We start from the raw sequence: 144,179 nt of genomic DNA, 5'->3' as shown, positions 1-144,179 counted from the left end.
ATAACACATTAATCTGATAAGTGGAAAGTAAAATATCAGATCAATTTACCACTGTATGTTGGTCCATTACTTGCTGGCCGATTTTCCTCGTGTTGTCATCCCCAGAAAGGCGTCCATTTTCCCTTGCTTTTTTGTGTCTTGACTTTTTCTTCCTCTGGCGCCTCGACCATGACCTTTGTTCTCCTGGGGTCCAGGACTTCCTTGTCCTTGACGTGCTATGCCCATTAGGTCGAACTCCTTTAAAATTTTGGATTTTACCCCAGTTTGTTGTTTCTGTCCCACATCTGTATCTACTGTGGCAACACTAGCAGTTTCTCCATTGGGAGTTCCTGTCATTACACTGGCTGGCTCAGGTACATCCACAGTTACAGCTGGCTTTGGTTTCGCCATATTTTCCACATTCTTCTGGCTAGTTTCCCTCAGGTGATCAAATCGTCTACCGAACATGAAGATTTGTCCTAGTTCGTAATCCTGTTGATCCCTGTGGAATTTAAATTGTTTAAGCTTAATCTCCTCTTCAGCTTTCTCCAATCTGAGATTTAGCTTTTTTATTTCCACCTCAAATTCACTTTCTGTGTATTTTTCTTTCAGTAGAGAAGACAACTTTTTGATTTCAATTGCTAATCTTTGTGTTTCTTTAGTGGCATATTTAATTAGTAGCCTTAGCATCACTGTGGAACATGCGTGGTTATTGAGAGCCCACTACTCTATCAATTCGGGGTCCGGGTCATTGAAAGTCGGCGTTATGAATATCCTTAAGCCTCTTGGGACCATTTCCGTATCGACGTACTTCTGGAGGACTGTTGCCTCCCACCATTTGACTTGCTCAAACTTAGCTGCCTTCCACAGCTTGTCCCAAAGAACTTTCTTGTTTTGGGATTCGTTTTCGATATTCTCCATCCGTCCATCCACAGCTGCTGCACTGTTAGCCTTGGGAATAAATAGCAGCTCCGCTGCTTGTCTCCGTGTAGCTTCACTGTTTGCCGATATATATATGTGTGTAGATAAATCCAATTCAATGTATGCGCCCCTCCTCGGTAAGGCCAAAAAGAAGGGCGCAAACTCCACTTTTTACGCATTTTTTTTATTATTCTTCACCACACCTCACAGTCATAATGCTTTTCGGTCACAAAGTGACCTTGATCACATACTGACAATGCTTTGCGGCCACCAACCCCTTATGTGACGTAATTCCCTAGACATAACAAACAGACTGTATTTTGCAACGTTGCTACATACGAGCTCATTGTATTTCACTCCCCGTGGGGACATTTCTGCTTCACTATGCAATTCATAGGTATTTACAAAAAATACATGCACCATGTTGAGTATCAATAAATAAATAAATACATATATAAACATCCACAACATTTTTGAATTAATTAAAATTGTTCAACCATTTCTATGTTCCTAAAACCTCTGCAGAAATAATCATCCATTTGATATACATTTCGGATTGATGTATGCCTGCATGAATGAGGTAAAAAATCTTCTACAGTAAGCTCCTATGATGTATATTCATTTTAAAAAAAATACATAAACATTGTGCGCATTAGTATCCCAAAAACTATAAAATTGGAAATTCTGATAAAAACTCAAGCATTTAACAGCAATATAAGGTGCAAAACTAGCCTGGAAAATGAAGTACTATTGTGCTTTCGACTTACTAAAGTGCAAGTTACTATAAAAGTGCTTAAGTGCTACATAGTGCAAAACTAAGTGTCACACTAAGGAAAATCTTTTTGTTATTTTTATAAAATCAAATTTTTCTATTTTTTAAAACTATTTTTTTTATTTTTTATAAATTAGGTTAAAATACTAGGTGGAATGCTCTGGAGACAAATGACACCTTAACTATAAACACTAAGATTGTAAACATTTTATAGTGTGGTGCTACAAGATATCTTTATTCTTATTTCTAAAGGTGTGCCTGGTTACTAATATGATGAGAAGTACCAAGGCTTAGTCACTTGGTCCATATCATTAGATTATATCATAGTGGGATTGGAGGCTCTCTATCCCTTTATTCTAACATATTGAGGAGTTTTTAAACGAAGTTATGTAGATCTGGCATTGCAGGAGTGTGAGTTATAGTTAGCTCAGCTAACTATAACAGCTGAATTTCACAGGTACAAGTGAAATGTCAGCCTAACTATAACGTACCTGAAACCTGTGTTTTTCCCGTGAATGACATCCAGACCAGAATATCAACAGCAGCCTGTCTAAGCAGTGCAAGACATACTGATAGGACACAAGATACTGTAGGAAGGGGACTATGCTACACGTCCCAAAACTATGGTTGGAAAAGGAGAGTGTCAGGAAATACTGATTAACGCTATAATAAAGGGCAGGAAAACTCCATAAAACGAAGGGAGCTCATAAAAATGATTACTTCCATGAACCCTCTAAAGAAGAAATACCCTATACGGTCAGGGACGGAAACCCACTCTGGGCCACGAAACATACAATTACTCGGAGAGCGGTAACTACAATCCGTGTTTGATGGTTCAGAAGAAAAAATTACAGCTGCCTAAGGCAGGAACACCTCACCGGTGCTACCTGAAAGTTGAATGGTTAAAATGAAACGGAAGCCAGAAGCCTGCCATGGCTCAATGGAGAGAAAGAAAAGCGTCCCCCGACTAACTACGCACATATAGAGCTAGGATAACACAGTCACGGCTCTTCGCATCTCCTTGAGACCCAACAGTGCTCCAGGATAAGGTGAAGACTCAAAGAGTATCAAGAGAATTGTAATATTCTCGCATCTGGGTCAGAGTCACTCCGGCTCTAGGAAAGGTAGGGAGGTGCGGGATAGACTTGTGCACCAACTCTTCAACGGAAGATCGGGAACAGGCTTTATGAGGCAAAGTGGGGGATGGGGTGCTGTGACTTTGACCACCTGCATCGTGACTTAACGCACGACATCGATGGAGAGTGAAGTCCCTGGGAACAGCTTCTGGAGCGGGCCCATGGGCAGTCGGTTGAGCGTGAAGGAGACCAAGGATAACAGGAAGCCTTGGCAGACTGCAACATCTGCGTCGCGAAGAGCTTCATTCGACGTTCCCTCAGCCCCTTATGGCTAAGTTGGCGACAGGAGTTCGCACCACTCGGAGTCATGGTGCTCCCAGAAGTACCACATACAAATAGAATGAGGGTCCGTGGCAGACATTTGTCGAACACAGGACCCACAAGGCTTGAACCCAGAAGACATGAGAGATTGTTTAAAAGTACACTGTTCTATTTGCACCACTCAGAGTCATGGTGCTCCCAGAAGCACCACATACAAATAGAATGAGGGTCCGTGGCAGACATTTGTCGAACACAGGACCCACAAGGCTTGAACCCAGAAGACATGAGAGATTGTTTAAAAGTACACTGTTCTATTTGACGAAAACGTCGAAGTAGGCCTAAAAATGGCCTGAGGAACTGCTTACTGGATCTGCAGGGAAAGCAGGGAAAAGAAGAAAGTGACGTCAGCGCATCGGGGCTATATATAGACTCCGTTGATGTCACACAAGAGTGTTCTCTATTTGTGGTGCTCTGTGGTCAAGTCGTCCCTTGCCCGAGAGTGTTCTCTAACTCTGATGCTCTGTGGTCAAGTCGGCTGTTGCCCTAGAGTGTTCTCTAACTCGGGTGCTCTCCGGTCAAGTCATCTGTTGCCCAAGAGTGTTCTCTAACTCAGGTGCTCTCTGGTCAAGTCGTCTGTTGCCCGAGAGTGTTCTCTAACTTGGGTGCTCTCTTGTCAAGTAGCCCCTTGCCCAGTAATGTTCTCTAACTCAGGTGCTCTCTGGTCAAGTCGTCTCTTGCCCGAGAGTGTTCTTTAACACGGGTGGTCTCTGATCAAGTCGTCCCTTGCCTGAGAGAATTCTCTAACTCTGGTGCTCTCTGGTCAAGTCGTCTCTTGCCCAAGAGTATTCTAACTCGGGCGCTCTCTGGTCAAGTCGTCTCTTGCCCGAGAGTATTCTCTAACACTGGTACTCTCTGGTCAAGTTGTCTCCTGCCCGAGAGCATTCTCTAACTCTGGTACTCTCTGGTAAAGTCGTCTCTTGCCCAAGAGTATTCTCTAACTTTCTCTAACTCGGGTGCTCCTTGGTCAACTCATCTCTAGCCCAAGAGTATTCCCTAACTAACTCTGGAGCTCTCTGGTCAACACATCTCTTTCCCAAGTGTATTCTCTAACTCTGGTGCTCTCTGGTAAACTAATCTCTTGCCCAAGAGTATTCTCTAACTCTGGGGCTCTCTGGACAACTAATCGTGTGCCCAGGAGTATTCTCTAACTAACTCTGGTGCTCTCTGGTCAACTCATCTCTTGCCCAACAGTATTCTCTAACTAACTCTGATGCTTTCTGGTCAACTCATCTCTTGCCCAAGAGTATTATCTAACTCAGGGGCTTTCTGGTCAACTCATCTCTTGCCCAACAGTATTCTTTAACTAACTCAGATGCTCTCTGGTCAACTCATCTCTTTCCCAAGAGTATTCTCTAACTCTGGTGCTCTCTGGACAACTCATCTATTGCCCAACAGTATTCTCTTACTAACACTTGTGCTCTCTGGTCAACTCATCTCTTGCCCAAGAGTATTCTCTATCTAATTCTGGTGCTCTCTGGTCAACTCATCTCTTGCCCGAGGGTAATCTCTTACGCTGGTAGTCTCTAACTCGGGTGCTCTCAGATCAAGTCGTCTCTTGCCCAAGAGTATTCTAACTCGGGTGCTCCCTGGTCAAGTTGTCTCTTGCCTGAGAGTATTCTCTAACTCTGGTGCTCTCTGGTCACGTTGTCTCTTGCCCGAGAGTATTCTCTAACTCTGGTACTCTCTGGTCAAGTCGTCTCTTGCCCAAGAGTATTCTCTAACTCTGGTGCTCCCTGGTCAACTCATCTCTAGCCCAAGAGTATTCTCTAACTAACTCTGGTGCTCTCTGGTCAACTCATCTCTTTCCCAAAAGTATTCTCTATCTCTGGTCAACTAATCTCTTGCCCAAGAGTATTTTCTAACTCTGGTGCTCTCTGGTCAACTAATCCTGTGCCGAAGAGAATTCTCTAACTAACTCTGATGCTCTCTGGTCAACTCATCTCTTGCCCAGGGTAAACCCTAACTCTGGTGCTCTCTGGTCAACTCATCTCTAGCCCAAGAGTATTCTCTAACTGTTCCAAATCCTGACCAAATCTAGCCTTGGCTCCAATGTCCTCTTCCACTACAGGCCGTTCTCCAATCTGCCTTGGATGAATGTCTCCAACCAATCAACAGACAACACCTACTGGCGGAATGCCAGTCCGTTTGCCATGCCTGTTAGAACACTGAAACCGCAATTCAAACAAGTGCAGGATGATAGTCACTGCATATTGGATGAGGCGGACTCTACTTGTACCCCTTGACCTGCCACTGGCCTTCGATATAGTCGATCACAATAGGCTAATGCTAAACTGGACAGTGGCATGGAGTTCCAAGCATTGAGGTATTCTTATTTATTTATTTAAGAGTTTTATATGGCGCTGGCCAGACCCAAAGGTATCAGAGCGCTTGACAACATTTATCGTGATGCAATCGAACACAAAGTATTTCAATACACGACATTGACTCGTGACGAATCATGTTTAGGGTGGGGGGACAAGGGAGCGAGTTAAAAGGCAGGTGATATAAAAGTCTTCTTATCGAAGTGATTATATACTGTGCTGGGCAAGATTTCTCGATAAGCGGCTGCTATCCATTCGGATGAGTTTGGTTGAGGAAGAGGTCTTTGAGATGGCTTTTGAAGTTTATGAAGGAGGGGTTAGTCCTGATATAGACTGGGATGGAGTTTCAAATTTTAGGTGCATTTCCAGAGAAGGAGCATGATAAGGTTTTTTGTTTGCGAGTTTTCGGGGGAATGAGAAGTCGAGTGTTGGTAGTCCTGAGATTCCTTGTCTGGCCGGCCTTATTGAGTTTGGAAGCCAGATAGGCAGGTTTACCAGTATACAGAGCTTAGTGTGTGGGACAAGCAGTTCTGATGTTGGAACACATTTTGATTGGGGGCCAATTTAGCTCTCTTAGAGAGGGAGAGATGTGGTCGAATTTCTTTACTCCAGTGACCATCCTGGCAGCTGCATTTAGAGTTGATCTGAGGGGAGCTAAGTGAGATTTTGCTGTGCCTGTGAGGGTTGCATTCCCGTAGTCCAATCTGGACAGAACTAGGGATTGTGTAGCCTGTTTAAGGTCATTGGGAGGGATGAAGGGTTTTATTTTGTTGAGTAATTTTAGGTTGAAGAATGCGCTTTTTGCGGTGTTCTTGATATGCTTATCCATCGTTAAGTTTGGGTCCAGAGTGATTCCCAGGGATTTTACGGAGTCGGCCAGGGTGAGATTGCAGTTAAGAGCGTTCAATGGTTTTTAGCCATTCTGTGACTTGGGGGATCTGCTCTTTGTTGGATATGAGAAGGATTTCCGTCTTATCTTGGTTAAGTGTCAGGTGGTTGAGGGAAAGCCAGTGTTGGACTTCTCCTAGAGTGTTGTTTAGTCTCTGTATGTCTTCCAATAGAGAAAGTTTCTAGGTAGATCTGGGTATCGTCCACATAGAGGTGGAAGGGGATGTTGGCTTTTTTGAGTATGGTGGTGAGAGGCTCCATGTAGAGGTTGAATAGTGATAGGGAGAGAACTGAACCTTGAGGGACACCCCTGGTTATGGGGAGAAGGTCAGACGTGAAGTTCCTGATTTTTATTCGTTGGGAGCGGTTCTAAAGAAAGGAGGTAAATCATTGTAGGACCACCCCGTCTGCTCCAATACTTTCTCGGAGTATATTAATGAGCAGTTTGTGGTCGACTGTGTCGAAAGCTGCCGATAGGTCTAGGAGTTTGAGTAGACAGCATCGGTCTGTATCAAGTGATTTGTAGACATCATCTAGGACATTCAGGATCGCTGTCTCTCTGCTGCATCCTTTTCTGAAGCCTGATTGATGAGAGTCTAGAAGGTTGTTACTGTCAATGTGTTGGTTAAGTTGGAGACTAACAATTTCAATTTTATTTATTATGATTTGGCACTCCGAAGATGGCCACATAAACAAAATACACAAATACGAATACATATTCCCAAAAAATAAAAATTGCAGCACTCTCTGCTGAGAAAGACAGACTAGGACACAGACCTCCACATTTCATCAATAAATAGCTAAAAACCTTTAAAAAAGTTAAAAATGTTGAAGCAAAACATTTCATTAGGAGGGGTAAATAAAGCAGCAGAAAAGAGTTCATATCCAGGATACCCAATTGCAAACATGTAGATCTTAACCATTTTAAACGAAGAGGACGCAATACCGGACATATAAACAATACATGATTACGATCCTGTGCAGACATATTACATAAGTTACATAAAGGGGAGGACCCATACCATTTTGCTAAAAGAGTGTTAAGTGGCAATAGATCCTGCCTCAAGAGGAACCAAAATCTCCGAATACCATGAGGTAAATTCCAAATAACATAAGGTTGGACAAACTTCCTTAGGTATGAATTAGTCAGAGGCACACCTCCCTTCTTAGCTTCCATGGACTTCCTGTCCAACATAAAACAAAGAGTCCAGGAAGCCTGTTTCAGAAGAGATTTTAGCTGGGAGGGAGAGATAACAAAAATAGAGCTCTCATCTAATTCAAGAAGAGCTACAGCCTTTCTGAAGTTTTTAACAATTTGAGAGTACTCTTTAAAACTTCCCAACAATTCCCCCCTGAGAAGGGATCTCAGAGTCCCCTTTTCACCTCTGGCGAGGCAGGCAACCCATCGTACTAAAGCAACTAGGCCCTGCACCCAACAGCTGCGAAGACCAAACTCAAGTCTGCACGAAGCTACAGTACAAGCAGAATTAAGAGAGGTTATAGACCTTAATAATTTTCCTTCAACCGTCTGTAGAAAACCCCAATGCTTTAAATCGACCACTTCTATTCCATACAAAAGAGTTGATGGAATTTTTGCCCTATAAACCTCAAGAAAACAAGCAAAGTGTCTTCTCCCTGTAGCGGAATAAAGAGCACTCAAACTTTTACCTTGGGACAGGGCTTTACGAGAATTGTTATCGATATGAGGTTTCTCACTCAGGTTTGCAGAAATTATTTTTCCTAAAAAAGTATATGTTTTAACCACCTCCAATTTCTGACCACCGACAGACCATCCAAAGTTCTCAGATTTGGATTTTTTCCTCCCTGTAATGCACATAATTTTACTTTTTGTGGCATTTATCCTCATGAAGTGGGACTCTGCAAAATGATGTAAAGCCTGCAGACGATTAGCTAAGCCTTTAGGAGTTAAATCTAGGATAAGAATATCGTCTGCATATAAAAGGCAGGAAATAGAAGAGCCCCCCACTACCGGGGCTATGCCAACACAAGATGTAAGCAAAGCTGGAAGCTCAGCAATATACAGGGAGAACAATAGTGGTGCCAGAAGACAGCCCTGTTTTAATCCATTAATAGATGGTATGGCCCGTGATAAGCCCCTTTCTCCACCCTGAAGGACTCAACACCAAGTGTCAGTATGTAAGGCTCGGACTAGATCTAATAGAGGTGGGGGAATACCCAAAGTTGCTAACTTTCTCCACAGCAAAAGACGATCTACTTTGTCGAATGCTGTGGAGAAATCAATAAAAGCTGCATACACTCCTCCTCCCCGAACTCTTACATATTTATCCAAAATAACCTGTAGTGCTGTAAGGTTATCCAAAGTGCCATGCTCCTTACGGAAACCGGTTTGTTCGAGGGGTAATATCTGATTCACCTCAACCCACTCAGTAATTAGGGATAGGAGACATTTGGAAAAAACTTTTCCAATAGCATCAAGAAGGGCTATCTGGCGATAGTTCATTGGCTTATCCCTATCGCCTTTCTTGAATAAAGGAACCAAAATGCTCCCTTTCCAGGAAGAAGGCACAGTTTTACTAAGGAAGGACGCTCTAAATAAAGGAAAGAGTATATTGCTCCATAGAACAGGGTTTAACTTCAATATTGAAATAGGAAGTTCATCAGGGCCCATTGCTCCAGAGGAACGCATATCTATAATAGCTCTTTCAATGGTTTTCTCTGAGGGAACTTCAATGGGAAATTCAACGTCTCCAATGGCACTAATGGGTCGCTCACTTTCCAGAACTACACCATTCCCGGCATAAAGGTTGGAAATAAAGGAGATCCATGATGATTCAGCAATAGGAATAGGGAGAGGCCTAACTCTGACTCCACAACCTTCACCAATAAGGGACCAAAATTGTCTGACTTTGCCATGGGAGACAGCCTCCCGTAGACTTATCCAAAGAGAGTCCTCTTTTTCTTTTTTTAGTTTCTTCCTAATTCTACTTCTCCTTCTTTTTAACAAATATATTTTATTTTTTATTTCAATGGATCTGCACAGGAATTGCTCCCGCACTAATCTATTTATTTCCTTATTTAACGGGATAATTGAACTAGGAACATGGGTCCTTTTTTTGAAGGAGGTGGATTTTTTAGCAACACGAGTAACCTCCTTCATAAAGTTCTCAAAATAAATCAATTCAGAACCCTGCCAATCATTCAATTCTGAAATAGTTTTGCCTAAAATACACTCCAGGCCCTTCTTGGCTTTAAAATTCCAAAAACATCTTCCAGAGTCCTTATGAAAATTACCTATATCACTATTAAGGGACCAAGAATCGGAATCTGGAAAAAATAAAGAAAAGTTTATAGTAATCACATTATGGTCACTAAAAGAAGTCGGTGAAACCACCAAATCTTTCACTAGGGAAAAGATCTCATAATCAGTAATTACATAATCCAGAATTGACTGGCTTTGAGAGGTTCTATGAGTGTATTTTGCAGGGACGTCAGAGGGGAGTCTACCGTTCACTATTATCCCCTCAGCGGCAGAAAGTTCTTCCAGCAGCAGCTTCCCTCTCTTATTAGTTTTAATTTTATTAGGGAAAAGAATCTGAGGGATATAATATGCTTCTTCTTTGCATTTATTGCTAAATAACTCTAAACTGGAGTTAGAGACCTTACAATTAAGGTCACCTACTAACAACACCTGGAGACTAACACATTTTTCCAATATTTTGGCTAAGAATGGGAGATTGGAGACGGGCCTGAAGTTATTGGGATTGTTTGGGTCAGAGCCCGTTTTTTTTAGTAATGGCGTGACTTGGTCGATTTTAAGACATTCTGGCATGACTCTGGTTCTTAGGGAGCCATTTATAATCTTGGTCCAGAGAGGGGCTAGGGTGAGGTTGAGCTTTTTAGCCAGTTGTGCAGGAATAGGGTCTGGTATGTGTGATGAGGGTTTGGATCTGCTAATCAATTCAATGATTTCTCCTTCGAAGATGGGGTTGAAAGACTTCCAGTTGTTAGGGGGGTGCCTGGGTGGGTTGCCTTCTTTGCAGGAGGACGGGCTTTCATTGGATGACAGGAGGTGGTCATCTAGGGAGAGCTCAATCTTAGTGATTTTCTCGTTAAAGAAATTGTCAAAGTTGTCACATAGGTCTTTGGAGGCCTGCACTGATGTTGAGGGAGGCTTGGATGTTTGCTGTCTAATGAGATTGAAGAGTTCTTTGGGACCACAGAAGAAGGTAGTTTTTTCATTCCTGATGTGTTTTTTGTATTTTCTGCATTCTGTTTTGAGTTGGTCAAGGTGGATTGTGGACATGTTGTTCCGCCAGAGCCTTTCTGCAGCTCTTAGGTGTCTTCTTTCAGATTTTAGGTCTGTGTTGAACCAAGATCTCAATGGAATGTTCCTGACTCTTTTTTGTTTCAAGGGAGCTACTTGGTCTAGTATGGATGTCATTGTTGCATTGTAGTGTGATGTAAGTTCAGTTGTAGAGAGGTCGCTTATGGTGGGGGGAAGGAGTGATCTTACCCTTTCTTCCAGGTCAGCAAAGGGAATCTGTCTTAGATTTCTCGCCCAATGAAAGGATTCCTGTGTACTAGGTAGGCACTGGTTCGTTTGGTTAATGTGAAATAGAATGATGTGGTGGTCTGACCAGTCAACAGGAAGGATGTGGTTGATAGTAACCGTATCTTTGTGAGCTATAATGGCGTCAAGGATTGAACCTCTGTTATGGGTTTGCTCTGTGCAGTGTTGGATAAGATTATTATTGAGTAGAAGTTCATACATGGATTGGATCAGAGAATTGTTTTCATCATTCCAATGGAGGTTGAGGTCACCTAGTATTATGTTGTTGTATAGCGTTTTGTCATTCGTCTTAATGGTGGAGGTTAGAAGTTCAAATGTGTTATATTTGAAGGAATCAGTTTCACTTACGGAAATGTTGCTCTTGTGGATAATTGCAATACCCCGCCTCAATGGTTCTTTCTCTCTTTATTGATGATTGAGAACCCAGGGGGCACAAGCATGTCAATGATTGGGGAGGATGACTCATTCAACCAAGTTTCTGTGATGAACGTGATGTCGATGTCAAGGGTGAGGATGGTTTCTGCCAGTTCTGTAGAGTGTTTGGTTGCAGATCTGCAGTTTATAAGCATGCAGTTGGTAGTCCCCTTGTTGTTGTGTTTCTTCGTGGGAGGAGCCATGGGTATATTGATGTGGACGGCTGGTGGCCTTGACGTTTTAGGGTTGATGCGGTCTCTCCAAAATCCAGTGATAACCAGGATCTTGGAGCTAGGGTTGACAGTTGTAGATGAGTCATAGGAGTTGGCAAGATCAGTCGCCTCTCTCGGGTGAATTGCGGCGCTTGTTCTTTTGGGTCTATGAGGCTGGTTTCTGAGGGGGGTTGTGTTCCAGTTGTGCCACTGTGCCTTGGGATGACTTGTGTGTTGAATGTTGGAGTCTGAGGGTGTAGGATGTGAGCGTTGGGTAGGTTCCAGATGTGTGGTGAGGTTCGATAAGATTTTGTTTATGCCCTGTATTACAATCTCTAGTTGGCTTTCCAGGAGAGCAAGTCTCTGAGTCATATTCAGGACTTTAGGAGTTTAGGTTCTGGATGTCCGGGGATGGTGAGAGCCTGTCAGTGAGAGTGTCTCACATTGTCCATTGTACCTATGTTGCCCGTGAGGTTAGTCGTGGACAAGTGGTGTGAGAACTCTAGTTGTGATTCAGACAGCAGCTTCTTGAGTGCTGATGGAAGGTAAGAGTTGGGAGGCATTAACTGAGGGTCAGTTTCGCTAGTTACTTATGGGGAATAGTTTTGTGGTGAGGGAAGGGAGAGATGGTGGTCGGCAGGGTGTTGGGGAGTCGTAGCAGAGACGTTCCTCTGAGATGTTCTGGATGAAAAGTGTTTATTGTGCAAGTCAGGGGTAGTGGAAGAGGAGAGGGAGGCGTCAGAGGGGGGAAAATTGGAGTAGGTGTAATGAGTGTTGGGATTGTTTTGTTATTTCACAGGGGTTGGCCGAATGGGTGATAGGGAGTTGTGCGAGTGGGTATAACGTAAATGGGTGCAGGCGTTGCGTAGCGTAGGGAAGAGGGAGTCAAATGAGTCTAGGTTGGCGTTGTTGGCTTGAATCAGGACTGTACCGTTGCTGTAGATGGTCTCAGAGGTGTTGCCACTGCGCATAGGACGGTTTGGGTTAGAGATCGTCAGTCTGCAGCTAAGAGGGGTACTCGTTGTTTTGGATATGTGAAGGTGGGTTCTGAGAATGGTCGCTGGGTGTGGAAAATGAGTTCCATTTTTTGTTGGCCTTTGGAGGAGCAGTGGTATATATCAGTGAAGAGTGTTTCCGGCTGTTGTCTAATCAGCCTGTGCTGGAAGTTTCTTTTCGTTTTAAGTGAGAGATTGGGGGGGAGATAATGGAGAAAGAGTTAGGGCCATGGGGTTTCAGGCAATTCGTCGGTGGAGGGAAGTTAAAGTGGTTGGCATCATCTTGTCTCAGTGGGAGCCCTGATGTCTTTTGCGCGTAGATAGGTGGATTACCACCAAGAGATCTCCCCAGTTTATTGGTCTTAGAGGGATAGATCTGGGAGGTGCTAGAAGAGGTCAGGGACTAGCGACGATCTTAATGGCTTGGCGAGTGGGAGTTTATCAGAATTTAATGTACATGTCCTCTTATATTTAAAATGTGCGTGGAACCCTTCCTGCATATGTAGTTGGGAAAAGACAGATTGTGCGGAGTATAAGAGGTGCGGAAGAGGAGTAGGGTTCTTTAGTGTTTCTCTGATCAAAGTCTTAGTTAGTTTCTCGGTTAGTATTGTTTTCTTCTTTGGTGAGAGACATCTTTGTTCTTCCTATTTCTCAGCATGGCTTGAGAGAAAGGAGTTAGTCCTCTTTTTGTTTCCTCGAACCTCCGCCTGGTTTGTGGGAGAGGAAATAGTCCTTTGTTGGTTTCCTTGACTCTTCAGTGTAGGAGGAGGAGGAGGAGTTAGTCCTTTTTTAGTTTCCTCTTTCCAGGTTCTCAACCTTGCTTGTGTGAGAGGGCTTAGTCCTTTGTTGGTTTCTCTGAAGCCACCAAAAAGGGAGAAGGGGGTTAACCACCCCTTGGAATCTCTGGACATGGAGTTGGACCTATGCAGCCAGGTCCGAATGGTGCCCGTGCAGCCAAGGAGCACTCCAGTCTTCAGTGCAGCTAGGGTGCACTCCAGCCTTCCTGGGGGGGGGGGGGTCCCTCGCGCAACAGCAGTGCCGCAGGAGAGGTTCCTGCACCTCAGCAATAAGATGGTGACAATTAGATTTGAGCCCCTTCTCTTTGTAAGAAGACGTGCTCAGCGTTCGGCCATTAGCGTGAGTTCCCTGGCCTCCCATGAGAGCATTAGCAAAAGAGAAAATTAATTGGGCTTTCAGACTTGGCTAAAATCCCCAATATCGAGAATGTTCCAAAATGGCTGCTTATTTGCACTCTGTAAAGATCTCACTCTTGAAGTCCTATCTTTGTTTCTGGGGTCAATCTTTGTTGGTCCTCTTTCCCTTTCTGTTGCTCGTGGGGCTTAAACAGGCTTCGGCCATTTTGCACACTTGCTGGTTACTATGAGATGGGGAAATGACCAGGGCGATAAACACTGATCAGTGGTTGGTCCTCTTTCTCTTTCCGTTGTTTGTTGGGCATGCTCCGGAATCGGCCATTTTGAACCGATGCTGGGCCCTATGTAATGAGGATAAGCCCGGGGCAATTTAAACAAATCTGCTCACCTGCCCTAGGAATAGTCACCGATTGCTATTAATTAGGGTGGGGGTGCTCAGATTCTCAAAAGGGACCACAGCAACTTTCCACTTGTTGCGGTCTTGTGTCCTTGTTCGCGGTGAACGCTGCTCATCTCGGGGCATGCTGCTTGGACTTAAAGGTGGGGGCATGAGCCGTCCTCCGTCCCTCTTACAATTGCCTGCCTGTTATGTTATGTTATGGGGAATTTGTTAAAGCGCACGGCTACTCCGAGGAGTGTCCCGGCGCTAAGAGGTCCCCCTTGAAAAGAGAGACAATCTGCACTCAAAATCCTACGTGTCCCCCTTACTGATGGAACAGCCAGGTCTAAAGTTGGCACCTGAAACTAAGAAGCTCTCGTTCTTGTCTGAGGGAAAGAGGCAACGTGTTCCATAGTCTTCCCACTACCACCTGGAAGGAGCGTCCCCCCTTCCTGGTCCGTATGAATTTTGGCACCAATAGCAGATGTTGGGCCGATGACCTCAAAGTCCTGGCTGGAGTATAAGGAATAATTCTCTTTCTAATGTACTGAGCCCCAGTTATGGAGAGCCTTAAAGGCCAGCACCAGAGATTTAAAAACAATCCTATTTTTCACTGAAAGCCAGTGTAAAGTTTTCAAATGCGTCAACATGTGAGTCCTAGGCCCTACCAAAGAAATCGCTCTGGCTGCCGCATTTTGAACAACCTGTAGGCGGCCCAATAAATAATTTGGGATGCCCAGGAATAACACATTTGCGTAATCAAGCCTTGACATAATCGAGGCTTGGACCACAGTCTTCCTATGGGACAATGGCAGCAGTGGTAAGAAGTTTCTCATCAATTTTAGGAGTCTGAAACACATGCCAACCACAGATTGAACTTGCGACTGGAAAGATCAGAGTCAAGCATGACTCCTAGATTTTTTGCAGTGCACCCCGGCCGGCTCTGTCCTTTTGCTGACATCTACTCCTCGCGGAGAACCCGGGGAGCCCCGCCCATCATTTACCTCCTACCGGGCCACTCCTGATTCGCCTGCACCGTCTGAACAGCTTCCCCGTGCCTCCGCGTATATCACCTTGATGCCCAACGTTGAGAGCTTGAGCACAGTGGTTCGGCGTGCTGTCCGCTGATGTATTCATCTCCTTTCTAGACAGTCGTTATCGTCTAAGGTAGTGATGCTGTGTGATGGCTCCCTCTCCAATCAGTCTGCATCTGGAGCACTTGAATTTAGTGTTTGAGTACCCTCCGTTGCATGCTTGCAAGACTCCAGACCTGGATGTCAGACACCTTCCTGCTGCCAAAAGCACTGAAGACCGAAATCCTTCCCTCCTTCTCTCCTATCACAAAAATAGAAGCAATTTTGACACAGCACTGACTGGCAAACTCAACAAGGTCAGTTCCACTCCTTCTCTCTAAATACGCAAGGTTCTTGATTTCACTTGATTCTACTTTTTCTCTGACTCCTCCCATCAACTGAATCATTAAATGTGCTCCTCTTCACCTCTACACCCTCTAAAATAAGACACCTCATGCTTCTTGCACACCTGAGAGCTGCTGCTCATGCAGTAGTCCCTTCTTGACTAGATTCCAGCTGGTAGACAGTCGCCACTCTCCCCAGTCGACCCACCTCTTCACTCAGCAGCCAGGCTGCTATCACCATCGAGAACGTACGATCATGTCTTGACCATCCTCAAAAAACGACACTGGCTCTCTATCCAAGAGAAGATTGAATCCAACACATGCTGCCTCGCCTAGGTCACCTTCTTAAGTGAACCTTCCTTTCTGGTGACCATGCTCACCATCTCAGGGGCTCCAAGAAGTCTCATGAGTAAATACTCCCTGCACACAAAAACAGCCAAATTAAAGACTTTGCAAGCTTTATATCAAACTTTAGATGAAGCCGTCAACTTTAACTGGAACGCCCTTCGAATGGACCTAAGACCCAAACCCCCTCTGCCGTCATTCTGGAAATATCTGAAACTCCACAACTTTTTGCATTAACCTGAATGATTGAGTCCCCTCCTCTGATCCTCCTCTGATCCTCTGCTACTGTATCTTAATCCTCAATGCCACCTTCTGCCATCCCAATGTTTGTTTTATGAAGTACTTCCCTTTCTGTGTTCTGGGAAGCGCAATAATGCCTTATGGCACAAGGGCCCTATATAAGATCACTAAGTAAAGAAAAAAAAGAAACATTTGAAACTATGGAGGTTTGCCCTGTAAGGATGCCAGTTCCCTCTGCCTACCTACAGTGGTCATGGCAACTAAAAAAGCATGCACTGAAGAAGAAGAACCCCACTGGAGTATCAGACAAGGGTTAAAACAGATGGTCCTGCAAGGCTGAAAGGACCTGAGGCAAATCCCAAGGAGGCGCTAGAGAAGGGACAAAAAGGAGGTGCTAGAGCAGGGACCCAAGGAGGCGCTAGAGAAGGGACCCAAAGAGGTGCTAGAGCAGGGTCCCAAGGAGGCGCTAGAGCAGGGACCCAAGGAGGCGCTAGAGCAGGGTCCCAAGGAGGCGCTAGAGCAGGGACCCAAGGAGGTGCTAGAGCAGGGTCCCAATCAGGTGCTAGAGCAGGGACTCAAGTAGGTTCTAGAGCAGGGACCCAAGTAGGTTCTAGAGCAGGGACCCAAAGAGGTGCTAGAGCAGGGTCACAAGGAGGCGCTAGAGCAGGGACCCAAGGAGGCGCTAGAGCAGGGTCCCAAAGAGGTGTTAGAGCAGGGTCCCAAGGAGGCGCTAGAGCAGGGACCCAAGGAGGCGCTAGAGTAGGGTCCCAAAGAGGTGCTAGAGCAGGGTCCCAATCAGGCGCTAGAGCAGGGACCCAAGGAGGCGCTAGAGCAGGGACCCAAGGAGGCGCTAGAGCAGGGACTCAAGTAGGTTCTAGAGCAGGGACCCAAGTAGGTTCTAGAGCAGGGACCCAAAGAGGTGCTAGAGCAGGGTCACAAGGAGGCGCTAGAGCAGGGACCCAAGGAGGCGCTAGAGCAGGGTCCCAAAGAGGTGTTAGAGCAGGGTCCCAAGGAGGCGCTGGAGCAGGGACCCAAGGAGGCGCTAGAGTAGGGTCCCAAAGAGGTGCTAGAGCAGGGTCCCAATCAGGCGCTAGAGCAGGGACCCAAGGAGGCGCTAGAGCAGGGACCCAAGGAGGCGCTAGAGCAGGGTCCCAAGGAGGCGCTAGAGCAGGGACCCAAGGAGGCGCTAGAGCAGGGACCCAAGGAGGCACTAGAGCAGGGACCCAAGGAAGCGCTAGAGCAGGGACCCAAGGAGGCGCTAGAGCAGGGACACAAGGCATCAACAAGGCAGAGCACCACAGCCATCTCAAGTCAAAGCCTATATGAGTAGAAGGCTATTCCATGGTTCGCTGGAGGCAAGCCTGGGTTCCCAGTGCAAGTGAAGCCACCGCGGACTCATCTTGCGCAACCTGAACATGTGGGATCACATAACTTGAGTGGCAAAAGCTGGGGCTGACACCCCTTATGAAAGGAGGTCTGCTGGTAGTCGTATGCCCTCTTGGGGTAGGCTTACGGGCATTGCTTAATTTGAGTCAGTGGTTTCCGGTGCTCAGCACCGGCACTTCATTGTCAACACAGGCACCATTACAGTCTTCCGCATGGTGGCACTGTTTGTCTTATGGAGATAAGCATTATAGATACGGTGACTTTTACACAAAAAAAGAAAAAGGACTACAATTGTACTTCAACCGAGCGCACAGAATGGCAGCGCTCCTCAGCAGAAACGTACACAAGAGGCAGTAAGAACATAAATAAAATGCAATTTTTAAAGCCAGAAGCATGCCTGCTAAATTACATTGCTTGCTTATAACAGCTGAATGAATGAATGAATAACAGCTGCTGACTATTCCTGCTTTGCAAAACATAAAAAGACACCTCCCACCATATTCAGTCAACTCTCTCTAAAAACCGGAACATAAGTTACATTTTCCGAATTCTGCCGGGACAACTGGGAAACCCCGGGACTGACCGGGCAAATCCGGGACGTGTGGTCACCCTAATTATAGAGGTAACCACAACACCAGTTGTCTATTAATTCAATTGACATTAACAATGACTAATGCCTGCTGCCCAGGTCATTCATTGAGGGCCTGGAATAGTCTGAATCGTCACACTTGTTGTAGGGGTGTGATGGTTACTCGTTGTGTGCGTACTGTCTTTGGCAGCACTCGCATTGGGAGGTGTGAGCTGAAGCATCCTCCTGACGAGGGCCCCGGCACTTATTCTGATACAAATTAAGCACTCCTTACAGCAACACTGAAAAAGAAGGGTCCTAGGCGATGAACCCCCGCCCTCTCTTCTTCCACGCCCAGAGCGTGGCCAACCAAGAACCCAGAGCGAGCAATCTTTACTCTCTATGCCGCCAGCACTCGTAACCAGTCCCTACCCAAGCTTTGCCAGTGCTTGTTGGCACATAACAGGCGCTCGGCTCCGCACTGCGCCAGCAAAGCGGTCTCTAAAGAGCTGAAAGTTTCAAACTTTTTGTGTCATTCAGTTTTTCTAAGGTTTCATTTCGAGCTTTCTTCCCAGATTCATTATCATGCCAATTTTATTCAGATTTTTTTTCCTGATAATTACAGCCAGACGCCAAATAAAGTCTGATTTTTAAACTGCAAACGTGAGCTCCAAGCGGCACACGCCGTGCTATGAGCAAAAAGAGGTGAAGATTGCCCTCTGGTGGTTGGAGGTCTGTACTGGAGTTTTTCCCCAATTACGGGTTGCAGTGTCTACGTCAAATCTTTACTTCGAGAGTCTAAATTATCACTGGAGCTGCTAAGCAGTTCACGTACCCGACAAAACTTTAGTGATCAAAGTTTGTGAAAAGTGCTCACCAACTTTCTCTCAAGTAATAACATGTCGTGTCTGTTAAAGGACACTAACTGCAGACGCATAAAGATGGATTTCTAAGCATCTAAAGCACCCTCGTGCTGCCTGGCCCATCATCTGCCCCCAGTTACACGATGTCACTGCAGCCCGGCCACGCGTCAATGGCTCTACTGTCGCTTCGTCTCTCTAAAACCCGACCAACTCGCCACTGCCCATCACAACTTCACACCTCGATGATCTCTCCACAGTCTCATCTTTTATTCACTTTCACATCACTTTAACATGTGTCACCTCTTTCAGAGCATCATTATAGTCCCTTCCCCTCCCCGCCCCCACCACATTAAAATCTCTAGAGAGCCAGAGAGCGTCTTCATATTTTCAAATTCTTTGCATAATTTCATGTTTCCAACACTAAATTCTCTAAAAAAAAAAAGGGGCTTTTTTCCATTTGGGAGCTGGGGGAGCACGTGGTGGGTGTGACCAGTAGGAAGAGGACAGTTGCACATTCATCCTCCGATGCAGCAGACTAATCGAGTCCCAATTTTAAGGGAACCCTCCGAAGACAAAAACCGATAAAATGACCGTGTCCCCCACAACAAGTACACTTTCCACTGAGGGGTAGGCATCTCAGCATGATGAAAGGCCGGCCGCCTTGTGGGTGTTTGATCCTGTGAGCTCCAGGTTGTGGACAGCTGTGATATGCACTGACACGAACCACCCCGAGGTACCTCAGGGGCTGCTTTACTTTATTGCACTGATTTTTAACCTTTTGCCTTCTGCAGACCCCACTGGAGCCGGGGACCCCAAGACAGCACAACAAATACACAAACAAACGAGTATACAACTCAGCATTTGAGCTCAGCACATCTACTGCTGCATGTCTAAATATGAGAGCTACTACAGACACTAATGCAATCACCAGGTCTTGTGAACCACCCAATAGGTGGTCGTGTGAAATCAGAGCTCGCAGCAGAAGTGGCGGGACAGAAGTGCTAACTGGACGGACATTGGCCTTGGGCAATCAAGCTTAGCATGGACATAGCTGGAGGTCACACGGGGTCTTTGTAGAAAAGGGTGGCAAAGACAGTGATTCCATGCAGGGCTTGCTCTCGGGCGGTGCGACCGGTGCCACCGCACCGGGCACTGGCTTGGGGCGTCATTTTTGCAAGCATATTCTCATTTTAAAAGCACCTGCTGCCGCGTTCCTGGCCTCCAGCAATTTTCAGGCATCAATTAAAATGTCAACATAACTCCCATGATTAATCGTCTTCCTGGAAAGTGACCGGAGGTTTGTCTAGTGGAAGTTTTGACTCGTCCTAAGGTAGCGCAGAGGGTTAATCAATGCCTGCTGCTAAGAACGTGTACCATACAGATCACAAAGTGCATATAATGTAAATAGGTCAGTGGGTTACTGCTTCTGTAAGAGAGCTCCTTTTGTAACTTGTCCTTTGTAAGACAAAACCCTAATATAGAACATTGAGCTACTAACTATCAAAGAGCTGCTAGCAAACTGCAAGGTATATGTTAGAGCTATATGTTTTTGCAGTCTTTCATGATCCTAATCTTGTGAAAAGGGTTGATTTGGCTAGAAAAAAATTCTTATAATTAAATAGAACCCCTAACAATGATGTTATGTTTTAAATTCTGAATGTGTGCTCTTCCAGAATAAGGACTCTTAAACTATATTGCCAACCAGTATCAAAGACATGTCACTCCTACACTACACCTTGTAGTCCTGTCTGATGGAACATTTTCTATACACTGATTTACACGCATATAATTGTCTCTGTGCAATGTGTGTGTGTGATGTAAAGTGCTCTGACACCTTACACTGGCATGATTGGTGCTATAAATCTAAATGAATCTGAGAGACAGTGGTTATGGAGACTTGTGGGGCACTGTTAAAGGGAGCTAGAGAGGGAATCCGTGGCAGAGGTGGCCATTGGGGGGGGTGCCATAAAACATTGTTGAACAGGGCGCCAGCAGTGTAAAAGCCGGCCCTGATTCCATGAAACCTAGAAGGCCAGGTGTTCATTATGCCAGAGTCCATGCTGCATACTGGGGAGCACCGCACTGCCGGTGGAAGCATGTCCGCTCTGCCCAGAAGTGCAGGCATGCTGTTTTCCAATACAAGAAGGAGGACTGCCTGCCCATGTATAGTAGAGCCTGTAGCCTGCAGTCTGGGGGGATTTGTGGGCAGTCCGCCTGGCTATACATGCATACATAGACTATGAGCGCCTAGAACACTGGCTCTCTAAATGCACAGATGCTTATGAATCCCTAGAGAATCAAAAGCAGTTCAACAGATGATTTTCGCCAGAGGCCGGTTGTTAGTTCAGGTGGTAGTGTCTTTGAATGCAAACAGTGACTGTGCCATTCCACCTATGCTCTGGACTGGACTCATGATCAGCTTTAGTCTAAATGTTTTTTTTAAATACCTATGATTACCTTTTTTTAACATATCTTTTTTGATTTTATTAATATATATCAAATCCATTGGGATTCAAGAGACTTCCAGTAAGCATTATTGGAATCGGGTGAAGCTATTATCATTGTAGGAAGAACCCTCTTTATCAAGTTATTTAGATACATTTTTATATAACTAAGTGCAGACCGATCTACCTTGTGCCATTTGGCATTTTATATTCTGATGAATAAAAAGCACATGAAATGTTGAAAATGTCTTAAGTCACCTAGGAATGCTTTAAAGAAGCCCAAAATCAGCTTGAAATTCTAACATGTTCAAGTAATCAAGCAATGTGTTCGGTCCAAGAGTTATGTTTGTAAGAACAGGTCCCATAAACACGACTGTACTAAAGCAGGCCACAAGCCTTAAGAAGGTAGACTTGTTACAATTCATAGGCGATGCCTCCAAGCAAAATGGATCTAAAGTACATTTTAAAACACACTTTCGATGTTTTGTATTCATCTTAAAGCTGCAATTTGTTGCCATATTAATAAAGATTACACAAAATGAGAGTTGAATAGTTCTGTTAAGGTTTTGTTCCAGACCTAAGCTGTATTATTTGACTCTGCATTAAGTGTTTGATTTTTTGTGTGACAGAAATATGAATAGCATGCTTTCCAATGTATTTGGTTATAGGGGTTACATTCTAACTATCTGAAAATTGCTTATTTTTTATAACTTTATCTCAATCTTCATTGGTGCTGTCAGCTACACAGCCTTAATGAACAAAATATATTCATATAAAAATCCTGTGAAAATACCAGTTAATAGCACATAACATAGAATACATATTATAAATGTAAACTAAACATCTCATAAGCACTCTTAATCAAGATTAAGCAAAAGCTATTTACTTGTAATCCTAGTTCTCTTCAAGGGGATCCTCATCAAAGTCATAAGCACAGACGGGCCGTACCCACACGGAGTATCTTAGAGCACTTTTCAAATTTATATTTAAAAAATGTACATAGTACATCTGCACATTGTTTTTCTGTAGAAACGTATGCTTTTAAATCAAAAAGAAATAATATCTATTTAGCAATCTATTAAAGGCTAAAATTGCCACATTTAATTTGTATTTCACTTAAAAAAGGTCTCTTATTAAACTAACTAGTCACTATGTTAAGAAAAGTGAACAGACAACATCGTTCACAAACCTTTTCTAAAAGTAAAAAAATAGGAACTGAAGGATGCTCTTAGCAGATAGGCTGCACTAAGCACGGAGCAAAAAACTGTCACCGTGCCTTTAAGAGCATAAGGGTTGCATAATACTCCAATGAGGATTTCCTTGGAAGAGAACCAACAGTGTCCAGTAATTGTATGTATGGATCTATGGTTTGCAGCTTTTACATATCGCTGAAATATGAATGTTTGTTAAGAAAGCTGTGGCAGCAGCTTTTTCCCTGGTCGAGTGTTCCCCTTGCCTACCAGGAAGGGATTATTTGCCAACTACTAACATAGTCAGATTAAAGAAACTATCTATCTAGAAATGGTTTATTTTGTTGTATGCAAGCCAGTTTCAGTGAATCATAATTTACAAATAACTGGTCAGATTAGCTGATATCCGTTATACTCTCCAAATAGTACTTTAGAAATCTTTAAGGAGTGAGGCCCTCTTTCTGCTGCATTGGAAGGTTTGGGAAGAAAGTTGGTAAAGAGATTGTTCAATTTATATGGAAATCAGATATCACTTTTGGGAGGGCCTCTCATTAGCACCCTTTACTTAAGAAAAAACATATATGGTTGTTGCGAATAGAGAGGCTGACTCTCACTTACTCTGCAGACAGAAGTTTAGGTATATTCAATTCCCTAGGTGGAGAAGTGATTTTAGGGAGAGGAAATACCTTCATACTACTGGCTAAGAAATTTAAACTATGGCAATTCTACAGAAGGATCATTGTGAAAGAGATTGACTTGCAGTGACTGTTGCAAGGTGCACCATTATTGACGTAAAAGAAAATCTAGACTCATGAGGTGTAAGAGGTATGGAATCATCACATTTTCTTGGCATCTGGATGGATTATAGTTATTTTGTAAATACAAGAGGCAGGTTTTCTTCCACTTAATTGAACATGATGTCTTAATAAAAGGAGACCCAGTCTGCACAGCAACCTCCTGTGAGGTCTCTCAGACAGGTATAGAAGATCAGTGAACCACCACTGGCGTGGCCACTCCGGGGTAATCAGTATCATCCTGGCCTTTCAATGGCATTATTTGATCAGTACTGATAGTATCAGTGAAATGGGGGGGAACAGCGTGGAGACGTTTTCTTGACCAGTGTGTCAAAAGGGAATACGTCACTGTGCCTGGTTGGTAGTACTTTCAAGCAAAGATTGTGCATTTTATGTTTTCTGCATCTCCAAGTAAGTCTATTTGAAGATAGTCCCATTCATTGAGAACTCAAATATGGTTTTCTTGCATTGATCCACTGAGTAACCCTGCCTAGCTATTCTGGATCCTAAGTCGATGGAGTGCTGTGATGCTTGAATTCCTCACTAACAGCCATTTCCAAATGGTTTAAACTTCCAATGACAGGGGTCTTGAATGGTTTCCTTCCTGCTTGTTTAGATAATCCATCAGGATTGTACTGTCCATCGAAACATTTAGGAGTTTCAATCTCAAGTCACTCAGATCCAGGACTCCACACTTCTTACATCAGAGCGGTGCATCCTCTAATTATATCAGCTCACCCAGACTGATATGTTCCAACTTAAATATTGAAAAAATGAGTGAGGGGCACACTTTCCGATTTTACTTCATACTCTTCATTTATCCTTTCATTTTTATGAAAATTCTTGGCCAACATGTGTTTCGCGAAAATATTTGCTTCCTCAGAGCGATGTTATATCAGAGGCACTTGTAATATTGTCACAAGGGAAGTTCTCTTGTCCTCTGGTAAAAATAAAATTCCCTTTAGATTCTGAATATTGTGCATTCCCTATTCGACCTATAACCGGCTCAGTGCCGATTTTAATGGGGAGCATCAACATTAAAATCAGCACTTCAGTTAATGGTTGATTAGGTAATGGACAATAGTCAGAATTTAGAGGGAATTTAATGATGCTAGAGGACAATAGGACTTCCCTCATGACACATTACAAGTGCCTCTGATATAACACCGTCAGGCCCTGAGGATGATCTCCTTGTTTTGGAGGAGGTTTCCAGCGGCCGCTACTGGCTGCTAGCCTGCTTTGCCCTTTGATGGTCTCCTATGATTGCTGTAGTTGTTGCTGCCACCATTGTAGTGTTGGAAGCCTCTGCTGGAAAGACCTCCTGTCATAAAGCCTATAGTGTCTACTATAGTTCCTTTTCGGGTCAAAGTCCACTGTATTTATCGTATACACTCCGACTTCGTGAGCGACATTTTGTTGTCATCATCAGATCCAATCAAGGAAGTACCAGGAAAGGGTAGGTAGAGAATTTTTTGCAGGGCTTCCAGCTTTAATCCACTATGTCTTAACCAAGAACTGCACCTCAGACAGATTCCATGGCAATAAAGATGAGCGGACAAGTCTGCAGTATCTGCTGATGCATTTATAACCTCATTAGACACCGGCATCCAGTCTTGTAGTATCTCCTGAAATTATTGTCTGTCCTCCCTTTGCAATTTTTTTGGTGAACCTCTGTGAAAAAAAAATCCCAGTGGGAGCTGTCATAGTAGCCCAATATTGCTGCAGCACTTACTGTCTTTTTGCCTGTAACTGAAAATCCGCACATCTCCCTTCCAACCAACGTCATCCGCTTGCTCTCCTTATTCGATGAAACAGCAGAGGAAGGTGTAATAGCATGAAATCTCCTTGCTGCTGAGATAGAGGCTGATGCTGGGTTCATTCTTAAGAAAAGTGGATCTTGGTCTGGTGATTTGTATTTTTCTGAAGACTGGATGGAGCAGGCTTCCCAGGGCAGGAGTCAAGGACAGCGGCATTGCTTTTCCTGTAAGGCACGAGGCCAAAGGCAAGAGTGCTTTGGAAGATTTTCTGTGATGTAAAGTTTCCAAAATAACTGACGGAGTAGAAATCAATATGGGTATGCATAATTCTGCTGCACCTCTTACAAAAATGCTTTCAAAGTATTGATATCGTCCACTGGTGGAACACTGGAACATGGGGAATCATTCAGAGTTAGAGAATAATCCCTGATGGATACATGGTCAGATATATGTGAAAACAAGGAGAGTATCTATGCCTTTGACTGGCATATGACAACTGGATGGTCTGCTTTGACTTCTAGAGCATCTTGTTCTCACTGACACCTCCTGTGGGATCTAGAGCGCAATCTCATACTCCTGCAGGCAGTCTCAGCTTGAGGTGGCTTGGGAGGTGGAGGTTATGTTTGGGGTCCACTGGAGACTTAGGTAGGTGGGTCAAGGGTATTGGAGATGTAGGTGGTGCTGAGCGGAAGCGTTGCAAGACTAGCCACAGGGGTCATCTCTTTAGCAGAGAAGTATGTTCTCGAGTACTCAGAGTCAGATAATCTTAGTACCCCCTCTGGAGGCAATGGGAGCAAATGGTGATGACGTTCCTCCGTTCCTTGACATTGAAAGAGGAGATGGTTTTGCTCTTAGAGGTGGGCGCAGCATCGATGGAGGCTTCCCTTTAGGCATCAACATTGAAAGAGGTATTGACATCAAAGGAAGTCTGGATGTCATTTGTACATGTGTATTCAATTCCAGGTTTCTTGATGTCGAAGAAAGCCCAAGCTTTGACAGTGAAAAGGTTCTTATGGTACCTGTTATTAACATCAATCGTCTTGACATTAACGGGAACACCTATGATTTTGAAGTCCAATGTTAACAGCATCTTTTCACGTGTTTATACCTCTCCTTGGGTCTACCACTAAGGGTGTCATTGTAGGAAATTTGGGTTTCTGAATGAGGGAGGGTGAAACCCTACTCAAGTAGCAATCACAATTATTGCTAGGGTGAAACACAAGAAAACCGCAAATTAGCCTGCGCTTAACCTTCGGGTAGCTTACACAAACGCAGTCAGGCTTAACTTAGAGACAATGTGTAAAGTATTTATGAAGAATATCAATAGCAAAGTGAAAAACACAACACAAGAAAAATCCCACACCAATTTAGAAAAATAGAGTAAAATGTAATAAATTATTTGACACCAAAAATAACAAAGATCCAATCAGAAGAACCGGAGATATGCAGTTTTAAAGATTTAGGTAAATATAGAGCTTGAAAGCACAAAGCCCCAACTGTGGTTATCTGGTTGCGCCAGACCGGGATAAAGTCACAGCTTCAATCCAACCACGATGGTGCGCGGTTGGATACAGGAATCAAGTTAGGTCCACTGAATAAAGTACCTTAAATTCTGATGGCGGTGCTTTGCAAGATCCTGCATCGAGGTTGTGTAGTGCAGCGACAGTTCTGATAAGCTATGGCTGCAATGCAAGGTCCTGTGTCGAGGATGCATCTTGAGGGCCGGTTCCGAGGAGCTGTGATGTGAGGTCCTGTGTCAAGGATGTGTCGCGAAGGGTCCAAGGAGCATCACGCTGATTTGGTTTCTGCTAGGACCACAGCTGGGCTGGTAGAGCACTTCAGGCCCACTTCCATGGGTCCAGGACTGGGGTGGCATCACTTGAGGGACAGTACTCACTCACAGCTGGCTCTACTAGGTGCATGGCTCAAGGTGGTTGGAGCCTTTTCTGTCCCTGAGGCTCTGATCAGGAGGCCAGCCCTTAGAGTCTTTCTGGTGGTCCTGGGTTTAAGGGACAGGTTCAGTCCTTGTCACTCAGGCAGTAGAGCAGCAGTTCTTCTTGCAGCAGAGCAGTCCTTCTGAGTCTTCAAAAGGTCCACAGGTGTACATAAGAGTTGGGTTTGAGTGTCCATTTATCCTTGGTACCAGATTTGAAGTAGAGAAAGTTGCTAGAGGGCCCCACACCAAAGGTGTTTGGAATTTCCTTCCATCTGGCCCTGGCACCAGCTGTCTGGGGACACAAAAACTAGTGTGATCCCTTTTGAGTGTGCTGAGGCAGAGCCTTTGTGATATGCTAAGTGTGGTAGGTGACAGCTCCACCCCCCACCCCATCAAGTTAGAGATGGCCCATCCTGCCAACACCTATTCTCCCTTTCCCTCACAGTCGGGGAGCAATACACAAAGGTCAACTACCAGCTATACCTAGTCTTGTGAACCAGAATACAGGCTGCAAGCACCTTGGGCCAAAAAAAATGCCAACTTTCTAAAAGTGTTATTTCTGAATTGTGACTTCAAGTCCAAAGTTACCATTAAAGACGGTTTTAAATCACAATTCTTTAGAGACCAAATTCGACTTTCCTACCTGCTCCCAATTGAAAGTTATTACTAAATGTAATAAGGTAGCCCAATGTTATCCAATGTAATAGGCAGGTGTTGCAGTAGTGAAAAACAAATGTAGAAATTTTTCACTACCAGGACACGAAAATGTTAAATGTACAGGCCCAATGCTTTTAAATACACTGCACTCTGCCCTATGGGCTGTTTATGGCCTACCTTAGGGGTGACCTCTCTGTATTAAAAAGGAAGGTTTAGGCCTGGCAAATGGTTTATTTTGCTAGGTCGAAATGGCAGTTTCTGCACACACAGGCTGCAATGGCAGGCTTGAGACATATTTGAAAGGCTACTTAAGGGGGCGGCACAATCGGTGCTGCAAGCTCACTAGTAGCTTTTATTTTACAAGCCCTGGGTACATGTAGTACCATTGTACTAGGGACCTACAATTAAATTAAATGTGTCAATTAAGTGTAGCCAATTTCAGACACTCAAACCCAACTCTTATGTACACCTGTACTGATACTCTCCTCAGCAGTACAGTAGTGCCGGTACTCAGGGTGATAAAGCTAAGAAGTGCCGGTACCATTTAAAGCATTGGGAAGGGGTGACATTTTTAGGTGGTGAATGTGATGGGCCCTCGTCGCCATTGTAAAAGAATCATCCAAAGGCAGGAAATATGATTTAATAATATCCTTTATTGGAGCTTGTAAATCAGCTTCCATGTTCATCCCAGTATCTCAATTAAATGTCCCTTGTACATTCTTCCCTTAACATTCTTTTAGAATGAATGGCATCATCACAATGTCACTTACACATTATTACAGCACCGAAAAGCGTTTCCACACGTCAGGGGTAGTAAGCGCTATATAAATACAATACAAAATAGAGCCCACATATGCTTGGATGCACTCCTGGTCAGTACCGTTTTTTTCACAGTCCTTTGTTTTGAAGGAGTGGGAAAGATTACCCATTTGCACTGGAATTCAATCATTGCACATAAAATCCCATGTCCCCTCTTTTTACCACTTTATTTCTTTCTTTCCAAAAATAAAGTAAAAAAATCACAAACTTAATTTTTAAACTTTTCACATCGTTTGCAAGTGGCTCGTTGTTTTGCAGGACACTTCAGCCAGACCTGGGTTATAAGGCACTACAAGGCTGCATTCTGTGACTGTTAGTTTTGTTTTTTACAACCTTTGTAAGAAGCAGCCGTCTGTATCTTTGTAGCATCTTAAAACTCATTGGTTTGACTTTTTGGCACAATTTTTTGGTGGGAGAGGGCAAGCGACAAAGAGCGAGAGAGCAAGTGCTGGACAGGGCAAGCAACAGCAGGAGATTGGCGGGAAGACCAACAAGCATTGGCATAGCTAATAGGTCTCGCCTTTGGGACCTTATAAGTGTTTAGCTATGCAACAGTTGCATAACTAAATACTTATAAGGTCCCAAAAGCGAGACCTATTGGCTATGCAAAGTGGCCGTACGGCCGCGAAAGTGAAAGTGATCACGATCACACATCAAAGCGGCCGTGCGGCCGCTAAAGTGAAAGTAATCGAGGTAAAAGTGGCGCGCGCTCCAGCGCACATGCACTGTAGCTCTAGGCTGGCCTGGTAGCACTTTTTTGGAGCCCTCTCAATAAGTCTCGTCAGACCAGCGCATGCGCTGGGTCAGGCGAGACCTAAAAAAGCAACAACAAAGGAGGTGGGTGGGGGGGGCAAGCAACAATGGGGGAGTGAGGTAGAGTGTGCACATTAAAGGTAAAGAAAGAGTACCTTTCAAAGCAGCGAGCAGTGAAGAGAAACTGGATAGGGAAGCAGTACTTGGGCCATGCAGTAATTTGGGCCATGCTCCATGGTAGAAACAAAGCGATACCGAAGGGGATGATGGACGGAGCGCCTGAGCAAATCAAACACTCACCCCCAGTCAACTGGTCTGGGTTTAATCCATCATCATTCTTTAGCTCACTCGACCACCCCAGTTCAGACATGGTCATATGCAAATCAGTCTGACCCTGTGCCTCATGGGAACAGTCCAGCCCGAACTGCCAAGCCATGTCTTCCCTGGACTGGAAACAAGCATCCTGGGGCCATATTGCTTTTTTGGACCTGCAGGTATTTATAGCAGGTAACACTATCCAGAATAAACTTTTTTGGTAAAGACACTGCAACCAATAATATTTTAAGAGCAGATAGTGCACATCCTCCCGCAGTAATTAGTAATTAGGGGTATCCCCTTTGGGGAAATGATAAGAACCAGAAGAAACTGCAGCAAGGAGGAGGATTTTGAGATAGGGTTGCAAGACTTGAGAAGGAGACTAGTGGCCAGGGGTTACACTAAGTCAAGTCTAGAGGAAGCAAAAAGACGAGTGCAGGGAATCAAAAGAGAGGAAACATTGATGCAGAGACCCAAGTGAGAATCACAGGGGAAATTGGCCTTCATTTCCACTTATAATACTGAGCATAAAAGGATTTTTAGGATTCTGAACAGGAATTTGAATCTCTTGAGGGAGGGGGGGGCAGGTTTAACTGAGATCTTTCCTGACAAGCCAATAGTGACATATAGGAAAAGCTCTACTATAGGGAACTTGATTACAAGAAACTATTTGGAACGTGTACAAGCCACTAACTGGTAGCCAAGCCAACCAAATGGTTTTAATACTTGTGGTTCATGTGTTATTTGTGATTTGGGGATGAACCATATGAAGTATTTCAAATACAATACAAACAATATTGTATCAATGAATTCATAAATTGCAACAGTTGTGAAATGATTTATGTAATCAAATGTGAATGCAACTACATTTATGTGGGGAGCACCAAGAGGGCTCTGAAAGCCAGGATTCAAGAACATTTGTCATGCCATTATAAATAGTGATATTAGATCCCCCATTTACCAACATATTCAGGATAATCATCCAGCCTTGACCAGTTTTAAGTTTCATGGAAATCAAAGGGTCTTCGCTGACAGAAGGGGTGGAGGGGTGACTGGGAGCCTAAAATACGTCAAGAGGAGGCGAAATCGATCCGCAGATTAAGATCTGTAGAGAAAGGCCTGAACAGTGATAATGTGTTTCATTATTTTCCATGAAGAATTTTGAGCACATGTTTGAACCACTGGTAACCATGGAAGGTCATGGGTGAATGGACCGTGGCTATAGGTATCATTGTTTCCCTAACGACAAGATAGAACTGACCAGTATTAATGAGGTGACTGGGATGTCAGGTAATGTCAGATGATAGAGGATATAATATTGAACACATTCCGTTATTCCCTATGAAAGATTCTGGAGCACATTTTGAGCCACTGGAAGCGATGAAGTGTCATGGGTGAATGGACCAGTGTTAGCGATCACTGTTCCCCTAAAGAGCAGACTAATAATATTGAGGTGACGGGGATGTCAGGTGATGTCCCTTCAGTCCATATGGGACCAGGTTGGTTGATAGAGAGGGGGCTATTGTACCCAGATAGAAAGAATAGGAATTACTGAGATTCGTATCTTGAGAGGAAGAATTGGAAAAGGAAGCATATGCTGGTTAATGTTATTTGATACAGTGTTGAGAAGTAAGCGGGTATTGGAGTTGGATGGTATGGAATTAATTATAAGTGGATAATGAGTGCAGTGTGAAGAGAAAAAAGAAGTTGTATTACAGGATTAGTAGTAAACATGGATGTGGTGTTTTACTGCGGGTAGGTCATGTTGGTTTTGATTATTTGCGGTTATGTATATCAAGTTGAAAAGTGAAGATCTGTATGATGGTTTGTTACTGCTGGAACAGGAATGATGAGAGGAACACGCAAAAAACGATCGGCTGTTTGAGGTCGAGGAAGTCGAAGAAGACGCGGCTCCCGCTCCCGCCTCTGTTCCCCCCACGGCGGGCATTGTTCCAGCATTGTTTTCAGCCTCCGCTTTTGCCCCCCCGCTTTCATTAGCGGTCGGCGGGGGGTGGCTGTGGCGAATTGCGGTGGCAGCAGTGCGCGGTGGCCGTGGTGATTCCCGCAGTGACTCCCGCGATTCTCCTGTGGCTGGGGGCCGCGGTGGCAGTCAGACCACCCCTTCTCTTCGCCCTGCACCCTCAGACCCCAGTTGCAGCTGCAGGCGGAGCTGTGAGCAGGGCGTAGGTGGAGGTTAGGGGAGCTGCAGACGAGCTGCTCGGGCCGAGAGTCAAGTCGAGACCCGGCTGAGAATCGATGACATTGAGACTTTAGCTGCCTTGTTGTTCACCGGCTGCACGGGACACCACAAACTACTATCCGGAGGAACCCCTGGAGGGACGAGGGTCCCAGGGCCAAACTTCTTACCCCACACTGCTACTTTGACTCTGGGGCTCTACCTTTTACAGTGGATTTGCTGGGCTTTCTCCGTTTACACGGCTATTTCGCCGACATCTCCTTCCTGCTGCCCTTCCGTCCCCCGCCGCCGCAACAACCATCAGCGGCCGCAGAGCGGGGACGAGACTACATCCCCCACGATCTTCAGCGGCTGGAGAGCCGCCGATACAGTTTTGGCGCCAGGAGGCGTATAAAGGGCCATCGTGACCCCCGCGTCGCGGGCTAAGCCCGGGCAAAGGGCGGGCCGTCTACGGCCGGAAAAGGCTGGGCTGGGCCCCCCCTCTGACATCTGTGACCTGGTCACCCCAAGTAAGTGACCCCTTAAAAGTACGTGTTTGTTCCTACATTCTGTTTTGTCCCAGACCCTTCGTTCAAGCCTGTCATCTATTGCCTACAATGGATAAAACACCTTCGGTAAAAAAGTCCACCAATGGAACATTGGATCACTTTGTTATCAGGACAATACCGGATCCAGATCGGGAGGACTCTCTAGCAGCGCGGCGAGCTGACAGACGCCGCTCGATTGAGCATATTAAGAACATGCGTATGTCTCCTCAACCAAGCACATCAGCCCATGACGGTTCCTTCGTAATTTCAACAACATGTGATCGTTCTAGCAGTGAAAGCACTCCATTGCTTTTACGGGACAGATCTAATCTGATAACTTCTATCACCGATCACATTGTTGACTCTATTAACGAACTAAGTGTAATTATTTCTACCTCTCCCTGTGTCCTTGTTTCACCCGCTAAGTCCAGGGTGTCTACCCCATCACCTGTGGTAGTGTTACCCCCAAAAAAGATTCATTCTCGGAAACTTAAGCCTGATCCTCCCCAAGGTACCCCCGCCAACAAAAAGAAGGAGAAAGTTAGGAGGTAGAACTTCTAAGGGTAAATCGGGTAGGCATATCCAAAATCCAAAGCAAAATATCGATCCTGTTGACATCCCAGCTTTATCTACCCCGCAATTGCACATGCCATCTCCCCTGTCTATCTCTCAATCCATTCCAACTAAGGATACCCCCACCATTAATATAACTAGGTCTATCGAGCAAATAGTGCGATCCCTTATTCTCCCAGTAATAGAGAGATTGAACACCATTACTCTCCAGTTGGGGTCCTTAGGAGAGCTAGTCAGAGAGAATTTAGTAGCAAAGAAGACTTACCCTAATAGTGCTCCATCATCTCTTCCCCCGGTAACGGTATTACCGAGCCCCCCTCCTGCTATCCTGGAAAAAGGTTTATTACCTTCTTTGATATCTGTTCCATCAAAGCTTCCTTCTGCCCCCGTGGGAAAAAGTTGTGCCACAAATAAAGATCGACCCCGCCCTCCTCAAAAGGGTGAGGTAAAAAACTTCAATACCTCCATCTCAAAATCGTCCCAGTTAAACACGTCATGTTCATTACGCCCATTTTCTGAATCCAGGGTAAATACACAGGTGGGTGGGAATTGTACAAATCTAAATCCAGCCCCTGTCCCAGGTAACCATCTAAAACCAGAGGCAAGGCGAGAGCATAGCACTAGGTTAGTTGACCTCCCCCCGGAAGTGGCTCCATATGTAGTCATTTTGACAGGTGTCCCGCCCTTAGAGGAAGGCAAGACGGAAGATTTTTACCAACTAAAAAATAAAGTCCTCTTCTGGCTTAGCCAAAATCGACCGCTTCCCCCGTACCTGAACGGCGCAATCATTCACGTCAGGCGTTTGCCCTGGCTGGGCTGTAGAACGAAAAACCTATTCGGTGACATTATTATTGTTAATTTTTCAGATCGAGGAACTGTAAGATATATTTTAGATGAATTTCAGGAAATTGGGTCAGGGGGCATCATGACACGCGATCTGCTATTCTTCTATCCAAGATCGGTTGTAGATTCCATACCTAATCTGGGACTTTTAACTAGCTACCCTAATGAGCGTTTTAGGTATAGCCGTAATAATGGTTTGTTTAACATGAATTCCTTTATTGGTCTCAACCCATTTTACGGTCATAAACCTTTTTTAGCTCCCTATAGGTTTGATTATCCATCAGGACTTGACATAAATGACTGACTGGTTCAATTCACGCAGTCCCCAGTCTGTCCGTCCCGTTCACTTCCTGAAAATGAAAACGAAGTACCTCAGCTCCACTCTGCTTGTAGGCCTATGGAGGTCCATCACTCCACATCCCAGAGTACACTGGATTTCCAATTAGACCTAGATTCCTCAAAGGTTTTGACAAAACCCCCTGGTGGAGTTACTTTAACTGTGGTGGGTTCGGTTAACTCCGCCCTCTCCCCCAAAACCAAATTTCCAGTCGATGATCTTCCTTCTGGGGGGGGTCCAGTTAACACCAACCTCGCTCTCAAATTTATTTTCTGGAACATTGCAGGACTACGCACTAAGGCAGACAATCCATCCTGGCTCTCCGTCATCAGGGAGCATAACATCGTTTGCCTGCAGGAAACCTGGCTGACAGCACCTATTCACCTGCAAGGTTACAAAACCTTTAACTCATTTGCTGAACCATCTACATGTGGGCGAGCGAAAGGTGGCCTGGCAATTTATCTCTCGAATGAACTTTTAACCACAGACATCAAAGTTATTAATACCAATCCCTATTCCCAGATTATTTTGATAACACTTGACAAAACACAGGTGTTTTATATAGTTAATTTTTATAATAATTTGACCCCCAAGGATATACTTCCAGTCCTGGAAAACATCTATCGACTCTTATTTGAAGAGCGTCTCAATCATTCTAATTGCAGTATTTCCATAGTCTGGGGTGGAGACTTTAATCTTAACCTCTGTAAGGGAGGTGATTCCAACATCTGTGGTATTGAGGATGACCTAGGTAACAATGTAACGCATTTCCCTCATACTAAACTAGGGAATTATCTGACCGAGATAATATTCAATTTAGATCTCGGATTTACTAACGATCTTGTTTCCCCCCCAGTCCCTTTTACTCCTACCTTCAATGGCAGGGGACTAACTAGTCTGATCGACTTTGTTCTGGTTTCCCAAGCTTCCAAAGATCAGCTACATAGCGTTCGAACTGGGATCGACCCCAGCAGCGACCACTTCCCTAATATTCTCGCCATCGCTATCCCGGAAATGTTAGTACCACCCAGTAAGCAAACTCTCTTAATACAAGACACTTTAAGGGTAAATAAGCTGAACGGGTATGCGATCAAATGGTGTAAAGTTGATGCCGAAAAGACTACTTCAGCAGTCTTGAGCCGCATACTCCCGCACATAGAAACGTGCTTAAATTTACAGTCGCTTCCCGGTCAGGTACTGGAAAGTTTCTCTCTCATTACATCTGAAATTAAGAGAGAGCTGTTCCGTAAAACGACGGGCACAAATCAAACAAAAAAGGGTTGGTTTAATTCTGCAACAAGGCGCTCACATCAACTATTGAAGAAAGCTCTTACTAAAACTGTCAGGGATAGCGAGGAAGTGAGAAGATTGAGAAAATGTTATAAGCAAGCACTAAAATCCTGCAAGGTTGATATCAAGAAGGAATTATGGGCCAAGCTGCATCAGAGTAGCTCTCTTAAGGACTCGGCCACTTTCTGGAAAATAGTTAGAACTCCCTTTTTGACTGATCAACAAGAGACCCCAAGGATCGAGGTAGCAGTGGGTGAGGCAGCATGGGTTGACCATTTCTCAAGGATCTTTGGTCTCTCGGATGATTCTATGCCAGACCCCCCCCAGATAGTGCAGGGATACGGCTTACCCAAAACTACAGTAGGTCTCCTCCCACCCCTAATTCTAACCTTCATTTTGGCCACGATGAGGTACTTATGGCGTTGCAGGCCTCTAAATGTGGCAAAGCCCCAGGTCCTGATGGGGTCCCTGTGGACCTATTCAAAAACAACTTAGAACTATGGTCCCCAATTCTCACCAGGGTCTTCGAAGCAGCCACTAAAATCGGCCCACCAGAGTCCTGGACAACTTCTATTCTTCTTCCTATCTTTAAGAAGGGCGACCGTAATAGTCCTGCCTGTTACCGACCCATTTCCCTCTTGGATTCTACCGGCAAGGTGATGGGTCGGCTGCTTCTTAAAAGACTCCAGGATTGGGTTGAAAGCAATCAAGTGGTTTCCGACCTACAGTACGGCTTTCGAGAGGGACTTGGGACAGTGGAGCAGGCACTAAACCTTTCCCTACTGATAGGTAAATACGTTGGGGCTAAAAAGGGGAGGTTGCATTTAGCATACGTCGACTTATCGGCGGCATTCGATTGCGTTTCCCATAGTAAGTTATGGAAACTCCTTTTGGCTATGGGGATAGATCCTCTTCTGGTGAATTTTATTCGGAATCTCTATTCAGGGGCCTCAGCTAAAGTACGGTACGGTCTGGGGGGGGAAGTCACAGCATCATTTCCAGTACTTAAGGGTGTCAGACAGGGATGCGTTTTGGCCCCCTTTCTTTTTAATCTATATACAAACGGTTTAGAAGCTGCGATGTTGGCAGGAAGCCAGGACCTACCAGCGATTGGTCACCGTTCGATACCCGCGTTGCTTTACGCGGATGACGCGGTGATCATGGCCAGGACCCCACGCCAACTCCAACTTCTCCTCGATAGATATTGTGACTTCATGGCAGCCCTCGACTTAAAAGTAAACATAAAGAAAACGTTTGCCATGCACATGGGGAAACGCCTTAGACATTCCGGCTGTATCCAGATAAACAATACCACCCTGGAGACTGTTACTGCATACCCCTACTTAGGTATTCTGATAGACAATACCTCTAGTTGGGGTCCCACCCTCCAGGCCAGAAAGTTGGGGCTCCTCAGGACTACAACAGCTTTGGTCACATTCGCACAAAAACTAGGCCAGCGCCCTTCCCGGGAGTTGATTCAGATTTATGGGGCCAAGTGCCGTCCAGTGGCAATGTATGGGGCAGGGGTCTGGGGTTACATCGACACGGAACCTATCCAAAAAATAGAAAATGCTTTCTTGCGGTACCTTTTGGCCGCCCCCAAAAGTTCACCAATTTACGGTTGCCACATGGAGTTGGGGGAAGATTACATTTCAGATCTTATTGCAATCCAACCAATTCTTTTATGGCATCGTCTTTGGGTTACTCCAGAATGCAAACTGACTCGGCAGCTCATCTCTGACTGTCTCACCTTAGAAGGTTGGAAAAATATCTCGTGGCTGCTGTATGTTTATAAATTTCTGAAAGATGTAAACCTGGAATCTCTTTTCATACTTCCTGAGTCTTCAGCGGACATTTCACGCAAAAATTTGAAAACCGCGTGCTTATTTCATCTACGTGAGCTGCGCCTAACATCAGAGATCTCAAAGCCCACAAATCTCCATCTTGCCGCTGTACAAGTCTCATTAGGAATTCAGCCATATTTACTAACCAGTGCCACCCATTATGAAAAATATCTTTTAACACGATTCCGGTTTAACACTTTCTATCGGTTGATTACCTTCCCGAAGACAAAAGATTGGTCCAGAAAATTAATTCCGTGTCCCTGTGATGGCCAATCTGAACAATCATTATTGCATGTAGTCCTATTTTGTAGTTATTATGATTTTCCACGTCATAAGTGGATTTTACCTTTACTAAAAGTCATAGGCTTACGCCAGTGTCGTCCGGCCCTTCTTGCATTACAACGTTTGGACACTGAGCATAGCATCTTTTTAATATCCAGTTTTCTAAAAGCTTGCGTTAAATATCGTGAAAACTATGACCTTTCTTAATTCGCCAGATTGTAATGAATTAAAAGTAACTATGTGTTATATACCTGTTGTATTTACAATCAATGCATATTAACTTTTTCATGATTTACTTGAATATTTTTAATCTCAAAACTTTGTTTTTAATTCTTGTATACTTTTATGGTTACAAATTTTGTATCCGAATAAAGTTTTAATTGATTGATTGATTGATTGATTGAGAGGAACACACAGTACTGTCTTTAAACAGGGTGGATGAATGTTTACGATAAGGAGAGGATAAAGCCGATTTACATGAAATTCAATGATAAAATCTTGGATTTTTATTAGGACCCTGCACCCATAGTGACAAGAGTTTATGGTTGTGTAGAATATGCCACGGACTGTGCGGATTACATAGGGGGTGGCGCCTTGTCATATGCTGAATTAGTTGAAAAAGGAAGTTTCTGGAATTGTCAAATGACTGTGCGGGCAACGCCTTGGGTCAGGTAGGACAGGCGGAAGGCGGCACCCTGGGCAGGTGAGAATGAACGTGATTGGCTGGAGGACAGGAGGATCAGAGAGGAAACCTGATTCGGAAAACAGAATGAATGCTGGTTGGTGGAAGTAGATTTTGAATTAGCAAAATGGAAACTAGGCTGAATTTAGGGGGAATTGAGTGATCGATAGATTGAACCTACAGAGTAACTAGGTTATGGATTGGTTGAAAGATGTGTGGACAAGAAAGAGAGCACGCTGGAGACTTCAGAGTTCATTCTGAAGTGGAGTATAAAAGAGTGGGTTAAAAACCAGTTTGAACATGACGTTGTACGAAAGAAGGACAGTGTTAGAGACGCGTTAGAAGGAAGCGTGGAACGTAATTGGTGAGTGCATGAGGGTTTTTGAGGAAATGTTCACAGAGATAGAAGGCATAAATAGAGATGAATTGATATGGGACAGTGCAAAAAGGAGTTGTTTAGTATCATGCTACTGACCTTGAGGACTAATAACAGGTAGTGAATGGTGGGTATACTAGTTGTGGACAGAATTGAGGTTATTGAGACACAGCAGGACCATTGGGCCCCTGGGAGCATGGGAAGTTGGGAATAGTTGATAATATGGCCTCAGGGTTGTCTTGCATAGCAGACTTGGACTAACATTACATATACTGGAGTGACTTGGTGTTTTCTCCCATATTCTAGGCGTTTGCAATACACAAAGATTGATACTAGAAGAAGGATGGGCGCACGACATGGTATTTAAAGCCATATGATTATCATGATATTTGAAGGTAACACAATATTATTCATTGTAGGGTGCAGAATTGGAGAAATGTAGTAATGTAGAGGGCCTAAAACATATAGTTTATATATGATGTAAAATCGATGAAGCAATTATAATGGTCAAAATGGGGACACTATGTTCTATGTTTTGGAACTAGTGACTGTATTGCTTTAAACTCATGAATGAGTATGTCTTTTTGTTTTTTAGATTGGATATAGGTAGGGAGTCTGAACTAATATATTCATAGTGACTGATTTAAAATTTATGTTATCGTGAAGTGTGAATATGTATGTGAAAAAACGATTATTGACTGGCTTGTTTTAAATTTGCAGCCCTGATGATGTCTGCGTACGACGAAACGCGTTGGCTGGATATATTGGATAATGTACCTTTGAGTTGAAATATTGGATTGAATAATACATTCAGAATTGGCTTTCCAATTAAACAAGACTCCCTTGGGATTTTCTTGGTTGGATACACAGTGATTGGACAATATATGAGCGCGCTGCTTGGAACGCTATCATTACTTGGATGAATCATATGCTCCTTTTGTATAGATTGTAGTTATTTTTGGTGGCCCAGTGGCGGTGGGACCACATAAAGTAGAGCGTGATCAGAACTTTGAGAATAAGCATCCTAGAACAGACACCTGCACGCACTTTGCTTGCCACCCTCACCGCCACATTGTGTATAAATGAACATGAACCTGTTGAGATCACTGCATTTGATGATGAATGAATCATCCTCTGATTTATAAAAGAGGTAACCAACAAATAAGTAAATGTGACACTGCAGTAAAGGTTCATTCAGAAAACCCTATACTGGCTGGCAGCAGTGTTGAATGAAAGAAGAATGTTCAGGGCTTCAGCATCAATAAAAGCCGCAGGCGGCTGAAATGAATGTTTTGGAAATTGGTCTCATGGGACAAAGTTTCGTTATTGCTGTTTGTGTGGGTTCAGCTCTTGGAAACACCATGAAAACATGGAAACAGCACGAGCTTCAACTCTGATGTTGTCTTTCAAGCAAAAGCAAAAAAAGGTGCCACGACCTAAGCGGAAGAACACTAATCGGGAAATCAATCATCAGCACTTGGCCCGTGCTCCATGGAAGAAATAAAAAACACACAGAGACAAAGGGAAACTGACACTGAAAAGGAAGAGAATAACATTGGCAATGAAGCCGACCAATGATGAGTAGTGGGCTATTAAAAGCCCCTTTTTAGAGCTGTTTTTCTATAGGAACAATAGTTCGTTGCAGACAACAATATACGCGCTGTCTCAGCTGAGACCTAAAAATTAGCGGTGACATAGTAACATAACTAACCAATTTTTTTTGTGTGTGTTCTGAATTCTGTTCTCTTTAAAGAGACTGCTGCTTCCATTCCTGAGTCCAGGCATCAATAAATATAGTGATCCCCTAACTGTATGTTACAGGTCTGAGTCTGCGTTGTTATACTGTTTGGTGGCTGCTTATCTTTGGTTCATGTGGTTGTCTACTTGTTAGGCCCAGTAGAAGTGAAAATGAAATCTATAGCTCTCTTCCAGGATGTTCTCACCGATAACCCGTGTGAGGGATCAGGGAGCACTTTGCCAAACATAAATATTAAAAAATGTACCTATATACATCTGCATGAAATGTTTTCATAGAAAAGTGTGCTTAAACAGAAAAACAATCGTTTTTGCAGTTTATTAAAGGCAAAAATGCTCAAATGTAAATTTCTTTTGTATTTTAAAAAGCATCCAATTAAAGTAAAGCCACTACATTAAGAAAAGTGACCAGAAAATAGCTTTCATCAACCTTTTTATAAGGAAAAAGAAAGGGAATGAAGGGCAATGTTAGCAGATAGGCCCCAAAAGCAACGAACAAAAAAAACTATCCCAGAGGTGATAGTTAGATCACTTCTTTTTTTCTGACAACAAGATCTGAAAGCACTGCACTCAACCTTCTTTGCTTTTTCTCAACTTTTCAAAACTTGCTGAAAACTATCTCACTCAATGTCCCTTAGGACTAGGAGTATTTGTCATTTATTTTCTGACGGGAATCTTTTTATTTTCCAGTCAGAATGCATTCACTACACATATAGTGCTGCCCTGCCTGTGAAAAGGAAAAACCCCAGACAGATCCCCATGGCTTGGACCTCTCTGCAGGGTCATCCCCAAACGTTTTGGCTTCAACCTTCGTCACACCTCTAGCTCATTTCAATGAGTACATGCAATTATATATTTCCCATTTAAAGCACTGCCCCTCCTGTGGTCACAACAACTGAAATACTACTGAAATTAGAAGGTTTCATACAGAGCCGAGGCTTGGGTGCAAGGTAAGGAGGTGCCAGCTGACATATTGCATACAATACATATCCATACATTGCAATTCAATGTGCCGGGTTCCTGGCGGCTGTAGGTGCCTCCCATGGCATGAGAATGAGCTGAGCCTGTGAGGAGCGCAGGCCCCGCCCTGGCTGTGACGCCACGCTGCAGCCCATTGGCTCTGCCGGTCTCCGCCCCCAGCCTCCGGCACTCCTGGTGCCAGGCCCTGCCTCCCAGTCCCCAGACTGCTGCTGGCTGAGGTGGTGAGGAGGTGTGCTTTGGGAGCCGCTCGGCCAGCGGCGGCTGCAGAAGGGGTCAGAATGTTTAATGGAGCCTTCGGTCCAAGTGTCCGGGCCTCCTCTAAGTGCTCCCAGTTTCGCGATAAGAACTGAGGCAGAAAGGTATATTGTGGGCACGATCACGCGGTTAGTCACGTGGGGAGCCGGGGTGATGGGGACTTTGGTCATCTAGTTTCAGGATCCGCGACTTCCACAGATCAAATGTTTTTCTCCCCTGGCGCCGAGAAAGAAATGTTTGCAGCTGGCGTGATGTTGAAAGTAAACACGTGACTATCAGACGGTTTATGCAGCGCCTGGTGTTTCCAAGTTAAGCTGAAGCCCTGTAAATGCCCCTGAACAATATCAATGTATATAAAATGTCAGCGTGACCCGCCGCTGCCACAGGACAAGCCATCGTTTTGGGCTATTCATATAAAGAAAGCACTGATGAAATGCCCTCTCGAGTGGGTACCTGCTAGGTGTCAATCACTCACTTTGAAGTGTATTGCCTGGGTGAAATCGCCAGACAAGGGGCCACGTGAGGTGCAGGAACGATAGTGAGTTAGGGGCGCTGCCTTAAGAGCTTAGGATGGTACAGTGCACCCACCCCAAACCATCCATAATAACGAAGCTGGCGTGCACGTATGCATTCACGTGCCACTCTGAAACACCGTACCATTCACATTGTGCCCACGACCTCGGGCTTGCAGCGCTTCGAAACCCCAAAAGGAGGCATTGCTAATGGTGAGTTCAAGTGGTGAGCAGAGAAGTTGTCTAAATCTGCACACTCGTAGCTTTAACACGCAATGAAAAGGCGTCATCGCTAAAATTATGTCATCACGTGTGTGCCATAGAATCCCTAATATTACCATCTTTAATTACAATGCATCCTCTAAGCGCCCTGTCCGCCTCCACCTATAGATCTAGTGAGTGTGACAGGCAGCTGTGAGCCCTGACTCTTATTGCTCACCATAGGCCCGCCCCTGGGAGGGGCCTCTGGAGCACCGGCTGACCCTCTCGAATGTGAACAGAGCAGGCTCGAGACAGAGCTGGAGCAGCAGCCGAGGAAGCGCGAGCGCCTTGGGACGCAGAGGTGACCCACTGGGCAGAGCGGAGGACGCCTAGCGCCCAGAAGAGAAAACACACGCCACGCAGCACTCCGAGGCCAGCCGGCGCCGCCTGGGACAGGGCAGAGTGGAACGAGCGTCCTCCGGCAGACGGAGAGGGGAAACGCGGCCAGGACCCGGACTCCCCTCCACGATCAGACCGCAAGGGGAAGCGGACCGGTGTTCGCAGCTCGAACCCGCTCATATTTATTTATTCGGATCTGCGGAGAGATCGAAACAGACAGATCTGTGTCCGGCGTCACCGAGGATCTGGGGCGCCAAAGATAAAGAAATCTAAATTGCAGAGCGAAAATGGATTGAAACTTTTTGTTTGTTTCTGCTAACTTTTTGGGAGCAGTCTGTTACTAGTCGCATCGCTTTCAGTGCGCGGATCGCGTGTGGCGGGAGCGTGGCTTCGGTGGTCTGACCTCTGGTGTTTGTGTCCTTTGCTCTCCGGGGCCATGGAGGGCCCCTTCCTCCGGAGGGACTAGAGGGGCGCGCGGCGGTGCTCTGCCTCCTGCCTGCCCAGGATCGGCCAGGAGTTTGGGGTTTACTCCGGGGAGGCTGGTGCGCCTCCCTCTGCCGCCTTCGGGGCCGGATCCTTTCTTTGCTCTCTCCCTTCCTTCCCGGGGTTGGATTTTCTTCCCGGGTCTAGTCCCGGAATCATGAACTTGCTCCTCACTGTGCTCAACTGGAGCCTGGCCGCGCTGGTGTACTTCGGCAATGCCAAGGTAAGAGGGCACAGAGTGTGTGTGTGTATGTGTGGGGGAGGGCTGGCTGGGAGGCAGCATAAAGGCGTGAGGGCATGGGCACCGGGTAGGGTGCACATAGGGATGGGGTGCACGGTAGAGGGGGGGGGCTGAGATAGGGCACGGGTACCAGGGCGTGTGTGAAACACCCAGGTGCCCAGGCCGCAGTAGTGCACCGAATTACAAGGGCCAGGCAGGGCATATGACTTGTTCAACTTCTTCCGTATAAACTACAGCTACTGGGGGGGGGGGGGGGGGTTGTACAATCAGTGCGCTTTGCTGGTACCCCACAGAGAGCAGGGCCCCCGAGGAGGCTTTAAACATCCAGTCACCTGATGCTTTTACAGCGTGTTCATCCCAGAGTGCCCACGGAGCCTGGCATGGCTTGGCACCATCTCTTGCAGGGGGGTGCCGCGCCAACATACTTTCAGCGGAGTCCACCAGCGTGGCAGTGCCGCGCGGAGTTCACTCCAGGTTTGCGTAGTATGCCTCATTAACCACATAACTTGCGTGCAGGTACACCGCATGTGGGCATGAAGTGTAGAATCCGTGCACATCACACGCCCTGCACAGGGCACTAGCACAAGTAAGAGCCATGAAGGCAGGCACTGTCTGCAAGATTCAAGGCACACGCCGGCCTCATGTCTACGTGTACGGATTCGTTTGGCGTGTTTAGAAGCGCCCCATCCTTTAAGAGTCCGACTTCAAGGCGCTGCTCGAGAACTATCAATGCACGCTCTGACGTGCTTCAAGTGTCAGATATTATTGTTTTAATAACATGCTTTTATTGTAGAAGTTTTGTTGGGGAAGTAAGTACTTACATTAATACGGAACACCACAAATGCGTATTGTAAACTTTCGATACATTTCTTTTGAGGTCCTTAGCGGAAAGGTCTGGCACAGTTCTGAAGGGGGGTGGCGGGGGTCGCAAACTGTGTCTGTGATTAAGCACCCCTCCCCCACACCTCACTTTATTAAAAGCTAGTATATTGGATTTCTATCCCGCAGCCGGGTCTCTCCAGCGTTATGTGATTTTGGGGGGCCCAGGGGAGTTGGGCCCCCCACAAGCGGGGCCCTGACTGTCAGCTGCTGCTTTCCAGATAGAACAGATCGGCCCTGCATTCCTTCTCCGCCAAGGCTGGGAGGTAAAACAAGAGACACACCGCGTGCTGCACGGAAATGGAAAGGTCAGCCCCCGCCGCGTTCTCATTTCCAACCCCCTCCCCCACCCCTTTAATAAATCCTGTAGCTTCTACCTATGGGTTAATCGGTCTGGTGCGCAAAACCTGATCTGTCAGGTGGTTACCAATGGGTAGAGCGTGATGTACCTATCCTTAAGAAGCTTACATACCGCCATGCTGCTGAGGAGCCCGTATGAAAGACCTGTCGGTTACGACCGTGTTGGGCTCGGGGACGTTGTAACATAACGTGTGTTTGTTAAGTGCACGTTCACTAAAGGGTGTCTTGGCGCTAAATAATAGAGGTTTATTGTTAACCACCTCAGTTGTGCTCATTTTATCGACCTGTAGAAGAATGAAAGGCTCAGAGAGTCCCTCGGGATCTGAACCTGTGACCATTAGGTGGCAGAAGTCCACAGAGCCACCAGACCTCGAGGGCGAGTTGCAAAAGCTCGTGCGTGCATATTGTATGAGAGGTGTCATTTAGGATTTTGAGGGCCCTGTAAAAACATTCTAAATCTGGACGTCATTACCCACTTGAAATCCGTGTGACTTCAAATAAAACTAAAAGATGATAAAAACCTATCACGGTCACACAAAAACAATTGGGATATTGGAAGGTGAGGGTTCTAGACAATCGCCCTCTGTGCCCAAGCCATAAAAGCGTCCGCGTGCACAGCACAAGGCCGCGGAGCTTCGCGGTAAGGCGCATCCGTAAGCCCCGTAACAGTTTGATTAATTTGCCAGGGTAAAAAGTGCCTTAAGTCCGGCCGTGGCCGTGTTTTGGCGTCGCCTCTGTAGCGGTGCACACGGGGACCGAGGCGTCGGTAACATTAGCTGGGGTGTTGATGACCGGGGGCCAGGGTGCATCACATGCGCGGGTGGGAACATATGACGCTGCAGAATGCAAGCGCGCCGGAGTGCGTCTGGACTGGCGAGGGCTCGCCGGTGTGCAGCGAGGCAGGCCTGCATTGGCTTGTCGGCGCGGGCGGGGGCGGGCGAGTGAATGAACTTGCAGCGCATCAGAGTTCAATGAACTCTAGCCGGGAGCGCGCAGGGCCCTCTCCGCCCCCGCTGGCCCCGGTCCCAAGGAGGGGCGGATCCATGGCTGCCGTGACCCTGGCTGTGCAGGGTGTCTCTTACCTACACGTGGAGCAGAGGGGTGCTGGGCTCTGCTGTGCGGCCTCCACACCCTGCGACATTTGAGCCCTGTTCACCTAGAGACGGATTTAGAGCTGGGAGTCATGGAAAGTCCTCCGATCTCTGGAGGAAGTGCTAAATCCGGCTGGCACTCCTCGCACAAGATATGGGGTTTTTCTTCCAGAATGTCTAACTTCTTCCAAAGATCAGTCGATGCTCACCCCCTCTTAAGCAGGTAAATTAACAGTGCGCGCTATTTACCCAACACACCCCTGAGTGGCCCCAGTGTGCTTCACAACGGGCATGCGTTGTTACCCAACTAACAGGTGCTCTTATCACCGACCTCCAGGGATACCTGAGCGAAGAGATCATGGCAGAATTCGTCATGGTACAGCAGGGCTAGATGGGCTTTCGCCACCGCCTCGCTGCTGTCGGGGGATTCTGGGTAGAATACTCCTGGCCTGGCGCCCCGCATCCTTCTAGCTAAACCAAACTCCGCTACAGGCGAGTCAGCTCACAGTGCCCCATAAAACAACACACTTTCCTGCGAGTAACTCGCGGGACGCTGCAGAAGATGTCCCCCCCCCCCCACCCCCCCGGCCTACTGCGCGCACATCAAATGGCACCCACCATATGTAGAGAACGTCGCAACAGTAAAACCAGGGTCTTTGCAGTTAATATTCCGTGCCGCATAGTTTTCTGCATAATTATTTGATTTGCTGTATTTGCCACACAACTCATCATTTGCTGCATAATTTGCAGAGATTAACTAAAAATAGTTTGTAGTTCAAATGGAACAGAAGTTACTAAAACGTTGCGACACGTGTTGCCACTGGCACAGACTTGCTTTAGGTATACATGTTTCTTGTGCGATCCAGTAAATAAAATCTTCAGAGGCACCCAAATACTGGTCAGGTGACAAGCTGTGTGAAGTACAGGATTTCAGTTTGTTTTAAGCCACACCCATGATTACATAGGCCACGCCTCTCGGAAAGAGCCAGTTACATGAAATCATCACAGATGTGCATGTTGGTCTGATTCTCAGTGAGTAATAGAAGGTATGATGACAGCTGTGTGGGTTCAGGACGGTTGAGCCTGGGGTTTGTCTAGTCTCGGTGCGTTGAGGGAAAGAATCTAAGCATTGCAGAAGTGAAGAAATAGTGCAAGATTATGTATTTTGGTCTGTTGGTGATAGTGAACTGGGATTGACCAAGAAAACCGAGTTAAGAGTTGGTGGTAATGGTGGCGTTCCTTTGGGCGGCTTACACGGTGCAGCTGGCGGCGAAGTCCTGGTGAATAGGAGCTGTGGAATGCCAGTGTGGTTAGGGGATGATGGGTCGCCTTGAAGCTCATTTGCCTGCATGTATATATTCATTTGTTTGATTTGTTGTGGGGGGGGTTTGCGTGGCATATTGGATATAGGCCGTAACTGCAAGCGTGGATTATAGGATGCAGGGTGTGTGAATGGAGCCTTGAGTGTTGGTTGTGTGTGGATGCTTGGATTGGGAGTCCGCTGCAGGCTTGTGGTTATTGTATCGGTTTGGTTTCCTCTTCTTTTCACTGGTACTAATGAACAGTACTTACCTGAACCCAGTCCAGTGTGTTCTCTAGTATTACCACAGGCTGACGGTCTAACATCAGTGGCTCAAGGAGGCTGAACTGAATCTCTCCAGAGTATGTCTGAATACAGGTGTGTGAATGGAGCCTTGAGTGTTGGTTGTGTGTGGATGCTTGGATTGGGAGTCCGCTGCAGGCTTGTGGTTTTTGTATCGGTTTGGTTTCCTCTTCTTTTCACTGGTACTAATGAACAGTACTTACCTGAACCCAGTCCAGTGTGTTCTCTAGTATTACCACAGGCTGACGGTCTAACATCAGTGGCTGAAGGAGGCTGAACTGAATCTCTCCAGAGTATGTCTGAATACAGGTGTGTGAATGCCAGTACTGGAAACGCAGGTGAATTCTGCCATGCGAGCCAACAAACTGACCGGATTTTGTTTGCATACAAGTGACCGAAATAAAGTTGAGACATGGTCATTCTGAATCTCCAAAGAAGAGCAATGGCTTTCCAGTTTTTAGGCTTTGAATTGCATTATCTCCTCACCTGAGAAGTTGAGTGCATATTACAAGTTTCCCCTGCAGAAACTAGTTGCCAATTGTTCAATGCTATCAGGAGGCCACGGTAGTTTTTGCTGTGGAGATTCAGGAACTATGTTTCCTGACATTTCCAACAAGTATTGGTAATGCTTCAGTTCACCTATGTAATGAATAAAGAGCTGTTTTCATCAATCATCGTCTGGGAAGAGGTAAGAAATCCCTGACCTATAGTGGAGAGGATGTGGTGCAGTGGCCAGAGCTGCTGACCGGAGAATCCCGGTTTGAGTCTCTGCGGCGCCGCACAACAGCCCACGATTCTATGCAAACCCCTGTATCACTGCAGGTAACAAAGAGTGCTATAAATAGGGTGCAAGTCAAAACTTTATGAAAATATAGCTCCACCAAAGTGTATTTTAACAGTATTTCGGCGGCGGGAAACTGTTAAGAGAAGCAGGCGAGGAAAAAGCATTGGTAAATGCAGGAAAATACGCTACAGAGTGGAGGCGTGATGTAGATACCTTTCAAGTTCTTATTAAATGCAATAGATTTCTCAATTGCTGTGCAGGTGAAATCTAAAAAGCTCAAGTGACCTCACAAGTCTTTGAAAACTGTGTAATCATTAAAAGTAACACCAGTAAAAAGATAAACTTAAAAGTTCAATGAATAAAATAACTTAAAATCCTAGACGTTAAGAGAACTTACATTTGCATCTAAAGTGTAAAATATCATTCCCAGTGGGCACAAAAATGGCTTCTAGACATGATGTGGCTCAGAAGCCAGTGTACTGCACGCCACGTCTCTTCATATGAAGGTGTTGCAGGAGAGCCCACCGTTTGGCGCGAAGGCTTGTTGCGGGTACTGATTCAGCTAGGCCAAGAACATTCACAAACCTCCATAAATTGGAGCAGGAAGTCAACAGGTTTAGTTGATGATCACTTTAAAGTGACGCCTCCATCCATCAAACCAGGGGAGTCTTTAAAGTTGCTATTATATTCTCAGAAGGACTTCCGATGTTCTACTCTGTCCTCTGTCTTCAGTTTTGCTGTGAGGTTTGAAAAGTGTACTCCAGTCCCATGTATGGTCTTTTTGTGTGAAATGAGTCAGATTTCCAACAAGCGTATCGACTTTCATATTTTTAAATGTGGAATTTTATAAGTAGGTCTACCAATATACCAAAGCTCTGCCAGCATTCTTTTCGAATGAAAGCAGCTGCGCATTGGTGCAATATTCAACCTTATAGGAGTAGGGGCCCTAATGTGTGAGTCTCACTCAAGATGCGGGAGATTCCTGGTCTCTGGTTTGACCAGCACTCAGTTGGTAGGCGTGTAATGAATGAATAAATGCAAAAGGCCCAGTGAGTGTCCTCAGTAAACGCTTCGGGCTCCCTGCCGCCTTCTCTTACCCACACCCAGGGCAAGGCCTGCCTCCACTCACTGTACTTCGTGCTCCTTCCCTCGGGTCTGGAGTGCCGCACTCCCTCCTAGGCTGGCAGTCTCCCTCCCCTCCAGCACTCTGGCCTCGCTTCCCTCTTTACTACTTCTGTCTCCATCCACGGACCGGCTGCTTTTGCTCCCGCGCAGCCTGCCGGTCCAGGCTCGCTCCCTGCTCTGCCTCCCGTCTGCTGCTGCTTGACCCGGCTCTCTTCCTCACTATCGGCCTGGGTGCCCTCCCTACGGCTAACTGGCCGTGTCCCATAGGGTCCCCGCCCCCTGCAGGCCTCGGCGCACACCCGGGGAGCCCGACGCACCCTCGGGCGGCACAGTGACAAGGCCACCCGTGCTAATTGTTTCTGCAGCCATTCACAGCTCCAAAGCCGTGCTAATGAGGCTGCCCGGGGGATTACTGGCCGAGTTAACCCTCCCCACCCCCTTCTAGGCGGGAGCTGTGGGGGAAGTCACGGGCCCCATGAGGCTCACCTCTTCCCTCGCTCCTTGAAATGAGAACCAGATTGAGTGCGAGGGGCGTGGGAGAGGCTTCCTTACAGCATCACGGGGCGGCGGGGATGGAGGGGTATCGGTGCAGCAAGAGCGGGGGAAACGTGATGAGACAGACCGCTCACATCCCGGGGCCTTGCAGCGAACAGCATGGATGGAGGGTGGATAATGCCACTAGGAAGGCGGAGAAGGAAAACCCTACTAGGATACTACTGCATAGAAACCACGGGGGTGGGTGTTAAAATGTGAGTTCTATTTGTTTTATTCCTAATGTAAAGTTTACTGATTGTTCTCAACTTGTGCTTCACCCGCGCGAGCCTTGCACTCTGTTATGTTCCATTTTCCTCTCTGAATGTTACATTTCAAGCGCCTAGGCAGCTGGACTCAAGCACCCTGCTGATTTGTCGCCGCCTCCGTTGCTGGGGACACATTTATGAGGATTAAAGTTCTTTTGATGCTTACCTGGTCTCCTCGTCAGCACTACATTTTGGCGACGAGGATAGGATAAGTTATGAGGACTGCAGGGAGAGTGATTACCGCATAGTCACTCAGGAAAAGCCTTCTCGCCTTCGAACAATCCCCAGGAGAGTGGTAATTCCCTCAGGGAGTGAGCCACGGAGCGCGCCATGCCTCTGAGGCTGTGGAGTGAGCTCCATTGTCCCTGCTCGCTGGACCGAGGCCAGCGGGGCACCGAGAGACCTGATCTCAGCACAGAGGGGGTGACGCCCGCAGAGGCACACGCTTTCACTCCTCCTAACCAGGACAAGGCCCCCGCGGGTCATGGTGTCTGTGGTGAGGGAGTCCTGTAGAGACACGCGTCTGCCACTGTACCTTGTTTCCAAGCAGAGTGATTTCTGCCCAGACATTCATTCCTGGGAGTGGTCCCAGCGCCCCCTGTCAGAGAAGAGATTTCCTTGGAAGTAGACCGAGTCCTGCAGTGACCCCTTCCCAGTGCTGATTCCCAGGGTCCTAGAGAGGCTGTCTCTATCAGAGCCCGTGAAGTAGGCTCCTACACCGACCCATAAGAAATCCCAGTCTGCGCCTACTCCTCGGGGAGGCGGCCCTATGATCAGCTGAGTGATTGGCAGAGAGAGCGCTTCTTAGCGCACCCTGACCCCCCTTCGGATCCCAAGGTGAAGAGAGTGAGTCCAGGAGGCAGGCCGAGGCCTTCCCTCCAGTGTCCGACCTTCAGAGGCCCTGGAAGGTCGCAGGCCTGTTGGACACACGTAGGCCTGGCCCCAGCTTCTGTTGACAGTGAGCTGTTCTGTGGACTGTGCCCGTGCCAGGGCGCAGAGTTCGCCTCTTACTGCCAGGCAGGCCTTATTACATTAACCATTCACGAGTCTACACATTGCAGGTTTGTTGCAACTGGACCCCTGCCGGTCACTGAAAGACTTGAAGCAATGTACGGGGAGCCGGATGGGCGACAGATCAGTGCAGTCACACGCCCTAATAAAAAATGTCTAATCCTGCTGCCTTTTTCGTTTAAAAAAGGCGTAAAGGTGTATTTATGTGTTAAATTCGTTAATTGGCTGTTCCTCCAACCTATTGGGAAAGCTGTCCTGTTTTCAAAATAGAGCGAAGCTTTTTCTTGTCTCTTTACCCAGCTAACCAAACTTGGTATACCTACCCAAAGAAGGGTGTTTGGGGATCAGAGAGCGTGCAGTCAAAATCCTTTGTCAAATATAGATTCCCCTTTTGCAAATGTATGGCTCTTCTTGCCCAGTCGTGACGTTGCTCAGTACCAGTTAAGACAAGTGGCCTTCGTCCCTAGGGAAGCCACTTGTGGGTAAAATTGGTGAGAGGCTGTTTGGTGTCATCAAGAGTAATGCCGCGTACCATTTACTTGTATAAGTTGTGACGGTAGGAATAACTACGTAGCTTGGAACTTGTGGTGTTGCTGGTGACAGAATGGACGTAGAACCACTAACTTCCATCCTTACCTGTCTGAATTATGGATGAGGCAGTACATGTTGGTGACTGGCATATACTCTCTGTCCCGGCCTCCCCTCCCAGCTCTAGAGGCACATGCCTAGTCAAAAAGGAAATATCAACATACAGGGATCTTCCAGATAGAAATGTCATTTAGAAGAGTAACATGCAAAAAATGGTGCAGAGTGAGCTACTGGCCACAAAGCAGCACACATCATTGTGCCCTTAAACTACCCTGCATACCTGCCTTCAGGGATTCCAGCTTGAGTCTCCTCTGTTGAAGATCGTGGAGATGAAGAGATGTGATTAAAGTTAGTGGAACAGGAAAAATATGAATTAACCTGTGGTATGACCCAACAGCACATGCATGTGGTACCCAAAATGCCATTGCAATTGTTGTGCACTTTCAAGGACTCTGCAGACGAAGATCACCAGTTTGATAAAATGTGTTTACAGTTTACAGCATTTCTACCACTGTAAGAAGTAAATGCTGAATGGACTATGAAAGGAAGCTAGCATGGTACACTGTCTCAAAGCACAGTTATAGCTGACTCCTGGAATAGCGATGACGCTTGTATACCACAATAACACTAACAAAAATCTCTTTTCAGATGGTCTGTTCCTAGGTTTGGCAGCCGTAGTAAACATAAAACACAAGCAAACTTCCATAGGACCACTATAGAAACTGAAGAAGCAGGGACCAGACACTACGTCTTCTACTTCAAAAAGTGACACGTTTCAGTGGAAGAGGTTGACCCCTGCAACGGGGCATTCTTGCTTTGCTTAAAAAAACAATTTCTGATGAGAACTACACCAATTTTTAACCTGGTGATTCTCCTCTAGATCATAGAAACCATCCACCCTAACGTCCTTATTCCCACAGGCACCTGTGTCTGCTTTAAGTCATTCATCAGCAGATCTGCGGTCAAGAGCATTTGCTTACCTATTGAAGGGTTAGTTGGTGGATGGCAGAATGAGTTCCTTCTGACACTGCAGAGGCCTGCGCATAATAATACACTGAACATAGGCTACTTTTTATATTAAAACAAACTTGTATTGCACAATATATGGTTTTGCATAGATCGTGAAACCTGTTTTGAAAAAGTGTTCATAGGATGCATCTCCAGATCTAATAAACTTGGTTTAACACAGATTAGTTTGGTGCTGAGGTAAAAAGAGAATTGATGCATGAATTATGTATCACGCTTCACCAGGAATGCGGCAGACACTTGGTAAAGTCCTACAGGAGGTATGAGAAACGAGTTTGAAAATGTTACCCTGTTCACAGTCAAAAGATGGCAGAGCAGTTTGATGTAGCATTTACCTGTTTCCCTACGTTAGACATGTCTCTTTACGTCACTCCCGTGACAACACCCGTCTTTTCACGTGTGAAAACACCTGCATGCACCATCAGTGTGCCTTCATGGTGCGCATGGTTTCTGTTCGAACCAGCACACCCCCAATCGAGAGTGTCATTGAAAACCATGGTCTCTTTGGTTTTATATAAACAATCCCTGCACACTCACTAGTTTCCAAAACCAGGTTCTCATCTAGACCAGGTGTGACGGCAGCCATGCAGTTTGGTAAGACCCATGAAAGGCCCAGGATTAGTGTCTTAATAATCATTCAGACACCTTTACATCCGGGTCCACTTCTGGGAATGACGGTGACTTAATATGTTACAAATAAAGATCTATCCGTGACTGGATGCCGGAAAATGGGACATAATCGAAAATAAATGAGTTGGCAATAGCAATGTCAGGCTCTGTTATGGAGAGAATTCCACATGTCGACACTGTGGGGCTAAATAGAGTGACTGCTGAATACTGCCACCTATGGGCTTGCGTTAGTAACCACATACACAACACACAAATGAAGCTGCTTAGATGTGTGGACTCGTCGATAAGCAGTCTTGCAATCTCTGTCGATGAGATGAGGCAGCTTGTCACTGGACTTAGCAGTGCAGCGGTCGCTGAACCGAAGTGGAATGTCATTTCTCAAAGCCCTGCTCTCACATGTGAGTGAAGTCCTCCTCCAATGATAGAGTCAATATATTGGGGGTCTCACACAATCCATTTGCATCAACGCCCTTAGATACATAGAGAGTGCTGATTTGGTGTGTGATTAAGCGAGGCATAATTCGCATCATACCCACTAAGGATCTGGGTAGACTTGTTTAGTGGTTTCAAAGATGTACCTTGCCAATCTTCAAGCCAGTACACCATATCCAGGCCAATCTCTGCATCTCACTGATCCATGCCGGTACTCCATATCCAGTGGCGTAGCTAGACCTTATGCCGCCTGTGGCGGTCCCTGCGTTTGCCACCCCGTGGTGGCCACACTTGAGGTGGGGGGGGGGTCACTGGCGATTCCTGCATTTGCCGCCCCGCGACAGCCATATGTAAGGGAGGGGAGGCAGTTGTCACTAAAACTCATGCTGCCCTGGGCAGTCCTCCCCCCCCCCCCCCCCCTTTTCTACACCACTGACCATATCAAGGACTTTCTCAGCATAGCAATGCTTCACGCCAGTACAGCTTATCCAGACTTATCTGAGCATCTCACCGGTTCACACCGGTACACCTTATCCAGACCTATCTGAGCATCTCACCGGTTCACGCAGGTACACCATATCCAGGCCTACCTGAGCACCTCACTGGTACACCATATCCATATCTATCTTAGCAGCTCACCAGTTCACGCAGGTAGACCATATCCAGACCTATCTCAATATCTCACTGGTTCATGCCAGTACACCATATCCAGACGCATCTTAATATCTCACTGGTTCATGCCAGTACACCATATCCAGACGCATCTCACCGCTTCACGCAGGTACACCTTATCCAGACCTATCTCAATAGCTCACTGGTTCATGCCACTACACCATATCCAGACGCATCTCACCGCTTGACGCCGGTACACCTTATCCAGACCTATCTCAATAGCTCACTGGTTCATGCCACTACACCATATCCAGACGCATCTCACCGCTTCACGCCGGTACACCATATCCAGATCTATCTCAATATCTCACTGGTTCATGCCAGTACACCATATCCAGACGCATCTTAATATCTCACTGGTTCATGCCAGTACACCATATCCAGACGCATCTCACCGCTTCACGCAGGTACACCTTATCCAGACCTATCTCAATAGCTCACTGGTTCATGCCACTACACCATATCCAGACGCATCTCACCGCTTGACGCCGGTACACCTTATCCAGACCTATCTCAATAGCTCACTGGTTCATGCCACTACACCATATCCAGACGCATCTCACCGCTTCACGCCGGTACACCATATCCAGATCTATCTCAATATCTCACTGGTTCATGCCAGTACACCATATCCAGACGCATCTTAATATCTCACTGGTTCATGCCAGTACACCATATCCAGGCGCATCTCACCGCTTCACGCAGGTACACCTTATCCAGACCTATCTCAATAGCTCACTGGTTCATGCCACTACACCTTATCCAGACCTATCTCAATAGCTCACTGGTTCATGCCACTACACCATATCCAGGCGCATCTCACCGCTTCACGCAGGTACACCTTATCCAGACCTATCTCAATAGCTCACTGGTTCATGCCAATACACCATATCCAGACGCATCTCACCGCTTGACGCCGATACACCATATCCAGACCTATCTCACTGGTTCATGCCAGTACACCATATTAGACGCATCTCACCGCTTCACGTCGGTACACCATATCCAGACCTATCTCAGCATCTCACCGTTTCTTTCTCTTAGTAGCAACTTAGGCAGTCTTTGTAGTACTGTGTGATGAAAAGGTGGGGGATGATCTCCTCACAGCGAGAGACCTGAGAGACCGCTTCATAGCCCTGACTCTGTTCTGATCACTGATGATAGAGATGACTCTGATGATTAGACGTTTGCAGGATCTCTGAACAGGGACGGGGAAATGTCTGACCTGCCCTGCCATATTGCTGTTGTCTTCAAATGTGAAGGGGAATGGCGACACTTGTATCTATATATGGTGATATTGTTCCCCTCCCTGCCTGCTCTACACCGTTATTTCTATTTTTAACGCTGCAAAGTTGGCTTTCATGAAACTGATAAATAAAGGTTTTAAAATAGACTGACAAGTAAATGAACCGATTCCCTAATGCAGTACCCCAAAAATCAAGAAGAGATATTGAGAATCCTCCTGATTTGTTTAAGACTGGGAATCATTCCAAAGAAGGACACAACTGCTGTTTCCATGATGACCACAGCGGCACAGAAACACTGAAACTACACACCCGAATTGTCAGACAGCGCCTCGCTCTCTTGCCACTGACCTCAAACTCACCAGCTCCTCGACTCACAGCCTGACCCGCCTCTGGATTTCCATAGCACAGAGGAAGGATCAAGTTAAATTTGATAACTACAATAGGTTTGTGTCAGACAAAAAAAAAGGCAAATCCACCACAAGGCAAAGGAGTACAATCTAAAAGAAATCAAAACCTTACCCTTTCCTGTACTAAGCTTACCACTTCCTCTCGCTATATGTCTCGGACACAGCTGTAGATGCAGCCAATCAGCGACCAGAGATCTCAGACTGAATTAGACACTATGGCCTGGGCCCCCTGCTCATACCAGAAACTTGTGTTAATGAAATATCTCAGCCATGGATGGGCATGGTCAGTCTGACACGAGGCGGCAAGAACCAGTGACTCGCAAAGTCCCAAAGCCGAAGAAGGGTTCGCTCCCTACCATCCAATGCTTTCCGATGTTAGTCCACTCTCCATCTTGAGGTGACAACCAGGGACTGGGGAGAAGCATCAGACACAACTTTAAACAATGTGTGTCTAGAAAAGGCTCCTGAATACATGCATCCAGTCAGGAAATATGCTGTAAAACCCATAAACAAATTAACAAAAAAGATTTGAGCAGAACCAGTGTAGGAATAGCAAGCAGTAGTAAAGTTGGACACCACGTGGTGCCTACATGGATTGGTCTGGTGAGCCACTACTGCTGTCTAGTTCTAGTACATGAGCTTATCCCTGCAGGTGCCCGAGTTTGATTGATCTGCACTCGATTTATCTGCCTGGAAGAGGTGGAAAGGTCAAGTTGCGGCATGGTGCGTTCTGCGACCTCGTTCAAAGCTGGTCTGTGTACCTTCCCCGCAAGTGCTAGGCACCCAAGCGTGTGCTCACCTTCCAGGGATGTGGACGTCAAAGGCGCCTATTGTCTCAGGAGAGCAGGGCTCCAACGAGGGCCAAATGTCTGTCATTCCGAGCGATTCCCCCGTGTCAAAGGGCACATTTCTTGGCATGGAAATAAATTCTAGCTTTACGCGCGGCTCGGGTTGGAGACAAAACGTCAGTGGAAACGCAGCCAGTAAATGCGTTTGTATGTCACTGTAAATACACATCCTTCAGTCGGTGGGCGTGGCGCACCCGGAAGGAAGCGATCTTGTAACGCCATTGGCGAAGGTCACAGGCCACCGGTGCCCCGAGGGTTGGCATGATAGCTCGTCAGACGGTAAGCCTCTCTGGGCGGCTATCCTCGCCCTCTGCGGTTTTTGTTGCATGTTTGTTCTTTTTTCCTTAAGCTGAAATGCATCACTGTTGCACATGGCACGCCCAGTTACACCCTCTTTCCAGCTCGGGCTTCCAATCCCCTCCCGCCGCCTCCAATGAAGCATGGTGGCGGGACGTGACGTGAGATGACGCGCAGGGTGACCTGCTGATCACCGGGGGCGGCTGTTCCACTTCGGAGGTTCGATTTAACATTCCAGGAGTTGTATTCTTGGTTCATTATATCTGAGCCACTTGGACCAACACACACGACAACAATGGCATGTGACAGCAAAAGACTGCACTGGACCAATGGTGCCCCGATGACACACAGTAACCTTTGCATGCCAATGTCTTCGTGCGGCCTGAGAAGATGGAGCAGGCTCCTGTGAGTCTAGAGACCCCCAGATTGGACCTGGGGTGTCTAGATTCAAACTCTGTCCCTTGGAAATAGCTTCCCCTACTCCTGCATTGAGCCATTTAGATTCAAGAGCGGCGGTTTCATCTGTTTTTAAAAGGCCATGTCTTCACGCAACAAATCGTGTAGAAACCTGGCCTAAAATGTAGCGTGCCTGGCAGCGGCTACATGCTGCTGTGGGCCAGCCAGCTGCAAACGGTGCCAGGAGGGATCTCGGATCTGGCCTAGTGTGCACCGCGCCAGTCAGCAGCACAATGTGCTCCATTCTGGGCGTACCAAGCTTGGAAGTGCCAAGGAGTGCCCTGACTTGTGCCCAAAGTGTACCATGCCAGACAGGAACAGGGAGCCATCTAACCAGGGCTGTTCTACACAGTGCCAGGAAGCAACACATTGGCATTAGAGCTTCAGACCTCAGATCCTTCTGCTCTGGGCTAAGCAACGCCGCGACCAATTGCAAGAAGGCATTCCGACTTCTAGCCTCGATGGCCATGCTAGAAAGGGGCAGGCATACAGTTCTGAAACGTCACTTTAAGTATTCAGCCACCAGGAAATTAACCATCATTTTGTATTTTTCTATAGCTTTTACTTGTACCAAAGCATAGTAAGATCTACATCAAATCTTTGTTTTCAGCCACGACAGCCATTAACAATTAGAAATACAAATTAAAACATGATAAAGTCTAGAAAAATTCACAATTAGTCCTTAAATTCCGATGATTTTAAAATACAAATGGTTCAATTCTGTCGACAAATTTTGAAAGTTTAGTTGCATTTGCCCATCTTCTGAACCTATGCAGTCAATGTCTCTCTTGATTTTAACACCTGCACATCCTTACTTCTAAGGTTCTCGCCCACATTCCAAGCGGGCTCGCACCGAGCCCAAGCCTCCAGCCAAAGTGCTGATTTCAGGGCTATTGGGTCCCACCCCTTTATCCAGTCTTGTTTTTTAGAGAATGTCTTTTGTGCCAGAACTACAGTAAAATCAAAGGCCTTATGCTGGCTTGAGTGTCTCCAGGTCCCTCGATGTCAGGATAACTAACAGCACGTTCCAAATCCTGGCCTTTCGTTTTTACGAATCATCCTTTCCAGATGTGTACGGCCAGTTGGTTCAGTTTAAGTTAAGATTGAACAAGGAGCTAAAAGGACAGCATGCATGTGTTTGTATAGTCCAGGTTTGGCATCACCCTTGGCAGAGTGCGTGATCTTCTCCTGGGAGGTTTGGGGACACTTACTCCCTCACATCATTTTTTGTAAAGAAGGCCATGCGGTTAATTTTGTGGCACACGATTTTCAGACAAATTGTCTAAAAAGCCATCGTTTTTACAGACACTTAATAGGATACTTGCTGTAACGGTAACAGAAGTCCAGGTAGCCGTAGGGTAGACTGTAGAAGATGGTTTATGAAGATTGCGTGACAGGTTCCATAGATGGTACGTTTCAGGTAAGTAGGTAATCGCCTCCCTGCTGCTCAGCCTGCAAGCGCCAACTCACTGTCGGTTTCAATTTCGAATTCCCTATTTATGCACATTATTTCTACATGGGGGCAAATCGTGCATGTTCCTGAAGGAACAGATGTGCCGTGGCCTCGGGGATGAGCTTAAAGTGGTCCAGCTTTGTAAGGCGCATCCTTGATAGAAGCCCATGTAAGTGCTCGCCAGCCGACATGGGCTGATCTCACAAACCCTGGTGCACCCATAGATGCATAGGACCACAGTTTTGTTTCCTCCATTATAACTTTGGACTCAAATACCCAGCATGCACTGTGCTGAATGTTAGAAATGTTGTGTGTCAGCACCAGGGTTGGTACCCACTGCTGCCTGCCTCCGTAATGGCAGCGGTTCCCTCGGACATCTTTGGTGTTGGAGTTGAGGGTGCTGTCAGCGTGTCTCTGTTGCTGGTTGGTTGCCGCCTGCCATTCTCCGGCCCGCTGCAGGGCTCTGAATATTTCTGGGAGGCTGTTCCCTGATGGGCCAAGCTCTGCTGCTGTCAGGAGGCCGCCCGCCTGGGGGGCCTCTGGTGTCTCCAGCTTCCTTTGACAAAACAGCTTGCCCGTTACTCCCCACCCAGGGAGAAGCGAGGCTAACCATTTCCAGGACTTGTCGTGTTCAATCCGCAGCAGGTACTGGGGATATCCCGGCATTTAAAGTGCTTTATTTTACCACAGCTGTGTAGTTATGGTTGAGTCGTGCTCTCCATTGAACATTTTGCCTATAACCATTTAGCATATGGACTGATGTGCACGAAATGTGGCAGTCCATTAACTTTGTCTGAAATGGTTCAGAAGATCCATGCAGGAGTAAAAAAAGATGGGGGAGGGAGGATAACATTTCTCCCCATTTTAGCTCTATAGTAAATTTGCTCACTCCTACAGCCTGAACCACTGGGGCCTCATCAGACTCTTCATGAAAGGGGAACTTGAAGTGCCTTTGTTGCTATGGTGTAAATCTATTCAGTAGTTTATGAAATATTGGTTTTGAAGATGTGGCAGATCAGGCTTTAAACGGTTAAAACCTTTTTCTGGATGACTCGTGAGTCTATTCTATCACAGAGTGCAGAGTTCGTGACTTTGACCTTAACACCCTGTTCGTTTGCCTACAGAAGTGGTGGAGTGGAGCTTTGGTCATTTTACCGTGGCCGAGGAGAGTGTGAGGCGCTTTCAACAGGGGCCGGGACTGCGAGACCCAGGGTTCCGCGCAGGATCAACGCAGCGCACCTGGAGTCTCTTCCCGCCCCTGCTCCTCCCCGTTTGCCTTGCCTGGCTTGCCCCTTCATAACAGCTCGCGGCCCCCGCTTCGCGGGAGCCGCTCGCAGCTGTGTGCAGAGTTCGTGACTTTGACCTTAACACCCTGTTCGTTTGCCTACAGAAGTGGTGGAGTGGAGCTTTGGTCATTTTACCGTGGCCGAGGAGAGTGTGAGGCGCTTTCAACAGGGGCCGGGACTGCGAGACCCAGGGTTCCGCGCAGGATCAACGCAGCGCACCTGGAGTCTCTTCCCGCCCCTGCTCCTCCCCGTTTGCCTTGCCTGGCTTGCCCCTTCATAACAGCTCGCGGCCCCCGCTTCGCGGGAGCCGCTCGCAGCTGTGTGCAGAGTTCGTGACTTTGACCTTAACACCCTGTTCGTTTGCCTACAGAAGTGGTGGAGTGGAGCTTTGGTCATTTTACCGTGGCCGAGGAGAGTGTGAGGCGCTTTCAACAGGGGCCGGGACTGCGAGACCCAGGGTTCCGCGCAGGATCAACGCAGCGCACCTGGAGTCTCTTCCCGCCCCTGCTCCTCCCCGTTTGCCTTGCCTGGCTTGCCCCTTCATAACAGCTCGCGGCCCCCGCTTCGTGGGAGCCGCTCGCAGCTGTGTGCAGAGTTCGTGACTTTGACCTTAACACCCTGTTCGTTTGCCTACAGAAGTGGTGGAGTGGAGCTTTGGTCATTTTACCGTGGCCGAGGAGAGTGTGAGGCGCTTTCAACAGGGGCCGGGACTGCGAGACCCAGGGTTCCGCGCAGGATCAACGCAGCGCACCTGGAGTCTCTTCCCGCCCCCTGCTCCTCCTATAAAATCGTGCCCCTGACGCATAGCGGGACGCGTGTGCGGGACGCCGGATGAAGCCCGGACAAAGGGCGGACAGTCTTAGACAGTCCGAGACAGGCTGAGACTGGACTGGACACGCTACTCAGCCCTTACTGTCTTCGTTTTGCGTGGTTTGCAGTAAGACTATTCATACTTGTTTCTACTTCTTGGATATACCGTCATCCATTATAACACTGTTGTTATTTGGTTATTATTACTAGTTCAAGAAGAATGCCTAAAAAGAATTTAGCGGCGGGAGGTAACTCAATAGAAAACTATATGATACAAGTAGTCTCTAAGATTAACAACGAGAGGCGCGAATCCTTAGGTCTTAGCCTGTCCCCTAACTTATCTCCCCTAAGCCCTTCACCTGATTCACCCTGGATTGATAAACCTTCTCAGGTCGAGGGAAGTGCAGTTTTAGACTCTGATACCTTAGAACATGGCATTTCAAACCTGAGTACTCGTACAACACAGGGTCAAGACATAGCTCGGGCTAATGACTCGGAATGCCAGGTAGTTGACACTGATCAAGACCAAGATCAAATTGTGCAGGAGAGTGAGCAGCCAAATAATGAAGCTGATCCCCCAGTTCTAGATCATGCGCCACGTGCCATCAGAAAATGTAGAAAAACTCAATTATACCGTGGTGGAGTTCTTTTAGGGAAGAAGAGGGTTGCGTCACCCGTGAGAAGTAGGGACAAAAGCAGGGGGAAAGTAGAAGAACCCGAGAAGTATAATGTGGATGAGGAGTTATTATCAAGATTAGCTGATTTAATTGACACTAAACTTAAAATCTTAATTAAACCAGTAGTGACCAAATTGGACAAGCTAACTGCCGATATAAAGAAACTAGGTGCAGATCAAAAAAAGTTAGTAGAAGCTGTGTCTAATATATCAGACACAGTTACCAGCCTAGCTCTACCCGTAAAAGAGGCTCTTTTTCCTTCATCTGAGGGAGGCACTACCTCAAACACTGTACACGCAAATTTACAGGAACAGTCCTCAACTACAGCGACACATCATTTACTGCCAGGAGATACATTACCCCCAATTCCGCCTGTAATACCTGCACCTACTACAGAAGAAGTTACGGTACAGTTTCTGGAAGATGCGGCTCCATTAGTACTGGTATTGGCTAACGTCCCCCCACTAGCCCCAGACCAATCAGAATCCCCCCCGGCAGTAACAAGTAAGGCCCTGCACTGGTTATCAGGCAATATGCAGCTGGCCCCGTGGGGGAAACAACAGCTAGCTGGTGACATTAAGTCAGCCAGAAGGGTCCCATGGATAGGTCAAAACCCTAAAAAATTCAAGGGTGACTGCATTATTATAAATTTTGCCAATTCTGCAGTCTTACCAAACATCCTGCCAAATATTTTGCCGCCGCAGCGCAGAAGAGGTACCATCATTCCTCTCACCCTAGAATTTTTCGGCAAAAAACAGCGGAGCATGTCCTATCCTAAGCCTACCCATAATTTCACCAGGCCTATATGGCCAGCGACATCTAATGGCTGGGGTTTTGAGGTACCAACTAATAACTGGGGGTATAGTCAGGATAGAAGGGAACGTCCAATACGATCACCCCCTCCAGATCAATATTACTCTACTCATCTTAATAATCACTTTAACATCCCCATCTCCAATAGGTATGGCATCTTCTCAGACGAGGGGGGACTGGATGGGGTGGAATGACTACCTGACACATCTTCTAACCTCCTCCCCACTGACCGATTGCCAGAAGTTACAGACTTTGGAGATATTCTTCAAGGGTTAGAAACGCAAGGCAGTAAGGATGGGGGTTTGGTTGGCTGGAATCAAATAGATATACCAGGTTTACCCACTGATATAAACCCAGCCTGTCCTCAAGCTTGTTCTTCGGCTAATCCCGGGTCAGATGGGGTACGCTGCTGTACAGGCTTAACACCTATCACTCAAATTGTATGTGGAAATGTGGCTATAATACAACATGAACCAATTAAATATAAGGAGGGGCTATTATCCTGGAATATAGCTGGACTGCAGGATAAATTGTTTAATATAGATTGGTTATCCTTTGTTAAAAATTACCCCGTTATATGCCTCCAAGAAACCTGGGCAGTGGGGAAAAATATACACATTGACGGTTATGAGAGTTTTATAACTTCGGCAGTTCCTTCACCTAGTGGTAGAGCTAAAGGGGGTTTGGCAATCTTTGTTAACTTATCACTAATATGCCTTAAAACTGTACATCACTCTGGCAATAATAATATTCAGGTTGTCGAATTTAAGAGGGGCAGTACAAGTTTTGCTCTGATCAACTTTTATAACGCAGTGAGTCAGTCTGGCGATTGCAATATGGAGTCATTGCGTGAATTCCTAAGGGCCAAAGATGATTCCCTTCCCCGCCTTAAGATAATAGCGGGTGATTTCAACACTCATTTATGTGGGAATCCTAGCCTGAGTCCTGTTGGTCATTTGGGTTGTAACAATCTGGAAGGAATACACTTTGATCACTCGCGAAGGGGTTCATGTTTAAATGACTTAATGAATGAATATAACCTTTTCACTGCTATGTCAATAGTTGAGGAACAAACTGTATTTTCAACCCCTACTTTTAAAGGTCACGCAACAGGGTCATATATAGACCATATCCTATTATCGGCAGAATTTGTTAATTTTGTTGGGGATTTTTCGATTATTTCAAGCATTTTTAGCGATCACAATCCTTTACGTATTACTATGGGTGTGAACTTACTCGAAAAACATAACCCTCGAGAGGACTGTGGTACCACTAAATGTATTAATGGTAAGCGACGCTTAAAGTGGTCAATGGTGGACTGTAAGCAATTTTATTCTTCTATCAACAATGTATGCCATCATGATCTGATAACATGTACATCTACTGCTTCAGCACCATTACAAATTCTGACGTCTTTTAATGAGATTGCTAAAAAGGTGGAGTCACTTTTAACGTTACCTGCTAAGAGGATAGCTAACTCATCCAATAATCCAAAATGGTTTGACAGCAACTGTTCGAAGGCCAGTCGCGAGCTCAAGAAAGCATTAAAAACAAACCAGAGAGATCCTTCAACCATCAGGGTGTTGCGGGCTGAGTACAAAAAGTCTCTTGCCATTCGCAAACGTGCTGTCAAGAAAAGCGTTTGGGAATCCTTGTTAGATCCAGAGATACTAAAAAATAGCTCTAAGTTCTGGGAGATCATTAACAAGCCCTTATTTGATCATCCCAGTATTTCAAGTACAGGCACCAAAATCCCAGAAGAAGTTTGGATTAACCACTTCAGTTCCATTTTTAAAGGTAATGGTTCCCAGGTACAATGCAGTCCAAAAGAAATTAGTGAAAAATCTCTGTTCTTCACAACTGATGAGGTAATAAAGGGCATAGAAGGCCTATCAAACAACAAGGCCCCAGGACCTGACGGTCTCCCTCCTGATCTTTTTAAATCTTGTATAACACTCTGGGCACCGGTCCTTACAGCTGTACTTAATGCTGCTGTGCTTTGTGGATGCCCAAAATCATGGGGGGTATCCACTATTGTGCCTATTTTTAAAAAAGGAGACCGCAGTAGCCCTGCCTGCTATCGACCAATATCTTTAATAAACTCCGTGGTTAAAGTTGTGGGAGGAGTAATATTGAACAGATTGGTCAGATGGTCAGAAGAAAATAATATAATATCTTCAATCCAGTATGGATTCAGGCCTGGTCATTCTACGATTTCACAATGTTTAAACTTATACCTCATCATCGCGAAGTATACTAAGGCTCGAAGAGGAACGATCCATATGGCGTTCATGGATCTTTCCTCGGCTTTCGATTGTGTGAGCCGGGGGAAGCTCTGGGACGCCATGCTAAAAATGGGTGTGGATCCAAACTTAGTTGATTTGTTAGATGATATGCACTCGGACACCAATGCAAATGTCAGATTCACCCAAGACCTGAATGTGACCAAAGACTTTGGGGTGCATCGTGGTGTCCGACAAGGCTGCATCCTGGCCCCATTCCTTTTTAACTTATACATAAATGATCTGGAAGAGCATCTTTTAAGCACTAATACGGATTATCCGTACATAGGCCGTAGGGGGCTGCCAGTCCTTTTATATGCGGATGACGCAGTTCTCCTATCAAGAACAGCAAACGGACTACAAATCTTACTAGACTCCTTCCATTCTTTCATGACCTCAAGAGAGTTAAGCATTAATAACTCTAAATCATACATAATGAAGGTCGGACAGGGAAATAAAAAAGCAAACTGCCTAAATGTAAATGGTGTACGTATTCCTACTACACATACATTTTCCTATCTCGGGGTCCTCTTTGACAGTCAATTAAATTGGGGACCCGTGATTGAAAAAAAGAAGGGAGAAGTCACTAGGGTAAACGCGGCAATAATGGACTTTTCTAAGAAAGTGGGCAATAGTCCAGTTGCCGCCTTGCTCCAACTTTACCAAGCAAAAAGTGTCTCCACAGCGTGCTATGGAAGTGAAATTTGGGGTTATGTTCCTCCGGATCCCTTACAGACTGTTGAAAATAACTTCTTGAAATTAGCATTAAGGGTTCCCAGGGGCACGGCCAACTTCTCCGTGCACGAGGAACTGGGGGTTTCCTTCGTAAGTGACAAGATTGCTGTTAATCCCATGTTATGCTGGATGAATAGTTGGTTAAATGATAACATTCCACTAACCCAGCTTATTTTAAGAGAGTCACTCACATGGGACAACAGGATGAAGGTTCCCTGGTTAAAGTATCTTTTTAAGTGCTTTGCTGATCTAGGTCGCCTTGAACTCTTTTTATCCCCTGAATCGATCACTAAACAGGATGTTATAACGGTCAAGAAAGCTTTTATTGATCTTAGAATTCAAGATAGGGAATCACGTGAGCTAAAAAAAGAAAGTGTTCGTAATCATGTATTAGTAAAAAGCACCTTGCTCATGGAACCCTATTTATCCTGGCAATTGTCCAGTTATGACCGTTTCTTACTGATCAGGTTCAGGTTTAATCTGTTTCATTTTCTGCTGGCTGTACCTAGGGGATCTCATCGTGGACAAGTGTTGCCGGCTTGCGGCTGCGACGATATGTCTCCGCAAGACCTGGCACACTTTCTTTTCTTTTGTCCCTTTTATACTGTACCGAGGAATCTATATTTAAAACCCTGTCTGAAAAAACTAAATTTTATACAATATCGTCCTGCACTGCACTTTCTACAGCTATTAAGTTGTGAATATACCATGTATCTATGTAGTTTTTTAAAATTGGCAGTAAAATTTAGAAATAGTATGGAAGGATAAAAATAATATATGAATTGCTATTACCTCTTTTTTATAATGGACTCCACAAAATACTCTGAATGCTTGTTGTATATTTGTCTTCACCTGTTTATCTTACAACTGTATTTTATCCTTATGTATTAATGTGTTCTTTTTAAATGTAGTGTAAATGCTTTTATGGTTGTCAATTCGCACAACCGAATAAAGTTTATTGACTGACTGACTGACTATTCTATCACATTTGGATTTTTTTGAGAAATATCATTAGTTGGAGAAAAGATGTCAGCCATCTTGAATCTAATTATGAGACTCAAGCTGAGCACAGTGGAGACCATTTTTATATCGCCGCGGGGGGCCGACTCCAGAGGTGTCCGGCCCCAGGGAAGCATAGGGAGGATACTAGAGGCGTGGACATTGTGAATGCTTTATAAGGAACAAGGCAAAAAGCTCTTGACACGCAAGTCAAACGGAGATTTTGATTACACAAGCAGTTATTTTAGGTAGTGGATATGTCTACCATTTTGTAAACAAAAAAAGAGTCACATATGACTCACGAGTTTCAAAAAGAGTAAAAAATAAAAAAAGAACCATACAGACACCATGTAGGACAGAGAGCTAGGGATGCGTTCAGTGGGGTTGGCTGGTGTCAAGGAGTTGGGCCGAGGCATGGCAGTAAAAATTAATGTGGCAAAATAAAATGTTGTTTAGAGCCACTGAGCTAAATATAAGCATTCACTCATTTATTACCACAGTGCAAAGGTCAAGTTCCAATTTATTACAACAACAGATTGTCACCTGCCTCAGGACTGCTAGTTAGAATTACAAATGGAAGCAACCGGGCAACATCAAAATGATTTTATTTTGCTACACACAAATGTAACCCTTTACATCCAGTTTTTGGTTAATCACCTTGTTTTAAAATAAATACATAAGGCAAATATTCATGGCATAAATAACCTATGCAGATGGACAGAGTGCACTAGTCTATTACCATTGTTATGGAAGGTGCATTATGACCCACTCAGCTGAGTCGCTCATGACTCAAGGCCCCTCCTCACACTCAAATAAGTGGCATATATATCTGTATATACATGTCTGTATATATATTCACACACACATATATAAACAAGCATTTTCAATGCAATAGGTCTCCAAATTGCAAGAGTTTTAAGCTTTTGGCATTGTAAATGATAATGCCCTTTATTTAGGTGTTTTTCCAAGCGACGCAAATATAAAAGGCATTGTCATTTCTAATGCTAATAGATCAACTCTCGCCTCCTCCCCTTCCTTTAGAGGCTGCTCGCCGTATTCAGGTTACAGTGAGCAGCGTCTAAAGAAAAGGGGGGAGGCCAACATTAAAGTGAAAGCGCGAATGGGGCGCTTTTACACTAATTGTAAAAATAAAGAAAGCTTTTGTAGCGCAGCCGATAAAGTGAAAGCGGTAACGCTGTAAATTAACTAAATAAATAAGCGTGGCCGCTAAAGTGAAAGCGGACTGTGCCGTGCTTTAAATAATTAAGTGCGGGCGCTATAGTAAAAGCGGACCGCGCTGTAAATGAAAAATTACATGATTAATAACAATATAAAAGGTGGCTGCGTGCTGCGACATAGTGGGTGGAATAGGGAACATCATTAAAGAAAATAGAGCTCACTGACTAGATAAAGCAGACCGTGTACAAACACAAGTTAAAAGTCCAGTCCTCATGGAAGGTTACAAATGCAGACAAGGCGGCACCACGGAGGGACTACTAAGCCTATTCACAAATGAAAAGCAACGTTTTCGAAAGGACAGTAACAGGAGCCAATTGAAAAGATGGGCGGAGCTTCTATGCCATACCTCAATACAGCATGCCTCGTAGAGCTGCGCATGCTCCGGCCAGGCTCGACCTAAAAAGGCTGAGTTGGCCTTGCTGAGATTTGAAGATGTAACCTCCAGCTCACAGCTGGAGGTTTCAGAGAGGAGAACGAACTCACTGAACCACATTCTCGGCTGTAGTAATGCTGGATGTGCGGGTGAGAAGCACTGGGGAGGAGACTGCAACCTCTTTTCGGTGAATTACCCCACCACGGAACAGGGCTTCAAAGCAGTCTCACTTTGCCTGAGGTCGGCGGGGGTGATGATGACCCAGCCCCAGAACAGGAGTACAGGCCCACCCTTTATTTCTTAAACAACTATCTCCCCACCCTAGAACATGGATAAAAAGAGCCCAAGATCTGTCAGGGGGTGGACAGGAGTGCCCGAATTGGTAACTGAGTATGGCTGGATTTTGGAATATACTGATTGACTCTTTTGTTGGGAGGTATTTCTGTAACGTTGATGCTTTGGGAGACTATTTGAGCCTTTATACAAATGAAAAGTGCATACACTCACTATGAGCAGTCATATGCAACATGTCGATTTTCACAAGTTCCCTGTAGACGCAGGCAGAGATGCTGTTACACGCTTGCTTTGACACTGCTTCAGCAGGCTCTGCCACACAAGCACAGCACCAAAACTTGCCCCACAATGGCCATGCTGCGCACACACATTTTCTATCCATCCACATACTTGGGAGTTAATGCTGTCATCCCTTACTTTCCATATTCATACATTGGTGCAGCAACAGAACACGAGCAGAACTGATCCTCACACACTGCTTCAACACAGTAGCCATACAAGCCCATGGCCGGGACAGGCTCTTCTGCCCATAGCACTCCCGCATGAACGTCAATTCACCGAAATGCCAGGGGTAACGGAGTGACATCAAACCCCATTAGACCTATGCATTCACTCACACACAGATGCTTACACATTCACACACACTCTCCCCCAGGGCTATATTCTAGCTAATTGTATTCCATATTTTATTACACTAACAGTGAATAATAAATAACCTGTTATTCACTATTCGTGTAACACAATAAATTACAAAAAAAGCAGATTGGATCCCAAATGGACGTTCATAGGGGTGAGGTGCCACAGCATTTCTGGAAGTGATCTTACCACCTCTGAGTCCAGGGGAAGCCAATGCAGTGCCTGTGGTTGCAAGTGCAACACCTGACGACCCCGGAATGACATCCATGCACTCCCGCAGAGGCACTTCAGCACCTTGTCAGGAGTATACATGGATGTATAAATGCAGCAACAGCGCAAGCCATGCCGAGCCTTCAGGTGTAGAAATGATGGCCGGAGAGGTGAGCTGGTGACTGTGGCCAGAAATGTAAGCAGTGGCCCCTGGGTGTAATCGTGGCTTTTCTCACTTCACCCAAATCGTGTGAGCCTGCTCAACCCGATCATGTGTCTGCCAGCGTTGGATATATATATTCGTGTTTTATAAAGCGCAAAGATGATCATCGCGGTATCCGAGAGCTGATGAGGTTTGCAGTTCAGTAAAGACACCCGTCACTTAAGATATGCTGGACATACAATGAAATATATAAGTGTGTGTGTGTGTGTATATATATATGTATATATATGTGTGTGTCTACATATACATATATATATATATATATATATATGTGTTTATAAAAAGATATGTTTATATACGGGGGTGGTGGGGGGCAAGCCATCCCCCAATATTTCGGTTTAGATGTTGGATCCAGAATAAGGCGAACAGCGATTCGGACATGCTCATGGCGCCTCTGGCCCCTCCTGCAGGCTTCCATGGTGGGCCCATGGAGTGAGTGAGTGAGTGTGTGTGTTCTAGCACCCCGCTTGCACCCTCGGCGATGCTGGGGTTAATGAGTGCAGCCCTTGGCAATATCCAACTCTCCCAACCTGAGATCACAAGTGACACGTAAATAAATAACCAGATGAAGGAAAAAATAAACACAAATGCCAATTAGGGCCGCTCTAAATTAAAACATGTGTTTTAGCTGCCCCACGTCAGTGTTGCATTGTGACACCTCGCTCCCCAGAAGTGTTTTCTTGGCAGTAAATTTTCTGTTTTTAATTAAGGAACGCGTAAAAAACGTATGTGGGGGCGGGGAGGGTATTCAGCAGTGGGTATTGGGCCAGGAATGAGCGATGGTGAAAGGTAAGAGGTTCCAGCTTCTGCTCAGGGCGCCTGGCAACCCCAGGTGACCCTGAATTCTGGCGGGTTACCTGATGCCTTCTCACTAGACACAGGTCTCATCCCAGCACGCCACCGCCTGATAGGCCAGTGAGGGGAGGCGGGAGTTGCAGCCATGTGCATTGGGGCTGATGTAGTCGGCCTTCTTTCACATCAGTTACACCAAAGGACTAAAGTAGTTGATGAAAACGGTCGGTAAGTGGAAACTGACGTGGCGGAATCGCGGTGTCCCCAGGTGCACCCTGTTACATCCTAGCTTCTTTCTTCAGTGCCATCGGTGTCCGGGTAAAATGGAAAGAAGGCCTGGGAACATGTGCCCCTGCCCAGGGCTAAGGTGCTATTCTAATGCGAGCATAAAATGCAATAACTACACACCCGGACACGGCATCACGTGGCCGCCTTCCTTGGGCACCACTGTAGATGTTTCCCTGTTGATTCCTCGCCCTGAGTTTCTCTAATTCCTTTTTTAGACAACAGGTGTAACCCGCTATGACATGGGAGCTCTTTTCCAAATGGGCAAAGATCCCTTGTGCAGGGCCTGTCAGAAACAAAGTATACCGGAAGTGTTTCAGGTCGCCCCTCCCCCATCCGGTGCATCATGGGCCAGACCTTGCATGGTACTCTTCCACTCCGCTCCCAGCTTTCCCCGTGCTGCTGCACGCTCTTGTTCTTGTCTTCTCCCTGCTTTCACCCCTGTTTTTTTAAGTACCATCTCTTTGCTTTTCACTCATTTAGGCAGCTTTCTCCTTGCCTTGACCCCTTTTAAGTGCCTTCTTGCTTTTCGGGTTTTAAAAATAAAAAGTGGTTGGTAACTCCAGCGCCTTGAGACCCTCGCGGTGATTTGTCACACTTTATACATCCCTGATTGATTGATGAAGAGCGGATTTATCATCTTGCCAATGACACCCACTCAGCATGAGCAGCACATCCCACCTCCGGCCCCAGTCTCAAGCCAATGGTCTGGCTTGTCACAACCACGTGCGAGGCCGGGTGAATTTAACAGCATGCCTACTTTTAGACCTTATATTCAATGTATGGACAAGATGGTGGCAATCCGCGTGAAATTTTGCCAATTTTAGCAAATGCCATCTCCCCTAAAATTGGACCATTTGTCTTCAAAGTTTCTTTCCGGTGGTCAGACCGTATATCACTCCCCATACTCCCTCCTGCGCACTGAGATCCTCCTCGCACACTGAGATCCTCCTCGCACACTGAGATCCTCCTCGGCTTATCTTCTTAAACCTACACACCGTATATCACTCCCCATACCCCCTCCCGCGCACTGAGATCCTCCTCGGCTTATCTTCTTACACCTACAGACCGTATATAACTCCCCATACTCCCTCCCGCGCACTGAGATCCTCCTCGGCTTATCTTCTTAAACCTACAGACCGTATATCACTCCCCATACCCCCTCCCGCGCACTGAGATCCTCCTCCGCTTATCTTCTTAAACCTACATTTCAGTGTAAGACCAAAGGTGGGAAATCCTTTGGAGTCTTGGGAACAAAGGCTCGGAACCAACTTGCTAAACAGATGACCTATATCAACTCTGAGCACCTGTTTTAGAAGAATCTGTAAACTTGGATATTGTCATCTAAAGACTCCATGTGCCAGGCACTCATTCAATAATACCATCATCCTTCCTCCCCCACTGGTGTCGCTAAATCCTGCTCTTACCCGCACATTGCCAAGATCTTCTTAAAGGAGCCAAAGTCGCGTATATTAAATGCATACTAATTCACCTCGTACTAAAATGCCTTTTGGTAGAGTAAAAGTCCCTGGCACGGATGGCTGGCTGTGTACAGTCTGAAGGAGTGCAGTGAGGGTGGCGCGCTCACTCCCAACCACAGGTAGAGTCAAGCCTGCACCTACTTCTGTGGCTGCTGCTGGGAGTGGCCATAAAAGGACACGCATTGTAAATCATTATGAGAGCCACGGAGGAGGCTGAGGCTATCTGTGCGCCCAGAGGCTGGCTACACAATCCGTCTGCTCCCTGCTACGCGCCGCTCAGGCCACTTGATGTGACCTTGTTCGCTTTCTGTGCCTTTGAACGGCCTGCAGGACTCTGCCAAGTGTGTTGGAGTCTGTGCCCTCCAGCCCCACAGGCACAGGCAGCTAGGCCCATATTTAGCAGAGAGGGCATGCTTGCAGGCCGCGGCCCTGATTGTTACTGACAGCACAGAATAACACGGGGAGATCTGGTTTCCACAGACGTGCTTTCTTCTCTCTCTGGGCCACAGCCAGCTCCCTTTCTAACATGGCTCCGGCAAGCGTCTCCGCACATATCACAATCTTCATCCAGTGTCGAATCCCCGCCCAAGTTTGATCTTCCTCCTCTGTCCTTTGACGCATACCCCCCTTTCTTCTCTTCATGGCTCTCGATCTTGCTGTCTCGTGTTCTTTCCTACCGCCATCTGCCGTTCTCCCACCCCTCTCCCCGGTTCGCTGCTTCGCAGAGCAGGCTCTTAGTTTGTCTCGACCCTAACCTTCCATCTTGGTCCCTTCTAGAGCAGACGGATACCCTGATGGGGGCTTCACGGCGCTTGCCACAAGTATGAGACCGCAGTACAGTACAGAGCAGGCAGGGCTTAGAGGGAGAAGAACCAGGTCTTCCGTTGCTTCCGGAAGCTTAAATGGCTTTGAGTTTTTTTTTTTTTAACAAAGATGACAGAGTTCCATAGGGTGGGGGCTGGGACACGAAAAGCACCTCCGGCCATTCTGGCTCTTCTGTGGCGGGGTATTGAGGCCACACTCAAGTCTGCTGAGGGTAAGACTCTTGTGTGGGGGGGGGGGGGGATTCAGTCCTGCTGCATTTTACCTCTCTGTGAGGACCTGCACCCAACAAGATACCCGGTCCCTTCCCGTGTAATGGAACACACATGCTTCTCTCTCGGCGGCCTCCGATGAGCTCTCTGCCACCCTCATAGGTTCCTCTCCGCACTCCATTGTTAGTGCCGGTTACTGCGAGCTGCTTCACGCATCTATGAACATACTCTCCGATACCCCAAAGCCTGTCCACACCCCTTACCGTTCCACCCTCCTCCGGACTCCATGGGCACCCCAGGTATTCATGTCAGACGACTGAGTAGATGAAGCGACTTGCTCAAGAACACCCCGGCTGTCAACGATGGGGAATATGTGCAACTGGCTCGCTGCCCTACAGAGCTAAGCTGTGTGCGTCTGTGTGTTAGAAATCTTAAGTAAAAAAGATATACATAAACACACACAGTTTTCAAACAAAATATACTGAGAAGAAAAATCAATTCTGTAGGATGACTTGTTTTACTCTCAACTGGAATTAACTTTCCAAACAGCCAACAGTGTTTCGAGCACTGAGCTCTTCTTCAGGGCTGTTAGAAACATAGAATAATATGTAAATGAATACCAATTTAGCATGCATATATAATTTAAAAAAAACACATAGGCTATTAGCGGAGGAAACATTGGTCCATAGGGTGGGGCCTCGTAAGGGCAGCACTCCACACCCATGCCATTCTCCACCACTCTCGCTTGCTGCAGGTCCCGCGGAACCCATGTCATCGCTGCTAACTAAAAGCCGCTTCACTTCCGCCTTCCGGGTTTGTTTCTCCGGTTATTAAAGAGATGCTTTTTTGTTTAATGTTTAAACTGTTTCTACTAATTCGTTGCTACAGTTTCACCCCAGTGTCCAGCCTGTTTGAATGTGCTGTCCGTTATGGCATGAGGTAACCGAGGCACATAAAGCGTTTGGCCCAGAATGGCATCCAGCCGGGCACCAGGAAGCCGGGAGTGGCCTCTCGCGTCTCCTCTACAGCCTCTTTTACTTCCCTACTGGTGGAGTTAGTCGGCATACATTGGGGCCTTGTGCCCTACAGCTCGCGCCCCAAATTAGCCATGGGCTGAGCATCTAGCCAACATTCCTGTAAACAACGTAAACCATTCCAAAATGTCTTGCAATAAATTATACTCGGGTGTCGAGATGGCACTTCCTCCATGGGGGTCAGAGATTGCACAACGAGTCTGGAGGGTCCGTCTGTGCCGAGGGGCACTGCAATGGACCGACCGTGACGCAAAGACAGATTTTTAAAAAAAGATTATACCTTTTCAGCATCCTTTTGCTATGAAAGGGCATGGGACACTCTGGCACAGAAAGGGGTCTGGCCGCAGTGGCAGACTGCCAGCTAGCACAGCAGAGGTTCGAACTCGGAGAGAAAATACTGAAATGCTCACTCAGCAAGAAGTGAAGGGAGTTGTGAAGTCTGTGCCTCCGTTTGGCGTCTGCATCCCATGAAGCCGGTAGGTGGCGCCAGAGCGCTGTGCGAGGTAGACGGTTCAACCTTGCTGCAGCAGCACCAAGGCCCGCAGCGAGCAGCAGTGGGAACCAAGGCCACGCGGAACAGGGGAGGATTTAGGACCAGGGCTGCCCAGAGACGCCTTTTACAGGCTTCATAACCTGCCAGGGGTCCTGTTCAATGTCAATGCTGGGATGTGAGGAAAAGGCCTCTCTTTACATAACAGTTTGCGACCAGGTGACCGACGGAGGCTTGTCTGCGTCTCATGTCTGCATGAATGCAGTGTGGTCGCGTGCCAACGAGTGAGCCGATGATTGAGAGGTCCTCAGAACGGAGGGGAAACACATTTTTTAATCTCGCACAGGGAACGATGCTGAAGCTGTGCTCGCTTCACTCGGGCCCTTGGCATGGGTCATGTCTGTGCAAGGTCACACAGCTGGTACTAGTGGTGAGGCCGGAACTGGATATTGGCCCTCCTAAGGCCACAGTCGATCATTTAACAACCACTGAACTCTCCGAGTTACTCCCAACATCACAGAGTGCTTCTTAGATGGGACCTTCGATTCTTGGTGACAATAATTGTTTTAGATATCCGGCAAGAGTTTCATATTTGGGAGGCCCATGTGTTCCCTTTATGCCAAACATGTTCTGTTCTGTGCTCTTGCATAGCTCGTTCCCACAATCTGTCTGGTCATGAAACACTTTCATAATGTAGGTGTCCTTAACAACAAACAGGACTAGTTTGTGAATGTATCTTTCTTTTGGTTTTAGAAGTCCGTTCTGTCGCTGACGTCTTTATTTGCATAAAAGGCATGCTGGTTTCCCCTTTTTGTGCAGGTGCACCGATAGGACCAGCTGACGGGCCCGCCCTCTCCACCAGCAGCCTATGCCGGCATTCCTCCTTGCAAGCCAAAAGAACGGAAACCCATTTCGGGTAGCCCAGCCTTCCCCACCGCTCCCCCATTTGAGAACACAGACTCGGCGTGTTGGTTGTGCCTCTTACCAGGCACCAGAGGCACCACCCAGCCCTGTCCTGGTCAGTATTAGGTTTTCTCTTTCAAACCCATCGCAGTTCTTGTGAATACTACGATTACCACCAGTAGTACTCAAATCATTCTCCATGTGGGGTTTAGTCTTAAACTCTGGACTATCGCGCTCCTTTTACTCAGTTGTGACATTCTGTAGCTCTTAGTAACCACAGGTAGGGTGCTGAGGCACCTGCTTATGTGAGTAGCATGCTACGTCATGTAGGGCTTGGGGTGTAAAGGGTGCTATTGCTGTTCCCATGCAGTGCGTGAGGACCATCAAGGTGCAGTTATGTTATGGGATGCAGCGCTTAGCAGTGTGATGGATGAAGACGTGTGAGCCATAGAAACGCACTTTTCGGTATTCTTTTCGCTTGCAGCTTTGAAAAGCTCAGCAGGTCCCTTTATTGTATTTCCTGTGATCCTTCTCCATGAAGCTGTTAACACACCAGGTTGTCCAGGCTGGTATTTGTTCTTCAAAGTTTATGGCCCACAGAAGACATAGGCTGATAGGAGAGCTTTGGTAGATTTGCTGGGATGGACTCTGTCACTCTCAACCCATATATATGATTGACATTGTGAGGTTCCAAGAAGAGTTCATAGTACATATCTAGTTGGGATCTGCAGTGGTGGACTAAATTAATATGGCCAGCGGTATGGGGTGATCTGTTCAGTTGGTGGTGGGTGGTTTATTGCTGTGGTTTAGTACAGTACGGGGTGATGGGCATGACCCTAAGGGGTTCTATACGAGTGTAAAAGGGCCGACAGTATGAGGGATTTATTAAGCAGCATATTTGGACTTCAATCCTCTGCCTGACTGCAGCGTGTTAAGGTATTGGCATTCGCATGTGCCAGGAGGGTCATATATGAATTGGAATTGCTGTATAATACTCACGCTAGGCACAGGTCAGCCCTATGTAACTTATCTGGGCATAGAAAGTTGTGTGTTAATTGGGCTGTTCAATTGCTGTGGACTGTAGATTGCATCTCAAGGAGCGATTTATTCCAGGTTCAATCACAGGGTTCAGGGATGATATTTGTTTCTTGGGAACACCCATGCTTTTAACTCTCTTCTGAAGTGCGAATGCTTCAGAATGCTTCAAATTCTGACCGGTGGTAAGTTGAAGAGCTTGGTGGCTTGTTCTGACCCCGCAGTGCCTCCCCTGGATTTCTTATGTTAAGGTGGCTTGATAGTCCATGAAGCAAGCCTGGAGCACAGTGTCTTATTTTGTTTGTTTTGCTTGAACTTAACTTCTAGGTGTAATAGTTATTTTCCTTGGGAGGCTCAGAATGATGCAAAGTGCTCTGAACATTGCTCGTCTAGCTACAGGTAGCCACTGGAGTGATTGCCGGACTGGAGTCTTGCGTTCTCTTGGGTGGCGTCTTAGAGCAGCATCTTAGATGAGTTGCATTTTGCATATGATGAAACAGGAGGGGAGAGGGGGCACTAAGGTATAAGCTTTTGGCATAGTAAAGCTTGGAGATTGTAAGTGTGAGGACAGCTTGTAACTTTTGTTGGTGTCCAACATATGTGAAGATGTGTCACAATGTTTTTATTGTGCAGTACCTGCCCTTTCTGACTTTGGTAATTTGTATTAAGGAAAGCTCTGAATCCATGGTTCACCCACAGTTCCTTGCACTCTTCACGTAAGTGGAGAGGCCTCCAGTTCATTGGGTCAGATGTGGTAGGCTGGTGTCTTTGTGCAGTTGAGCTTTAGGTGTTTACGGCTAATTAATGCATTTTTGGTGTGAGGGCAGTTAAGATTTAATTTGTAGTGGTCTTCAAGTACTTCATTTTTAGAAGGATTTGCATGTCATCTGCATAGTTGTAACAAGTGAAGTTGAATGATTTAAACAGGTCCAGTAATGGGGGCTTTGAGTAGATGCTGCAAAATAGAGGAGATCTGATGGACGCCCGAGGGACACCTCTGTGCTACTTGTGAGGGGCTGATGACCGAGATGGTAGGTATACTAAGCATCGTCTATCGCTGTGGTATGAGACCATTTATTTTACAGCAGTTCCACGCATTATGAGATGGAGTCTCTGTAGTAGCGTGCAGCGGTGAAGAGTGTCAAATGCTGGTGATAGGTCCAGAAGCAATAGGGAACCACGCTGTTCTCGTCCACAGTGAGTTTTAGGTCATCCCAGATGAATGCATGGGGCTTACCCTGTGCCTCTATGTGGTCTGAATCTGTATTGTTGGTCTGACATCAAGTACGTTTTCTCTGTAAACTTGGACTGTTGAATAAAACCTGCTCTTTCAAATATTTAAATGGGCCATTAGATACTGGTCTGTAGTTTGCTAAAAAATCGCCACAATCTTTCCTTTTTTGGATTTGTGAGAAAACCAGTTTTAAAAATTAACATTTATTTTTGGCATAATCTAGCGCTTGTGAAGAAATAGGCAACAGGCCTAAGAGAGTCTGAGGAGCAACGAACAAAGCACACTGAGCAGCGATTTAGTCCGCCGAGTATGGAGATGGTTGAGGCAGGCTGAGTACTGTCGTACGCAGAGGGAGCAGTGAGTGAGCCTGCTGACGCAAGCTGAGCAGTGTTGTATTTACATCCCAGAAATAATTTAGAATGTGAAAATGAGCTGTGCACAAGTCTGAAGAAGACCACATGACCAAAGCGCAAATTATTTTAGAACCCCAGTGAAGGTAGTACTCCAACCCTAAAGGGGACAAATGTAGGAGGATGCATAACGTTGCCAATTCTACCAGGTGTAGCTACTTCAAGCAATAATACCTGGTAGAATTCTGGCATTGTTTGGATTGTGGAAATATTTTCCTCCTAATTTTTCCTTTTAATTTTTGTAGAAAAAAATACCATTCTTGGAACTGATCTTTTGAGTTTCAAATATCCTAATCTTAACATTTGACTTTGTTATGAGTACTTGTAGAGTGTGCGTCTCATTCGGGAGGGTATCCAGGCACTAGAGTAGGAGGGTACTGTGCTGGCCGAGTCTGGTCTAGGTAGAGTCTCTTGTGGAACTCCAGGTCCGAGGAAGCGGCTTGTGATCGCCAGCTCTGGCTCTATGATGCGGGGGATGTGTGCGAGCTGGAGACCGGTCAAGCAGAGATTTCTGGTTGGGGTTTGGAAATTGGTGCAGCTGTTCAGGAAAAGGGATCTAGATTGTGCAAGGCTTTCTATGAATGTGTGAGGAGCTTGAAGAGTGCACCTTTGTTGACAGGAGTCCGCTGGAGGTTTTTGAGGTGTGGATGGTGTGTGTGCAGAGTGGGAGTCTGAATGTGAATCTGGCCACTGCGTTACCTTCTGATTTTCCTAATTACCTCCTTTACTTTTTAGGTCTCGTCTAGCGATGCAGCGCCATGCGCTGCTCGCTAGGTGAGATCTATTGTTGTCGACTTGCTTTCGAAGGGGGACAGGACTTGTGCACGCGTATGGCGGCGTTAGCACAAATCCAAGGACATGAGATGTGCACACGTACAGGTTGTGGCGTTTAAGCAGAATGCGCGCATGGCACGCTTTCTCCCTCTCCCGTGTTTTCTGTTGCCGTCATGTGTCGACTTCCAGTTCTCGCCCTCCTCCCGATGTCCGCGTTCCTTCCGAGCACGACTACACCCCCTGGGGCAGACACATGCTGCACACAGGGTGCATTCACGCTACCCCCTTGCACCCGACACGTTATGCACTGCACTTACAACAAACAGCGCCTGTGCATACTCACCTCATCCAGCGCCCCTTAGCACTGTATGCCCAGAGGCGCTTTACAGCACTGCGTGCTGTATCGCACTTTGCTCCAGCGGCACTACCCGTACTGCACCCTCAATGTCACGAGACCATGGACGGACTCACCTAGGGTGTCAGGCAGCAGGCAGTGCAGAGGCAGCACGCCCAGCACCAAGCAGGAGCCCCTGCCGGCATCCTGGCTACCCAGGAGCCGAAGCATGTTCCTCAAGCGTCGGCCTCTTCCTCCTCTCCCAGGCTCCTCCAGTGCTAACTTTCAGCCGGCCCTCCGCTCCTGCTCCCGTCAGTGTCCACCCTTGCCCGCTGCTGCCTCCTTCAGAATGAGACTGACGGGCGGCCGAGGTGGCAGCAGGGCAGGCCAGTCCTGCCTCGCACCCGGGTGCTGCGGGAGTTCCTCTCTGGGCTCCCCGTTTGCTGTCACCCAGGAGTAGTGCACACTTCCAGCACTTTCTGTGGCTCCTTCTATTGCACTGTGGGTGGGAAACAGAAACACGGAGGCCGGCTCTTTTCATGGCGCACGCTCCTCGCAGGGACTTTGCGGCCTTGTCGCTTGCGCACCACTCGCGGGCTTGTGTGCACCACTAGCAGGACGCTGCTTTCTGATGGCGCCCGCTCCTCACAGGCATCTCGCGATGCACGCGTATGGCGTCTAGTGCCAAGAGACAAGCGTGCAAGCCACAGCAACAGAGAGCTCACGGGCACACATACCTGTGGCAGGACTGTGGCCACGCTGGGACATCCGGCGGGGAGTTTGTTTAAATTTTCTTAATTGATTTTTTTTGCGGAGTGTGTGCGCATCCCCACCCGGCTACCATGGCTTGAAGTCTTGTTCAAACTAGGTGCAGCAAAGCTGCCAAGGTTTGCCTTTGCCTATGAGTGTTATTTCCATGTTTTTGGTGTGCTTATGTGTGACACTGTAATGTCAAATATGTGACATTATGAGTGAAAATGTATCACAAGCAGAATAAAGCAGTTATTGACATATAATAAGCAAACTACCAGAAATGGCATCGTTTTGTATAATATAATGATTTTAAAATTATCATAAAACAGTCCAGAATGCAAAGTGATCTTGGGTTTAGAGTTGTAACTGGTGGATTGTGTCAGTCATAGAACCCTTGGGGCCACTTGACAACTACCTCATGAGCTTGGCACGCCTTATGACCCCGCCCCCACCTCTAGAGAGAGGAATGGACACACACAGAATTTCAAATATTGCTAATTGATCTGTGTGCCATGTTGTTGCAAACTGTGTGGCCTGCAAACAATACCTTATCAGTGAAACCATTTTAGTCTGAAAACATTGTAATTCTATTGAAATAAAAGAAAGCTACATGTTACAGAATTCATAATAACGTTGGATGAATGCTCAGCTCTAGGCCATTCATTTCACAAGAACATCAGCAGGTAGCTCCTTCTTAATCACATGAAGTGCTGTAGAAATGCTACAATACAGTAACAATAATAATATCGCGCTCCCGACGGCTGAAGGGCAGAGTGGGCCCTACCAGGATTTTATCCCGTGACCTCCAGATTATGGACAGGTCTTGGCATTAGTGGCTACTGAGCCAGCGGGTCATAAATGGACGCCAGGACACTACATCTCAAACAGTATACCATCGAACCAAATATCACTCAAGCAACACGAACTTCAACCAATCTCGATGAAATAGAGTCTTGGATATTAAGTAGAAATGCAACACGCCTTCAAAGCAAAGGTCTAAATCACATGATGTCAGTCTTAAAGTTACCTGGTTTCAAGGATAGTTGCACCTTTCTCTTGAAAGATTCTGCTTCCTTGTACTCCGTCATTCTCGTTTCTCCGTTGTATTATTGTTTTGTTTTGTTTGTTCCACCTCTCTTCGTGGTCTCTATTCCCTCCTTCATGTCTAGTGCCTCTCTCATTCTAACACTCCCTCCTTGCTCCAGAATCTCACTAGAGACACACTCTACAGAGATGAAACTAATGTCTATGTTCTGGCGTCTTTCCTCCCACCTCACTCCTAACTTGTGTCTCACTCTTTCTCGGCGCGGTTCTGTCTCCAAACATTTCCAGATGGCTCTTTCAACATCCCATTCTTTCTTATAATACCCTCTTCATCCGCATGCATCTTTCTTCCCCTTCCCAAGTGCCTGTGTCTGTCTCTTCCTCCACCATCTCAGTATGGCCCATACCTCTTACTTCCTGTCCCCTGCACTCTTCTTCTTAAAACAAGGGAAGGTAGTAAGAGACTCTACGACGGCGAGGAGCTAAAGAGCCCTGCGGGTGGAGACACTTAATCCGCATAGAGAAACACTTGCCAAATACAGGTCATTTTCTTCTGCTTGCTGGTATGGCACTGTGTACTAAAATGCGTAGTGTGATGCGTGACCCGTGACCCATGGCATGCCGGCAGTGCCAGTCTACATGTAGACTGGCGGTGCATGTGGGGTGGGGATTGGAGATGGTCTGGGTCACTGGGCTCAGGGGAAGGAGTTGACAGGCCTCATGGCTGTAGGCATGTGGTGTGTGGAAGGTCAAGAGACCTGATGACCCCCTCTGCCTGTCCAGACGGGTAGGGGTGGGGGGGGGGCAAGTTAGAGAGTGTCCGAAAGGGCATCTAACTTCAAAGTACCAAGGTAGTTACTAACCAGCCTTCGCTTTCTCCAGCTGCGGACAGCGCCACAAGGCCACATCACTTGCGTTAGTGCGCTAAGAGTCTAATATTTTGTACAGTTATTTTCCGGGGGTCTTCTTAAGGAAACACTTGCAGAGTTAAGCCAAGATAGACGTTGTGTGATGCACTGACCACCAAAACACAGGGAACAGAATACAACGCGTTCCTGCCCTTCCTCCGCGTTCCCTCTTTCTCTGCTTCTGCCACATTCACCCGCGTGTGCCACACGCTCTGCTCTTCACCCAGTGGCGTGCCTTCCATAATTGCAGCAGGTGCAGCAGCACCGGGCCCAGAGATCTGAGGTGCCCACTAAAACCTGATTGTTGCATTTCTTTCCTTGCATTAGGGCCCCTGGAACACTGGTTACGCTCCTCTCTCTCTCTCTTCACCTCTTTCCCCTTTCCCGCCATTCCCCCCAGGCTCACCCTCTTGCGCTTCCCTTCTTTGCTCCCATTTAGCAGTGTGACCCTCCTGCTCGCTTCGTGTTCGCGCTCCACAGTGCTGCAGGAGCTGGGGATGGGGGAAGAGTTCTGCCCCAATACACACCTTGGCGGCGGAGGTGTGTATTGGGGCACAGGTGCCAGGTTACGGGCTGAAGCCCTCAGACGGTCTCTGGGGCCCAATATTGCATGCTTGTTCTTCAGAGTGCTATGAAACTGTACATACGGAGGGAACAAGCGCTACATAAACATGCATTTGCAATGCAATAGGTCTCACATTTGCAAGAGTTGTAGCTATTGGCATTGTAAATGACAATGCCTTTTATTCATTTCTTTTGAAAACCTGCAAGCGGTGCATAAACACGCACTTTGTACGTATAGTCCTTGCTTACAAGAAGCAAGGCTGGCAGTAAAAGAGCCTGCCAGCCTTGCTTCTCATAAGCAAGGACTATAAGTACAAAGTGCTTGTTTACGCACAGCTTGCAGGTTTTCAAACGCATAAATAAAAGGCATTGTCATTTACAATGCCAATAGCTCAAACTCTCGTAAATATGAGACCTATTGCATTGCAAATGCTTGTTTTTTGTTTTTTTTGGCAACATTGCATTCTACAGCCATTATTTTTAGTGGTGTATATTTTTCCTGATGGCAAGAAACTACAATCTTGCACATTTGTCTTAGCTCTTTTATTCAGTTTAGATTTACTTTAAATTAGTTTGTAATCCAATAAATGCCACAAATGCCTTATATAATTTAAAAAAACACCACTGATATATATATATATACAGAATTATACATGGGTGGAAACCCAAGGATATTTTTCAGCAGAGGTTCTAAGTGACATCAGATACACGAGTGAAGCTCAAGTTGTCTATAGTGTCACTCAGAACCGTGAGATGAAAATACATTCTTCATTCACTGTTACCCATCTACAACTTTGTGATGTATGGCGCACCAAAATCATCCGCCCTACTTTCAACAGCTTGCAGGGTTAACGGTGTCATAACAGAAAAAAACACAAAATGATCTAACCTGTCCCCTGTCTTGCCACCAACGCCCACCGTCTTCTGCCCATCCACGTTCCTCCATACCCCATCCCCAAAAAGAAAAGGTCCCTTGGCATCTTGCCGCCCTTCCCTACTACACTCCTCATTACCCCCATAATAAAAATAATAAAAGTACCCGGAGTTGTGCCACCCACTGTCAGTACCCTCGATTCAATCAACTCTTCTGCTGTCCAAATTTGAAGAAGAAAAAACTGTGCTATGCCTCCCCCGCCCATCTTAAATATGAAAAAAAAAAATACCTGGTCTCCTGTCACCCACCCCTACTAGCTTCTGTGCCTTCTCTTCACCCACCCCACCAAAGCTGCACTCTGCTTCCTTCGGAGGAGAGATCTGTGCAGCAAAGGCGGGAAACAACGTTTTGTTTCCTCCTGTTGCCATGTCCTAGCAGTGAATAACCAGATTCTAGAATCTGATAATTACGCTTGTGGCACTCACGGAGAGCTATACATAACCAATGTTTGTCTATACCTTTTATTCACGTTACTTGAGTAACCTGATGCATCTGGTAGAGGTTGACAAAATCCCTTCCTTTCACACCTGACTGCATGCTTCTTACAGGTCACCTACATGGAACTAACTGCCTTAGTTTTTTACTCCTCTTTGGTTTAGTGAGGCTGTGTGAATCCCACTAATGTCTTACTTCCTCAATTAGGGTACACGTAAACTTGCCGAGTAGACTAGAAAGGTATTTCTCATTTCCCTGAAAGCACAGAGTAAGTATAGTTCTTGGATGTCACCTACTCCCGCCACTAGCTCCCTTCCTCATTTAAGGGGTGTAGAACACTACATTGGTTTGCCGTGGAGCCCTGCACCTCTACTTTTGCAAGCCTGCCATGTTTGATGCCCATTCCCTAGTACAGGCGACACTATGCCATTTAGCCTCAGCCCTACAAATTCTATTGTAATTATATAGCGCTTACTACCCCTGATGAGGCGTAGAAGCGCTTTTCGGAGGGTAGCATGCTACTCCGAAACCCAAAAATGATTAGTGGTGGATTAGTATAGTGAAATTTGAGCAGTGGACATGTGAGTCTGTTAGTTAGATTGAAAGGTTAATCGGTAGATAGAAGACGGAGGAGTCTAGAAAGTGTTTATTGGGAGATCATAGTAGGAAGATGAATGCTCCAGCTTGGTGCCCCTTGTACACTGTTCTTGTATGTAATATAAAAATACACTCCTTGCATCTGCCAAGCCGCATTATGGCCGACGATATTGCATTCACAAGCCATTTCTGTCAACTTTTCATTGCAAAATGTAGCCACGCCTGGCAGACCTCCCGGAGAAGAGCTAAGAATACTTGGCTTCTGGCAGAGATGAGAGTCTTGTGTTTACTTGAGGCTGGCTACAGCATCCGCACACAGTGCTGGTGAACCATGTGGATAAATCCAATTCCGAAGGGATCATTAAAGATCTGTCTGATGGGGTTGGCTAGGCTAGAAAAGGTCAAAAGCGACCACTTAAGGTGCATTCACAGGCACGTGTTTTGCAGCTCTCGAGATCTAGCTGCTCTGAAGTGCCCAGGAGGCGACCTGCCAGCGCCCTAATAAACACCATAAAGTAATACCACTGTTCTCGTCATTATCGGAGCACTATGGGGGTATTGAGGGCAATGCATGTCCGCAAAGGGCCTACTGGCCCTCCCCAAAAGGACATTGCAGCTGTCATCTGATTGTCCTCTTCAGAAGCCTCATCCCACTAGTTGAAGGAGTAGAGGAGTTGAAAGTTGCCACTGAGCCCTGGTTCTGCTGATGGATCATAGTTGGCCGACAGCCTAGTCCCCTACGCTGGGCTTGTGGTTGTATTACTAATAACCTGTACTCTAAAGCTTAGGTATCCGAAGCAATGACCTGTGGTGACCGTCAACTAAATGTAGCCGCTGGAATGTGTCGGCCCCACAGGTGGGTTGACTACCAATCAGTGATCGGCATTCCGGCAACACAGCTCAGTTTTGAGACCGCTTTAGAGCGCATGTCGGTTTGGCCGTCCTGAGACGGCCGGCCAAGCCCACATGCGCAGACAACAGTGCCCCGCCCCCAAGACTCGTTTATTGAAAATAAAATAAAACTATAATAAACACTTTTATTATTGTTTTATTTTTTTATTTTTGAGGCTGGTGGGGGGGGGGGCGATGCTCCTCTGCCATAGCAGAGGAGCCGCCGATGCAGGCAGAATGACCAAGTGTTACCCTCAAGATTCTTAACTTAGTTTGTCTTATCTCCTTCACAGTGGTCGCACGCAGCTCCAACCTCGGGTTACGGAGAGAGAAAAGCAGCCGAAGGTAAGGGCAGACGGAAACAATTTTCTTTGCATGTTGTTAAAATCTGTCAGTTTCCCAGGATGGAACTCTTTTCTTGGGGATGTACATGGGGAGGAGCCTGAGAGAGGGGCATAATGATAAACGGGGGTAGGGGGCCACATAGCAGAAGGATCTAGAATAAATGCTGCCACCTGGCAGATGGAATTGTAACTGGATAGGGGAGTACTGTGACAGTGCGTACCTGATGCACAGTGCCTGCCCTTCTGCCCAAGGAGGGGCTTTGACTCTTTTTATAAAAGCAACAATTATCAAATCTGTCCAGTGGTCAAAGTGCATAAAGAAAAGTATAGGAACTGTAATCCTGAGTACAGTGATGCCAGGGTCGGCGAGTATGAGGGCTGGGTCACAGATGTGGCTAAAAGTAAAATAGTCTGTGACTTTTGTTGGCCTTTCACCTACAATTAACTGCATATAATATATAATGCACACAACTTAAATGAAAAATAACTGCAACTTAAATTTATCTGTAGGAAATGTATTTTTCTGGAAGAAAAACTCAGTTTATTAATGTCTGTGGGAATAACCGGACAGTCACTGATTTCAACCCTGGTCGGTGCACTGGGAAATAGTAACGTGTATTTGTAATGCTAAGAGGTGCAAACCTCTGACAGAAAGCATTGTAAACATGCAGATTGTTAGTTTAGAAGATGTTTTACATACTGTATAAACCGGCTGTTGCAAAAAAATGTAATCTAAACGTTTACAGTGCTTTCTAAAGGTATGTTTTAGTAATATGCTGACTATAAGTAAGGCAGATCTTTTCATAAGGTTTCCATAAAAACTACAAAATCCAGATTCTCTCAATGAAAGACTGTGCCGGCTCCCAAGCAGCCTTCGAATTTGCTGATTAATCAATTGCACACATTTACTTTTCTTTCATGAACTGGGACCTTCGAGAGAAGACTTGTTTCTTCTTCAGCTGCCTCTCCCTTCTCCCCCTTTGCAGTAGAGGAGACCCTTTTCTCCCCTTTCAACATGCGGCAACTCAACCATGGTTTTTTAACAAAAAGATTAGGAACTGTTTAGATCAAATTAATAAAGCTTGGGAACTCATTCCCCTGCTCACTTCGACCTCTGAATATGTCCGTCTTGAGTAGCAGCTCCTGAACCAACCTGTGCTACTGGCTTCTCTTTTACAGCAGTATCTACGACTACATGAGGCACACAGTCCCTTTACACCAAGCACTGACAACATATTGGCTTGACCAATGCTTGCTTATACAGCATATAAAGTGTTCTAACAGGCAAATTGTGAGTCCTAAATACATTTTAAAAACCTGCTACAGAGAAAAGAAAAAAGGATTGCTTTCTCAATCCAAAGCGTGTAAAACAAAAACAAAAATATGGCGGATTCAACATACTTTTGAAATCTAAAATGTTCCCTCATGTTTTGCAATGCGAGCACTCCACAGGAGGTGGACTGATACACCAAACAGCCAAAAACAGGAGGTGAGTGAAACATGCTCCTTTTGGAAGCACTAAAGCCCAACCAGCCTACATGGCGCCCATTGCATCACTCCGTTTAGACAGAAGCCCTTCCTCATCATACTGCTGCTTCCAGCAAGTGAGCGCTGCTGGCATCAAGAAGTGCCTAGGAGCTCACCCAGCAGTCACATTATCGGTTGTCTTCTCAAATCCTCAAAATGTTGTTGACATTTACTCAGAGCTGCCAACATGTAACCTGTGCTCTACAGGCCAGACTAAGGACTCTCGAGTGTGTACGTGAGCTGAACGGATGGGAGATCCTATGAGTCTATAGCGGAGTCTGTGCTAACTTTTCACAGGCTAACAAAACCGGCTTGCAAGCACTTCCGTACCCCACGAGGTCTAAATCGGAGATTAAACTGCCCATCCACAGGCCCTCAACGCCTGCTTGTAAGCACGTCTGAGCGTTGAAGGGTCCACTGTGGAGTCTGAGCTTCCATCCTGTGAGTGAGCAAAGCCTGCTTACTAGCACTTCGAGCCCCGTAGAGTCTTTAGCAGTGTCTGAGCTCCTATTCCGTCTCCTCCTCTCTTCTATGGCAGAAGCTTCAGGGCCATTTTCGGTAAGCTTCCATCGTTAAAGCACCAAAGGCTGTTGGTTTGTAAATGTTTGATAGTTCTCTAGGGTCGATATCAGAATTTGAGCATCCATGTCTTGGGCTCGCAAAGCCCGTTTGTAATCTCTTCCAAGCACCCTTTGAGCTATAGCAGTCTCTAAGCTTTCCTTCTCCAGTCTCACAAAGTTTGCTTGCAACCGATTTCCTCTGAGCTCTCTCTGAGCTACAGCAGAGTCTAAGCAAGCTTCCTTTCTCCAGGCTCACAAAGCTTGCTGACAACCACTTCCGAGCTCCCTCTGAGCTATTGCAGAGACTAAGCAAGCTTCCTTTCTCCAGGCTCACAAAGCTTGCTGACAACCGCTTCCGAGCTCCCTCTGAGCTATTGCAGAGTCTAAGCAAGCTTCCTTTCTCCAGGCTCACAAAGCTTGCTGACAACCACTTCCGAGCTCCCTCTGAGCTATTGCAGAGACTAAGCAAGCTTCCTTTCTCCAGGCTCACAAAGCTTGCTGGCAACCACTTCCGAGCTTCTTCTGAGCTATAGAAGAGTCTAAGCCGGCTTCCCTTCTCCAGGCTCGCAAGGCCTCCGTGCCACGGTTTCCGAGCTCCCTCTGAGCTATAGCAGAGTCTAAGCAAGCTTTGAGCAATAGCAGAGTCTAAGCAAGCTTTCATTCTACAGGCTCTCAAAGCCTGCTTGCAACTGCTTTTGGGCTCCCACTGAGCTATCGCAATCTAAGCTTCCCTCCAGGCTCTTAAAGCCTTCTTCCCAGCACTTCCTGATCACAGCTTCTCAGACGACATAAATATATGTAGAGAGAATGTCAAGAAAACACAATTTGTATTGTTTATCCAGGACTCTTCTACACAATTTTGGACTCACAGCCTCAGTCTTCATACGGGCCCTTCTTTGTGGCTTTGTTCTAGAGCTAGCGAAGCACAGAGGTTGAATTTCATCATGTATTGCAATGCCATGCTCCAACTGGTATGATGCTGTTGCCATTTCCACGGTGCAGTTAGATGTATTCATAATAACTATAGTCTCCGGCAGCAATTAACTGGTAGGTCCCTAGATAGGTCCTAAAATATATTAGTTGATTTGAGAGTGCCTAACTTGGATATACAAAGCAGGAGCATTATAAAGTTATGGTACTTATTTTGGTTATAGCCCCACTTCAAGGGGGGGTGGAAAGGTACTTCGGATCTCGGCGATTTATAGGAGGTTCCAGGGAACAACTTTGGAAGCCTTACTCCGGGCAATCGGATAATACAAACTAAAGGCCCAATAAGCTGCCATGCACGGCGCTGAAATTTGGGGATTCGCCAATCTAGATTCTCTTACCACAAGTGAAAACAAGTTTGTTCGCTCATTACTGCATGTCCTTACGTGCACTCCTCTAATACCATTGTTTTATGATGTTGACTTTAAAGAGTGGGAGAAGTAGCAAGATCAAGACCCCTCCTATATTGCGTGAGGCTTTGGACCACCGAAGAGTGGAGGCCGTATCGGATGGCAGTCAAGGAATTGTTAGCCCTTGACAAAGGCCTCTCCTTCCCGTGGTTCAAACACGTCCGCCATTGGTATCAAAGTTTGGACCTTGGATCCTTCTGTTCATAACCAGCCCGCTGGTGGCTACTTCCAAGCTGCAGTTAAAAATCCGTCTGACGTCACACACGGGACATACCTGGCACTAAATGGTGGTCGCCAGCGACCCAAAAAAAAACCTACTAGAATTCTGCACCCAACCACTAGATGGCGGAATAATGCACAGCATGTGAATGCAGAAAATTCCTCAAGCTGCAAAACTACTCCTACTGGTAAGTAACCATTTTGTTATCGGGAGTATATTCAAATCAGTCACTCTTGTAGTTCCTCCATTGGAATGCTGACAAACCAATTCCCTTTTATGAAACCTTCCTTAACCTCCTGCTGCGACAATTAGCAAAAACTTTATATCGGAAATTTTGCTATGATACACTGGAATTGGGGTCATTCAAGCCACTATGGAGCTCTAACAGGAGTGCTGTTCATTTATCTGTACGTACTATGTGTCTGCTGCCTGCAAATGACATAGCAGTGAAAATAAGTGTACCCCAAAAATGTTACTTAGAACTGCTGTACTAATAAATGCACATTCACACATTAATAGAGCGCAAAAGTCAAATTGCAATTTATAAGCACAGTACAAGAAAATTAATGCGAAAAACGTTACCAGTTACAGATTGCTTGTTCCAGTTGCTTTACATTGTGAACAAAAAAACACGTTCTTCATAGTCACGAGGCATCTTCAGTATGATACTGCCTTGCTGAACAAGTGTAACTGCTTGCGTGTTAATTTTGAGGAGAGAGGTATCCTGACCACTTGAGGCTTCGCCCCTCGGGAGTAATATCCCCTTCCCGCGCTCAACCAAGGCTATAAATAGCATGTTACAGTCTGCGCCTCTACATATGCACTCTATATACACACTTAGCGTTCTAGCATGCTGTTTTGCCTGTAGTACCGTACATGTTGTACGTGCTGCTAATATAGTGGGCTCATAAGGCAGTAGCTGTGCTGCCATACTGTTGCTTTTGCTCTCCCTACTGTCACTTTCTTTCGTCTTCTGCCCTCTTTTACACCTGGTCTCTCGCTTTCTCTCATGTCATGCCAGACACTGTTGGTTGTAGTGGAGCGCATGTGTCAGTTTACATGTTTGATGCTCAGGGCGCTGAATGGGTTTGTCACAGACCTGTTACTATAATGATCCATCACAATTTTATGTCTGATGCTGGAGTCACTTCAATAAACTGTCTCTTCAACTCTGTTAACCACTGGTCCGCCTCTGCCAACTACCATCCTAACTCAGTAAACCGCAACCACACCGCTATAAACCCCACCCCACCTCTGTAACCTATTGTTCACCATCTGTAAATTTAGTTTGTCAATCCATTCTCCACCTCTGTAAAATCCTGCTTTACGCTGGTTAACTCGCCATCTACCTCTGCAAGCGTCTGTTCTAACCCGTTTTCACTTCTCTGCAGCCCCACCTCCGCATCTCCCTCTTCCAGCTGCCCATCGGCACATTTATAAGTCATCAATCCACTCTGGCCGAAGTTATAGAACACACTCTGCCCCACTCTGGAGTTCATTGTTGGAAAACATGAGGCAATCTTGTTGGTGGGGCTTGTCCTTGCTCCAGTTGTAGAGTGAAGGATGACCACATAGAAGGTGCCATCAAGAAACCAAGAAGCCCAAAAAGGACAATGTGCATGCCAGTTGTCTCTGAGGTCAGAGGCGCAGCTACTTTAGCTGAGTCATTGCTGCACAGAGTACTACAAGCCATTCTTTCCATCCCGAGCTACCATAGCACACAAGTGGCATACATGCGAACATTTTGGAAAAGGAAAATGGGAGATTTTTTTTAAATAATCGGGAGAATGTATCACTCTCAAGCGTTTTGATGCCTCATAAGGGGTACCATGCTCTATATAAATGCAAACCCCTCCCTCTTCTATGCCTCCAATATCCTTTTCAACCCAGATAACAGACTCACATGTCCACCGCTCAAATGAATTTTATATTTACCTATACTAATTTACCACTAATCCTTTCTGGGTTCCGGAGTAGCATGCTACTGGCCAAAAAGTGCTTCGACACCTTGTCTGGGGTAGTTGCCACTATATAAATGCAATTACAATGAACGTCTGTATCGGGTCTATTGGCATGTATCGGGCTTGCAAGTGTACTGTTGCTGGAGAAGAAATCGGAAATGCAAATAGATGTTCTTTCCTTACCTAACAGGAGCACAAAGAAATCGCTATGGCATACAGAGAGAGCATGGAAAATGTTGTGCACTTTCCTGCAGGAGCAGGTTACTGGCAGTGCATACTCCAAGTCACACAAGACCAGTGCCTGCCGCCAGAAGCTGGCCGAGGAATCCGGTCTTTGCATACAGGAATCTGGAAGCGGGAGACTAGCCTTAAATTTGGTAGTCACCTGCCAGAATCTGGAGGGTTGGCAGGTATGAGGTGGATATGTGCTTCTGTTTAGCAGTGATCTTTTTAAATTAGAAGGCTGGGGTATACACACAGGTGGAACTCGCTGTAAAATTATTTGCAGCCTTTCCAAACGCTGAAAGGCAAGATTATTATCCCTGCCCTCCATGCAACCCCATACCGTACCTGCACACAAATATGTGATGGGCGGGATCTCCAAGAGCCATCTTATCCATTTGTTCACCATATTAGCATCGTCCACATCAGTTGTTTCTAAAACAGCATGACACCAGAACCACATTTTTCAAAAGGTGCACAGGGTTTTTGCCAAGAGTGGGCGTGCCACATAGAGGCTGTGAGGACAACACCATGGTGCATGTGCCACCATACCAGGCATTATCAAATGCATTCGCCTTGAAAATACTCTTCTCTCTTGATTATTATAGTCTCCCGGAGTTATCAAAATGGGTGTGTGACTGCTGCATGAATCCTGGGCATGGCTGCCTGCCAGCCAGCACGCGAGTTTTGTTTGAGGTGGAGTTTCTTTGACCCTACACGTTGGCCACTTTTCTTCCAGACAATACAAAACCGTGGGTGGAGGGTATAAGGGCAAGTTTTAAAGACTGGCGCGGAAGGAATTGCAACCAAGAGGAGTTCCCAGATGATGATGCATGCCACCTCAGTGGGTGATGGGATTTCGTCCTCTTTAAAAGGACTCTTCCCTCCCCCGCCCACCCATTTGTTTGAGTAGGAGTCTTATGCTTGTACTGCTTGTGCCTTAGAGCTGTCCTAAGCTCGGCAGACCCGCGGATTACTTGTGTGATACACTTTTCTTCCAAGACATAAGTAGGATAGATTTGAAAGAGTCTCAGATGGCATGGCTTTTTTTCTATAACCAAAGTGCTTGCCACTTGCACATTCATGGCTCTGCGTGACCAGCTTAGAAAACAAGGAATGGCCAGCAGGCCCAGGTGGTCAGTTGGATTTTGTTACCACGCGCTCAATGATCAGTGATTAATTTGGCATGCTGTGATACTTCAGTAACGTCCATGTTTCCAGACAAAGCCTTTCAGAAGACACAATAGGATGACGGGAGAAGTGCCCACTTTTCTGTATATGTCCCACTTTCTTCACTGGGCATTGCATGTGTGTGTTCAGAAAACATGAAGCAAACTAAATAAAAGTTCTGGAGGCACTTGAGTAATTAAGAGCCATATCCGCATCCACCCACCTGGGCTGAATGCCACGCACTCACAGCAGCTCTAAAAGCAGAAAAGAGCCGCTTTGCGCCAATGACTTTAAATTAGCTCAAATATATTAGCATCGTCTCTGCCTGGACATCTGTTTCCACCCAGTGCTCCGTACAAAAGCAGATGTGGGGAGGCGGGTGGAAACATGCGCACACAACTCGCTCCAAGGAAGGCGATGTTTGCATCTTTTTACTCTGACAACTTCCCTCAGAAACTAGGGAAATTACTTTTCATCTAACGCTAGCCACTTCTGACTTACGCTGTACAAATTCTCTTTAAATTGTGTGGAATCTTTTTCAATGAATGCCATAATATGTTTGCACCTCATCCCATGTTGACAGGACCCCCGAACCAAGTGTGCGTAGCACCGACGTGCGAACCGCGCCCTTTTCAAGCCCGTCTCTTCTTTTCTCCTGCAGTTATAAAGTTCCTCGACGTGTACCAGCGAAGCTACTGCCAGGTGCGGGAGGTGCTGGTGGACATCTACCAGGAGTACCCCGAGGAGGTGGAGTACATCTTCAAGCCGTCCTGCGTGCCGCTCATGAGGTGCGCGGGCTGCTGCACGGACGAGGGCCTGGAGTGCGTGGCGCTGGACGAATACAACGTGACCATGCAGGTGAGTGACGGCGGCCCCGCCCACCTTACCCAGACGAACCCTCTCCGGTAACCGCGGAGAGTCGGGGAACCGAAGACTGGCCCGCTAAATCTATTGACCATTCGGACACCCATTTGGTCTGCGCGCTCAAACTGTCCATCCTGCTTTGCCAGTCCGCTGTCAACATAAGACTGACAGTGACATGTCCAATGCACACTTTTAATTTGTCTTCACATGTATCGCTGTACCGTGCCCCCTTTGTTTGCATTATTGCGCTTCCCCCAGCACCTCCATGGCCCGTAACTTTCCTTCGATTTACCATAGGGGAATCTCCTTGATTCCACCTCCTACCCACTTGTTGCTTAAATACGTGATTATTAGTTGTAAAGTTGTTAATGCCCATAATTACTTTTTTTAATTTGTATTTAAAAAAAAAAAAAAGTAACCCGTTTATCCCCCACAAAAAAGCAGCAATTATTTAATGGGAGCTCATTCTGCCAACTGGCGATTTGGGATGCAGATTTAATGGGGGACTGGTGAGCGCCTGTGGCCCATGAGATCTGTGAGACATAGGAGTCTCGGCACTGTGCCAGATTCTTTAGGGGCCGGCATCATTTTGCACTACGCCATCAGGCAGGCCAGGCCCCCACCTCTTCAGTGGCCCTCTCATGCTAACTCCGAGCGATAATCTGATTTGGTTAAATCATTAAATATGCAACCTAGGTCCAAAATTAAGTCAATAACTACTAGCACTGACTCTGTAACTATACCACTTAAGGGTAGAATGAAAACACATATAGCAGCAGCTGGCTGTTTGTTGAATGTGTGCTTCAGATATCACCCATATGTGCCTGCATCTGCTCCTATTTACAGCGTGCGTGCATGTTTTCTTCCCTTTCAGATAATGAGGCTCAAACCACATCAACGTGAGCTGGTGGTCGATATGAGCTTCCGGCAGCACAAACACTGTGAATGCAGGTGAGTAGTGAACGCCCACTTCACCTCTTGGACTGAATGAGGGGAAATGAGGTCTCATTAGCCTAGACACTGCTTTGTTTTAATCTCCCAATAAAGAATTGTGAAACCGAGTTTTACCAGGAGGGAGCTGACAGACAGACTGGAGAAAGCCCCTAGAGATATTCGGTGGAGGAATATAGACCGCCTAGTCAATCTACTTTGCCTATCTCTGTGCCCGTTTTAACACCATAGACAACTTTTTGTTTTTGTTTCTCCCAGCTTAGTCTCTGCATAGCACTTTTACTACCAGTCTGAATATTGTTTCTGGCTTTGTCCCAACCTCTCTTGCAAGACGATGGTTTCATTGTTACTGGTTAGAGGAACTTCCTGTGTTACTTCTGATCTTACCGGGACAGGGCTCACCCATTATTCAATCGTTCTAGAGCAGGGTTCGCCAAAGTCGGTCCTGGAGGGCTGGATATATGCCAGATTTTTAAGATAACTACATTTATCCAAATGGGGATATGCTAGAAATCTGGCATGGATCCGCCTGTCCAAAACCGACTTTCAGGAAGCCTATTTTAGTATCTACCCTCTACGGGCGTGGGCTCGTGCACCTTCTTGCAGCTGGTAATGAGTAGGAGATGGGCATGTTTGAAGCTAAAAGATTTGAATAGGGAGGTCAGAGAAACCCAAGAGTAGACCAGTCCTGTGAGCATTATGGTGATGGCATTTACCATGCATCTAATGGTGATAAAAGGTTGTTGTATAAGCGGAAATCAGTGGGTGGTGAGACACATCTGCTAAAGCCTCGCGTATTCTCTAATCCCACTCTCGTCCCTCTCCTTTCAGACCAAAGAACGAAGTAAGACCTATACAAGAAAAGTAAGTGACTCCAACTTTTTACTAGACCTGTTTTTTAACGACTGTTTCACAACAGAAGCTGCTAAAGTTCAGTATGAGATGAACAATAGGAAAATGTGGGCTCAGCATGTACCCCCAAAATTCTTTCTAATCGAAGGGCCTGGAAATATACTTATTCCCTTGTCCTGACAAAACCCATTGGCCATTAAAACTGATCTACCTACATCTTATTTACTTCAGACATACGCAGTTCCCAAAACAGGACAGCAAACAATATTTGCATGTTTCATCGAGCCAATTGCACGAAATGGGGAATGACTTCATGATTTGATTATCTGTCCCTGAATGCACTAACATCACATTAAAGGAGATTACAGAGTTCTTTTGAGGTTATGTGATGGTTGACAATCGCTGTTTGGTGCGCATGTGGTACTGTGATGGCAGATGAGGTTTGTCATGTTGCTTGGCAATATTGGTACAGTTAGGTTGCGGGTTAGTGCCACGATGGTAGGTTATCACGGTTGATAGGGTTTGCAGCGGTAGGCATGCTTTTAAACAGTGAGAATTGTTTACAATGGGGGTTAGTGTTCGTGATAGTGTGTGACATTTGTAATTGTAGCTGGTACTTTTTGAGAGAGACATTTAGAAATAAGCGTTGACCAGGTCAATCGGTCTAGGCTTTAAAAATCTAATCTATTGGCTTTGCTGATGCTTTTTTCAAATCACACACATGCATCGAGACACCTGGGTGCACGTGCATCGAGACACCGCGGTGCACGTGCATCGAGACACCGAGGTGCACGTGCATCGAGACACCGAGGTGCACGTGCATCGAGACACCGAGGTGCACGTGCATCGAGACACCGAGGTGCACGTGCATCGAGACACCGGGGTGCATGTGCATCGAGACACCGGGGTGCATGTGCATCGAGACACCGGGGTGCATGTGCATCGAGACACCGGGGTGCATGTGCATCGATACACCGGGGTGCATGTGCATCGATACACCGGGGTGCATGTGCATCGAGACACCGGGGTGCACGTGCATAGACACCTGGGTGCACGTGGCTGGCAAACTTTCAGCTACTTTTCTGTTAAAGAAAACGCACTCCAAGTTGGCTTCCAATGCATGCGTCGTGATCCATGTAGAATGGCAAGTCATGACACTTGCATTGTGACATGCTCATGCATCGCAATGCAGGCGGACAATTTTAATTTACTTATTTAACATGGGTATTGAGCAGAGGTGGCGAGCTACTAGATAGGGCTGGCTGCCCATTGTCTGCCAGGGCAGAAGAGTATATCCCCAGCAGACCGGGTGGAACAGAGTAAAGCCTAGGCTACCAAAGATGAAATAAACCCATTTCGTTTCTTGCAGTAGTCCATCGAGAAAACCAAGGGGCGCAGGCATCAATCAGCCAAGATTCGGGGATGAAAAGCACATGTTGTTTTGTTCTGAGTTTACGCTAATCACAGTCCATTTGGTTTACTGCGGTATATTAATCAGTATGGTTGGTAAATTAATTATCTGTCTGCTCTTGTGGGGTTAACACTGTGACAGATTCCTAGTATGACTTGATGGAACTGGCAAGCTGAAATCCACAGACTGAAATATGTTCCCAAATTTGGTAATTAGATGAAGTACAATTCTGGCTGCCCAAACTAACAATTTAAAGTGCCTCTCCAATCCAATTGTCTTCTATCTAAGAAGGGTGCTGTGGGGTTGGGTGGTGTATGCGTGTATCTGTAGTGCATATATTCTATACGACTGTGGTCTGTGATGTTCTCAGTCACCCCACAGACGGTACCTGAAATGTTCTCTTTGTCGGTAGCTGGCCCCTTGTACGCCCACGCGCACACACGTCTCCAAACGTGCCTGGGCGCGCGCGAGGACTGGGGACATTCTAGATGGGTCAGGCAGGAGTACAGGCGCACTTCCGCAGTGAGGGAGTGACCCAGCCAAGGGGAGCGAGAGAAGGGCACACCAGCTGGGGAGGGCAGCAGAGTAAGAAGGGAAGAAGAGGGCGACAGACAGCCCACGAATAAAACCCATCAATAACGTTGAGCAGGACTTCCGGTCGAATGCAAGAAAGGGAGCAAGGGAAAAGAGACGAGAGCTGCTCGGATGGTGCAAGAGTTGGCGGGAGATGAGAAGCAGCGTCATTTCTTCTCCTTTTGGTATTTGTTGGGGTTGGTCCGGTGCATGGCTCGCCCACGCACAGCCTCTACTTTGGTGTGGAGGATGCAGCGCCTTGAAGGCTCTGTGGTAGAGACCCTGGCCAGGAGTATCCCTGGTTAGGAGGGCGCAGTGCCTGGGAGTTTTCAGTGTCTGAGGGGCTGCAGTAGTTCGGAGTGTTCTTTGATGTAGTTTTAGGAGTGGCACGCAATATTTGTATTGATCTATTATACCTCTTACTATACATAAGAGTTGGCAGTTTTCTGGTTCTGCTTTACTTGGTGGAGGTATCGTACATGAGGCCACTCTACCTTCATTATTGATACCGGCGGCCAGTTCAGTCGAAGCTCGTATACATCACTCACCCCAGTGGCAAAGTGAGCGAATTTGTTGGTATTTATATTCAAAGCAATTTTGTATGTTATATATAAAAAAAATCCCTTTTATCGTGTGGATCTTAACATGTACTGTTGATGTTACTGTAATAAAATATGTATTTTTTTGGGAGATAACAGTCAAAACACCTATACACTTTTATAAACTGAGTGCTGCTGTAAATCACATCATCTGGCACGGATTGGTGGGGAATGCCTCTATGCACTGCCTGTGGGTTTCAAGCTACAGAGGTCTTAGTACCTTTAAAACAATTTGGGCATTTTAACATCAATGAATATGGTAGAAACAGTGTATAACTGAAGCTTAATAAGTCTAAATATAACTCGAATATAAAATCAGTGGTTATATTAAAAATCTATTACAACAAAAGGGGGCTGAGAGCGCATTAAGATCCAGCATACATGCTCCAAACAGATACTGGTAATTTGATTGGTATGCAGTTCCTTTGGCAGAGGGAAAAGGGGGTATAAAATATCTAAGGCGTTTTAACAGATCAGGTTGTTCGTAGAACCAGAGGGGTGGTTCCTTCTTGGAAGTAGAGCCCTCGCACACTCTAATGAGTGTCATCCTTCATCATAGGGCCTTTGCTACTCGTCGAGCTGGCGCTGCAATGCTCGACGGGCACCCTCTAGGGGGCTTAAATATAGGCAGTTTGTTATATGTGTCAAACGGAAATATCTTTTTATTTAGTTATGATCTAAAAGAGTACTGTACGTGAGTCGGCCACTATGATCATGACATCCTACACACTGCCAAATCCGGAGTACTGCAACTGGCATATTTTTGGTATTGCCTCAACAATTCGATTTCTTTTACTTCCTAATCTATTACTTCTAAAGTTTTATTTCTCAAAAATAATCCAAAATAATAGGATAGGAAAGGATCAGAGAAAAAAGAGGTAAAAGGAGGAGGACCGCAATCCATGCAAGCAAAAAATGGGAGGGACAAATAACCCCAAAATCTCAAAGAAGACCGGGAACAGAGTAAAAAAAGTGAAAGGTTTTGCAAAAGCCAATGGGTCTCGTCTTTGGGATCTATTGGCTTTGCCAATGTTTTTATCAATGCTGCACAGCATCCATGATGCAACACAGGGAGGGCGTGTGGAGGGGTCAAGCAACACGGCAGGCCGGGGGTTGGGTGGCGTGGTAACATGGAGACTGATGCAACTTGTAGAGTGGGGGTGAACCAAAACAGATTCAGGGCGTACAAAGTAACACAGAGGGCAAATCAACATGGAGGGCTGAGGGGTGACGGCACAAAGCAATACAGTGGAAGAGTACAGGAGGGAGTCTGCTGAAAAAAGACATGCACTCTAATTGAACGCTTAAAGAAAAGAACAAAGTAGTAATAAATTAAGGGAGTAGTGGAAGAACACAAATACTTTGGCCACGTTCCAGGGGAGGGACAAACACAAGAAGTGTAACTGAATGCCACATGCACCAACGTATGAAAAGCAAGCATATGAGTGGCAATTAAGTCAACCAATGGTAAGCAGTGGGTTGCTTCTAAACCTACCCTGTAAGTAACAAAACATCTTGCAACCAACAGCACATGTGCTGTCTCAGCCGAGACCTAAAAAGGATGGAAAGGGGGGGGGGGGGGGGTAGGAAAGAAAACAAGATTACCACAAACAAATATTTTTTTTAAAAAAATTGTGGGAAAGAAAAAGGGGAAAACATAAGTGCTGAAGAAGTAAAAAAGAAAAAATGTTAAGTAAAAAACTGAAGTGATACTATTCAGAAGTAGAACACGAAGTTAATCCGGTGCATTCATTTCAAGTGCGAATGGTCACTATTCATGTACTTGCATGCTACGAAGCCTTATTCACAGTTCTGAAGAAATATAGAGACCGTGCTCTAGATACACTTACCACAATTGACCAGTAATTTGATTGAAACGCTGTTTTCAGTTAGGGTTATGGATATTGTTAGGGCTAGGCATGTGTCAAAGGTGAGGGAAAAGTTACTTACTATAACCTTCGTTTGGCGTCAGTAGAATCACCCCTGCAATCATAAGCACTTAACAGCCCCACCCATGTGCAGGGCCCTGGAGCACATTTCAAAAATATAAATATTTATACTTCCAAAACAGCCTATTAGTAAAAAAAATTGTAATAAATAAGACAGAATGTTATAACATAATGCAACCTATATTGGCCAATTTTAGCAGTTATAAATCCAATTAGTCACTAGATTGATAAAAGTGACAAGAAAAAAAAACATTTCACCAATCTTTTTTTTAGAGGAGAAATAAAAAAACAGAGTACTGTAGATAATTAGGATGTAGCCTGAAGATGAAACTGACAGTACCTCTTCAAGGAAGCACACTCCAGTAGTATCCCATAATACTCTCCATTGGCATTTGCTCTATTTTTTTTGTGGAGAGACCTGTGCTCCTGCCACGCAGGCCTTCAATGTCTACTCGTGTGCCTGATAAGGAGGGTTACCTATGATTTCAATGGAAATTCCACCAAAGGAAAACTAGGATAACAAGCAAGTAACTTTTCGTTCTCCTTTAGTAGACTGGCATTGATCAAAATTAATGTATAGAATAACAAGCTCAGCCCTTAAAGAGTGGTGGTAGAGAAGAGACAAAAAATGCTTGTCTACCCAAACAGATTTCTAAGGGAGGCTTGACCCTTTTAAGTAGGGGTGGGCGGAATTTGCGTAGTAGCGCTACGCAAAGCTCCGCGAAATGGGAAAAAATCTCCGCGAGCATACAGAAATTCCGCGAACACGCGGAATTGCTTGTTCGCGCTGCTTTTTCCTGTTCGCGAACGTTGTTTGCGTGCTTGGGGGGAAATATCTCGCGAACACCCATTTTGAAAACGCAAACAAGCCAAAAATTCCGCGAAGCCGCGGAACGCAGAATTTTGGGCAATTCCGCGTTCTGCGCGGAACGCGAAATTACCCAAATTCCGCGAGTGGAACAGAATTTACCGCCCAGGCCTACTTTTAAGTGTCTGCTCCAGTGCTTAATTTTAGACAGTTGTGTCTAGTGAAGGCATGGCCCGACTTCCAGGTGGCTGCATAGCAGCATTTCCACAAAAAGAATGTTCCTCAGCAAAGCAGTAGTTGCAGTATGCCCTATTATGATTTTCAGATGCTGGGAGGGAACCCGGTGAGATTTCTCCTAAACGGGTGGTCGCAACCGTCCGCGGACCGAAAGCTGAAAGTCAAATATAAAATCTACTCGAGCGGCAGCAAAATCAGCTGCACCCTCTGGCACAGTGCCGCTTGCACTGATTTTGTCCGTACAGAACGAGCGCCCAGCACTAAATCACAGTTCAACATGCCTATTTCTGCATGCTCATGGGATTCCGCCGAATTTTGTTGAGGCTTTTTTTTTTTTTGTGCAACTTCACGGAGTTCTGTGGAATTAAGCTCCGCAAGTTTTTGCAACTTCACGGAGTTCTGTGGAATTAAGCTCCGCAAGTTTCGTCCAGGCCTACTGATTAGGTTGGATAAGAAAGACTACTTTAGAAAGGAATCTCTGATGCGTCTGCATGGCCTTTTTATTCTTAAGGAATACTGTATAAGATTCATGGGCCCATAGGGCCTGAAACCTGTTTGCTGCTAGATGGGGCAGTAAGCATAAAGCTGTTTTCCATGATATATGTTTAAGAACAGTCGTGTGAATTGGTTCAATGGAGAACCCATGAATTTTGAGAGAACCACATAAAGTTCCCGGGGGGGTGGTAGGACTCTTTGACAGGGGGAGAGCTATTAAATATGCTCAAGTGAGTTCTTAACTACAAGGATTCTGAAAAAATGCAACTTTGATTTAGTCGGCAAGGCAATTCTCTTCTTCGCACCATGTTGGGTCAGTGTTCCTCTCAGTGCACTGAATGTAGACCCTCTTCCATTTAAAGGTGTACGATGATCTGGTGGAGGGGCGTTTTACTTCTCTTGAATGTTCATGCAATCTTGTGAAAGGACCAAGTGACCGTACAGAATAAGTTCAGGATCCAAGTTGCAAGTTCAGTGATGGAATACTGAAATGCAGATCATGACTCTTGAATTTGTGAAGAATACCCAGTCTGCATGGCAGCCTCCTGCTTGATTTAGCTGAGAGGTGAGTAGCATCTGTGTACCACCACTCTATTGGGCACTCTAGTGTGCAGAGGATCATCATTGGTTTGGACTAAGTCAGTTTGACCGAGACTGTCCGTATTAGGGAATTTAAAGGGAATGTGTAAAATAATTTCCTGACACGTCGATCAGCAGGGCATTTTCCTTCAAACCTGGTTGGTAGAACCTGGAGGCGAAGTCGGGGTATTTTTTGTTTACAGCATTTTTGAAGAGCTCTATTTGTGGGAAACCCTATTTGCAGAAGACCTATTCTAAGACCTTGTTGTTTATGACCCATTAGTGGTTCTCCTAACAGATTCTGATGAGAGCATCCACTTCTGCATTTTGCTCCCCAGGCAGATTAACTACTGTGATTTGGAGATTCCTGGCTGGCAGCCACTTCAACATTGTTTGGGCATCCGTTGAGAGAACTCGCAATCCAATTTCTCTCTGCTTGTTTAATTAATACCTTGTTGTTTTGTTGTCCATTTGAACAAGAATGGAGTTGGACCTAAAGCCAATAGAAAAGACTTAAGAGCAAGGTGAACTGCTCTGAGTTCCAGGGGGCAGATTTGGTAGGCCATTTCTCTTTGGGACCACGTGCCTTGAGTCTGGAGATGATCCATGCGCATACCTAACCTGTCGGAGAGTAATTATTTAGTATCACCTGGTTGAGAACATCATGGTGGAAAGTAACTCCCTTTAAGAGACTGACTGGATTATACCACTATGGGAATAATTGGATAGCTGCTGGAGTGAAATTTACCATATCTTCCCAGTTTTACAAGAATTGGGACCACTGGTCCTTGTGGCATTGTTGTAGAGGTCTCATGTGAAGGCAGGCACCAGGAATATGCACAAGGCCGTTGAACTTGCATGGTTGTCAGATGTTTTAGCCTCTGAAGATTCAGACATTTCAGGTGGATAGAAAAGTCAGTTATTCCACTGTTATACTTTGGATGTCCAACACAGTCCCCAGAAAACAAATGGATTGAACTGAAGTCAGGACTGACATTGGTATGATTGACTTGTAAACCTAAGCACTGAAGACTGTCCACCATCCGACTGAAATATGTCTAAATTGTTGAGAGGACACTTTAAAAAGCCAATAGTCTGGGTCGTGGTTGACAAAGATTACCATTCGCAGATGTGCTGCCTCCACTGCCATGCACTTCATGAAAGTACTTGGGGCTGCGTTAGCCCAAACTGATGTACCTTTTATTAAAAATGACTTTTGCTACAACTGATGAGTTACCGCAATTTAGAAGCGAGAATAGGCCTCATGGGAGTCTACACCACGCATTCAGTCTCCTAAAAGTGGTGGAGGGTTAGCATCCTGAATTTTCTCTTTTCTTTAACTCCATTTGTTAGCTAAACTTTGGCAGAGAATGGGTCTGAAATAAACCCTCCATCTCTCGTTTTCAGCCAGAAAGTAATGAGAATACATTCCATTTTCTTTATGGGAAGATAGGATTTTCTCCAGTGCTTGATTTATTTATTATTATATTTTTTCCCGCTACAAGATGTAAGTGATTCGAACTCGTAGGACGACTGCAGGTGGAAGGGCCGTGAATTTGAGATTGTAGCCAATTTGCGCATAATTCAGCACCCACCTGCCTGAAAAAATCTTTAGCTACTCTTACAGATGTTTGATGATACTTCCCCCACCCCCGTAATGCAGTGACAAATGGAGGGTGAAGAGGGAGTGACTGCTTTCTTGCTGGAGATTTCCCTATAGCCCCAGAGAGATGGTGACCTTCTTTTCCTCTTCTGTGACAGCATGCTTGGTACTGCTCCTCTGCTAGAGTTGCTACAAAGGCCACTGAAGGGTTTGAGCCCGATTGGAATATCAATGGTCTTGATATGTATAATGATTTTTAGTGTAATCCTTCCTCGTCTCTAACCCAACAGTCTTCAAAGTCTCCATTTCTGTCTTCATCTTGTTCACCTGTTCGTCACCGTGGGATCCACAGGGAGTTACCCGAGAAAGGAAGGTTGAGAATGCGTTGTAGCACTTTGGGCTATAGAGCAGTAGCCATAACCACGAGGACACTTCATGATCAAGCTGTGGTGATGTGTGTGTGCAGCCAGATCGGATGAGTCTGCTGCAGCACTGATTATCTACTAAGCGACCATCATTTACTCTGAGATGATCTCATTAAAGTCCTCTCTTCTGTCTCTTGGTAGTTCGTCAGCAATTCTCTGTAGGGAGTTAGAGAGAGACCCGTCACATCTCCCAGGCAGAACAGTCACACTTGCTGCTTTCATTAAGGTAACCACTGTGCCACACATTTTGTGTCCCACAGAATCCAGACGCTTGCTGTCCTTTTGTGGAGGTAATGTCGACAGTGGTGCAGTGGCATGGCTTTTTCTTGCCACTGAGGCAGTTACTGAATTAGGGATAGGATTAGCCTTGAGAAATAGAGGGTTTTATTCAGGAGACCTAGGGTTCTTTAAAAACGAAATGGTAATCTGAGCTAAGGTAGAATGCAATGCGCCAGTTCTCCAGGCTCACTGAACCTTCCAGACAGCGATTCCTGGTATCTTCGGTATTCATCCTTGCCACGTAGCCAGATTTTTTTTCTGTCCTTCAGACTTCTTCTTGACATCTTGCGACAGAATTCATACTCACTTGGAAGAAGGGTGTCTGGAAGACAAAGAATACAAAAACAGTGAGGGTCTATTTTTGCTATCTTTCTGCCACAGGATGTGTCCGAGTCAAAAGGTGAGGGCACTTTTGAGGAAAAAAGAAAATGTTATCCGTCTGAAAAAGTTAAAAAACAAAAACAAAAAAAACATTTTTCTTACTAAACAGGCAATGAATGAGGGAAAACAATGTTTTCAGTCAGAAAAAGTTAAAAACAACAACACTTTCTTACTGAAGAGGCAATGAATGAAGCAAAGTAAGACGTTTTTCGAAAGGTATTTTCTCAGGAAAAAAGTCAAAAAAAGGTAGAGCTCTGCGTTCCAGGATCCTGAAAAAAGGAGCAGGGAAAATATCTAAAGTAACTGCCACGGAAAAGGGCATGATGGGATGCTAGTGGACTGGAAGAAGTGTCCATTTTTTTTACCCTTTTGTTCTGCAGCCTAATTAGCTACACTGCCCTTGCGTTTAAAAAAGGTCTGAGTTTTTTTTTTTCTTGTTAGTTTGTAAATTTGACTCTTTTTCGTCATAATTTTTTTAAAGAAAGTGTGCGGAAATAGCTGTTTTATTTTATACAAATTAGCTTTTCTGGAAGAAAAATGTAAATCTGTATGTTTTGGAAATGTGTGTTCCGAGATCCCGCACATGAGTGAAACTGTTCATTGCTCGTGGTTTTCACTGGAAATCCCCTGAAGGAGAAATACTGAGTTAATATTAGGAGTAGTGATGGGATAAATGTTAAGTTAAGGAGGTGTGGGTTAGCGTTAAAACATGTCAGTAAGCGATGGTTTTATCAGTGAAGGTACTGGGCACTGAAGCATTGCCATCTGGGATGGGCTTCCTCTAATATTGGTTATACGGTGTGTGCTTTCTTTCCACGAGTGTCCGTGCTTACGGATTAATGAGAGTACACTAGAAGTTGGCCAATTTCTGCTTCTGCTTTTATACTCGCAGTGCGATTGGCCGAAACTGCATACTGTGTATAGATGTCCCAGCTTTGCTTGCCTCCTCCTGCTGCGTTGACTTCAGAGAGTTACAAGATGTTTATGGAGCTGTTTAGTTGAACTCTTATCTCTATTAGTTTAAACAAAACCTCATACGGCTCTGCATGCAAGTGGTTCTCACAAGCACACGTGTCTGTGCTCTTACTAAGATGTACACCCTCAATGAACAAGCATTGGCATAGCCAATAGGTCTCGCCCTTGAGGAGCTTATAAGTGTCTCGCCATGCAGCAGTTAATGTTGTTGCACCAAGGATATTGTGCTGGATAACTAAACACTTATAAGCTCCAAACGAGGCAACGAGTTCGGCAGCATTGGTGGAAAATGTGAGATATATATATATATATATATATATATATATATATATATTTATATTTCAGGAGAGAGAGATGATGTTTAAACGCAGCAGGTGTATCAATCCATCGCCTAAAACAACTCTTCTTTTTGAACGGGAGACCTAAAAAGAGAAATGTGGCTAAAATGTTAACATTTTGGATTCCAGTCCGAAAACATGGCAAGAAATCGCAGAAACAAAGATAAAGTCAGAAGCCAGGACATTCTATGGGAGACTCTACTCTATTTAAGGAGATTTTGGCAGCACGTGCAGCTTCCAAACACAAACGAGGAGACGTCCAAATTTGGACTGGTGGAATTTTTCATTAAAAAAAAAAACGAAACGTGAAGGGCAGGGAAGTCTGCGCATGAAGGCAAGGGGAGTTACAAAGGAGGGAGGGCAGCGAAAGAACGAGAAAAGGAGAGAGATGAAAGCAGATGAATTAGAAAAGCAGAATAGCAAATAAGAACGAAGGGGATGTGGAAGGGGGAAAATCTTATAAAGAACAAAAGGGAGAGAGTGAAAAAAGAGATGAGGCATGAAGAGTACATGAGGAGGCAGAAAAACAGAGAACAAGCGCTGAAAGACCAGCACGGCCCTGATCATGATCGGCGGTCTTCACTTTTGAAGCACTGCACTCGTGCTTGTGGCGGCATCCACCTTGCGGGAGCGAGCAGCGGCCATATGTTTGTAATTAACATGGCCGCGCCGCTGCTCGCTCCCGCAAGGTGGATGCCGCCACAAGCACGAGTGCAGTGCTTCAAAAGTGAAGACCGATGGCTAAAGGCCCTCCTAGAGCAACGCATGCGCGCTGCCTAGGCGAGACCTAAAAACGTCAAAAGGACGTTGTGTAATGTTACAAGTAGGTCAATCCCATCTCCCTTATCGCACTAAGCTGCAGGGTTGCGGATCGTATAAACCTATTTCAAACGCTGTATTCAGGAGTCTTAGGGCCTGATTATGAGTTTGGTGGATAGGATACTCCATCACAAACGTGGCGGATATCCCATCTGCTGTATTACAAGTTCCATAGGGTATAATGGAACTGTAATTTGGCGAACAGGATATCCACCAAGATCGTAATCCGGCCCTTTATTCTTTTGACAGCAATGGAGATGGGTACTATTTAGTTGACAGCATTAGACTGCTTGTCACACTAGTTGAATATCTGTTTAATAGGCCTGCATGAACACTGAACAGATTAGTGTTAAGTAGCTTTTAGGCCTTGCGGTTAAAGAACGATGCGTGTAGTCTACTTAGTAAGATGCGCATGTTCAAGGATCTATCACCCTCAAATGAACCTCACCTACAGTGCTTCATGCACTGCGTATGAATATACATTTGGTAAACACACCGTGCTCCCCTATGGGGCTCTCTGGAGGAAAAAAGAAGGGCTTTATGGTGGTAGCTATGCCCAGCTTTGTCTCATGGCAGCTTAAATAATGTCATCCATAGATTGTATTTGAAATTATCACCTGTTGCTGCTTACTTGTACTGCCAAGTCCACACATAGCTGTTTACTGCACAGAAAATGTAGATCTTTTTCTGACCCAATACTCGTGTATAACTATATGGACAAAGGGTTTGTGCAGAGCTACGATGGCGAACCTATTTTTTTTTTTTTAACTTATTTCAGCAGTCTGCATAATGAATGTGTAAACTATCTATGTGCTTGGCACGTTAACTGATATGATCAGTGTATTTTGGATACATTTATGAACCAAATTCATTTTTACAAGAAATTACCATATTTTTTAATGTTTCAGTAAGGTTTGATATTTTTCTTAATGAGGTAGGCCAATTAAAGGAAACACTTGTCTTTGTGTTCTAATCTTGCAGTTACTTTAGAACCAATATGTGGCATTGGTGTAGGTATTTTTTTACGATACTGGCCTGTCTTCAGATTTATAGATGATTGTTAATCCTGCCCCTTTCCCTGCATTATGTCTGACTTAAAATTCTCAGAATATTTAAAGCCGGCCTTGAAATGTAGATAGTTGTGAAAGTCAAGCCTCTGTAAGCTATAGTGAGGAGTAGTTTATGGTTCTTCTACGGCAGTAGTACATACAAATTCAGTTTTTGGTGCCACGTCTGAAGTAGTGTCTTGCTCTAGAGCCCCTTTCCAAAACAATGAAGTTGACCTGGAGAGAAACAAAGGTGGCGCGAGCTAAGCATCATCCTTCCACTGGAGTGAGCTTTGAAGACTTTATTCTATAGAGTTTGAAAAGAGGCTCAAGCGGGACAGATACCCGAGGAGTGTGGTGCACTAGATGAGTGATTTCAAAAGTATAGCACAATCGAGGACTGACATTGAGAGAATATTATATAGTGGAGGAGTGTCTCTGTGAAATTATACAGTGGACGAGTGCCCTCAGGAGTTTAAGACAGTAAAAGATGGACCAAGGTAGTGTAAATCAATAAAACACTGCCAATAGAATTACATACAGTGGACTCAACAGCACACATGACCCTCCGGAGTTTAATGAAATAGAAAAGTGGCCCCTAGAGTATGTGTGGTTAAGAAGTGATCCCTGCCATACGTCCTAGTTAAGATCAGACCTGAGTAGTGGAACAGCATTGAGCGAATATGTAGTAGTTTTGAGTCCTTAAGAGTAAACACCTCTGGGATAAATTCAGTAGAGGAGAAACCGTAGGGGTAGAATGTGGTTAAGAAATTACTTCAGGAGTTTGATACAGAGGTAGAGTGAGCAACAGTTTAATAGTTGAGGAGAGACCTCAGGATGATAACCTAGTTAAGAAGGGATACCAGGAGTGTAAGTAGTTAGAAAAAGACCGTGGCAATAAATCAAATAGAGGAGCTGCCTCAGTAGTTTAATACAGTACCAATGTGACCCTAGGAGTAATTACACCCAGGGCCGTTCAGCTGTAACTTTTCATAAAAGAACGCTGTTTTTAAAAATAAGAAAAGGAGTTTGTTTTCTGATAGTCCTGGCTCAGATGTACTGTGTGAGTTCAAGGACCTAGCTAGATACAACAGTAGGTTTACCTGCGGCGCTGCAACTCATTGAGAATGAACAGCCTGATTTGCCATTTGGGCACTTACCTTCTGTTAAAACCTCAGGCCCATCTTTCAGTTGCAAGCTGAAATTTGAGGATGGGATATATTCTATATAGTAAAGATCAGTAGTGGACAATGGCTCCTGCATGCTGCAGATAGAAAAAAATAACAACCCGCAGGTGAATTTGCCTTTTCCATAATCCACAGTCATTAAAAACTGTGGGCCAAAGGCCGCTGCAAGATAGCTAGTCTGTACACCCTGTCATGGGCAACCCATGTTTATGGTCATAAAGTAATCCTTTTTTTTTGGGTGCTCAGCTGCGAATCAGAATTGTAACGAGACTGGTTCTGACTGGTTGACAGGCTGCCAACCAGAAATACAAAAAAAAATATGCCTGTAGTAACAGTTCTGATTGGTGCATTCCACCCAATCAGAACATATCTTTGTGTTTACAGAGTTCTGGCTTTCTATTGGAAAGCCAGTCAGAATAACAGTGGGAAGCTGACGCTTCCTTGGATTGCCCTGCTGGCCAGGGAGAAAGTACGCGTTTTTTGTGATTGGGCAAGGAATTAATTCTTAATTTTATTTCTCTTGGAGAGCAGTTTTATAGAAACAAATTTTGCTCTCCAGGCGGACGAAAAAAGATGCAGATTCTACTGTACCCAGTTTTCAGCTGATCATTTTGCCCACTACAAGTCAAGATCTGGGAAAATTAGGTTCTCATTAGGGCACCTCCAAGATTCTTCTGCCGCTATACCTCTTTGGTTTTGCCTCTAGTAGTCTTGGCCAATACACGCTGACATTTTTTTTTTCTTTTGCAATTCTTGCTCTGTCTCTTGCTCTCTTCTTTTTTTTCTTCCAGAAAGTCAAAGCGAGGAAAGGGAAAGGGTCAAAAAAGAAAGCGCAAGAAAAGCCGGTACAAACCACACTGCTTGTACGTTTGTATCGTGTACCCCAGTCCCGTTGCGACTTTGAACCTACCCCCTCCTTTCTGCTGGTCCAATCAGACACACATGGACAATTGTCCCACGTGCCGACATTGGACGTGCAGCCTTACTATCAAGATTGTATAAGTGGTTGTGCAAATCGGCAGCTGATAGCAGTGGAAACACTGTTTGTCTTGGTGATGGTGGTGGAGGTGTAAATGTAATCTGAGATCGAGGCTATCCATATCAAGAAAGCGTTGATTGCTTTTTTGGTGTGGTTAGTCACTTGATTGAGTTGCCATGGAAAAGTCACTTCTGTTGCCAGAATCGCAATACTTCCGATGGCAATTTGCTCCTCAAGGGAGCAAACTTCCTTGTGCGAAAAGCGCATAAAGTTTTCCATTAGGAACAACACACACACTTCTTTAGTTTAACAGCTTCTGTCTGTGTCAAGTCACTGTGGCAAATCTTTTTGTGGCGGGTTCTTTTTGTTTTGTATGGTGTACCTTTTTGTCTTGTTTGAATTTGTTGTTGGTTTTGGTTGGATTTTGTGTGAAGATCTCATTAGATGTTGGAGGCGGGGCTGTCGTGGTTAAAAAAGGCATGTCTCCAGCTGGGATGGTCTGCTTACCTTTCTCTTTTTCCTCGCAGCTTGAAAAAAATCCTGCATTAGAAGGAAACTTGTGCCCTATAGATTTTGTAACAAGTTTGCTTGCTGTTTTCCCGAAGAACAATTGCATGAGACAGCAAGAGGTGTTCCATTCTAGATCTTCACAGGAGAGTAGGATACGAACATTGGGCAATAGTTGATATTCTAGAAATGTTAAACATAGAAACATGGTTAGAAAGTAGCCTGCAAACCGCTGGTATGATCCTTTAGGCAGTTGTACGAAATTTAACAGTCAATGGTTCGTATCTGGCTTGTTTTGATGCTACTAAAGAATCTATGAGTAGCCTTCACTTCTGGGCTAATCAGATGCTGAGCTAGTTGCCTTTGAGTCCACAACACCTTTAAATCAATGAAACTGTAACTTTCTTCTAGGCCTACCACCCATGTACCATGGTGGCTTGGTGTAGACACTGGAGCAATAAGAGGCACCCTCTACTCCTACATGTGAAGGCAAACTAGTTAAGTGGAGCATCAAAGTCAACGTAAAATAATCAGATTGAATTTTTTTTGGGTGCTTAGACAACAGTAGTTGGCAGGTAGTCTATGGCGGCCTCTGCTGTCAGTACAATTTGCACCTTTGCATTCACAAAACCTAGTTGCACTAAGCCAGGTGGCAGCAGGCTTTTTAACTGATAGCGGTTCCGCAGCTACATGGTACTAAAGATGGTAAGGATGGAGAATTTAGTATCCAAAAGGCTACAAGCTGTGATTCCAGGTTTGCATGGAAATGAAAGCTACATCTAGAAGGAGCAAAAGTATATCTTTAATTGATGCAACAGGGTCTGCACCCCATTGTTTAGAGAAAATGTGATGACAAGCTGCCATACAAGTGATAATTGGCCTATGCTCTAGGCAACTAAGTCTTCATCGTGACATTGTGGCTCATCTTCCAGTTTGTACAGGACATGTTACGAATAAACCACAGTAGTACATTTGAGACAGCACGGTACCGAATGTCCAAAGGGTACCTTTAAATCGTATTGTCATTATCCCAGCATCCTTAGACCTAGATGATATTGCAGTATATTGATACCGAATTGTCTTGCCCATACCAACAAGGTCAGTACTTGGGGCTATAGCTTAAGCTCAGAATTTTCTCACCAGCCGCCTTCACTATAGCCGTTGATGCACACCAGCCTGACGAAAATAGCAGTCTGCTAACGTCTAGCGTAGCCCGTTTCCCAACAAGACGCAGCTATTAAAAATGCTGCAGAAATGGTGGAGTTGTTCTTAATGGATCCTGGTACCAATGTGTCTCAAAACCTCTTTAAAGTAACTTAAATTAACAGGTGATCCTTGCTATACTACTACATTCACCACAAGGTATTAATGGGATTGTGTACCTGCACTCCTGGTTCATCAGCACAAGATGAGAAAAAGTCCATCCACTCCATGGCCCGGCGCTGTTGTTTGGAGTAGCCTACTGGATTGCGTAGAGGTTAGCATTGCAGTTCATTGTGTGGCATGCAGTCAGGTTGTAAATCCAAATTTGAGCTATAATCATTGGGCTAATGTGACATATTACATGTGTTCGAAAACAGAAAATAGTCAATATAAGAATGGCCTACTCTTGCCGCACTGTGTGCTGGGACCCTCGCTTTTTCCCGTAAAATGCAGGATTTTTTGAAGTGCTCTGCTCTGTAAGCCTCCTGTCCTCTCTCTCTCTCTGCATCTGCTGTCACTTTGGAATTGTGATCCCTTCGGGTCTTTGCATTGGGGGTGGAAAGATGGGGGAAAGGTGGGTAGGATGGTGGGACTGGGAGGGGCCTTGATGTTATTGCATGTTAACGTTTCTCTCTTGCTGAAGCCGCTGTAGCTTAGACTCTGTCTCCCTTTTGCCTTTTTGCAGTCATTGTGAACCTTGCAAAGAAAGGAGAAAACACTTGTTTGTCCAAGACCCCCTCACCTGTAAATGCTCCTGCAAATTCACAGACTCACGTTGCAAGTCGAAGCAGCTTGAGTTAAACGAAAGGACTTGCAGGTTAGTTTATTTTTTGCCGAAAGACAAAGAAGAGATATTTTTTTTAAATAAAACAACTTAAAAGATACTGCTCAGATTAAAAGATTGCTTCCTACTTTTTAGCAATATTGCTTCTTGGGGAGGGGGATACGTTGGGGCTTGGAGCTTTAGTTTAACAGTATGTTCCATCTTCTGTAAAGGGGATCATACCGTTCTCTTTTGTTGCTGTTATACAATTAAAAAAAGAAATATCCTTGCTTTAAGTTTGAGGCTTCTTCTTCTGCCTTTTATTGAGATGAGGGTACACGATGTGATTTCTGCACTTCTAGGAGCGAGCAGTGTTTGAGGATCATAATTCTTTTCTTTCTTTAAAGCAAGACGTCTATCATGGTTATCAAATACTCGTGATTAGAGAGATATCAGGTCCCCACTGCTCCATTTCCCGATTATAATAGCCACAATCTTTTATAAAATTATTTTTTATATATAAAAACATTATCAGTGCATTCAACTGTGTTGGGGATCCGCTTAGACATTCACACCTTTGAATTCAGCCACTTCTTGCATCAAGTTGAGTACTGCATCATGTTACTCTAGAGCTCTTCTAGATCAAGTGCATCTAAAATTAAAGTTTTGCATCAAAAAGTTGTTTATGCAAACAAATCTTCTCATTCCCAGATACTCCTGTTGAGAATTAATGGATGGAGGACTTGAATAGTAATCCAATTTTTTCTTATGCGTACCTCACTGGAGTGTTTTTACCACTTGTTTGAGACTTCTGGTCAGTGTCACAAAGAGACTAGGGAAGACTGACTGACACTCCACCAGAAACTATATGTCTGAGGTCCCTTGCCTCACTCAACTGAATCCTGGAGATGGCTCAGTTGACAGGCACAGGTGGTCCTTGGTTAAACAGATCTCGAATAGCTTTGGTTTTCACCATGGTCACAACTGAACTCCTTGTGGGTTGCATCATTCTGGGCTGCATGTTTGTAGACCTGGAACTATCCCCACCCAAACTACCCACTACTCAAAAACTGCACGCTGTGTAGATGATTGCTTTCGATTCCTTTTACCAATGCTGTTGATTCTAAATAGAAAAACGTCGTTAGAAATTTCCATTGCTGTGTTACCAAAAATCCAAAAAGGAACATTCACACACAAACATAACAATTTAAAACACGCTGTTAGCCATAAATATATGTATGTGGTATTTCCATAGTGCAAACCTAGTTGAAAGTCAATGGAGCATTGTACAGGGTCAAAGGCACAGTCACCATATGTTTGGTAGCTGGTTTCTAAGAGTGGAAGTTCACTCTTATCACGATGTAGTGTTTCTCCCTTGGGTTCACCTTCCTCCTAGTTGCCACACTGATCACAGAGCTTTGACGCCAGGTTGTCCATGTATATAGGTTTCTTTTGTCTACAAATTAGACTAACTGGATGAATCGGCAAGGGCCTGTGGCTTTCTGTTCTCCACAATATCACAGGTTGTCATTAAGAGATCGCATCCAGTTTTCCAGCCTAAACAGCAATAAGTGACAAAACCTGCACTCGATCATCACCACTAATGACATTTTTGTAGGTCTATCTTAACCAATGATAAATATGGACACATCATCTGGAAAAAGTCCACTAGAGAATGAGTACACCCTTAGCCTGTCCATAGAAGATAAAAAAAATCTTGATTTGTATCCTACATTAAAATTTTATTTTTGGCTATTAGAAATGTTTCCAATGTGTTTTATGCAAAAAGAACTATTGATGGGCAGAATGCAGAATAATGTCATACATTCACCCCAGTACAGAGATCTGGGCCTAAATCCATCATTTTTTTTGCTCGCCATGGCATTCCAGTTTGGACCCAGCCATATGCAAATCAGTCTTGACCCTGCTCCCAGGGAGGTCCTGGCCTGGCAGTTCGGGCTGGACTGTTCCCATTGGGAGCAGGGTCAAGACTGATCTGCATATGGCTGGGTCCAACGGATCTAAGCCCAGATCTCTGTACTGGGGTGAATGTATGACATTGTTCTGTATTCTGTCCATCAATTGTCTTTTTTTTGCATTTTTTTTTTTTGCATTTTTTTTTTTGCATCCAATGTGTTTTAGCCATGACGTTTTTTATTTGCCCTTCCTGTTAGTGAAGAAGAGTATATTTTCTTGGTTCTTCTATCTACACTGCTATCTATCTTAGACAGTAAGCTTGGACAGAGAGTGCAGTTTCTACAATACCTTTTTAGATGTTCTTAGACGTGAGAGGATCGTGTGGATGTGTCCCTAGAAATAGGATCTGAGTGGGAGAACGTCCGAGTTCGGAAGTCTATGGTCGCCCACTACATCACCGCGGTTATTAGCAGCATGTTTATCCATAACCTGAAGTATTTACCTTTGTTTACTTGTGGTATTGACACATATATACCCATCTAACTGGATGTATAGGGCTGAACTAAGCCATGGTTGTATTTCCTGGATGATGGAAATATACATTGCCCTTGAAAAAGAGCCAAGCATGTGTGGGCTTTATAGTGAACAGTCTACTGAATGGACGGTAGTGTACCCTAGTTGTTAAATAGATGCACCTATCAAGTAAACATTTGCTGTCAATAGAGTGGTTAATTTATGTTCTGCTCTAAAATGTTCTCTACTTATTTTCTGCCCCAATCTAGATGTGAAAAACCCAGACGGTGAGAAGAGGGAAGGCCTCTTTGCGCAGAAAGTAGAGGCAAGCAAAAATGAAGGATCGGTACAGAGCACAGCACTTTGAGTGGAAGCCATTCCCTACGGAGGCACATCACCGTCACCGAGATCCGCCCTTCTTCGCAAACAAAGAGTTTTTATGCTGCTAAACACCAAGAGCCAGAAAAGGGTCTGTTTTGGATTCCTAAAGAATACATATACATAATAAATAAATATATATATACTTATATATTTATGTATATATATATATATATATGTGATAGGCTTACACATATTTCTTTTTTAACGTTGCTAATATTAACATCTTCACTGGATTATGCCTTTCACCTTTGGGTGCAACTTGGCAGCACATACAGAAAGAAGGAAGCCAAAGGGATTGAGGAGACTACCAGATGAGATGGCCCGGCACGAAAGGAGTATGGCTAGACGGTTAGAGAGAGTGGCCAGTATCGATGGCCTCAATACTGCTGAAAGGAGAATCTAAAGCACTGTCAACTTTCGGGATGGTGGACAATAGGTGAAAGACTATCAGTCGATGAGTGTTGATTCCTTCTCCAATCTCCTACCACGTTTTCATGACTTAGTTTGTGGCTTGGTGCCTCTTTCCATGCAAGGCACATGGAAAAGGATCATGTCAGGCCCGTGGAGTTTTTGTGTGTGCGTGTGTGTGTGTCTCTTTGAAAAGTAAACTCACTGGGCCAAAAGAATGGTTATCCTTCGCGTCAAGAACGAGTGATCGTTTCCACACACTCTCGTAACTCTCCTTTGTCCAATTCACCCCCCTGTGAGGAGACAGCTGGTTGGCTGTCTGAAATCCAAAAGACTGCATTAACTAGGACTTCTGCAATTTAACAGAGGAGCTGTGCAGGTCTGTTAACTCATGTACTACAACGAATGCAACGGACAATATTTCAAGTAAACGTTTCTGATAATGGTCATGTCTCCAGAATAAGAATAACTTCGTCCACTATACAAGACCAGAGCTAGACCACAGTGGAAGCTAAGCTACAATGTCAGAGAAACCTAGCACCAGAAGTCATCCTATGTGCGAAAGAGTTTCCGTGAACTTGGTTGGCTTCATTAACTATCCTGTTCCTGTAGTGTTAAGTTGTCAACATATTCGGACACCAATATTTAGCCACTAGCACCTCTCTCTACACAGAGATACAGATGCCTCTGTACAAGAAGCATGGCTGTAGGTCCAGAGTGCACAGTAAATCCAGATGTTTGGGTAGTAATGGAGAGCTGTCGAGTGTGAATGGTGAATCGCCAGATAGCATGCTTACTGTGTACTGCAGGCCTAGAAGAGAAATTAATGCTCTAGAGGGTACACTCGCATGTTACGTGTGTAAGGGGGAGATGTCATTGAGGGCTTGAGGGGGGAGAATGCTGAGCAAGTAAAGTTGGAAATGCAACATCTTGTGTAATTTTAAGACTTGTGGAAAACATGTTGCCTTGCATACAATAGTTAATCTGATTACATAAATCCATCCATAGAGAACACTTATTATTTTAATTGTGGTGAACAGTCCCAATTTCCTACACCATGGCTGTTTGTTCGACATTGGCAGAGGCCTACAAGTGAATACTGAGCAACACATTACCAATTGCTAATGGAAACATTGCTTCCCTACTTACGTCCTTGTCTGCTCAAGTATACAATTCTATGCAACCTCGACAACCTACGAAGTGGTCATAATTTCAAAAATTCCACGTGGGCACAGACTTATAAATTTGGAATGAGGTCCTCATTATCGTCCTTCGAGCTGGTTCTACATCTTAGCTAGGCTAAGTTTTCAAATGTTTTGCCAAACTTTTTTCAAATCTGGTACTTGTTTGCTGCACATATAAATGACGATGTACCCGCCAAAACTCTAAACTTAAAGCCTTGTTGACTTGTGATTCGCTGTTTAGTGGTCTGTTGCGATGTCTATGCTTTCAGATATCGTCCTTTGTCACATCACTTCAATAAGTTACGCTCTATAAGCAGGGCTTGCTTTGAAATGGTGTATCAGGGAAGCAAGATGGAAATGGCAGGCTTCCAATGGAGGGGGATTTGACTAAAATGAGGTGCAAATTTCTCTGTTGATAGTGTTTGCAATCGAAAGGTTTCAGAGGGGCCAACAAAACCTTACAAACGCACTGAAGGAAGAGATGGCTTAGTGGCTTGGCTTAGGTAAATTGTACCCCTAATTGTACGGAGTAACAGATTTCAGATTGATCAGGTTCAGAACAAATTCACCCTTGATCGTGGTTTGGCAGCACATTTGTTGCACTTTAGCAGCCTTAGTCAAACCCTAGCCACATGTGTTCCTGCATAAAAGAATTCCACATATTTTACACACAATCAACGAAGCCCAGATTTGACTTGCATTCATTCCCATCAGAATAGTGCCGAAGTGCAATCGCACAGGTGACTGGCAGAATGCATCACGCTGGTGGGGCTACAGTTGGATTTGGTTGGCGTCTTGATAATGTAAAACTACCTCAATGTCGGCACAAACCATTTCACTTCTTATTCTCTTATGCCCGAACATTCTGGAATGAGGAGAAAAAAACATAGTGAAACATGGACCCTGGGTCTTGGTTTTCACATTGCCCAGCATGAGCTGTTCAGTAAGGCATCTTAAACGCAGGATAGCAAGCTACAGGTTCTCCTCCACTGTGAGGAAAGAAAAAAATAAAGACTGGTCACTCTGCGCCTTTGTTCTACATGCCGGAGACCGTAGGGTCACACGTGTTATGTCACCCTGCCTTTTTATGTGAATCCGTGTGGCTTTGAGCCCATGGCACTAGTTATGCATTTCACAATGCTACATATCTGCTGGTCCGCTAATAAATGTTCTCCGCAGGCTTCAATGGGGTGGTGGATATGCCGATTGCTTCTGTCATCGACAGGCATTGCTATAAATGTAGCTGGTTTGGTGGGATCACATAGGCTGTCATGGCACTGGTAACCGCTCAAGCTTGCTCTGTAAATTCTTGAAGTGATGTAGTCCTTTGTGTCACATGATTTAGGTTTGTGTAGTGGATGCGAGCCAAAGAGAAGATGCAATTTACCTACATCAGTCATTTCTACTTTTTACTGGGCCGCCACATATAAAGCAAAGCAGCAAAAGCAGTTACTCTGTACACATATAGAAATGTCATGGGTATATTACAAATGTATGTATTTTTAGTTGGACAGAGATGAATTTTGACAAAAACTGTTGCCAAACTCTCAGCTTAGATGATGGCCTGAGACTGTACCAGAGGCAATGGGCCACTGCCAGTCTGTTTGGAAACCAAAATCCACACCCTTCTGGGTACAATAAATCACCTTTTATGTTAACCATACCCATCTCTCTACCGTCAGCAAACTGAGCGGTGGTACTATTCTGCCTTTGCAGAGTGGGATACCATAATGTCTTCGTTGTAGCTGGTTATCTTTAAACATTGTGCTCTTGGGCCCTCTCAACCTATTCTGATCTGAGAAGCTGCACCCACAAGGGGTGATGGCGTTTGGGTATTTTTGCATGAATGTTACCATTAAGAATCTTCTGTGGGAGGCTAGTGTAGCTGCCATGCAGTTATCATAGGTGGAAAATAACACTGACCCTTTCTTAAACCACTGACCTACATTCCTGTATCTTCTGTTGGCTTGTTGTCCACTTCTTGAACCCACCCAAAATTTGACGACACCTGGAAGATGGGAACTTGAAGCTATGGGAGACAGGAATAGGTCAGTCTTCCCTCTTAGAAATAGCCACCTCCTGTTACACAGTGGGCAAGCATGCGGTGTGAAAAGACCGCCCCCAATCTTGAGCTGGAAAATGCTACTTCTACTGCATGTCTTAACTCACGCCATTTTAGTTTTTATCCTCTCACTGTTGCATGGCAATACACAACTCTGCACTACTGTTCTAGACTACTACTGAGCCACGATTCAAGGCCCTTCCCGCTCCGTGAATCACTCAACAAACATTTAAGCAAACAACGCGAGTGGGAAGTGAGCCTCTAATAGGGTACACCTGAAGGCAATGGCAATGCATACTGTCATGGGCAAAGCCAAGAGTTGGGGTTTCATAGCATAATCCTAATGCTGCCACCAATGCGCAGACTCTGGTCCGAATGATGCCTGCCCCTTAATTAGTCTGCATAATCTTAGACCATAATGCACAAGGGACAGTACATGACTACTAACCACTAGAATTTTCCGATCCGGCACACGCATAAAGTTGTACAAATTTAAAGTCTGATTATCTGTATATAAGTATATTTATTCTCTTTCAGCAAATGCACACTCAGATATACAGAACAGACCTTGTTGCACTGGTAGACTGGTTTTGCATCTCCATGCAATTTAATGGTGAGGCACGCATCAATCTGGCAACCCTTAATGGCTTTTCACTCCTGCCACGCACATAAACTCGTAGACTGAATATGCTTTACAAATAGAGGGGTATGCGCTTGTGACAGTAGAATCTACCAATTATGTTGCACTGCTTCGATTAAGGGGGCAAGCGTCCCCCCTCCCCTCGACGTCGCTCCCTTTGATGAAAATGGTGTATTGCAGCGTCCAATGCAGCATTGGATTTTGTATTCGAGGTTCCCCAGTAGTCAATGCAGGGTCAGTTTTACACGACTGCTTTTCCAAATGTAACATAATTCATTTAGCTAGAATAATCCTTTTAACTCACATAAATACATGTATGTTCATATGTATATACGTTTATTTCTAGAATGTATGTGAGTACACGTGTATATAAAGAGAAATATGTGTTATAGATGGGAAAACATTTTAAAGCCTATAGCAAGTGATTTATCCAATCTGCCTATTTAATACCCCGTTTTGTTTTTAGAACTGTTATTAATTTAATAAGAGTAGGATTTTTCAGTATTCTTTGGTAATATTTAATTTTTAAACCTATTTATGAGCAATGACAGTAGTAGCTCTGTTGTGTTTTCTGTATCTTTGTCAGCAGGCCTTAGACCCTGTAATTTTGGGCATTTTCTAGTATGTTCTGGGCAAACACTGCATCTATATTTCTCTTATTTCTCCAGCCCTTAATTCTATATTCCCAGCCCTTCCCCCTCTCCCTGTACACATTCCTAATAAGTGGATAGATACAGACCACTTAAGAGAAACAAAGGTCACGTAATGTGTGCATGTTTAAATATATGTGCACAAAAAGATTCCAAGTTGGCAAACAGTCAGGACAACGCAGTCAGCGATACAACAAAAATGATCTTGAAATTCACTGCTGATGCAGGACTAGTTGCAAGATCCTTTCGTGTTATTGCTGCTCAGAATACCATCGCCTTGTACCAACTTTTATTTTTTGTCTTATTCTTGTGCTATGGATTTGTAGTCCAACATACAAGTATGTAAATATTTCTCCACAGTGCTGTGTAACTTGCTGTTTAATCCCACTGACTGACCTATCTGCACATTTGCAGGTTTGTCAACACTTTCAGATCATAACCGGAGTATGGGACTGACCAAATGGAAAATAGATGCAGTGGCTGTTCACTCCCGCCACGCTTATAAACCCGTAGAAGGACTATGCTTTGCAAATGGAGGGGTATGCGCTAGTGACAGTTGAATCTACCCATTATGTTGCACTGCTTCAGTAGTGTTGAAAGGTTTGCATACATTAAAGACACGATACATAACTGTACTGTGTGGGGGCAAAAAGGGTTGAAATCCCCACATTTAAACTATTACGAGGATACACCTAAAAGTAACACACAATGAGAAGAAAACTGACCGTGTGGCACACAACAAACCCCCTCAAAGTCAGTGCTAAGCTTCATATTCTCCCGCTACCAACAGTAGTGATGGCTCACACCATTCCCTCCATGCGCACCTTTGTATGTGCAGATGCTGATGTACCATTTTCACTGGATCGGTCATTTAAAGCCTCTGTTATCCTTTTTTCTAACTTTGATTTCTATCTAGCCTTGGGTGTAGATCTATATAGTGCTGGAGATGGCTGTATGATGGTTAAATAGGTTTGTCTCTAACTTAAAATGGTCATCGCAGACTCCTGCAAGGTTTCTGCCACCTCTAATCCTCTCCTACACTGTGGCCTAAACAATCAAGAAGAGTAAGAAACACCAATGTGGCCTTCCAGTAGAATGGCAGTTCCAGGACAAGTGTTCCATCGACCTGAGACATGGCACGAAGGAAACCAGCTCCATTTATCTACAGAGTGACCTGTAGAGAAGGCCCACGCTCCTCAAGTTTCAGACCGTTTATTTTGAGTAGAGGGTTTTGTGGCAGTAGTAGTGTAGGACACGAGATACCTTTTGCGATTGTGACTGGAAATGAGAGAGGTTGTAGTAGATGTTGTTATAGCATATATACCTGCGCACCAGCTGAATGTAACATCGGGACATAGCATGCCCTCAAAGAATGTATGTGAATCTGTGCATCCCTGTAGTTTTTAGGTCGAGCCTAGGCAGCATGCGCATGCACTGCCTGGAACACCTGCTGTAATTACTATACGAAGTGTAATCCCGCCTGCTGCTTACCATTATTACTTGGGAGCGCAGTAGGGAGACAAGGGTGTGTAAGCTCATGCACCATTAACTAGGCTTGTTTTGTGAAAGTCATGTGCTCACTCTGAACCAAATAATTCAAAAATAAATTTGAATCCTCATAACTTAAAACGTTTTGTGGATGCCTTTTCTGTTCCACAGACACACAACTTCCGTATACAGAAGACTAACTACCGGTAGCCAAGCTCCTGTAATACAGTCTATGATCATGAACAAGGTAGAGAAGAGGGTCGTAGGTTCTTCCATAACCCCGTGATGGTATTACTAGACCATAACACATGAAACCCTAGTAAATATCTCGTCACTCATGATGTCATTTTTTTAGCGTTTGGCCACGTTTTCTAATGTTTTGAAATAAATTATTTACAGGGATAGATCTTCTGTGAATTTGAACTATATATACACACGCAGAATTACCACGTCATCCCTGTGCACTATAGGATTTCACCTCGCAGCTAAACCTTTAAACACACTTAAGTAACATCACATGCATTTACACATCCCTGCACGATCACGAGCATCTCTGCAATTGGTTTCTCCAGCTGACCTCTGAAGTATTTGTACAAACCTTCTCTCAAGCCTCAAGATGTATGTAACCGGGCTGTACTCACCCTTAAGTACCTCTTAAAATAAGAGCACATCTCTCTAGTCTCATATCACACCAGGCTAGCTGAACTCTCAGACTTGTCGCCCGCATCCCTTCCAAAAGGAGCAACGCAACTTTCCTTCATTAAACACACTTCTTTCCCATATTCATTAAACACACTTCTTTCCCATAGCAACCGGGAAGCAGACTCCATTTCAGTGGTTTAGGCATGAATGACTACAGCCAAGTTACTAGAAGCCGCAAGATCCTGGGAATCTCAGTGGGTTCTTTGGTAGAATCTACCTTGTATAGCTTCCACAATGTCTGCTTGAAAATTGGAGACAAAAAAAGCAATTCCGTTCTCCTTTAGCCAGGAACTAACTGAACTAGCCTTTCAAACTGTTGCCAATATCCAGTAAACCTGCTCAATGCATCCTATTGCCCCAATATTTTTGTTCTCTGCCTCCGACAGCCCTTTCGTTGTATTTATACCTGTATATTGGATGAAATAAACACTACAATTTTTTTATATTTAAAAAACCAATACGCATACTGAATCTCTTTTGTATCTTAATATTTGTTCTTCGTTTATTTATTGGTGCTACTGTCTGTTTGTAATTACTGTGGATATGAATATTAACAAGCAAATGTGTACGGATGGGGTATTGTTTAGTAGAAGCATATTTATTTTTAAATAAAACAAGATACAAATATATCATTAAAACATGTTTTTTTTATGAACGACTTTTACTTCGGATCTTATTTTTTTCACTTTTTATTATATTGTTGTCCATGTAAATAATGACCAGCATAAGGGAAGAGTATGAAAAATGCATCACAGTGGCGAAGAACGGAGCTTCATATATCACAGACGGTGTTGGCTAGAAAGGTGTCACGTTGGCAAACCATAGTGACTGCGGGTCACAAAATCATGTTTAAAGAGTATCCTTAATGGATGGAGATGGGGACATACAAAATCTATTGCAATCCTGTTTTCGCTCACTTCTTCATAACAGCCGCCTGATTTACCATCTCTGACTATCACTACTTTCCTGACCTTTAAAGGTATCATTAAGTGAACCTTCTCTTCTCCACCACTCTACACATACTTGAAAGAGCAGGATCGCACAAAAGTCTGGAGCTAGGCTGAGTTAGGGGAAGGATTAAAAGTATGTTTTTCAAACCTTTGCCAGTATTTAAATGCAAAGCAGATGGTAGTGCCTCCTCGTGTTGAATTGAAGTAAATAGAAGTATTCTCTGCTGCTTTCTCTGGAATGATGAGTCCAAAGAGAATTGAGCAACCTGGATTTTACAGCGTGAAACTTTTCTGAATTCACGTTCTATGCATTATTCAGCCTTCCTGTGGCAGCGCCCTTAATAGTCTTTCTCTTTTTGTCTCCTTTTTTTAATGTAAGAGTTGTCGGCGTTAACCATTTGGCTGCAAGTACCTTGATGACATCTGACATATGACCCCCGAGCCCCCTGGGGGTGGCACAATCTTTAGATTCTTCTTTTTCACCGTTAGGCCTGGAAGCACGGGTAAGAGCTCCACACCGAGATGCAGAAAATAAGTGTTTTCCCCCAAGGAAATACACTGCAAAAGACGCTGAAATAAGGTTAAGTCAACAACTGACAGACGTAGAGGTAAAATGACGAAAAACACAGAGGAGTTTTCCTAGTGCCCTACAAAAACTCAGAATGTAAAGACGGTATGGAACACAGGCAATGTTCTCTGAGAAGTACACCCGTAAGGTGTGCTGAGAGATCAGTCTGTGAAGCGTGGTCGGAGCTTCAATCCAAAATTCTGAAATCGAGGTAGAAACAAAGGTGGGCACACCAAACTATGGTACAAATGAAAACACCCACTCAGGGAAGAGATAGAACTCTCCAGCGACGAGAAAAACCCCAAAGAAACCAAACTGGTGCAGTGAGAATCCTATGACTTCAAAGAAGCTGTTTATACCAAAAAGTAAAATACGCCAAAAACACATACAATACTGTCGTCAGGAGGGTGAAAACTACGGAGGCAAGCTAGAAGAGGATCAGATGGAATCCTGCTTCTTACTGGAAACACTTATGCCCTCGGAAAGGAAGAACCAATACCTTCCTATGGTACCGATCATCCTTGATCAGGGTAGGGAAGCATTTAGAGAGACAGCACCGCTAGAGTAGTGACTCCTAGGGTAGGAAAAAAGTAGAATGTATCCTCCCAGGGCACAGCCTACATCAAGGGTATTATGAAGACCGACTCCATCACTGTCAGAGGCTGAAGAAGGTAGGCAGGAAGATGGAGTGCTCTCCGGCTACCCAACAGCTCATAGGCAATTCAATACACTACTCAACAGGTATACTCATCGGCAATGGGAAGAAAATGAGCATCTGATGCAACACCTACAAATCAGTACAAAAAAAGAGCAAAAATGAAACTTTGGAGTGAAAGACAATTCCAAACTGCAGTCTGAAATCAGCACTGGATGCAGCAGACACTGCCAGTCCACAGCTATGCGCAGGCACCACCAGGAGGGGGCATGCATGGTTGCAAGTTTCTGCTTTCAAGAGGTACAGGCAGATTTCATTAATATGCCTTTCACTAGAGACACACTGTTCTGGAACATAGTGGACGATACTCTGCAGAGAATGAAAAAAGATAAGACTGCTACAGAGATAATGGTCACAGATGATGTGAAGTTATCAAGATCTGGTGGTTGTAACAGACCTCGTCCACACAACTACCTAAAGTGATGGAACATATCAAATATTACAACAGGGGGACCATTCAAACACCCTACTCCCTTTGCCACCATCACAGGGACACTTCACACATGGGGTGGGAAGCTCATTTGAACAGGCTGTAGAGCAGAGGCCTGTAGAGAACTAACGATGCTGTAAAGCACAAAAGTGTGTTGGAACTCAAAACAGTTTTCCAAACACTAAAGGCCTTTCAAACACAGATAATGATGAGAACAGTACAAGTCCAGACAGACAACATGACAACCATGTTTTACCTCAGCAAACGCTGCTGGCTAGATACAAACTGTCCACTCTAGCACTGGATATATGGACATGGGCCATTCAAAGAAACAGAACATTGGTGACGATACACCTACCAGGAGTACAAAACACAGAAGGAGACAGGCTAAGCAGACAGGTAAACACCTTGCATGATTGGAAACTAAACCAAGAGATGGTAGACATGATGTGCAAAAGAAGAGGAACCCTGTCAACAGATCTCTGTTCAGTACAAGAACGTGCAAATTGCCAAACCTTTGTAACCAGATTCCCAAACGACTGGTTGCTAGGGATCGGCCTTTTGATGGAATGCTCAGGGAAATTTTAATACAGCCACCCCCCCCCCCCCCCCGCGTCCCCCCACAGATTTCCCTGATACCGTTAGTAACCAAGAAATGCAAACAGATAATGACTCTAATCTTAATCTGTCCACAATGGGCAAGACACACCTGGTTCTTAGGCCTAGTGGCAATGGCACAGGACAGGAGAATACCACTAGCAGCGCATCAAGACTTACTTACCTTATAAGGAGGACAAGTGCTTCACTTAGAACTATAAACACACAGACTAAGCTTAGCAGCATGGCCCCTGAAGACATAGTTTGGATACCTACTCTTATCAGAAAAAAACATGGATGTGTTATAAGAAGCTAATAGACAACCCACAATGCGGTGCTACACTGCATATTGGAACGCATTTAGACACTCGCACACCACAGTAGTGCCTGAAAGTGACCAAGCACATGACTTAACTATATTACAATATCTCACTTATTGATTTGACGAAGGTATATCCTATACCTCGCTTAAAGTACATTTACCAGCCATTGTGGTGTTCTCAAGAGGCTTAATAGGCAGAAGCTTCTTTCAGACACCAGTCTTTAAGGATTTCTGGAAGGTGCAAAAAGATTGGCAGCAGCACACACACCACGATGGAGCATTAGTATAGTAGTCACCCAACTTAAGAAACCTCCCTTAAAACCGATGCACAAGACTAAAAATCCTAACCTTAAAGGCGGTTTTCTTCGTACCCATCACATCTTCACGATGAGTTAGTGAGCTCTTAGCACTCACTGCGCGAGAACTTTACCTTCAAATTCCCAAGGGCAGAGAGGTGATGCGTAATAACCCACAGTTCCTTTCAAAGGTTGTGTTATTCTTCCACATCAATGAAACCATACAGTTACCAGCTTTTTTCCAACAGGTAAGATCTCGGGCTGAGCTAGGTCTGCACAGGCTGGACATCAGAAGAGCCGTCATGTACTGTATTCAGGAAAGACAATTAGTTTTTTTTGTTTCTGATTCACGGGCTTTCAAAAGGGTCCCCTTTTTAGCAAAGGGACTATAGCAAGATGGAAATTACAAACACTAGAGAGATGTCATACAGGAGCAGAAGTCGCAGTGGAAGAAAAACCAAGAGCAAACTTCACAAGGAAGAAGGGAGCAATCACCGACATATGCGGCCACATGATTCTCCACACACACCTTTACCAAACACTTTTGTGTGCGCATTCAAGCAAGCAAGCAAGCGAAGAAGAGCAGGTAGGACAAAGGGTTCTCAAACACTTGCTAGAAAACACAAACTCACTGTGACCCGACCTCCCAAGAGGACAGAAAAATGCAATAAAGTCAATGCACAGCATGGAAATCAAGAAATGAAACACACTGCAAAACAAAAATGTTACTCGCCTGTAGGAAAAGTTTTGAAGAATTTCATAAACCCTCCCACCTCCCCCAAAAATTCAAGATATTCGCAACAGGGGAAAGAAGAACTTAAGACAAAGAAAGAAACCACAGCAGATTGTAAAAAAAAGATTTTAGAGATGGCAACCAGGCACAGGAACTTCAGGGGATTATGTCTAACGTTATTGAAGTGGGACATGCTGCCAAATCGACGCCAAAAATGCCCAAGTTAAAAGAAAAAAAAGAGAGAGAGAGGGGGAAAGGACTAAAAAGGGAAAAAATATGAAAGACTATTGCAGACTCAATCACTAGATGTGGAATAATACACAGAATGTGAATCCCGAAAATTCTTAAAGCTGCAAAACGACTTCTACTGTAGTTTGGGGGGACAGTGTGAGACAAGGATTCCTGAAAGAAGCAGCTGGTCCTTGCACTGGTGTACATACCTAGCAATGAAGAATGCTGTGTAATGAGACATACCTGAAAAGAAAAGAAAAGGAAAAGTGCAAAGAGAACACGTTTGTACAATCATAAAAAAGGGTAAAGCGCAAAGTCTGTACAGGTGTGGCTCGGTATACTGGGAGGTGTATGTATCTACAGTAACAGTTCCTGTTTGAAGGAATTCATGTTTCAAGAGTATCCTCCCTATTCCCCAAGACAGAGCTTAGTAGTCAACACATGATGCGATGATCGTATATGTGTTATTGTTGACAGAACACTTCCAGGCAGAATGCAGGTCCAGCTGGCTGGTGTTTTGGATTGGAGTACCAATTCTGCAGCTGAGATTTCTTGAAAGTTCTGGGTCACCCTGCAAATGATGAACAACTGAGGTGAGGAGACACTACAGTTCTGTGGGAAGCTTCCATGCAGAGTTAGTCCTCTCAAGAGTGACTCGAGATGGTGCAGGTAATGGAAAGTAATCTCACTGGCAGACGTGGCCCTTAAATGTCCTCTATTAAAGGGTTTCTTTTGGGATTGAGAATAAAATTGCCATTGGAGTGTCTAAAACTCCAGCTGTGCCAGTGGCGTAGCTAGGGGGGGCGGTCCGCCCCAGGCGGCACTATTTTGGGGGTGGACAAAGGCATTCAGATAAGGCTCTGCTTGCTTTCGTGGACGTTCGGGGACGGGCAGAGGAGGAATAGGCCTCGGGCAATGTCCTCTTCTTTTTTGTGCTGGCAGCTGTCCCCCCCCGTCTCTTCCTATTATTCCCTCTCTTTCTGTCTTGCTCCTCACTTACTGAAAACCGTAACTTGGAGAAACGGTTCACAACCTCTTTCCTTCTTTCATTTAGTTGCTTCCCTGTGAAATGGATCCAAAAAAGAAAAACATTCTAGCGGGAAATGCCCTTTTTCTGACATTTTTCTATTCCAAAGTGCAGCGGCATGGAGAGAAATAGGTTTTAAATATGAAAAATAAATACATAACTAAATAAAGCAAGACAGAGTGGTTGCAAAGTGGCCAGATTGGTTTTATTCACATCCAAACACACCAGCCTCACTTTACAGACTTTGCAGTGAAGCGCTACTTTTGTTTTCTCGTCTTACTTTGACAGCATTGTTGTGCCCAGGTGGGGAAGTGCACCATTCCTGGAGGTACTGCAATACCTGGTTGATGGGTGGATTGGAAAACAAAATGCGTACCATGGCTCTGTTTATGAATGTGGTCTTTTTAAATCATACTGCTTACGTTTATTAAGGATATAAGCAATGGACATTGAAACGATTCCCTTCAGGGCCCTGTAGTCATGTCCTTAACTTTTCAGGTAAAACCACTTGCTAATTTCTGAATAGTGAGTGAGAGATCGTTAAGGTAACCATGTTGTTTCTGCTTACATTTCACATGCTTTACTTAATCTTGCATTCCCTATGAGTGTTTGCTTTTACTTTTTTTTTTTTAGGCAGCATATTACTCTTATCAAGTGCATAATTTGAATTGAGCCACATCCAAGTGTTTATAGCGGGTTGTAGCTGAAGGCAGTGCGAGTTTCTCTCAGTGGGGCAGTATGGTTTTCATTGGGGGAGAGGATGTGGCACTATGGCCAGAGCTGTCGAATTTGGAACTGGGGAACTGGGTTCAGCCTTCATGACCAGTCCACCGGACCACTCTACTGAGGGAGCACATTCCCATGCTAGACCTTAGAAGGCCCCACTAGACCTTATAAGCCTTGATGTCTTAGCACAAGCAGGTGTACCCTAGTGGTGTCAATTGTGAGTTAACCTTGAAGGCCTGTCCACCACAATCCATACTGAAGTTCATCTCCAGTCTTGCGGGCAGGCCTACAAAGCAGCACACCCTAGAGCAACAGTGATCCAGTCACTGTGACTCTGTCACTGAGGTCACATGAACCTTGAGCAGGTTAGGGCGGTGCGGACGGTGTGACCGCACTGGGTACCTATTTCGGGTGGGTGCGTAGTGTTTGCAAGTATATTATGGTTTAAAAAAAACTTGCTGCCTCCTTCCTGGCCTCCAGCAATTTTCAGAAACAATAAAAATGTCTTGATAACTTCGGTGATTAATGTTCTTCCTAGAGAGAGATCGAGTTTTGTCTAGTGGAAGAGTTGACTCCTGGAAAGGTAGCACAGAGGGTTAATGTGCCTGCTGCAAAGAACATGTACGTGCAGATCACAAAGTGCACTGCTTTAATGGGGGGACCATGATGAACGGTCATTTAATGTCAGCTGTAGATGATGGATCCCTGAACAGTGTCATTTATGTGCATGTTTGCATTGTGCTGAGGGGATTACCAGGTAATTGTTCACGCAGCTCTCTGATGGATGTCACATGCGGTTTTTCTGAGTCCCCAGATAGATCATGCAGTCTGTGTGTTCTTTTGTACTGCCAGTCACCGGTGTATTCAACTGTGTAGCCTTGGACCGTGTCATGTATGTGCATGTAACTTGCATGATCGAGGTAACTATTAGTGGCGATACTACGTGTCTCACGGTCCTCTTTCAAGTGCTTGCCGTCCTTTTTCCCCAGCAACCTCCCCCCCCCCCCCCCCCACCCCACCCCAGGGGCGGCAATCGGAGCGATAGCCCCGGGCGCCACAAGCTCTAGCTACGCCTCTGAGCTGTGCAGATAACTCTCTCGCACAATCTCCGTTCAACCTAAGCTCACGCCGAAATCAACTGTGCATCAGTTTCAAAAGATCAAAATAAATGTGTGTAGCACGTGTGGCTCTGGATACACATGCTCTGCATACTCCTGCCACCTAGCATTGGGATAAGACAATGCAAGTTGTTTTTCTTCAAAGTCCTTCTGAGTCACAAGATATGCAGTGACTTCTCCATCAGTAAGGAATGCACATGGGCACTGGCTCCATTGTTAGATAGTTTTTCTCTGCCATGGAACTCCAATGCGTGCAGATGAGGCTAATGGACTTGAGGCTTCTGACGTTCCTGCTTTGGGATCCTGTGTAAAGAACTTCGATCCCAGTCACAGAGCGAAGCTTTTCTCAGCAACACCTATCAAAGCCTTGAAAACAACACCGGGACATCAAACACCAAATCGATTCCCTGACTGTCACTAATGCCCCATTAGAGCTCAGTCTCCATCCTCTACATCGACTTCAGAGAATGAGAATTACGGAGGGTGATCGAACATGCATCCTTTAAAAAGTGCCCAAGTGTGACTCGAAATATCCCTAGGCCGACACTGACTAGGTCTGTAACCTGTGCCTTTCACACGATCACCAGGACCCCAAGTGCAGAATCTCTGTGGCATTTAGCCCCAAAAAAACTTTGAGGAAGCAAAGAAATCAAAGCCCAGCATTACTAATGATGAAATGCCACTCAGTCAACACCACGCCTGACATCTTTGTTGAAACTGACCCTCCTGGATGCAGAGAAAGAGTAAGAGTAGGAAGTCAAGTGTCAGGGAGTGCCTCGCATCAGCCCAGCCCTGAGGTAGACTCATCCAATGACTCAAAGCCACAGAAAACCGAACAAGGAGAGAATTCCATTCTCTTCTTCCATAAGGTCCAGAAAGAAAGCCACTCCAACGATCGTACTGATACCCCTCGACATAAAGCCAGACACAAACCTAGGTGGAGCTCTACCCCTTTTGGGGACAGGCATTCAGCCCATGTAAGACTGCCACCTCCAGATCCTCCCCAGCCTTCGGTTGGTACCAAAGAAAGGCATCTGATCCGAAGCGGGTTCCAAACAAAAGCCTCGACCTCCAATGACCCTCAGTCAAACCAAAAAAATCATTGGTGCCAACCCACGTTCTGATTCCGAAACTGGCACTGACCCATCACCATCCTCTGTTGCTGGTTCTGAGGACTCTCAAAGGCTGACCGTCAAGAGACTACAGGAAGTGTCAGCCGAGAGTGTCCAATCCATATCCACCCACACATGGGGGAAGATCTCTACCAAGGACCCTATGGCCTCAGAATCTATCCCAAAGAAGAGGAGGCTCACTTCAGAGAAGGTGTCCACATCGGACACTCCTTCAGATGCTTCACCAAGCGTTTTAGGGATGCAACCATTAGCCCCCCTTCTCTTGCCCTTGCTTCCCCACCACTGGTTCTCACCTTCCTCAAACTCCCCACCAGGGTCTTCACATTCTTGATCCGACACATGTAGTCCCAGTCCTTACACCACTCCTGACTACTATGAGGCATCATTTTATCTTCAGCCGATGGATGACCGTTGGGAGGATTGTGATGTAGACTCTCCAGGAGACATAGACTTGGTCCAATTAGGGAATCTCCCCCTGATGATACTGTCACCGACCACAGGGTCATTTAAGGGACAGCGCTATCATAAGGTGGATATGCACACCATTCCTAAGGAGAAAGATTTCCTTGTGGAAACATTATCCAGGTTGATGATCAAGCCAACACAAGGTAGCATTTTATGTCCATGATATCTCCCCATGGCTGTACATTTCTACTGTGGTAATCTGGCCTTTTTGACTAAATACTTGCTGCCTTACGCACACACACTCTGGCGTTTAAGCCAAGAGAAGGTAGCGGTCCACTAAGTGCTACGTTGTTTTAGAAAATGATTGTTTTTATAATATGGGCAGGACACGTGTTTGAGATTTTCATCCCGCTCATCGTCCGTATTGTACATTGCACACTGGCCTTTTTTCAAGCCTCCGGGCATGTAATTTGCTTATATGAAGACATGCTTGGTTTCACTGCATTTCAACCATTTGGAACATGACAGTAATGATTATTCTGCAGTAGATGAGAATGCCACTGACAGGCCCTTGAGCCAGCCTTAATAAGTGGGTCTTCATTCCTTCTTCATGGACTATCGTGCCTTCTTGTGGTCATCTGTCCTCTGCTGATAAGTCCCATTACCTCGACCTTCATCACACAAGGGTGATCCTCTTAGGCATTTTGCTCTTTTTCACCTTTACCAGAAGTCCACTTTTATAAACCGTAATCCTGCTTCTAGCAAGCCAGCCTTCAAATATCTTATGACCGGATAGCCTTATCTTTTACCTCTTACCTCCCACTCTCTCCTTTATCTCTACTATAGGACAGAGTGCACCCTGAGCCTCACGCCAGGATACCCATTTTGAGGCACGTCACCAGACGATTGCAGGTAAGCCTAATTTTGGGAATGCGTATGTACATCTGGTCTTGAGTCAGTATGTACACACTGTTATCGGGTAGCTTGAACTTCACCTCAACCTGGGTGATTTTTGTATTAGCACGCAGTTTGCCTTGTTTTATCACATCATTTTGGGTGCTCGGTGGCACAATATGATCACTATAACTTAGCTGATTTCGATTTCCCAACAGGTTAATGGAGAGTGGATCCTCTCCGAGTCTTACAGTGGACCACTGTTTTGGTTTTTTATTTCTCTATATGAGCACACCTTTTTGAGAAGTAGTACTCCTGTCCACAGGTCCTGATGAATGCATACACTCCTCTTCTGAGGGGTTAAATGGCAGAAACATGTTAATGTCCTTTTGTAAATCACACAAGTATGACACATTTTCTCCTGTAGTGCCCATCTGTTTGAATCGTGACCCAGATGAGCACTTATAAAGTTGTCTGTGCACCTTGGAGTCAGTTTGAATCGCATCACTTGCATGCTCTACACACCTCACCACCTTTTAGCTCACTAGAGGGATTTACCATCTTTCTATAGGACACCCACAGAGCTCCTCCTTCTGAGTGAGAGAGTTGAAGCCCACAACGTGGTCAGCTGTCAAGGTGCGAGGAGATTCCAGACGATGAAGCATGCCACCTACTGTAGGTGAGGGAAACCGTCCTTAAAAAGGAATATCCCCCTGTCAGCTAAGTTGTTTTTCCCCAGGTGTCTGTCTTGTGAATGGCACTGTTCCTGCACACATTGAGTAAAAGTTTGGAAGTCATCGGAAAACTGACAAATTCGGCAGTGAGCTCCGGATCCTCGTTGCAAGGCACGGAAAAGAAGAAAGTGATGTCAGCACACAGGGATGGTGCTTATTTGTGACTTCACTTTCCCACTTACGGGTGGAATGGAGCCAATGCGGAGCCGCACAATGCCAACAAGCAGCGCAGAAGCACTGTTATGAACTGGATTCAGCTCAGTGCTTGGGGGATATTCTAAGGTAAGGAATCTGGAGTTAAAGTATCCATCATAATCCAGTTTACGAAGAAAGTTTTAAGGTGGAGAGACATTGTGGACAAATTATCTGATTTTTTTGTCTTAAAAAAAAAAAAAAAAAAAGGGAATCATCCAGACGATTGCAGGTAAGCCTAATTTTGGGGATGCGTATGTACACCTGGAGAGCCATGATAAGGAGCTCAGCAGATTTAGAATACAGGAATGTGAAACGGGATATTGCTAACATTTTTTTTTTATTTCCCTAGAGCGCAGCCAGTTTTCTAGGGTAATCAGCCCTTAGTATACGAATATATATGGCAATTCACTGCACAGCCTATTTTATAATGAAACTCGTTTCTAGAAAGTACAGAATGGAAGGATAACCTCTTTTTTTGCCATGACTACACCAAGAGCATAGTAAAATAATTATACTGGACACAGAAGTTGCATACACACAGCAGACTAACAGTACAAACACCTGCAATTAATGCATACTGGATACATTGAAAATGGACAGGAAGACTGCAGATGTAAATTGTAAGTAAATCCATATTTTGCTGTGTTCCCCTCATTATTTCGCTTTGGACGTGGTATTTCTTAACTGCAAGGTCCTTAGGATCAAGCCCAAAATAAAAATGCAGTATATAATCTAGTATGAAAGAATCAATGAGTGGGCGAAGGCTTATTGCCTGCAATATTTAAATCATATGATAATAAAAATAAATAAATCTTTATTCGGGAGCAATTGCAACCATAATATATACAATAAGAAAATCATCATTACAAATCCAGTTAAAATTTAGATAAAACACCTCTTGGTCTGGATCAATTAAAAGAAGGTAAGAAAAGACAATGCAAAGACACAAAAAGCCATTCAACAGTAAATCGGGTAAAGATAGTCTTGAACTATCAGCGGCCCACAAGATATTTGTCATTGTACAAAGTATGAGTTCATTAGGCAACAACTGTAAATACATCAGCCCTATTCTGGCTTGCCAAGACTTTAAAAGGGGGCAAAGAAACTGTTTTCTTGGGAGGCTATAATATATACATAATAGGATAACATGTAACGTGTCCTGTCGAGACCTAGGACCTAGAGTCGCAGCCACAGGGTCCTCGCACATTTGGGTGAGCAAAACCTGATGGAGATGCCAAAAGATTGTGGATCGGGTTGAACCTAAAACGGGTAACTAAAAACCTGTCGGTTGCACTTGTAAGGGTAGAGAGATAGTATTAGAACCGGCTTTCAATGCACCAGGGCACCCAGGGGTTACTGCGCATCAATCGCATCAACTGGAGTGTTACCCACTGGTGTCCTGGGGTCTCAGTACTAGTGGACCCTGAGAGGAGCCAAGTACTCCTCTCAGGTACGATTTACTCTTTCAGTTTAGTGAGACAGAGCAGTCATGGGCTTACTCAAGGAGGTGAGGTGGGGTTACAGAATACAGTGCACACTGTACTACCAGTTGATGTTCTCAATGTCCAGTCAGTGCTTTACTTTTTATAAAAGAAAAGTACTTTAATACACACAAGATGTGTATAACTAGGATAAACAGTGAAAACTAGATGTCTCTACAACCCTATGGACCAGAGTGCTGTCCCCAAACTGTATTCTAGCGCCTAGACATCAAGCACTATAAAAACGCAGTTAACATGAAGACACACAGCACTGCATCTTACAGACCATGTTGCACAGGGTTACTCTTTTTCGGTACAGCATTCATACCAATCTTCGGATTGAAAGGATATAGTTTCAGCATATGATGTGAAGTCAAAGGTTCTGGATCAGCCCCATAACCCCCACCCAAAGCAACAGAAGTGCTCTCCTGTCCTGAGTGAGACCACTGCTCTAGTGGAATCAGGGATCTGATAACCGGTAACTGATGTCTTGGCACAGTTTACAGGAGTCCAACTAGTCCAGTAGCCACTGGCTATCTGTAGGAGGGTAGTTAGTGCATCTAAACCCAGCTAAGAGCAGAGTTTCTGCCCCAGCCCACCAGGCCCCTCCAAGGAAATGGGGAGGGGCACGGGGGAGCTGGGATGTCCAGCAGAACAGCTCGCAATCCACACCATGTCCCAACGCACCATCCCTTCCCAGTACATCCACTGGCTCTCAAACACACATCAGATAGACAAAGGCAACAGGACCCCAGGCAAGGGATAGACTTCAGAGACTCGATCAGGAGGGTGGCTAGTGACTCACCCTTCCTGACTATAGATTTATTGCTGCCACAACTGTCAGTCCACCACAACCTGGGTAGAGAGGGCAGTAGCCACTCTCCGAAAAATAGGGGTGCACTAGGCATGTCCTCTCGACCTCAGAGCCAGGTCTCAATCCATGTAAACAGGGAGATCCTCCGTGGACATGTAGGATTGTCATGCTCAAAGAGGTAGGAATCTTGAAACCATACAGTAGCTTTTTAGTGACTTGCCTGGAGATGAGCAAAAGACAGGGTAAGCACTCTCTCCAGATACATGCAGAAGACTTCCCGTCCCAACATATGCCTTCCCAGATCAGAATGGCCGGTACTTACTCCCCAGTGGGAGAAGACCGATCATCTGATTGGGTAAACTGGCGGGAAAGTCCATCTGCATTGCCGTGCATAAGCCTGCTTTATGTTCCACAGTGAAGTCTAGTCCCTGCAGAGATATAGACCACCTGAGCAACTTTGGGTTCTCCCCCTTCATTGCCATGAGCCACTTGAGGGGCTTGTGATCTGTCTGTACCACAAACCTTGCACCAAATAAGTAAGGCATGATTCTTTGAAGGGCCCACTCTATGGCAAAGCATTCTTTTTCAACAGCAGACAAGTTCTGCTCCCTGTGGAGTAGTTGGCGGCTGATAAAGGCCACAGGATGCTCTCTTCCCTTCTCATCAAGCTGGGCAAGAACTGCCCCAACTCCCTTTTCTGAAGCATCTGTCTTCACAATGAAGGTCTGACTGTAATCAGGGGCCTTCAGCACAGGTGCACCGCATAGTGCAGACTTAATTAATCAAATGCCTTCTGACACTCTTCAGTCCAGATCACCTTCCTGGGCTGTTTCTTAGAGGTCAGGGCTGTCAAAGAAGCAACTATGGTCCCATAGTTTGCTACAAAGTTCCGATAGTAACCAGTAAGGCCCAAAAAGGCCCGTACCTGGGTCTGAGCAGTGGGAATCTTTCAGTCCAGCACCGCCTAGAATTTAGCCTCCAGAGGGCGAACCGTTCCATTACCCACATGATGCCCAAGATAAACAACAGAGGACTGCCCAACTTGACACTTGGTGGCCTTTATGGTCAGTTTGGCCCCCTGCATCCTCACCAGCACCTGTTCCAGGTGTCCCTTGTGGTCCTCCCAAGAGTAACTGAACACAGCAATGCCATCCAGGTACGGCACACAGAACTCTTCCAGTCCTGACAATACATGGTTGACTAGGCGCTGCAAAGTGGCGGGAGCATTCCTCAATCCAAAAGGTATAACTTTAAATTGGAGGAGGCCCCTTTGGGTAAAAAATGCTGTTTTCTCCTTGGCACCAGGTGTTAATGCAATCGGCCAGTAACCACTGGTTGGATCAAAAGTGCTAAGGTACTTTGCGGCACCCAACCTATCCACCAGCTCGTCATCTAAGCGATTAGGCTGGGCATCAGTTTTTGTCGCAGTATTTTGACTGCGATAGTCCACACAGAAGCGCAGGTCAGCTGACCCCTGCTTATGCACCAACACCACCAGGCTGACCCAGGGTCTATGGGAGTGTTCACCAACCCCCAGTTCCAGCATCTTGGCCACTTCAGTCTTTATGCACTCTTGAACTAGGTCTGACATCCTGTATGTCTTGCTCTTAACAGGCAGGGTGTCCCCTGTTTCTATGTCATGCACACAGACAGGTGTCAGCCCAGGGGTAAGTGAAAAGAGTTGGAAAATCTCCCCAGCAACTCTTTGCACTCCATCTGCTGTTCAGGTGTCAGTTCAGAGGCGAACTTAACTCCCTAAGCTGAACCATCCTTCACATCACCTTACAATAAGTCAGGGAGTGGCTCACCACTCTCCTCTTCCACTTCTTCTGCCATTGCAAGTAAAGAAACTGTGTGTTCGAGGCATATGAGCTGCAGATCACACACTATGCATAGACCGCCATCTGGTGTTGGGCCCGGATGTTTACACTTGTTTTGTCCTGGAAAAGTATTTGGAAGTCGCGAGATAGGTGACTCCTCCTTTGGATGATAGTGCGCATGGGCATCGGCTCCATCTTCAGATTTTTTTTTCCCGCCATCGGGCTTGGATGTGTTTCTCGCGCTCCAGTTCGGAACCGTCACCGATTCCACTCTCGACGCGCAATCCTTCACCCTTCTCCGGTATTGTTTTCGATCGCGATCCCTAGTCGTCGTGCATCTCTTCAACATCGAAGTCCTCGATTCCGGTCGTCGACGAAGGCCTCTGGGCCTAACTGGGCCTTGGTATCTGGCTCATGGAGAGGACGCCATTCAAGAAATGTCCTCAATGTGGGTCGAAATTTCCCCACACTGATCTGCATGAGGTGTGCAACCTTTGTCTGTCACCGGAGCACGAGGCCAGAGACTGTGCGGCTTGTGCCTCTTTACGCTCCAAGAAGACCATTAGAGATCGTCGAGCCCGGAGAACAATGGCTCGCTCGTCAGTACCCATTCCCGGTGACATCTTCCAGGAGGGCATCGATGTACCAGAACAGGAGCGAATCGAAGAAGGCCTCCAAAGCCGATGACTCCAACCTCAAGGACATCACTCCTGGGCAGCGGGTCGTAAGTAAAGATGTCGACTCTGACTCCCCCTCCCTACACCATCGAAAAAGGCTTCGGTCACATCTTCACCTTCGGCCCCAGGTGCCCACTGAGAGACTGCTTCCCATGCCCCGCCCTTGGACCCGGCAAAGAAGCCTACCAAGCCTTCAGGCGACTCGGCTCAAGTTAGTCTGCCATCGGTACCGAGCGGTCACCGGCATCGAAAAAGAAACCACCCTCCTCCTCCGTGCCGATCGCTGCCTCCACATCCAAGCACTCGGCACCGAAATCTACAGGCGGCGCCCCATCGACTCCGATAAAACACTCGGATCCGAGCAAAAAGCCGATTTCGAATGCTTCGGATTCACTCCCTTCGGAACTGAAAAAAGCCTCGGAACCGAAAAAACACCCGGTACCACAAGCGGTCACACAGACTGTAAAACATCACAGTTCCAAGCCAAAGGAGCACAAAACCGCTCCAGAGTCGGTGCTGCGCAAATCTGCCGAACCGAAACGGTCGGCGCCGAAACACCAGCCTCTATCAGAAGAGCTATTTAGACCAGATCCTAAACAGATAACTCTTCTTAAAGACCCTAAAACTGGTCAGCTGACTTTGAGTACCGGCTCCACCACCTAAAAAAAGGGACATTGCCACATGTCAGGGTCCCTTATCCACCACCTCCTCCACCTCCTCCCCCACCTCCTCCCCCACCACACCATTCTCCCACACTATCTCCTCCACCAATGGATGATGATGACACCTCTGATGACACAGGAGGGGGTTCAGATGATGAGCCACTAGGGGGTCCACCCTATTCCCCTGACCCCTGGGAAGATTATAGTATGCCAGATGTCCCTAATGTTCCACAGGATGACATCTACCCCTCTATGCCTTCCCCTCCGGAGGACACAATGGGTTTTCATCAGCTCCTCCACAGAGCTGCCCAATACCATGGGGTGGACTTACATACTGACCCTGTGGAAGACTATTTCCTTATGGACACCTTTGATAACCCACAAAGGTCCACCACTATTCTGCCCATGCTAAAAGGAGTCACCAAGCAAGCACCTGAGGTATTTAAAGATCCTGTTAGGGCTAGGGTTATTAACCCCAGGATTGAGAAAAAGTACAAGGCTGCCACAGCAGACCCAGCTTACATTAAGGGCCCCGTACCACTAGACTCCCTTGTAGTCTCCAATGCTAGAAAGAGGGCCAACTCTCAGACATCAGGAGACGCTCCACCCCCGATAAAGAGTCCAAAATCTCGGATGCCTCTGGCAAAAGAACCGCATCACAGGCAGCTAACATATGGCGTATCGCCAACACTCAAGCACTGTTAGCCAGGTACGATAGGGCACATTACGACCAGCTAGAAACCCTATTGCAACACCTCCCAGACAAATATAAGGACAAGGCCAATCACCTTATACAGGAGGGAAAACTCATCACCAATACCTCCATTCGTTGCGCGCTGGACGAGGCAGATACCACCTCCAGAGCTGTCAACACAAGTGTTCTCCTGCGTAGACATGCCTGGCTACACATTTCAGGTTTTAAACCTGAAGTACAAAGATCCATCTTAAACCAACCATTCGATCAGGAACACCTATTTGACCCTAAAGTAGATTCATCCCTTGAAAAGATGAAGAAGGACACGGACACAGCTAAATCAATGGGAGCCTTGCAATCGCAAGCTCCTAGACACTCCTTTCGTCGTTCCTCTTACAAGGGCACCTCCAGAGGCTACTCCTCTGACAACCCCTCCACCTCTTATAAGACTCCCACCCAGTCTACATTCACCTGAGGTTACCAGAGAGGAGGCTACAGAGTCAACAATAACAAAGGTAGAGGCAAGATCAACAACACCCGCTCTGCCTCCACCCCTACCCAATGACTTCCCGCCGTTCCCCCCGGCCCATTCCACTCCAGTCGGGGAAAGATTACAATAGCTCCTGCCTGTTTGGAGCAACATCACCACAGACAGGTGGGTGAGACAAATCGTTCAATCAGTTTACTGTCTAGAACTCACCTCTACCCCCCCCTACCACCCAAACAGCGCCCAATGTCGTTAGAACATTTATCACTGCTCAAGCAGGAAGTCATCTCCCTCCTACAAAAGAATGCAATAGAACCAGTTCCCCTGCACCAACAAAACACAGGAGTCTACTCTCTGTATTTTCTCATACCAAAAACGGACGGCTCTCTGAGACCTATTCTCGACCTCAGATCCCTAAACCTCTACATACACTCAGACCATTTTCACATGGTCACACTTCAGCAGGTCCTTTCTCTTCTTTCACAAGGCGACTTCCTTGCCACTCTGGATCTCAAGGACGCCTACTTCCATATTTCCATTCACACATCTCACAGGAAATATCTCAGGTTCGTAGTGGACGGTCAACACTACCAATTCAAAGTACTCCCTTTCGGAGTCACCACAGCACCCAGGGTATTCACCAAGTGCCTGGCGGTAGTGGCAGCTCATCTAAGAAGGCAACACATTCACGTCTTCCCATATTTGGACGACTGGCTCATAAAAGCCAGCTCATCCATTCAGTGTGTACACCACACTCATGCCACTATTAAACTGCTCCACGACTTCGGGTTTACAGTAAACCACGCAAAGTCTCATCTTCAACCGTCCCACATACAACAGTACCTAGGTGTCACAATAGACACCTCAAAAGCGCTCGCTTATCCCAGTCCAGCCAGGATAGCAAGCATGCAAACCCTCATAACCAGATTTCAGCCTCAACACTCTCTTCCAGCTCGAGTGTTCATGCAACTCACAGGGATGATGGTCTCCTGCATATTCATAGTGCCTCACGCAAGACTACAGAAGCGTCCTCTCCAAGAGTGCCTAGCACGCCAATGGAACCAAGCTCAAGGTCAGTTAACAGATTTGGTGTTGGTAGACAGTCGCACTCATCGCTCTCTGCAGTGGTGGAACACCAAAAACCTTTCCAAAGGGCGACCGTTCCTAGAGCCAGTTCCAAAGGTCGTCCTGACAGCAGACGCATCGCTCTCCGGTTGGGTAGCTCATCTTTTACATCACACCATGCAGGGCAGGTGGACTCCTCAACAGAAATTACTCCACATCAACCACCTGGAGTTACTAACCATATTCCTAGCCCTAAAGGCATTCCAGAAGCAAATATCAGGCAAGGCTGAACTAGTCTGCATGGACAACATGACAGCCATGTACTACATACAGAAACAAGGTGGGACACATTCTCTACAGCTCTCTCAACTAGCACAAAGCATTTGGAGATGGGCTATACCGCAGAATATTTTTCTCCTAGCCCAACATGTCCCGGGAGTCCAAAACAACATTGCCGATCTGTTAAGCCGTCAAAAGTAACAGATTCACGAGTGGGAACTTCATCCACAAGTTCTTCAACCTTTTTATCAAATGTGGGGCCAACCACACATAGACCTCTTCGCCACACAAGAAAACGTCAAATGCCCAAGCTTCGCCACCAGATTTCCACACCCATTGTCCAAAGGCAATGCGATATGGATGAATTGGTCAGACAGATTTGCGTACGCTTTCCCGCCTCTCCCACTCATTCCACTGGTGGTGCGAAAGCTACAGCAAACACTCACTGACTCTCATTCTAGTTGCTCCAACTTGGGCCAAACAACCGTGGTACACCATATTACTGGAACTCTGTAGTTCCGCACCAAAAACTGCACCTCTCCCCACGCCTCTTAACGCAGAACCGTGGAGAGATCAGACACCCGGACCCAGCTCAGCTCAACTTTGCGATGTGGCTGCTGAGGTCTTAGAATTCGGTTACCTTAACCTTCCCCCTGACTGTGTGAACGTTATTAAGGAGGCTAGACGTCCCACCACTAGAGCCTGCTATGCAGCCAAGTGGAAAAGATTCGTTATATATTATCATCAACACCATCAATCCCCTAGATGTGTCTATCCAACACATCATAGGTTACCTACTACATCTCCAAAGATGTAACTTAGCATATACATCTATTAGGTTGCACCTCGCTGCCATAGCGGCCTATTTACAAAATAGGCAACTCTTATCAATTTTCAGAGTACCTGCCATCAAAGCATTTATGGAAGGCCGCAAAAGAATAATTCCTCCCAGAGTACCACCCTCACCTGTGTGGAATTTAAACATAGTTCTCACAAGACTAATGGGTCCTCCCTTTGAACCGCTACATAAATGTGAGCTACAGTTTTTAACATGGAAGGTTGCTTTTTTAGTGGCCATCACTTCTCTTAGAAGAGTTAGTGAGCTCCAAGCACTAACCATTCAGGAACCTTTCTTACAAATACATCATAATAAGGTTGTTCTCCGAACTAATCATAAATTCCTTCCTAAGGTTATTTCTCCCTTCCACCTCAATCAGTCTGTAGAGTTGCCAGTGTTCTTCTCGCAACCACAAACAGTTGCAGAAAGAGCTCTTCACACTCTAGATGTCAAAAGAGCACTGCTTTATTACATTGAGAGAACAAAACCTTTTTACAAGACAAAACAACTTTTCGTGTCCTTCTCACCACCACATAAAGGCAACCCCATCTCAAAATCTGGGAAAGCATACAGATTTACTAACACAAAGCAAAACGAACATTATCAATTCCCCCTAAAGCCCACTCTACCCAAAAGATAGGGGCTTCAATGCCATTTTTAGGGAACATTCCCTTACATGACATCTGCAAAGCAGCTACATGGTCTACACTGCACACATTCACAAAGCACTATTGTGTAGATGTGCAAACAAAACAGCAAGCTAGTGTGGGCCAGGCTGTACTCAAAACGTTATTTCAAACTACTGCAACAAATACTGGTGGTCGCTGCTAAGGAGGGGTACTGCTATACAGTCTATGCATAGTGTGTGATCTGCAGCTCATATGCCTCGAACGGAAAATGCTACTTACCAGTATGCATCTGTTCTTGGCATGTAGAGCTGTAGATCCACACACGCCCACCCACCTCCCCGGCTACCTTTATCTGTTCCTGTATTATCTTATTTAGATACAGCATACATGGGCATCTTATCTGTTTCTCACAAAACTCCATCATTTCCCTGCTGGCGAAAAACAATCTGAAGATGGAGCCGATGCCCATGCGCACTATTATCCAAAGGAGGAGTCACCTATCTTTCAAAGACTTTTCCAGGACAAAAACAAGTGCAAACATCCGGGCCCAACACCAGATGGCGATCTATGCTTAGTGTGTGGATCTGCAGCTCTACATGCCAAGAACAGATGCATACTGGTAAGTAGCATTTTCCACTCCCTGTGAAGACACAGCTTCAGCCGATTGACGTGGAACAACCTTTTGGGCTCCCGTGCGGTACCTGTGTCAATTAAATAGTTAAAATCAGAAATCTTCCTAACAACTTTGTAGGGGCCATACCACTTGTCCTCCAGAGCCCGGCTACAAATCGGCTTCAGGACCCACACTTCCTGGTCCTCCTGGTACCCAGTCAGCATAGCCTTCTGGTCATACCACTCCTTCATCAGCTGTTGGCTGGCTTGAAGATTGTTCTTTGCTTTACTCATGAGCTGGGCCATCAGCCTACGGAGGCCCAGGACATAGTCCACCACATCATGGGTAGGGGA

The 144,179-nt window shown here is 45.5% G+C and overlaps 1 protein-coding gene across 3 annotated transcripts; it reads left to right on the top strand.

The window, feature by feature from the left end:
* The first annotated feature begins 41,630 nt into the window (after positions 1 to 41,630).
* Positions 41,631 to 123,348, top strand: VEGFA (vascular endothelial growth factor A). Of its 3 annotated transcripts, none has more exons than XM_085610264.1 (8): positions 41,631 to 43,288; positions 85,818 to 85,869; positions 93,587 to 93,783; positions 94,664 to 94,740; positions 95,572 to 95,604; positions 110,088 to 110,141; positions 112,671 to 112,802; positions 115,448 to 123,348. In XM_085610264.1, exons 1-8 carry the CDS (start codon positions 43,223 to 43,225, stop codon positions 115,467 to 115,469), a joined length of 633 nt encoding a protein of 210 aa, XP_085466390.1. In that variant the 5' UTR covers positions 41,631 to 43,222; the 3' UTR covers positions 115,470 to 123,348. The 3 variants fall into 3 exon arrangements, with proteins under 3 accessions (XP_085466390.1, XP_085466389.1, XP_085466391.1); XM_085610263.1 differs by having other exon boundaries at positions 110,088 to 110,159; XM_085610265.1 differs by lacking the exon at positions 110,088 to 110,141 and having other exon boundaries at positions 42,424 to 43,288.
* Positions 123,349 to 144,179: the final 20,831 nt, after the last annotated feature.

The sequence above is a fragment of the Triturus cristatus genome, chromosome 6, assembly GCF_964204655.1.
Source record: "Triturus cristatus chromosome 6, aTriCri1.1, whole genome shotgun sequence".
Taxonomy (NCBI): domain Eukaryota; kingdom Metazoa; phylum Chordata; class Amphibia; order Caudata; family Salamandridae; genus Triturus; species Triturus cristatus.
The sequence above is the reverse complement of the archived record's forward strand: the minus strand, read 5'-3'. Positions and strand labels throughout refer to the sequence as shown.

Coding starts and splice junctions, on each gene's coding strand:
- VEGFA (XM_085610263.1), top strand. CDS start 43,223: ATGAACTTGCTCCTCACTGTGCTCAACTGGAGCCTGGCCGCGCTGGTG. Junction 95,605..110,087: donor GTAAGACCTATACAAGAAAA/GTAAGTGACTCC, acceptor TTTTTCTTCCAG/AAAGTCAAAGCGAGGAAAGG. Junction 112,803..115,447: donor TTAAACGAAAGGACTTGCAG/GTTAGTTTATTT, acceptor GCCCCAATCTAG/ATGTGAAAAACCCAGACGGT.